At 52.0% G+C, this 114,453-nt stretch overlaps 3 protein-coding genes and 1 non-coding gene across 14 annotated transcripts; 3 read left to right on the forward strand and 1 right to left on the reverse strand.

Annotated features, from left to right (window-relative positions):
* The first annotated feature begins 18,243 nt into the window (after positions 1-18,243).
* On the forward strand, positions 18,244-18,410 carry LOC123602825. The gene has a single exon (XR_006714593.1). It is a non-coding gene; the product is annotated as a U1 spliceosomal RNA (small nuclear RNA).
* Positions 18,411-43,096: 24,686 nt separating this feature from the next.
* On the forward strand, positions 43,097-55,050 carry CXCR5 (C-X-C motif chemokine receptor 5). The gene is made up of 2 exons (XM_045483065.1): positions 43,097-43,297; positions 52,285-55,050. Exons 1-2 carry the CDS (start codon positions 43,241-43,243, stop codon positions 53,350-53,352), a joined length of 1,125 nt encoding a protein of 374 aa, XP_045339021.1. The 5' UTR covers positions 43,097-43,240; the 3' UTR covers positions 53,353-55,050.
* On the reverse strand, positions 54,923-83,413 carry BCL9L (BCL9 like). Of its 6 annotated transcripts, XM_045483059.1 has the most exons (10): positions 82,725-83,408; positions 76,228-76,285; positions 67,588-67,689; positions 65,939-66,324; positions 65,123-65,242; positions 62,086-62,296; positions 61,838-61,922; positions 59,468-61,754; positions 58,729-59,010; positions 54,923-58,292 (listed from the first exon to the last, which is right to left on the reverse strand). In XM_045483059.1, exons 3-10 carry the CDS (start codon positions 67,611-67,613, stop codon positions 57,199-57,201), a joined length of 4,491 nt encoding a protein of 1,496 aa, XP_045339015.1. In that variant the 5' UTR covers positions 67,614-67,689; positions 76,228-76,285; positions 82,725-83,408; the 3' UTR covers positions 54,923-57,198. The 6 variants fall into 6 exon arrangements, with proteins under 6 accessions (XP_045339015.1, XP_045339020.1, XP_045339016.1 ...); XM_045483064.1 differs by lacking the exon at positions 58,729-59,010 and having other exon boundaries at positions 82,725-83,413; XM_045483060.1 differs by lacking the exon at positions 76,228-76,285.
* Positions 83,414-83,447: 34 nt separating this feature from the next.
* On the forward strand, positions 83,448-108,600 carry UPK2 (uroplakin 2). 6 transcript variants are annotated; one of them, XM_045483067.1, is made up of 12 exons: positions 83,448-83,556; positions 84,808-84,908; positions 85,018-86,498; positions 91,072-91,318; positions 91,771-91,892; positions 102,928-102,985; positions 105,373-105,489; positions 105,755-106,516; positions 106,964-107,095; positions 107,284-107,422; positions 107,685-107,755; positions 108,109-108,600. In XM_045483067.1, exons 8-12 carry the CDS (start codon positions 106,441-106,443, stop codon positions 108,243-108,245), a joined length of 555 nt encoding a protein of 184 aa, XP_045339023.1. In that variant the 5' UTR covers positions 83,448-83,556; positions 84,808-84,908; positions 85,018-86,498; positions 91,072-91,318; positions 91,771-91,892; positions 102,928-102,985; positions 105,373-105,489; positions 105,755-106,440; the 3' UTR covers positions 108,246-108,600. The 6 variants fall into 6 exon arrangements, with proteins under 6 accessions (XP_045339023.1, XP_045339024.1, XP_045339027.1 ...); XM_045483068.1 differs by lacking the exons at positions 83,448-83,556; positions 84,808-84,908; positions 85,018-86,498; positions 91,072-91,318; positions 91,771-91,892 and adding an exon at positions 96,316-96,427; XM_045483071.1 differs by lacking the exons at positions 83,448-83,556; positions 84,808-84,908; positions 85,018-86,498; ... (1 more) ...; positions 91,771-91,892; positions 105,373-105,489 and adding an exon at positions 96,316-96,427.
* Positions 108,601-114,453: the final 5,853 nt, after the last annotated feature.

A 114,453-nucleotide genomic window follows, 5' to 3' on the forward strand; every position in this document is an offset into this window, starting at 1 on the left:
GACAACCTTTGTCCGGAGATGCAGAGAAGGGAGGGGGGGGGGTGCTGCTAATTTGGATTGTTCCAGACATCCCCAGTTAAGAGCCTGCAGGAGGCCACGTGGTGGGGCGCTGGGGGCTGAGCCTCGAGTGGGAATTTAGAGGGATCTGGGAGATCTTCGTGAAGAAAGGCCCCAGCGGGGGAGATCTTGAAAAAAAAATACTCAAGAGAAAAGTTTGCAGGATAAAGTTGAGGAAATCTTACAGTGAGAAAAGGCAAAGATAGAAAATAGAGGGGGGAAACAAAACAAACTAAGTCCTAAGATAATTAGATTGGACCAGGAGATCCAGCATTGTAAATAAAAGGTACTCAAGGAAAAAAAGGAACAGAAAAATCAGAGGGGAGGAAATCACCAAATGAATAATTAAAGAGCATTCCCTACAATTAAAGGATGTGAGTTTTCAGACTGAAACGTCCCATCTAGTATGCCAACAACAGTGAATGAAAACAGACTCACAAGAAGGCACATCATCAAGGAAGGAAACCGGCAGAAAGAAGAGGTCCTGGAAAGGGAAAAACAAAACTAATCTAAAGTAGGCCACAAAGAGAGGCTTAAGAATCAAAATAACTTTTTAAAAAAATTTTTTTTAAAGTTTATTTTTGAGAGAGAGAGAGAGAGAGAGTGTGTGTGAGCAGGGGAGGGACAGAGAGAGGGAGACACAGAATCCGAATCAGGCTCCAGGCCCTGAGATGTCAGCACAGAGCCCAATGAGGGGCTTGAACTCACGAGCCATGAGATCATGACCTGAGCTGAAGTCTGATGCCCAATCGACTGAGCCACTCAGGCACCCTGAATCAAAATGACTTTAGATCAGTTAGCAGCCACACTGGAAGCTATAAAAACAATGAAGGGACACCTTTAACCTTTGAGATTCTGATCCTGGGTGGCTCAGTGGGTTAGATGTCTTGACTCTTGATCTCGGACTCAGGTCATGATCTCATGGTTTGTGGGTTTGAGCCTCATGTCCGGCTCTGCATTAGCAGTTGGCAGCACAGAGCCTGCTTGGGATTCTCTCTCTCTCTCTCTCTCTCTCTCTGCCCCTCCCCCACTTGTGCATGAGCACTCTCTCTCAAAATAAATAAACGAAAAAAAAAAAGATTCTGATGGAAAAGTATTTACAACCTCGAAACCCCAATATAACCAAACTGTCAATGAGGTATGAAAGAAAAAACATTTTGGGAGCACCGGGCTGGCTTCAGTTGGTGGAACATATGACTGTTGATCTTGGGGTCCTAAGTTCGAGCCCCATGTTGGATGTAGAGATTACTTAAAAATAAAGTCTTAAAAAAAAAAAAAAAAAAGCAAAGACATTTCCAAGCATGCAAGTTCTGTAAAAATTTATTTCCCAACTATGTTTTATTCAGGAAGCTGCTGAGGGCCATCTTTCACTAGATAGGAAGTAGACCAAGGAGAACAACATGGGATGAGACTATGCAACACAGGGAGAGGTGGAGGGAGGGAATCTCCGCATGACAGTGGATGGAGGTCCCAGGAAGACAGCTGTGCATCGGGGCCAGAGCAGCCAGTCCAGACCAGAGTGGGTCAGATGGCTCCTGGAGAGATGTCTCCAGAATGAAAGCAAGAGGACACCCGAAGTACCTAGTGTTTTGAGTCAGGATTTCATAGTTGGAGGAGAGTTTGGGGCTGAATTAATGAGTACATAAACAACTAAGCATTCAAACAAACTGAGTGTAAACTTTGGGGAAGCTATCAGTTCTCCAAGAAAGGAAAAGCAATCACAGGGCATTCTAGTTCACCATGACTCAGTTGTGAATAGCGTTTACATGGTCTTAATGACGTAATGACCTTCCTAAGACTAAATAACCAAAATTAGGATATGATTATATTGGGGAATAGGAGATGAGACATACAAATGGGTGGTGGTGATGTGTATGAAAGAGAGATACGTTTTCATCTTCCGTAATGGGGAAGCCAATAGATAATATCCAAAACAGAAAAGTTAGTAAGTAACAGAAGTGTGTTTTCAAGGTCTGCTGGAAAACATAAAGGAATCAATTAAAAGAGTAGAAAATGTGGCAGTAAAATGCAGAGGAAGCAAGAGACTACTATTTTTGTTTTTTTGTAAGGTCTTGTAGACTTTTTAAACATAGAAAAAAGGGAAGAAAGAATTGAAGGAAGGAAGGAAGGAAGGAAGGAAAGAAGAAAAGACAAACTTTTACCCGTTGGGGCAAAGATGTTCAAATTGAAACTGTTGAAACTTGTTTTGAAGGTCTTTGTTTTAGAAAATCTGTCCCCCAGTGCACTCTTGGGGCCCCTGCTGGCTGGAATCTTTCACTGAATGTTGAAACTTTCTGGCATGCTGTGGGGTGAAGAGGGCGGAGTCTGACCTCAGCCAATCTGTTCCCCAAATGCTCATGAAGCATTGAATATTTATTTAGACACGATGTCTTACCTGTGGGCCCTTTCTCAGAGCCCTTGCTTTATATGCCATTTTAATACATTTGGTTATTTGAAAAGCAATGAATTATAGACAGGTACCTGGGTGGCTCAGTCGGTTGGGTGTCCAACTTTGGCTCAGGTCATGGTCTCACAGTTCGTGGGGCTGAGCTCTGTGCTGACACCTCAGAGCCTGGAGCCTGCTTCGGATTCTGTGTCTCCCTCTATCTCTCTCTGCCCCTCCCCTGCTCATGCTCCGTCTCCCTGTTTCTAAAAAAAAAAAAAAAAAAAAAAAGAAAGAAAGAAAGAAAGAAAAGAAAAAAGAAAGGAAGAAAAGAAAAGAACAAAAAAGAAAAAAGAAAGAAAAACAATGAATTGCAGCCAAAAAAGCTCTAGATTAAGAAATGTGAGGCCTGAGTTGAAGTTTTTTCTGTATATAATGAAGTATATTCATTTATGGAGTCAGTCATTAGTTTTTCAACCTGTAAAGCCAGTGATAATATTCCTATTACCTCAAAGTGTTGATGTGAAGTTTATATTTGGCAGAGCTCTTTCGGTTACAAATGACAGACATTCAACTGAAACTATTTTAAGATTTTATTTTGTGTGTGTGTTTATTTTGAGAGAAAGACAGAGAGCATGTGTGCATGTGCACGTGAGTGGGGGAGGGGCAGAGAGAGAGCGGGCTGAGAGAGAGAATCCCAAGCAGGCTCCTCGATGTCAGTGCAGAGCTCAACAAGGGGCTCAAAGCCATGAACAGTGAGATCATGACCTGAGCCAAAACCAAGAGTCAGTGCTCAACTGACTGAGCCACCCAGGTGCCCCTGGATGAGCACTTTATAATTGGTGAAATGTGTGTGGTGCACAGGTAAGTAACACTTATCATCTGCCCAAAGCCAATTAAAAACTGTTGGGGTGGGGGGGGGGCATCTGGGAGGCTCGGTTGGTTAAGCATTTGACTTTGGCTCAGGACATGATCTCGAGGTTCGTGAGTTCAAGCCTGGAGTCAGGCTCTGAGCTGACAGCTGGGAGCCTGGAGCCTGCTTTAGATTCTGCGTCTCCCTCTCTCTCTGCCCCTCTCCAGATGGTGCTCCATCTCTCTCTCTCTCTCTCTCTCTCTCTTTTCCTCTCAAAAACAAAATGAACATTAAAAAAAAAAGAAGAAAGAAACTGTTAGAAGAGAAGAGGGTCTGTGCTAAGTAAGCTCTATCCTAAGAGCAAAGAGAGTGGGAGCCGGTAACAGGGAAACTAACAGGAAAAACTGGAAAAATCCTACATAAAAAACTTTAGAGGGGCGCCTGGGTGGCGCAGTCGGTTGAGCGTCCGACTTCAGCCAGGTCACGATCTCGCGGTCCGTGAGTTCGAGCCCCGCGTCGGGCTCTGGGCTGATGGCTCAGAGCCTGGAGCCTGTTTCCGATTCTGTGTCTCCCTCTCTCTCTGCCCCTCCCCCGTTCGTGCTCTGTCTCTCTCTGTCCCATAAATAAATAAACGTTGAAAAAAAAAATTAAAAAAAAAAAAACTTTAGAAGTGCAGCATTCTGAGACATTTCGTGTACAAATAGTTTGACACATTTTATTATATTTTTGGCCATTTAGAAAAATTTTACATACTTACAAAAGTTAGCGCTTGCCTCCGTGTTTAGCTTGTCTCTCCACTGTGACTTTTCCCAAAGTTCCCAGATAGCTGGTGATTTAACAGGGACTCTGTCCTAGTGGAAAGTCAATCCAGTAGGGAAGATGGTGTAGATTTATTACAAGACAGCATACAACGAAAACTAAATTAGTCATACATTAGAGCTTTATGTAGAAAGCTCTACATAATAATTAAGTTTTCAGTTCCACTCTCAGAGATGAAATATTACATTGGGTGGGTCTGCTGAAGTAGAGCAATACTCATGTTTTCATGTTCAGCTCATTTGGCCAGAACTTGCTACCCTAAAAATATACTCGCTCTACCTATATATAGGATGTAAACACATCTCACTGCAGATCTGTGCTTAATCTTTTGAGTTCTCGTCTGCCATTTCATCATTCGTAGGGCACCTGTTGGTGGAATTTGCTCCTGGCAGCACAAGGCAGAAGCAGGTGCTCCACACAGGGATTTTCATGCTGATAGTGCTTATCACGGTCGATGAAACGTTTTACCCCTTTTCCCACTTCACAAATGGCTCTGACATTAGATCCACCTGCTGCTTCAGGACATTCCAGGAGCTTCTGCACAGAGAATGAAATCTCTTCCCCAGTTGATCTGTACTGCTACTGAATACTATTAGGAATGCCGCACTTCATGCAGTGTGTGTGATCACCTATTGTCCCCAAGTTATGACCAGCTGAAGAAGAAGAGAGAGAAGGAGAAAGAAAGAAAAGGAATGGTTAATACATAGCTCATTTCTGAGTTTTCCAGACTATGTATGTTCCCCTCAATCTATTTCCTTTGTATTTGGGCTACAGAGTAACCTAATTCTTTTTTTTTTTTTTAAGTTTTTAAAATTTATTTATTTTAAGAGGGAGAGGAGAGTGGGAGCAGCAGAGGGCAGAGAGAGAAGGAGAGAGAGAGAATCCCAAGCAGGCTCCTTGCTGTCAGCACAGAGCATGATGCGGGGCTCGAAACCATGAACTGCGAGATGGTGACCTGAGCCAGAACCAAGAGCTGGACGCTTAACCTACAGAGCCACCCAGGTACCCCAAGAGTAGCTCAATTCTTAATTTTACCTAAGTCACTCATTGTTTTGGATCATTATTTTGTCCCAACTTGTAAACATCTTACCACTTCCTTGATGCTCTGTGTTATTTATATTCCTACTCATAAAAATTTATTACTATTTCCTTATGCAGCTATTTAATAGGAAACAAAATGTCAACATCCGAGGTGTTCCTAATTCCAGTCAATATACACTGGGCCAATTTAGATCAATATCTATTATGTCTATCATTTATCAATATACTTCAGTAAAAACAGTCTTTGCAGGAGTCAATCCCGGTGGCGAGAAGTGAGTTTGCACCCAGAATTTATAAATTGGGAGGGCAAATACCCATAGCTATACACACACTAAAGTGTGCGACTCACCAGGATGGGGAGATTGGGAGAGAAAGTTGGGAGTGGAGGAAGCGGGCAGGTTAGTGGCAAAAGGCAACTGGCTAACCGTGATGTAGGGGGGAATGGTCATGAGGGAAACCAGAGGTGTAGAGCCCAGGGCGGGATTCAGCAGTCCATCTAGAGGAAACTAGCTGTGTTTATGTCTTCATGGCAACCAAAGTACCTTAGAAACAGGAAATAGGCCAGGTGGAGAAATAAAGAGAAGTGCAAATCTCTGAATTATAACATCCTTTACTGGACTTTAGGGGGGCTGGTTACAGAGTTTCTTTGAACTAGCTTTATAGAAATCACTTGGTTTTTTTGTGATTTTCTTTCTTTCTTTCTTTCTTTCTTTCTTTCTTTCTTTCTTTTTTTTTCTTTTTCTTTTTTTTTTTTTTTTGAGAAAGAAGGGGGAGGGGCAGAGAGAGAATCTTAAGCAGGCTCCATGCCCAGCACAGAGCCGACACCGGGCTCCAACTCACAACCATGAGATCGTGACCTTAGCTGAAATCAACAGTCAACTGAGCCACCCAGGCGCCCCAGGCATCACTTGTAGATTTAATGTTTCAGGGGCACCTGGGTGGCTCAGTCGGTTAAGCGTCCAACTTCAGCTCAGGTCATGATCTCCCGGTTTGTGGGTTCGAGCCCCGCATCGGGCTCTGTGCTGACAGCTCAGAGCCTGGAGCCTGCTTCAGATTCTGTGTCTCGCTCTCTCTGCCCCTCCCCTGCTCACGCTCTGTCTCTCTCTGTCTCAAAAATAAATAAAACATTAAAAAAAAAAAAAAAGAAAAAGAATAATGGTTAATGTTTACTGAGCACTTACTATGTATCAAGTGCTATGAGAAATGTTCTACATTTTAAAAAACTTTTTATTTTGAAATAGTTACAGACTCACAGAAAGCTGAAACAACAGTTCACAGAGTTCTGTTTGCCCTTCACCCAACCTCCCCTAATAGTAACATCTTATCTAATTGTAGTGCAATACAGTGGCCAAGAAATTGACATTGGAACAATACTTTTTAAAAACTTTTTTAATGTTTATTTTTGAGAGGGAGAGAGACAGAGTGCCAGCAGGAGAGGGGCAGAGAGAGGGGAGAGACAGAATCTGAAGCAGGCTCCAGGCTCTCAGCTGTCAGCACAGAGCCCGACATGGGGCTGGAACTCCTGAGTTGCGAGATCCTGACCTGAGCCGAAGTCAGACGCTCAACTGACTGAGCTACCCAGGTCTGGAACAATATTTTTAACTAGACTACAGACCTTATTCATTTTTTTGCCATTTTTTGCATGCATTCACTTGTGTGTGTGAGGTCCCATGTAATTTTAAATCGTGTACAGATTCGTGGAACCACTACCACAATCAGGACCAAGCACTATTCTATCATAACAGAATTCCCTTGTGCTATCCCTTACATTTGTGAGCAACACATGCACGCGTGCACACACACACACACACACACACACACACACAGAGTCTCTGTCCTCTAACGCCACTTCTCCATCTCTATAGTTTCGTCATTTTGAGAATGTCATGCAAATGGCATCATTCAGTGGTTGACTTTTCTCACGTATTACTTATAAATTCACGATCCATTTTGAATTACCTTTTTTGCACACGATGTGAGGTTTAGGTCAAGTTTTTTTTTCTTCTGGTGCTTATGGATGTCTAATTTCTCCAGTGCCGTTTGTTAAAAAAAAAAAAAAAATCATTCTTCTTTTTCTTTTAAGTTTCTTTATATTTATTTTGAGAGAGAGTGAGAGCAGGTAAGGGGCAAAGAGAGAGGAAGAGAGATAGAACCCCCGAAGCAGGCTCTGCACTGTCAGCTCAGAGCCTGGCAGGGGGCTCAAACTCATGAACCATGAGATCATGACGTGAGCCAAAATCAAGAGTCAGATGCTTAACTGACTGAGCTGCCCAGGTGCCCCATCCGTCATTCCTCTTTTGAATTGCTGTTGTCTCTTTGTGAAAACTTGTATGGCCATATTTGTAGGAGTCTCTTCCCGGGTTCTCTCATCTGTTCCATTGATCTATGTGTCTATCAGTCCACGCTGTGTTGATTACTGTAGCTTTGCAGTGAATCTGTAGCTATACTATAAGCTTTAACATGAGATAGAATGATTCCTCCCACTTTCTTCTTTTTTCAAAATGTTTTAGCGATTCTAACTCCTTTGCCTTTTCATACCATTTTAGAATCAGCCTGTCTATACCTACAAAACATCTTTCTGGGATCTCAAATTTTAATAATTTTATAAGTCTTCTTCATTTAGGGGCACCTGGGTGGCTCAGTCAGTTAAGCAATCTTGATTTCGGCTCAGGTCATGAGTTCATGAGTTCAAGCCCCGTGTCAGGCTCTGTGCTGACATTGCAGAGCCTGCTTGGGATTCTCTCTCTCCCTCTCTCTCTGCCCCTACCCCACTAACACTCTGTTTCTCTCTCTCTCTCTCTCTCTCTCTAAGAATAAGTTAACATTTAAAAAATGTCTTCTTCATTTAATGTATTTTGTTTTTCTTAACATCTCTTCTTGTTACTTAATCTATTGTATGTCACAGAAGACTTCAATTTTCCTGCGTAGATAAGACAAGCCCACTGTCAACATACTGTTCACCAAACTGTTTCATATTTATCTTTACATGTGTTCTTTGGACTTCACAGTAACCCTGAGAGGAAGACACTAGCATTATTTCCATTTTACAGGTGAGGAAACTGAGGCATGGCTAGATTAAATCGTTTGTCCAACACCTCACAGCTAGCAAGTGGCAGAGCTGGAATTTGGACCTAAGCAATCTAATTCTAGAATACACGCTTTTATCCTCTGTGCTATGCTGCTTTTCTTTGAAAATAGTTATTTCATTCAAGAAATATTTATTGAGTGCCTGTTATGTGCCAGGGACTGTTCTGGGTGCTGGGACTACAGCAGCCATGAGTCAAACACAAACTATGGATAAAACCAAATCCCTGTTCTAGTGAAGCTTATTTTCTCAGGGGCGGGTGGGGGTGGGGTGGGGAGGGGAAGAGAACTTATGGAATGAACGCAATCACTATTGTTTTACTAACGTATTATTTCATGATTGGGTTTATGCTGGGGGCAGTGCCTCTCTTAGTTACAGAGGCTGGGGTGTCACCCAAAAGATACGCCTATTCACCAGTCTTACCAATCTTCTGGGCTCTGGAATATCTCTCGGTTGGGACACAGGAACTGGTTGGAAGACCCAGGGAGACAGTAAGCTTAGCCACCAAGAGGAGAAAGCTGTCTAGACATTAGCTCTTGGGTGGTGGAAGATAAGACCACACCTGCTCCCAATATGTGTTCAAAGGCTTGAGAAAACAGGACATATATACGCAAAGTGCTTGGGCACTTGTCCAGTCCAAGAGTGGGCTATAGAGCATTCAAACCAAGCTTGTGAGTAAGTCAGCTATAGGACAATCAGGAGATCAGACCTTTCTATACTATTTTCTAAAAAACATTTTGTTGAAGCATAGTATACGTATAGGAGAGTGCACAAATCCTAAGTGTATACCTTGATGAATTTCCATCCACGCAACCAGCATCCAAATCAAAGAAATAGAATACCACTAGTACCCCAGGAGCCCCTGCACCCCTTCTAGTCGCTAGCCTCAAAGACAGTTATTATCTTGATTTCAAACACCACTGATTAGTGTCGCCTAATTTGGAACTTTCGATGAGTAGAACCATACAGTATATCCCCTACTGTGTCTGGTTTTCCCTCGCTGAACATTGTGTTGCTGAGATGCACCCATTTGCTGCATGTACGACCCATCTTTGTGCTGTATACTAAGTGTTCCCTCACGTGAAGATACCCTAATTTGTCTATTCTATTGCAAATGGACGTTTAGGTTGTTTCTAATATTTGGCTGTTACAGATACCTCTGCTATTAACACCCTAGCATATGGTTTTAGTGAACAGATGTATACAAAAAAATGCACATGGGGTGTGTTCCTGGGAACAGCGTTGCTGGGTCATCCCATATATATGTGATTATGATGAGCTTTAGTAGGTACTATCAATTTCCCAAGCCACAGCATTGCTTCATACTGCTTTCAACGATGTCTCCCTTATTTTTAGTCAAATCTTTTGTTGAGGACTCCATCCCATTTCATCTACAAACAAACGTTTTAAAATCTATGTTTAGGCTAGAGGATTGGCGAGGGGACAGCAAAGACAGGAAACCTGAAGACAGGGGAACCTAGGACAGGTGCAGGTGTGTGTGGTCAGCCAGTTCTTCCTCTCTAGATATTCTCCTCCAAGAGCTAAGCTTTAGGGGTCGTGGTTTTGCTTCATAAAATACAATGTTCTTCGCACAGTTGAATTGAATGGTTTTTCAATGAATGCTAATTAATTGCCTCATTATTGATCGCCCATTAGTGATTAGGTTAAATCATTAAACCGTAAGCTTAGGTGGAAAGAGACCATGCATGTGTTTCAACACTGTAGCCTCAGACACAATAGAGGTGCCGTAAATGTTAGGGTGAATAAACAAATAAATAAATGAACGAGTTTCCTAAAGCTTCACAACTACGCATCATGGCCTGATGTATCATGCTTGGTTCATTCCGCAGATATTAATCCTCTGACTCAGAATTAAGGATCCAGGCCCTTCTCGCAAGTCTGTCCTAAACACCATGAGACGGTATCTGAGCTCTCTTGGGATTATGCACATAGGATCAGTCAGCTGGCCAACCACACTCCTTCAGGGGGTGCATCCTGGCCCCACCCTCACGGAGATCATGGTCAAAAAGCAGAGGCTCAGAGAGAGAGCCTAGGAAAGAACATGCACACGCAGAATGCTGCCCTCTCTTCACTGTTCATGAGCACGAACAAAGGGCTCATTTACACAGAGTGTCACATTTAATCCGCTCAAAAGCCCTGTGGGACATGTTGTTATTGTTGTCTTCATTTTAGAAAATAAGGCAACTCACAGAAGCGCGGTGACTTGTCCATGGTCACAACTAGTAAGTGGTAAAAGGCCGCCTTCCGCTTAGATCTGTCTAAGCCAAGTTCCTGAGATGTTGTCAGTTATGTGTGCATACATCATTTAAAAATTAGGGGCGCCTGGGTGGCTCAGTCGGTTAAGTGTCCAACTCTTGATTTGGGCTCAGATCACGATCTCACGTTTTGTGAGACTGAGCCCCAAGCCGGGCTCTGCACCCACAGCGTGGAGCCTGGAGCCTGCTTGGGATTCTCTCTCTCTCTCTCTCTCTCTCTCTCAGTTCTCTGCCGTTCCACTGCTCATGCTCTCTCTCTCTCAAAATAAATAAATAAATCTTAGAAAAAAATTAAAGTTGCTTTGGCTCTCAAGTGTGGTGGCGTTTTATATTTGATTTCAATTAAGTTAAATACATTCTGTACAGAGCATCTACCATGTACGGAAGACCTATGTGTGACTTAAGCTAATATTAAATGCTATTTACTTTCTCTAAACACTCCTTCGGCTTCCCTGGTTAGGAGAAAGCTGAGCCCTGAGTGAGAATTATTTGGCGATCATAGCAGAGATGACCTGAAGCCTGAAGAAGTGGGTCTTAAGGGTTCAGAAAGGCCTTTCCAGAAGCAGAGACACACAGGAGTTATGAGGGACGGAAGGAAGATGACCAGGTAGAAACAAGGCAGGAGAGAAGGAAGCCGGAAATGATTTCCCATCAGAAATTGCTTTGCTTTGTTTTCACGACAGCCGTTGACTTCCCAAAGGCCAAAGAACGCAGGACATACTTGAGGGTCACTGGCAGGTCCTTGCATCGCCGGACTGCAGAGAACATAAACCCTCCGGTCACAGATAACGTGGCCGGCCACCTCACCCACACCTCTGCCGTCTGGGTCCCAGTGATGCTGGCTCCTTGTCAGTGCTGCAGGCTGCTGTGACCCTGGGCTGCGGGGGAGGGGCAGAGCAGCAGGTGACGGGAGGACACTGCAGTACAAGGCAAAGCCGTGGGAAGAGCCGCGTTGTCCTGTAGTCCTTTGACAGGCCAGGGGACTGCAGGAATCCAAGGGTGGGGGTGGGGTGAGGAGGTAGAATATCACTGTTGCAGGGCCCTAGCCAGGAAGAAAATGCTTTAAAATTCAGCTTCCTGGCCTGGTTCCCAGCACAGCTAATGCCTGGAACTGACCAGTTGCCTGGAGAGTTTCAATTCTTTATTATATGCAGCTTAGGCCTTAGCGTTCAGTTTTCTTTTGCCACTCAGTTTCAGATGGCCCACTGTGGCCTCTGCTCATGATTCAGACTGAAATAGCGGCCTGCTTTGCATGCTCGTTCAAGATACATTTCAGTTCTTGTTTCTTTGAAAAGGTCCTGCCTGGGATGCTGTATGAAATGTCAAGTTCCGGTCTGGTATTCCCCCACGTACCTTCAGGCCTGTAGTGTGACTTTTATGGGATTCCCACTCATACCCAGAATCCCTGCATGTTAATGGGCTTGTCTGATTCAGAAATGGCTGGATGATGTCATGGCCCCATGAGATCATACATTTTCACCTTACATCACCTTCCATGGACTAGCTGGAATCCAAATTACTTAGCCCATCCCATTCTCTATTAGGACATATCTATTACAGACAAAGAGTTATCAAGGCATTATAATCTTCCTACAAAGTAACCAAATGGACTTGTACAGATTTTTACAATGATCTGTTCCCCAGACCCACACCTCTGACAGTTAGCTAGTCCTTACTGGTACGAACCCACAGCTGTCCTGAGGCAGCTTAAGGTGAGACTGTGTTTTCCTGTGTTGGACATGGATAGATAATGGCTTCCCATAACTTCTGCAATGTCCCCAACATACCCCCTGGAAGTTTTTCCCACATATAAGACCACTTAGATCTTATGACAGCCCTGAGAAGCTTAAGTTCAAGGTTATATGTAAGACATTGGGAACTTAAACTTGGAAATTTTTTTTTTAAGTTTATTTAAGCAATCACTACACCCAAATATGGGGCTTGAACTCACAACCCAAGATTAAGAGCCACATGTTCCACCTACTGTGCTAGCCAAGTGCCCGTATGGAAATTCTCAAGACCTTAGTGCTTTGCTCAGGGCTACCTTTGTTGACTTTTCTGGCCATTGGAGCTGGTCATCCCTTTCAGAAATGGATGTTTCTTCTCTGACCCCATTTTTTCATCCTGCCACATTCTAAAGAAGAGTCCCTTTCCAGACATCTATATATTCTTTAATATCCCCTTTATTCAGAAAGCCCCTTTCTGGATGTTCTGAACAAACGACCCAGGCGTGGTAAGAACCGGTTACTGCTAGGAAAGTCAGGATCCAGAGCGATCAGTCAGAATTAGACAAGGACCCCAATGAAAAATAAACGAACTTGAACAGTTCACAAAAGAGGAAATATACAGGGCTAAAAGACACGTGGGAAAATGTTCAAGTTCACTAATAACAAAAGAAATGCAAATTTTAAAAACCAGGTACCATTTTTTATCTATCGAACTTGCAAAGTTAAAAAAAGAAAAGAAAAAGAAGAATATCCAGAGCCGACAAGTATGCAGTGGAGGGGCCACCGCTATGCTCTGCTAGGGATTGTATACATTGATACTACTTTTAGAGGGACAATCTAGTGATGCGTATCATTCCGTTCCTTTCCAATTATCCCAAGAAAATGATCCAAAATAGATTAAAAACTTTATTCACAAAGATCCAGTGTTGTTCATAAGACTGAAAAAGAAGCTGGAAACAACTTAGATGTCAAAAAAGAAGAGATTGGTTGAATACATTTCAGTATCCTCCCACAATAGAACATTAATGCAGCCATCAGATAAGACCTTTAGTCAAGTTTCTAGTAACATGGGGAAATGCTCTTATTGCGGTGTTAAGTAAAAAGAGAAAAATACCAAATCATATATATGTTGTAATCTCAAATACGTTAAAAAAGAAAATCCCAAAACGCAGAAGCAAGGAAGGGGATAAAATATACTGACTTATTAACAGTGGTTGTCTTGGGGTATTGGAATCACTGGCAATTTTTCCTTTTCCTTCTTCTTCCCTTTTCCCTCTAATGTTCTATACTGATAATATATTGTCTTTATAATAAAATTTTCATTTGAAAATAATTGGCTACAGAAATCAAGACGTGCAGTCTTGGCATGAGAATACACCTATTGGTAGAAGAGATTAGAAAGGCCAGAAATAAATTGTTCCATTTATGGTCAATTGATTTTCAATAGGGCATTAAGAAAATTCAAGGGGGAATAATGGTCTATTCAATAAATGGTACTGGGACAATTGGATGTCCACATGCAAAAGAGTGAAGCTGGACCCCTTCCTCACATCATGCATAAAAATTAACTAAACTCGATCATGGACCTAATTGTAAAAGCTAAAACTATAAAATTCTTGCAAGAAAACACAGAAGTAAATCTTCATGACCTTACGTTAGGCGAAACCTTCTTAAATAAGACACCAAAAGCACAGACAACAAAAGAAAACTGGACAAATTAGACTTCATCAAAATTAAATATTTTTTGTACTTCAAAGAACATGACCTAGAAAGTGAAAAGACAACCCACATAATGTGGGGAAATATTTGCAAATCATATATCTGATAAGGGAATTGTACCCAAAATATACAAAGAACTCTTACAACTCAACAAAAAGATCAATAATTCAGATGAAAAATGGACAAAGATTCGTGTAAACATTTCTCCAAAGAAGATATACAGATGTCTAATAAGAACTTCTTTATTCATTCTTTATTGCTGCCATAATTAAAATACCACAAACTTAGTGGGTTAAAACAATACCAATTTATCAGAGCACCTGGCTGACTCAGTCAGTGGAGCGTGTGACTGTTGATCATGAAGTTGTGAGTTCAAGCCCCATGTTGGGTACAGAGATTACTTAAAAATAAAATCTTTAAAAAACAAAACAATGTATTGTCTTACAGTTCTGGAGCTCAGAAGTCTAATATGGGGAGAAATAGAGACTAACTGTTCCTGGGTACAGGATATCTTTTGGGGATGATGAAAATATTTTAAAATTGATTTTGGTGATGGTTGCACAACTCTGAATATACTAAAAAACATTGCTTTGTGCATATACTTTAAATATATGGGTTGTATATACGTAAATTATATCTCAATAAGCTGTGAAAAAATAATAAATGAATCCTAGTAGGATCCCAAATCAGTTTAACAATAAATCCAATGCAAACTGGCTTAAAGAATTAAGGAAATTTATTGGCTCATTTACCTGAAAAGTACAAAGGAAGTAAGGACTTCAAGTGCAGTGTAGTCTGGAGCACCCCTCCCCAGGAGCTAGAGCCCCAAATGTGCATGCTGGTATCCAAGGTGGGGAAGGTGGGATGGATGTTGTAGAAATATCACCCACTAAGGGCAGAGAGAAGAAAACAGAAGAAGGTCAAGTTCAAAGATACATCTTAGTGGGGTGCCTGGGTGACTCAGTCGGTTAGGAATCATGATCTCACAGTTCATGAGTTCAAGTCCAGCTTCTGTGCTGACAATCTTGGAGCCTGAAGTTTGCTTCTGATTCTGTGTCTCCCTCTCTCTCTCTCTCTCTCTCTCTCTCTCTCTCTCTGCCCCTCCCGCATTCATGCTTTCTCTCTCTCTCTCTCTCTCTCTCTCAAAAACAAACAAAAAAAATTTTTTAAAGTTACATCTTAGAGACTGTGCGCATCAGGCTGAAGCTAGTGAGGGAGTTGTGTGCTAGACTGAGGCTTGAGAAAAACAGCTAAGGACAGTGATAAATGTTCCAAAATAAGATTGTTGTGATGGCTTCACAGCCCTGTAAATATAATTTAAAAACACTAAATTATATACCTTAAATGGTAGTGAATCATATTTCAATAAAGTTGGTTTTTTTTTTTTAATGTTTAGAGCAAGAAGATAATTATTAATTTAGCACTTGGGCATAGGATGCCAGATTTACAAGTGACCGAGAGAAAAGGGTGCCTCTCCTATTTAGGGTTCCCTCAAGGAGAATGGAGTTCAGTGTGAAGTCCAAGATGTGGAAAAGATCATAAGCGAGCCTCTGTGTATTTTAAAGGAGTCCAAGACTCCAGAGCCCAGATAAGTTACGTCTTAGGGCCCTGAAAGAACTTGTAGGTGTAGTCATTATTTATCCTATAATCTGTGAGAATTATGGAGAATTGGGGAAGAGGAGGTTTTTTTAATTTTTTTAACGTGTATTCATTTTTTGATAGAGAGAGACAGAGCATGAGTGGGGGAGGGGCAGAGAGAGAGGGAGACACAGAATCCGAAGCAGGCTCCAGGCTCTGAGCTGTCAGCACAGAGCCCGACATGGGGCTTGAACTCACAGACCGTGAGATCATGACCTGAGCCCAAGTCGGACACCCAACCAACTGAGCCACCCAGGTGCCCCGAAGAGCAGTTTTGAAGATAGGTACACATATAGATTTATCGTAAGTGACATGGGGAGGGTGAGAATGGAAGTTCTCCCAGAACCTTTAATAAAATGAAACCTGTTTCAAAGAACGCAAGCTCTGTATGGCAGGGACTTCATCTGCTTGTGCATAACTGTATCTTTAGCTCCTAGAACATTGCCTAACCCATTATAGGCACCCAAATATTTGCTTAAGGTTGAGTGTTGACTTCTTCAGGATAGGCAGTGGGGGAGAACCTGGGTACACAGTGAAAAGCATGGAAGCTAGGCTATACACAAAATGAATCTTGGACAAAAGAAACCTTAGTGAGAGTTTTGTTGTTGTTGTTATAAAATGGTTTTGGATTTGGCCAAATGCTTTTTCTGTATCTATCGAAATAATCATATGGCTGTTCTTCTTTATTCTGTTAATATGATAAATTACATTAATTGATTTTCCAATGTTAAACCATCTTGCATTCCTAGGATAAACCCACTTGGGAAGGCCATGTTATCCTTTTTATGTACTGCTGAATTCAGTTTGCTAGTATTTTGTTAACAACGAAGCCATCTGGGCCTAAGGGAAGATTTTTCATTACCAATCCAATTTATTTAATTGATATAGGACTCTTTAGGTATTTCATTTCTTCTTGAGTCAGTTGTGATCATTAGTGTCTTTCAAGGAATGTATCCATTTCATCAAGTTTTTAAATTTTTATTGGTGTAAAATTTTTCATAATGTTCCATTGTTGTCTTTTTTTTTTAATTTTTTTTTTCAACGTTTATTTATTTTTGGGACAGAGAGAGACAGAGCATGAACGGGGGAGGGGCAGAGAGAGGGGGAGACACAGAATCGGAAACAGGCTCCAGGCTCTGAGCCATCAGCCCAGAGCCCGACGCAGGGCTCGAACTCACGGACCGCGAGATCGTGACCTGGCTGAAGTCGGACGCTTAACCGACTGCGCCACCCAGGCGCCCCTGTTGTCTTTTTAATATCTGTAGGGTCTGTAGTGAAATCCTCCCTTGTATTTGCACCAAAAACTAAATCTTGACCCAAGGTAAACAATAAACTATAGTAATATGGAAAAAACAAACAGACAAACCCTAAATCTTGGGGCCAGAGTCAGATGTGAAAGTCTAGGCAAATTGCAGTTGGTTACTATGTCTCTTACATCTCCTATGCTTATTTTCCTTCCATTGCCAACCTTGGAGGCTCCACTTTAGATTTAATGAAAGCTGCTAGGAAGAAAGGTAGCCTCCAGAAACAGCAAGTAGCAAGCTCATTGTTGATCTTGGGTGAGATTCTTAGGTAGGTTTGTGAGTGATACAAAAAAAAAAAAAAAAAAAAAAAAAAAAATTGGTGATCACTGAGAGTCATATATTCACTAAGAAGAATTTTGCTGTAATTCCTAATGGCTATCTATCTACCTCCCTTGACAGCTGGGATTGTTTAAACTAGTATTTTCTGTGGCCCTATTTTGTACCATGTGTACTAGGTGCAGGAAAAAACAGAGGGTGAGAAAAACTCCCTGCCTTTACCATATAGTGAGGGTGATAGTCACTAAACCAGTAAGTGCATGAATATAACTATAAACTGTGGGAAGCGCTATGAAGGCATTGTGCCAGATTTTTAATTTAGATTGGGTGGTGGAAGGGGGGAGGAAGCCGTCCAAGGAGGCCTCCAAGAGGAACTCCCATTGAAAGATGAGTAAGAGTTAGCCTAGGAAATAATGACAGGAAGAGTATTCAAGGTGAGCAGCATGGGCTTGAGTTAGGAAAGTGTTTGCTGGGTTTGAGGAACTGAGAGCAGGCAAGTGTTGCTGGAAAGTAGTGGGAAAGTGAGACGCACTGGAGCCAGGGAGGTGGGAGGGTCAAAAACTATGAAAGCTTTAAAGGGCGATTACATGGTTGCCTTTTATCCTTTTTTTTTTCTTTTTTTTAAAGTGAAGACAGAGCTGGCTGAGAGAGGTCGGGAGGAGGAGTATTTCTTTTTTTTTTTTTTTTTCCAACGTTTATTTATTTTTGGGACAGAGAGAGACAGAGCATGAACGGGGGAGGGGCAGAGAGAGGGGGAGACACAGAATCGGAAACAGGCTCCAGGCTCTGAGCCATCAGCCCAGAGCCTGACGCGGGGCTCGAACTCACGGACCGCGAGATCGTGACCTGGCTGAAGTCGGACGCTCAACCGACTGCGCCACCCAGGCGCCCCGGTTGCCTTTTATCCTAAGGGCACTAGAAAGCCATTGGTAGAGTTTGGGCAGGAATGTAGCATGATCCAGTTTTGTTTTACTTATTACAGAAAAACGTAAACACATATGACAACAGATACAATAGTATTAGGACCTACGACGTGCCCATGACCAGCTTCAAAAATTATCTTAGATACTTACCTGGCAGGGGAGATACCATGATCATCACGAAGGTGGTTTTCCCAGGGCAAGGCTTATCCATTGCACTCCGGGTGTGCTGACCTCTGCGATTTCCCCAAATGTGGGAAACTCTACTGCATAATTTGTGGTAGTGGGGGACTGCGTTCGCACTTTCCCCTAGGGGGAAAAAAAAATTACCTTAGAGCCGATCCTCAGGATTCCGGAATAAGAAATAGAAATTCCTGGGGTGCCTGGATGTCTCAGTCAGTTAAGCATCCAACTCTTGGTTTTGGGTTAGGTCATGATCTCGTGATTTCCAGTGTTCGAGCCCTGTATTGGGCTCTGCGCTGACAGTGCCGCGTAGCCTGCTTGGGATTCTCTCTCTCCCTCTCTCTCTGCCCCTCCCCCACTCGTGCTGTCTCTGTGTCTCTCAAATTAAATAAGTAAACATTAAAAAATAAGAAAAAAATGTATAGAAATTCCTAGAAATTCTTGATATTATAAGCAATTCTGTGTTTTGTTTTAACGTTTATTCATTTTTGAGAGACAGAGCGTGAGTGGGGGAGGGGCAGAGAGAGAGGGAGACACAGAATCCAAAGCAGGTTTCAGGCTTTGAGCTGACAGCACAGAGCCCGGCACAGGGCTCGAACCCACAAACCGTGAGATCATGACCTGAGCCAAAGTTGGGCGCTTAACCAACAGAGCCACCCAGCACCCCAGAAATTCTGTATTTTTTATAACACTTTATTTACATGGTTTATATTCTTTAAAATTTTTTAAAAAATTTTATTCATTTGAGAGAGAGAGACAGACAGAGCTCAAGTGGCGGAGGGGCAGAGAGAGAGGGAGACGGAGAATCTGAAGCAGGCTCCAGGCTCTGAGCTGTCAGAACAGAGCCCAACGTGGGGTTTGACCAATGAACCACAAGGTCATGACCTGAGCGGAAATTGGACACTCAAGTGACTGAGCCACGCAGGAGCCCTTTGCATGTTTTAAGTAATAGTGAATGATTGGGGCGCCTGGCTGACTCAGTCAGTAGAGCATGTGATTCTTGATCTCAGGGTTGTGAGTTTGAGCTCCATGTTGGGTGTAGACATTACTTAGAAAAACAAAAAAATCTTAAGTAACAATAATAATAAGTGATCATGATAATAAACAGTGCACCAGTTTTCTGTGATAGGTGTCTACTAAAAGTTTCAGAGGCTTGCTATAAAAAAAACAATGTACCGGGCACCTGGGTGGCTCAGTCGGTTAAGCGTCCGACTTCGGCTCAGGTAATGATCTCAGGATTCATGAGTTCAAGCCCCACATCAGCCTCTCTGCTGTCAGCACAGAGCCCACTTTGGATCCTCCCTCCCCCTCTCTCTCTGCCCCTCCCCTGCTTGCACTCACTCAAAAATAAATATTTAAAAAATAAATTAATTAAAATAAATTAAAACTTAAAAAAGCAATGTAGGGGTACGTGGATATCTCAGTCAGCTGAGCGTTCCATGCTTGATTTCCATTCAGATCATGATCCCAGGCTTAGGACCCCAGGATTGGGCCACATGGAGCTCCGAGCAGAGCCTGGAGCCTGCTTAGGATTCTCTCTCTCCCCCACTTGAGTGCTGTCTTTCTCTCTCTCTCTCTCAAATAAACTTAAAAAAAAAAAAAAAGCAATGTAATAAATGCACATTTATAATTATTGTAAACCAACAAATTGTGACAAGATTATATATTTCGGGGCGCCTGGCTGGCTCAGTCAGTACAGCATGTGCTTCTTGATCTTAGAGTTGTGAGTTCAAGCCCCACATTGGTCGTGGAGCCTTAAATAAGTAAGTAAATAAATAAATAAAAAGAATTTAAAAGTCTTTTTAAAAAATATTATATATTTCTTTTTTTTTTAATTTTTTTTAACGTTTATTTATTTTTGGGACAGAGAGAGACAGAGCATGAACGGGGGAGGGGCAGAGAGAGAGGGAGACACAGAATCGGAAACAGGCTCCAGGCTCCAAGCCATCAGCCCAGAGCCTGATGTGGGGCTCGAACTCACGGACCGCGAGATCGTGACCTGGCTGAAGTCGGACGCTTAACCGACTGAGCCACCCAGGCACCCCAAAAATATTATATATTTCACTAACATGGAAACATGATCTGTACTTGATAGAGTCATTTGTTGATAGAAAGTCCTAAGAGACAATCTAAAAAGTTAACACAAAAGAAATGCCAAATAAAAACTATGTAAAAAATTGAAGGAGGATGCTACAAATATTTAGTATTTAAAAGGTAGCATTCTTGGGGCACGTGGGTGGCTCAGTCAGTTAAGTGTCTGAACTTCGGTTCAGGTCATGATTTCACATCTGTGGGTTTGAGCCCATGTGCAGCTCTGTGCTGACAGCTTAGAGCCTGGAGCCTGCTTTGGATTCTGTGTCTCCCTCTCTCTGCTTCTCCCCAGCTTGTGCTCTCTCTCTCTCAATAAGAAATAAATAAAAACTTTTTAAAATTTATTAAAAAATAAATAAGATAGCATTCTTAAAACGAAAATTTTAAACACACAAAGCATTAATTGCCCTAATAGTCGCAATTTTTGTTTAATGACAGATATTCCAGGTAGAAAAGAAATTGCTTGTGTTTGCATTGATATCAGTTGAATTGCTAAAAACGCACCCAAAAGCATTTGTAAGTTAGACATTAGGATTCATGTTGCTTCGTACAAGCTCATTTCCATTTATAACAATTTGGTTTTAGTGTTGAAATTGGTATTACTTTTGCAAATTCTGGTTTTAGATCAGTTTCTGATTTCGTGTCAGTGTATTTATTCTGCAACATTCACATCTCCTCTCTTTGCATTTCTTCTGTGCAAGTATTTACAAATGACCATAACCCACAGCGAATATTCAAACGTTTTAAAAAGCACCAATGAGCCAAAAAAAAAAAAGCACCAATGAACGTTGTTGAGTAGTATTCAAATAACGCAACGTTCAGATTTCCTGGCACCACACAGAATCCCAGATTGAAGTTGCCAGTTGAAGGACTTAACTTTGACTACACACCTTGTTACTTCTTGAATCACCACTCACTGGATTTCTGCCAAGCAAGTTGTGCCTCTAAGCTAATTTATATTTATTTTATTTATAAGAATACTTGGCCCGAGCAGCAGACAGAGCCACGAACACTCACTTCTCACATGGCAGTGAAGATAAATGGGCATGGACAGGTTCTTGCTGTGTTTTGGAATCGGTAGAGGCCATCAAGACAGTACAGCCCATGTTAACAGTTTCTATGCAGAACATCATCTTTGTGTTGACACTGGCGGTCTGAGTGGAACACATGGGGGTTATGAGAAATTAAGAAGGAAATAAGATGGAATTGTTAGGCTGGGTGAGGACTCTCAGAAAGGAGATAGGGCGACAGGGCAAAACAGTCTTGTCTCTGCATAGGAGAAGCGGATAGGGAAAGCGAAAGCGTCTGGGGTGCTGAGGATGAGCCGTGATGGACCTCGAAACATCTTCTGGTAGGATTTCATCAGCACTTGGTTGGGTAACTTTCTCTCGTCACTGGGAAACCTGTGGGACTTTCTCCTCCAAGATCAATGTGGCCCATGCACTTGCTGCTTTCACTTGTTCCTGGTGGTTGTGGCCATGTGCAAATCTGCATTGGCTGCTTCAGGGCTAAGTTAATCTAGTGGGAAGGTCTCACATTTATCAGTTGGCTCAATTCGATTTCACTCTTGGGTCACTGTTTTCTATGCTATAAATAGGCCAGAAGTAAAGTCCCTTCTTTGGTAGAGTCCCTTACTTGCCACCGTACCCTGACTTTTCCCATAGTTCAAGGCTGAGCTCTTTTTTTTTTTTTAATGTTTATTTATTTATTTTTGACAGAAAAAGAGAGAACAAGTTGGGGAGGGGCAAGGGCAGAGAGAGAGGGAGACACAATCCCAAGCAGGCTCCAGGCACTGAGCTGTCATCACAGATCCCGACGCCGGGCTCGAACCTACGAACTGTGAGATCAATGACCTGAGCTGAAGTTGGACGCTTAACCTACTGAGCCACCCAGGTGTCCTAAGGCTGAGTTCTTCTTACTCCCTTGATCACTGGATGTGTCAAATCTCTTTTTTGTTCAAGCTACTGGTTTTATGTATCCATGCAATGAATTACTATGTAGCCTGTATAAAAATGATGCATTAAGAAAAGGGTGGGGGGGGGTGGTGCCTGGGTGGCTCAGTCGGTTAAACACCTGATTTCCGCTCAGGCCATGATCTCGCAGTTCATGAGTTCGAGCCCCGCGTCGGGCTCTGTGCTGACAGCTCAGAGCCTGGAGCCTGCTTCGGACTCTATGTCTCCCTCTCTCTCTGCCCCTCCCCCACTTGTGCTCTGTCTCTCAAAAATAAATAAATGTAAAAGTGAAAATAAAAAATCAAAGACTTTAGGGGCGCCTGGGTGGCGCAGTCGGTTGAGCGTCCGACTTCAGCCAGGTCACGATCTCGCGGTCCGTGAGTTCGAGCCCCGCGTCAGGCTCTGGGCTGATGGCTCAGAGCCTGGAGCCTGTTTCCGATTCTGTGTCTCCCTCTCTCTCTGCCCCTCCCCCGTTCATGCTGTGTCTCTCTCTGTCCCAAAAATAAATAAACGTTGAAAAAAAAAAAAAATCAAAGACTTTGAAGTTTAGAGGGGGAGAGAGACCAGAACACAAAGCAATTAAAGTGCAGTATGATAAATGCCTCAGAGGTATACCTGGGGATGCGTGGAGAGCAACAGGTTAAATATAAGTGGTAGGAGGAGAGAAGAGGCAGGCAGGAAAAGCCTCTAGAGGTCAGATTCAACAGCAGTCTTTCATTTTCCCTATTTTCCCTAGGTTGAAATGATCTACCACCTAGATTCAACAGCTGTTAACATTTTGCCATATTCACTTAGCAAGCAAAAACAACCAGATACGCAAATGCTAAACCCTCTGAAACTTCACCCCTAAATGTTTAAGTACCCAACTCCTAAACATGACATTTTGCATAACCGTAATGCCATTTTCAAGCATAAAAATTAACATTCACTCCTTTTGATTACCTAACAGCTAATCCATATAAAAAAAATCATCCTAGGCGTGCCTGGATGGCTCAGTCGGTTGAGCGTCTGACTCCTGATTTCGGCTCAGGTTGTGATCTCACGGTTCGTGAGATCGGGCCCCATGTCGGGCTGTGTGCTGACAGCGTGGAGCCTGCTCGCGATTCTCTCTCTCCCCCTGTCTGCCCCTTCCCCGCGCGCGTGCACACGCTTTCCCTCTCTCTCAAAATAAATAAATAAACTTTAAAAAAAAAAAAAAAAAAGACGAAAGTGAAAAAATCATCCCGATTTCGCCGAGACATCTTTTGAGGGTTGTTTTCTCTTCCAACCCAGGGTCCAGGCCAGACTCACACACTGCACATGGCAGCAGCAGTTTGTGCTAGGAGAACTTGGTGAAGCTGGAATTCTGTTTGCCAGAAGCTCCTCCCCTGGACGGTTTCAGGTCAGAGTAGGTCAAAAGAGGAATGTGCATGAGATTTGCAAGGCAGAAATGAAGCAGTAAGTATTATTTCTGAAGGTCATTGTGGTTAGCTGTGGTGACAGTTGCAAACACAAGTGTTAGTGAGCTCAAGTTTGTCCTGTTTTGCTCTGATTAGTGTGCAGAAAGTCTTCCCAGCCGCTGACCCCGTTAGCCAACAGTGGCCCAGGCCCACCTCCACGTATTTGCTGGTGGGTCTGCAAAGGTGGTGGCTGCATGAGCTTTCTCATCACGGTCCCATGTCAGGGAGATGTGCCTGACGTCCCATATGGGTGACTCCTGATTCTCTGACTTCTCTGCTTGTCCTTCACTTCCCCTGCTCCTTCCGCAATGGTGTTTCTGATAGAAACTCCTCCTCTCACAATTCATAGTGTCTCTGCCTCCCTGACTGCTATGCTTATTGGTACGGGCTGTGGTCTCAGGGAAACAGAATCTTCAGGATGGGAGTCTGGAATTGGTTCTCTGATCTGATTATTTTTTTTTTTAATTTTAAGTTTATTTATTTTGAGAGAGACAGTGCAAGCAGGGGAGGGGCAGAGGGAGAGAGAGGGAGAGGGAGAGAGAGAATCCCAAGCAGGCTCCGAATTGCCAGCACAGAGTCAGACACAGGGCTCGAGCCCACGAAACTGTGAGATCATGGCCTGAGTCAGACGCTCGACCAACTGACCCACCCAGACACCCTGATCTGATTAAATTTAAATGTATTAATGACGATCGCCAGTGGTAAAGGGGACATGGGTATTCCATGGCATTTGGTGGCAAAACAGTCACTTAAATTCTTATCTGTAGTCATCTATGATACTTACAGAAGCCAAGCCTTTGTGTAACCAAATATTTGCTGCCATAGAACATTTCAGTTGAAATAGTAGCATAACGAGCCTTGTTGGTTGCTTCTAAGTATGCTGGAGAGTTTGGAGAAAGAAAATGATGAGCTTAGGGCTTTAAATTCCCAGCTTAAGATCTGGGAAAAGGACCAAAAAAAAAAAAAAAAAATTCTTTGACTACCCTAAAAGAAACTCTTATCTCTTGTAGCCTTAGGGTAAAGATTTCTCGTAACCAAAACTCTAAATTTCTACTTTCAGAGAACTGACCTCCAATAAATATTGAATAACCTAGTAGGGTCTCATGTTAAAAATAAGACATTTACTTGGAAGGAATAAGAGCCTGAATCTTAGGGGACATATGGACAGATTCTGATGAAGCTGGAGACCTTAAACTCCACACTCTGCTCACCTTCCTTCAGCAACGAAAGTATAGTTAATCCTCCCTTATCTGAAAAAGCTGTAATGGCTTCCCCAAGGTAGTTGCCTTCCAGGGGACTGCTGATCCTCCTGGAACGTAACCCTACCACCTCTTTTAGATATGTAACCAGATTCAAGTGACAGCAGGCCGCAGTGTGGCCCAGGAGAAAACACCACACACATCACAAGAATATTGAGAGCTTGTCAGTTTCTTTGGTGTTTCACTTTTTGTTTTGACCTAACTTCAGCCTTACTGAAAAGTTACACAAGTAGTACAACAATTCTCTTTACCTTAAAAAAGAAACCTTTTAGGGCGCCTGGGTGGCTCAGTCCATTAAGCATCCGACTTCGGCTCAGGTCACGATCCCACGGTTCGTAGGTTTAAGTCCCGCGTTGGGCTCTGTGCCGACAGCTCAGAGCTCGGACCCTGCTTCGGATTCTGTGTCTCCCTCTCTCTCTCTGCCCTTCCCCTGCTCGCGCGCTCTCTCTCTCTCAAAAATAAATAAACGTTTAAAATCTTAAAATTAAAAATAAGATTTTTAAAAATGTTTATTTGCTTATTTTGAGGGGGGATGGGGCAGAGGGAGAGAGAGAGAGGGAGAGAGAGAGAATACTAAGCAGGCTCCCAGCACGGAGCCCAACTAGGGCCTTGATCTCACAACTGTGAGATCACAGCTTGAGCCAAAATCAAGAGTCGGGTGCTTAACTGACTGAGCCAACCAGGCACTGCCCCACCTTTTTTTTAAAGTAGGCTTCACGCCCAGTGCAAAGCCCACCCTGGGGCTTAAACTCACAACCCTGAGATCAAGACCTGAGCTGAGGTCAGGTGAGATCAATACCTGAGTTGAGATCAAGAGGCAGATGCTAAACTGACTGGAGCCACCCAGGCACCACATATGATTCTCTTTACCTTGAATCAAGACCCCTCAAATGCCAATTTATATTGACAGAAACCTAGGGAATATGTATGAGAATAGATCCTAAAGGTGTTGGATCAGGATGAAAGGAATATAGTTTTGGATTGGGCTGAACGTATTAATATGGGTGCACTAAGCAGAGATTCTAAATTTAATGTATATGTTCAGGTTGGCTGGGAATGACTCTAATCATTTGCTTTTTTAAAATTTTAATATTTATTTATTTTCGAGAGAGAGAGAGAGAGACAGAGCATGAGCAGGGGAGGGGCAGGCAGAGAGAGAGGACACAGAATCGGAAGCACAGAATCAGAACATCCAATATGGAAGAGAAAGGCATCCAGAATGTGAGAATGGATTTATGTGAAGCCAGCTTCACGTACTCCTCGGTAAGATCCCGAGGACACTCCCTTCAGCAGAGAAATTGCATTAGTGAGAAGAACACCAGCGTCACTGAAGGGCTGTGGTGGCTCTTCTCTAAAAGCAAAGCATAATCGTGGGAAATGCAGTCATCAAAATGGGCTCTCTGAATTGATCCAACAGGGACGATGGGATACCAGGGTGTTGGGAGTCAAGTGCAGGCATTTAGTAACTAAGACAAAGTCAGCGTGGCGGCTGTAAAGGACAACAGGGTCAAAGCAGGCATCGGAGTGATTTGGCCTGCAGAGCGTCCGCACTGGCTGGGGGCTCCCAGCGTCCCTCGGGCAGAAATGCCTGGGCAGCCTACTGAAAGTCTTTCCTTGGTTTGAATAAGCGGAGAACCTGTACTCGCGGTGAACAGAAGTCTGACTTCTGACAATAGAGTGAGAGTCCTTCCACAATTCTTAGATTCGGCCCAGTTCATAAACCCCAACCCCTGCCCACAATTCTTAGATTCGGCCCAGTTCATAAACCCCAACCCCCTGCTCTACTGCCGAAAAGTCACTGTTAATGTTCCTCCTGCCCCTTCCCGTACTGCCATTTACCAGGTGACGTTAGGAAGGGAAAACCACCAGATGTGGGGGAGATTACTGAACCGTGGCTCTGAACTGATGCTAATCCCTGGAGACTCAAAATGCCACTGTGATCTGTCAGAGTATCGGCTTATGGAAGTTAAATGATCTTCGAAAGTTACGGCTTGGCTCCCTCTCTCAGCAAGCCCAGTGGTTCCCAGAATCATCCGATTGTTATTTCCTCAGCTCCAGAATGTATAGGTGGGTATGAATTGCAGCTCAGATATACTCAGGAGGTATCTGACTGTATACCCTCAACAACTGGTAGACTCCCCACATTGGTCCTCTGACCAAGGCAATAAAGACGATGATGATAGAAAAGGCCAAGTACAAGTCACTAGAACCGTGTCCACATACTAAAATAGTAAACTAAAACCAGTATCACATTTCTGGAAGGATTGAGAAGCTTAGTGGCACCAATGAGTTCTTGAAAGATTCAAGGGTGGGGCGCCTGGGTGGCTCAGTTGGTTAAGCGTCCGACTTGGGCTCAGGTCATGACCTCGCAGTTGGTGGGTTCGAGCCCCATGTCGGGCTCTGTGCCGACAGCTCAGAGCCGGGAGCCTGCTTCGGATTCTGTGTCGCCCCTCTTTCTCTGTCCCACCCCCACTCATTCTCTCTCTGCCCCTCTCCTGCTTGTGCTCTGTCTCTCTCTCTCTCTCAAAATAAATAAACAGCTTTTTAAAATTTTTTTAAAAGAAATTAAAATTAATAAAAAATGTTCAATGCTTTAGTTACTAATTGCTTTTAAGATACCAGTAATAAACTTTTGCATGTGAACATAACCTTTTTATGAAGAGTAACTATTTTCCAAAAGGATAAGATGAGTGGGGGAAAGCATGGCTCTGTTTTCTATTTTCGTAAATCCCTTTAACGTCTGGCTCATAGAAGACAGCTAGATTCTCATAACTGATTCGGCATAGTCTATTGCAATATCCCGTATCACGGAGCCTCTGGATGACTCCATAGTTCATTCTTGATGAAACAAGAGTGAAAGAGATAGTTTGGCATTATTTCGAAAATAGTTTTCATCTCACAGACCCTCTGAAAGGGTCTGAGGGGACTCTACGATTCCCAGACCACACCCTGAGAACCCCTGTTATATATAGCATTGTGCCACAAGGTTTTTGCTCTATTTTGCGTTTTCTTTCACCACTAATGAATTTTTGTAGCTATTTTTCATTAACTACAAAGTGATTAATGCTCATCAGCTTTGCAGATGTTATAAGGATGGAAGGGGAGGGGATTATTGTAAAAGGTGACAAGAATACAAGCTGACATGATTTCAGCAGACCAGGATCAAACAAAATTAAAGGTAGAATGACCTGTCTTAACATTTTGCTTTGTTTTTAATTGGTTGCACGAGTACTGGTAGCATAGGCTGGGAAGAACCGGCCTGACAGCAGCTCGTATGAAAAAGATCTGGCAGCTTGTGTCAACCACAAGCTAAATATGAACCAACAGTTTAAACATAACGTTAAGAAGCATCAGTAGGAGCACCTGGCTGGCTTCGTCGGTGGAGCATGCGACTCTTGACTTCAGGGTCATGAGTTCGAGCCCCTCGTTGCGTGGAGCAATTACTTAAAATAAATTAATTAATTAAAAAAAAAAAGAAGCATCAATAGAAGTGTAACCACTGAGCTGGGGCAGACAGGTAGTGTTATTGACTTGGAGGAGAGGTGGGGGAGTCCCCACCTGGATTCTCAGAAAGCACAAGGGGAGGGGATAGGACGCGTGCAGCATTTGTGCTCTGCTAACAATGTGGGGTTTTTTTCTTAACGTTTACTTATTTTGAGGGAACGAGAGCACACGTGAGTGGGGGAGGGGCAGAGAGAGAGGGAGAGAGAGAGAATCCCAAGCAGGCTCTGCACAGTCTGGAGTCTGTGGGAGGTTCAAATCCCAGCTCTGCCACTTGCTAAATGCGCTGCCTCTGTTAAACTCTCTGAACCTCGGTTTCCCCATTTATAGAATCAAAATGATAATATCGTGTATATTAGGAAGATCGAATGAGAAAATCCGTGTAAAGTGCTTATCTTAGTATCTGGCACATGGTAATTGTTCATTAAACATTATTGCATAAAGTATATTTTATATCGGATATTTTTAAAGGGAAACAGAATCTGGAGACATGCCTTTCTGCCTACACACAGGCTGCTGACTTGCTTTGACCAGAGGAGTGGTGTTCGTGCCCACGGGCCACAGGCGGCCCCGTTTCAGAAGAGGAGCTCTGTTCTACATTTGCAGCACCAGAAGTCCCCTCCAGCGGCTTTCCTAGAAGGAAGATGGATTAACGTTTGCTTTGGAATGACAGTTGTTTCACAAACTTTTGCTTTAATTATGAATTTATATTTCTGAGCACATTTACTGAGCTAAGACAACTCACGTAATTCTTTTTTCCTTAATTTTTTTAATGTTTATTTTTGAAGGAGAGAGACAGACAGACACAGAGCGCGAGCAGGGGAGAGGCAGAGAGAGGGGGAGACACAGAATCCGAAGCAGGCTCCAGGCTCCGAGCTGTCAGCACAGAGCCCGACGCGGGGCTCGAACTCACAAACCGTGAGATCGTGACCTGAGCCGAAGTCGGACGCTTAACCGACTGAGCCACCCAGATGCCCCAACAACTCACGTAATTCTTACTGAATTATGCTTGAAAGCCCCTTTATAGGATGAAATGATAAAATCTAATTGTTTTATTCCAAGACTATCCTTCAAATAGTCTTTTCTTTCACCACTGACTTATGAGTCCTTCTTTAGCACGTATTAAATTCTAGTCCGGGCAGCCAACAAGTACTTGTAAGCCTTGACTATGGGCCATACTATGGTAGGCATGGGGAAAAATGACACACGGTGAGTGAAAACATAGTCCCTCTCCTGACGCCTGGAGCTTTATACAAACGCTGACGTACATTTCCAGGTTATCTATTTGGTTCCACTGGTATCTCTATGACTTTTCGTCCCAGGGCCACGGTCGTTATCATCGTACTTGCCATTTATTGAACAGCTCGTAAGGGCCAGGCACTGTGCTGGGCGCTTTACACACAATATTTCATCGAACATTCATAACAGTTCTATAAATGGTATTCTTTCCCCCACTCTACTGAACTCAGAAACTGAGGATCTTTCCCAAGGCGACTATACTAGTCCACTCCAGCCGCCCTAAATAACCAAATACCACAGACAGTGTGGTGTAAACAATCAAAATTCTTTTCTCACAGTTCTGGAGCCTGGAAAATCCAAGATCAGGGTTCTGAGGTCCCAGAAGGGTTTGGTTTCTGGTGAGAGGTCTATCCTCGGCTTGCAGATGACTGATCGCTCTCCCTGACTGTGTTCTCACATGGCCTTTCCTCTGCGGTCTTGTGGCAAGTGGGGAGAACCCATCTCCAAATACAGTCGCACCGAAGGTGAAGGCTTCAGCGTGTAAATTTGGGGGGGGGGGACCCAATTCAGTCTGTAAGAGCGACATGTCCAGGAAGTAGTGGCCCCACATTCAAACTTCCTCCAGGCCTGAATTCTTATTCAACGCCGTTTCTGTCTAATAGGGGGAAATCCCATCTAATTACACTTACTTTCTTGAAAACCAGAGAAAACCCAAAACAAAACGAAACAAATCAAAGCATCCTTATCCATGAATTCTTTCAGATGAATTTCACAAATCACCTCGACACGTTCCGCGTTGGAAAGAACCGATGTCTATATACCAACACATCGCTGCATCCGGGAACAGACTGAGTGCTGTCTCAGCAACAGGTGAGGGGAGTCACCTGCTTCTCCTCATCCGCGTCTCACGTACGTTTCTTCTTATTAAGGGTTTTCTGAGACGATTTCTTTGAGCTTAGGGCTTCTCAGGTTTTAATGTACATGCGGTCCCCTGGGGATCTTCTTAAACAGCAGACGCAGCAGCCTGGGGTGAGCCTGGGTTCCTGCATTTCCAACAAGCTCCCAGACGCGGCTGCGGGCGTGCTAGGGACCGTACTTGGAAAAGTAAGGTTGTGTTCGGGCTGTTCTGAACGAGACGGTTGAGTCTAATATTTCAGAACTGGCTACTGTGATTATCCAGAAAAGCTACTGATTTTTATTTGACCAGTTTTGCATACCGTTTCCTTCCCGAACCCAGCAGGTTTCCTTGTGACTGTGGAGGCCAGCTGGAGCAGCCAGGGTCAGGGCCAGGGTCTGGGGAGAGGGGACCGCATGCAGGTGCTAAAACAGTCCTCTGGCATCCCCTGCCTGGAAGTCTGGGCAACCAGGCAGTAACGCCCTTCCCACCCTCACCCTTGCGATGTCACCTTTCTTTTTTGTTTTTAAGTTTACTTATTTATTTTGAGAGAAAGGGAGAGAGCATGAGCACGAGCAGCACAGAGAGAGAGAGAGAGAGAGAGAGAGAGAGAATCCCAAGCAGGCTCCGTCTCACAAACGGTGAGATCATGACCTGAGCTGAGATCGAAAGTCAGATGCTTAACCAACTGAGCCACCCAGGCGCCCCGTGATGGTACCTTTCCGCATGACTTAGACTCAGACCCAGTGTATTGTGCATCTTAGCCTGGAGTATCTGTTCAATGAACACTTGCTGGATAAATTAATCTAGAGCAAACTCCCCCCGACAAATCGTTCTGGCAGATAGGGAAACTGAGGCCCAGAGAGAGGAAGCAAATTTTTTGAGCTGAGTTATGGGCCTGGCTGGAAAGAGAACTCAGGTTTCCTGCCTTTTATGCAGTGGTGCTCCTCGCGCTATGCCTTGAGAGAGTCATCAAAGGGGTGTGGTCTCACTTGAAGAAGGCTCCAGAACCTCACAGCATTAGACCCAGGAGGAGACCTTAAGATCACATTATCCAGGGTTTCTTAACCAAGGTGTGTGTCAGAACCACTGTTTACACGCCTGGGCCTCACCCCAGAAGAGTCTGATTCAATAGGTCTGCTGTGGGCACGACAGGATCCAAACAATCCCCAGGTGGGTGAATCAGATATACAGCCAGCTTCGAGAACCGCCGTCTGGACCCGATCTCCTTGTTTTACTGAACCGCAGCAGCTGGCTGATGGCCACGCAGCACCATTCCATAGGACTTCCTTGAGACCTGAGCTTCCAGAAGTTAGGAACCATGTCTAATCATGGGCTTCCTGACCAGGAGAGGGGAGGGGGAAGGGTGACAGAGGGTGAGGGTGACTTGGCAGCCAGACCTGGCATCCCATTTCTCCAAGCATAGCGCCGGGCCAGGAAAGTCTTGTGTGCAAGCAGGAAAGGCAGTTGTTTAAAATTTTTTTTTTTTTTCGACTTTTATTTATTTTTTTGGGGACAGAGAGAGACAGAGCATGAACGGGGGGAGGGGCAGAGAGAGAGGGAGACACAGAATCGGAAACAGGCTCCAGGCTCTGAGCCATCAGCCCAGAGCCCGACGCGGGGCTCGAACTCACGGACCGCGAGATCGTGACCTGGCTGAAGTCGGACGCTTAACCGACTGCGCCACCCAGGCGCCCCAGGAAAGGCAGTTGTTTAAAGGCTGTAATCTGAGAGATGTGGAAGGCTTTCTCCCCAGCTTTAAAAAAAATCACACGGCAGAGTGATTTAAAAAGCAGAGATCTCTCAAAGAGCCCGCGAGAGAATTCATCTCCCCGCTCCGCCACCAGTGTTAGCAAACTACTTCGCCTCAACCTCAGTTTCCCCACCTGTAAAACGTGGGCCTCAACAGGACCCACCCGTAGAACCCAGAGGCGAAGCTTGTGACACTTGGAGCCAGACTGGCTGGTTCAAATCCCAGTTCTGCCGCTTGTCGGCTGTGTGGCTTTTGGCGAGTTATTTAAACTTCTTTGTGCCTCAACTTCATCACTTGTAAGATGACGATGATAAAAGTAATTTCCTCAGAAGGTTGTTGGGAGGGTTGCATGGGTGAGTACCTTTCCCTAACCTCTGAGCCCCGGTGCGTCTTGGGCCACACGGTCCGTCTCGTCTCTGTCTGCGCTCTTCCCGGGCTGTAAATGTCACCTGACTGGTTCCAAATTTATGTCTCAAGCTCCTTCCTTTCCTCTGAACTCTACGTCTGAATATCCGACCGCCTGATAGCCAACTCCCCACTCTGCTCACCTCAGGGGCAAAACTGGGTGCGTGGAAATTGGTGTAGGCTAGTTTGGGGCTCCTTCTTCCCTCCCCGCTGGCACCTCCCCAGCCACTCTCTCTCCCCACCGCCCGGCCCTAAGAGTCCTCTCTTTGCGGGCCGACCGGGGCTCAGCCCCCCAGACCGATCTCCAGGACAGTGAGTTCCACGGCCATAAGGCCTGGGCCAGTGTCCAATTTCTACACACTGGGCTGGTTTGTCAGGCTCAGAGTATTGTGGCTTTCTCCACCCTACCCCAGGCCTGCAAGGGCAAAGGGCCCCACTTTGTTTCTGGGTCAGCCAGCAAGTAAACGGTGATGGCCTCTCTCTGAACTCTTGCTCAGTGGCATGCCTTCAGCACCCAGCTGGGGGCCCTGGAGCATCATGGGACTGGATCACCTGTCCAGAGGACTAGAATTTCCTCTGCCAGAGGTAGAGCATTAGTAACGGTGACAGCTGATGCTCATTTCGTTTCCAGAACACCTTGCTTACTTGGAAGTAGGATTCTAAACTCCGGAGACTATTGACTCTCCTGTCATTCACGTGTTCACCCACCCAGTCACCAAACCTCTGTGGACTGCTGTCCCTGCCCCCTGTGCCTGACACTGTGCGAGGTCATAATCTAGTAGAAAGGCATCTACACGTACACAGTTGTCTCTACTACAAAGGGTAAGGCGAATGCCCACCCGATCCCACCCCCACCTAAGAAAACAAAAAAAGGCGAAACAATTACTCTTACTTGAATAGCTAGCAAACAAACGGTCGAGCACTCGCTAGGCATTGGGTGTTTTCATGTACTGATCGCATATCGATGCGCGCAATGTTCTGAGGTAGGTGTTTCCTAATGCGTACATGAGGAAGAGGACAGACTTGCCCACCAAGGTCACGCAGCTACTGAGAGCCAAAGCTGAGATTCAAAGCCTGTGTTCTTTCTCCTGACCTTGCGGGCAGTCCCAGGGTAAGTACAGCATACCCAAGCCCCAGCAAGCCACCAGGGGAGAGTCAGACTCCCCTGGGCCCTACCCAGACTTCCCACCACTTCTCCTCTGACCCATACCTTCATTCCCTCGTCAGTCAGTCAAAGACAATTACTGAGCCCCTCCTAGCTGCAAAGCTCTTGGGGAAGGAATGAATGATAAATGACTGTCTCAGGAAGCTCTCCGCCCAATAGAGCATAGTACATAAAGAACTACAATGCAAGGTAAAAGTAAGAAACACAGGTGAAGTGTTAGGTTCGGTTCAAGGGAGGAAATGATTGTTTGGAGTCAGGGGAATCTTGAGGAGGAAGGGACACCGAGGCGGCCTTGGGCCTCGAGGATGTTTAGGTTTGGGTCTGTGTGATTTGGCGGGGAGGGGGGGGGGGCTGGGAAACGCCTAAGGAAAGGTGTGGGGGGAGTGGGGCACTCCAGAGGAATTAATTCTCAAGGTTGGAGGAAAGCTCACCTGAAAAGGAACCAGCAGGAAGTTAACTTTGGAAACTCACGGTGAACATTCTATAAATATTTATTGCCTGAAAAACAAACAACAGCACATCTGGGCCGTGTTACAGGGGCCTGAAATGCCAAGCTACAGCACCTGGCCCTTGTTTCCTCACTAACAGGGAGACGCCCACGTGATTTTCCAATGTCCCCCCCCCCCCCTCTGGCAGGCGCTCCATCCCTGCCTCTCCAGAGCCGGCCCCACACTGTCAGCAGCCCTGTCTCCCACTGCTGTGTCATCATTTACTCTCTTTCAAGTGCCTGGCCCACGCCCAGCAGCCCCCACACTGCAGCCCAGAAAGCTTCCTTCCTGGGGCAGCGGGGCCCAGCGAGTCATTTGGAAACCTCTCTCAGATGAGCTCCGTGATCAAGGTGCTGATACGGCAGGTGGGCCGGCCTCACCGTGTCCCCAATCGCAGAGGTGAATGCGGTGGCGAGTTTCGTTGGCCCATCACCTCCGCCTTGGGCCTGGTACACTTTCACTGCCGCAGATGGGTGTGGATGCCTTTGACAAATGCCATTTCACGATCCTGCTTCAGCCGTTTCCTGCCTTTGCCTGTCAAGGCTGCTCCGTCCTGTGGACCCCACCCTGGGCCATCCGATACCAGGCGTCCGACCTACCCCCTCCTCCCTCCCTCTTCCCTCTATGGGGCTGTGAGGATGTGGACTTGGGCAAGATGAACTTTTTGCCATTTTGTCTGACATCTCGTCTACGACACGCAGGCTAAGCGGCCCACTGGGGGCCTGTTCATCTCATGTCCTCGGAGGACAGAGCACAGGGTCTGGAGTCAGAAGAACTGGCTCAACTTCCTTTCTAAGTGGATATACTTAAGCAGCTCATGACATGGGCCGAGGCCTGGTTTCCTTATAAATAAAAGAACTGAGAAATCCTGGTTGCTTTTCTCCACGGGCTTGAGATGAGGTTCTCCTGACACAAAGAAGGAGAAAGGACTTCATAAACTGTAAATGAATCCGGGAGTGTGACGATGCTGGTTATTAGGTTGTGAAGACTGAGTTCACATTCTTTTAAAAAAATGTTTAATGTTTATTTATTTTTGAGAGAGAGAGACAGAGCATGAGCCTGGGAGGGGCAGAGAGAGAGAGGGAGACACAGAATCTGAAGCAGGCTCCAGGCTCTGAGCTGTCAGCACAGAGCCTGACGTGGGGCTCGAACTCATGAACTGCGAGATCATGGCCCGAGCCAGAGTTGGAGGCTCAACCGACTGAGCCACCCAGGTGCCCTTATATTTTAATTGTTTTAAGTGTTTATTTTTGAGAGAGAGAGACAGAGTGCAAGTGGGGAAGGGGCAGAGAGAGGGAGACACAGAATCCGAAGCAGGCTCCAGGCTCCGAGCTGTCAGCACAGAGCCCGACGTGGGGCTCGAACTCACAAACCGTGAGATCGTGACCTGAGCTGAAGTCAGAGGCTTAGCCGACTGAGCCACCCAAGTGCCCGTCCCCGTTCTTTCTCTAAATGGCACTTTCAGATTTTTATAATTGTGAGTTATTATTATTAAACACATAAGCTTGTTTAATGCCTGCCTCCCCTCCAGGGTGCAAACTACAATAGGGCACGAGTCACGTTTGGTTTTGTTTCTTGTTGCTTTCCCAGCATCCAGTTAAGTGCTTGGAATGCAATGGAGGCTGAAGGAATGATTTGCGGATAAGTTTCGTGAGGACCTCTCCACCCACCCATCCTCACTAGAAACATCTACTAGGCTAGACTATCTTGTTTGCTGCTAAACCTGGGCACACAGTAAGTAGTAAATAGGTGTTTTTTTTGGAAGTTCGAAATGAACAAATAAATTCCCGCTTCGTTGTGAAGTTCTGTTGCTAAAGACTCTGCTCTGTTTCCCAGATGCTCTGCTACAATCCAAATGCCCAGACAGGCTCTCTGTGCCTCTCAGCACCCGCTGTCCTTGCCTCTTGTCCTTTTCCCATGTCCTCCTCTGCTCCAGTCCAGACAAAGTGCCCACCGTCCTCTCCCCAGCACATGCTCAGACCTCCTGCAGGCCTCTGCTGGGCCCGAGGCCTTCCCTTATCACTTCCGTCAGAGTTCTGCCTAAAGGTCCTTCCTTTCCAAGCCCCTTTAAAAAAGTGGTGTGTGTGCATATGTGGAATTTGAGAAACTTAACAGAAGACCGTGGGGGAGGGGGAGGGGGAAAAAGTTACAGAGAGGGAGTGAGGCAAACCATAAGAGACTCTTCAATACAGAGAACAAACTGAGGGTTGATGGGGGGGTGGGGGAGAGGGGAAAATGGGTGATGGTTGTTGAGGAGGGCACCTGTTGGGACGAGCACTAGGTGTTGTATGGAAGTGAGGGGAATCTACTTCTGAAGCCAAGAGAACACCGTATGTTAGCTAACTTGACAATAAATTCTATTTAAAAAATTTTTTTTAATGTTTGTTTTTGAGAGAGAGAGAGAGAAAGAGAGAGAGAGAGCATGAGCAGGGGAGGGGCAGAGAGAGAGGGAGAGACACAGAATCCGAAGCAGGCTCCAGGCTCCGAGCTGTCAGTACAGAGCCCGACGCGGGGCTCGAACCCACGGACCGTGAGATCGTGACCCGAGCCGAAGTCGGACGCTCAACCGACTGAGCCACCCAGGCGCCCCTCCAATAAATCATATTTTTAAAAAGATAATAAAAATAATCATAATTACAAAATAAAATAAAAAGTGTGTGTGTGTGTGATAGCACTTTGTACCTATGGAGGATTTCTATTCGGAAAAAACTTTTGCATCCATGATATTACTTTTGCATCCAGTAGCAAGATAAGCAGTGCAGGCATGTCACGAGGGTAGAGATTAGGAAACTAAGGCTCAGGGAAGTTTTATCGGTAATTTGTATACCTAGGATTGTGACTGATTTGTGCATCCGGCCAGGTTGTGAGGTAAACGTATTTCTTACCGGGGGCCATGGTCAAAGTGACTGGGTCACACGGCACGCTGCAGGTTACCTAGCGGAGCGTAAGCACCACCAGTTGGAGCAGAGGCTGAGACCAAGCAGAGAGGCGCCAGAGGTGGGGGCCAGGCGGGCAGCATGATCTAAATCTCAGTAGTGCCATTTGGGGCCCCGGGGAGGTCGGGTCCTCCAGGGAAAGCCAGCTGTGGGTTGTGGTACCAGCTTTGTGAGGGCGTGAGGTGTTAGCCGTTGTTCTAGAGAGGCCTCAGCTGTGGCAGCATCTGTGTGAAGAGGCTGAGAGCGGTGGAGGGATGGGTTGGGAGCCCCAGGCTGGGACACCGGCTGTGTCGGGGCAAGCCATCCCGTGTGCCAATCCTGTGTAGACTAGGAAGCGGTTCTCAAAGCGTGTTCCCGGGTTGGTGACCCAGCCTCACCCGGACACTTGTTAGAACTGAGACTTCTCAGGACCCACCCCTGACCTCTAGAAGTAGAACTCTGGAGTGGGGGGTGGGGGGCGGGCAGCAATCTGTGTTTAACAAACCCTCCGGGTGATTCTGAGGCAGAACATTCGAGAACTCTTTGCCCGGGGGTGCCGTTTGGCATTCTCTGCTGCGTCTGAGAACAGCGATGCAGGGTCTGGTCCAAAAGCAGCCTTGTCGGAAACCAGAAGTGCTGGGCCTCCAATTTGGGTCTTGTGATATAAAACCCAGTGTTGTTTCCACAGTTTCTGTGGCACATTCCCGTGCTGCACTTAGGTGGGTGGGAACAGTGGGTTTACCCTTCTTACTCGGTCACCTTCCGCACTGCTAGCCTCGGCCCGCACCGGGTTCGTGGATACGGTACATTCATATTTACGGCTCTGCAAGTGTTCTCAAGTTGCACGTGTATGTGAGAGTGCAGACCTGCATAGGTGTATCTGTTCTGCCTTCTCCGTCCGACAAAGGCCTCCCAGGGCAGAGGCTGAATCCCGCCACCCTTGATCTTCACATTTCCCCTCTGGTAGGGGTTCAGCTCATGGTACACAAACACCTGACCAAGCACCTGACTCACTCTCTGACGCTGGCCACACAGCCCACCCGTAGGCCGAGGTTCCCAAGCACACTCATGGCCCCTGTAACCTTGAGATAACCTTGATGTGCCTACCAGCACCTGCAACCCATTTCCTCCCCGCAGGACACCTACCTGTTACCTAATGAGAGAGGAGCTATGCGTGGGTGCCGCCACTGAGAATCTTTACCACCCCACTTCCTGTGTTGATTTGTATTGTGCTTTTGGGTCCCTGGTGACTGAGTGAGCTGTTAACACTCACAACTACTTCCTACTAGTGCCTGAAGTTCAATTTCCACGTGTGTGATAATGTGACAAAAATAACTTAACACCTTATGAGTCTTCAGAGGATGGAAGGAAACAATGTGTGTGAATTTAGCACAGCTCGTGGCACATAGAAAGTACCCGACGAACAGCCCATAAAGGGTGTAGGCAGAGTTTTCTCCTCGGAGAGCCAGATGAGTGCCTACCTATCCTTTGCAAAACAATCTCTGAGAGAAGGTGGTGTGGCCTGGGGAGAGATCCTCAGGTCTGGGGTCCGCAGGGTTGCTTCCGACCCTCACTCCGCCAATTACTCTCCCTGTAATCATTCATGAGCAAGGACCTGAGCCTCTGTTTCTTCGCCCCCCACCCCTGTCCCGGAATATGGTCAGGGATGATGCCAATACCTCCCACACAAGGTGTTTTGAGGATTAAATAGGATTAAATGCGAAATGAAGTTAAATACGAAGCGAAATGAAATGTCAAAATTGCAGAGCTTTGTACAACGGTAAATGCTAGGCAAATGTCATTGTTGTTCTCTTTTGGTGCCTAGAGAGATGCCCAGTGCTCCCCCAAGGTCCACTCACTGGTCGGGGGCGGGGGATGAGAGGGGGGTACCTGGGGAGCTCTGTTCTGAACAGCTGGGAAAAACTCGTAGAAAGAAGACAACAAGACCTCTGTCCAGATCAGAGAAGACAGCGTCTCAGGAAAAAACCCCAACCCATTCCCTGCACCCCACCCTCTGCAGAACAGCTTAATTTTTCTGTGGAATGTGGGAAATGAACTCTAAGACAAGTGATTGCATCTGGTGTCTGAAATAAACAGAAATGTAACCTAATCCACGAACGGTGAAGTCAAATAGCAGAGAAAGACTCACCTGAGCTAACCACAGCGGTCATTTTGATGAGAAGCCTGGAAAATAATTCAGCCTTGGGTAGGCTGCCCAGGGCGTGGGGCTTGGGAGACCACATGATAGAAATACAAGCACGTTGCACGTTGAAATAAAATTCGGGCTGCATGATCTGGAAGCTTTCCCTCCTACCCCCACCCAGCCATCTGATTATTACACACTGGTGGAAACCGTGCTGTCTCATCTTTAAAGTCAAGGGATCACTGGGGCGCCCGGGGTGGCTCAGTCGGTTGAGCGTCCGACTTCGGCTCAGGTCACGATCTCGCGGTCCGTGAGTTCGAGCCCCGCATCAGGCTCTGGGCTGATGGCTCGGAGCCTGGAGCCTGCTTCCGATTCTGTGTCTCCCTCTCTCTCTGCCCCTCCCCCATTCATGCTCTGTCTCTCTCTGTCTCAAAAATAAATAAATGTTAAAAAAAAAATTAAAAAAAATAAATAAAGTCAAGGGATCACAGCCTAGGCATTGCCTTCTCTATTTTGGGGGGTGGGGGGGTGGGGTGCTAGTCTGACTTGATGGGTTGGAAGGTCATAAGACCATCTTTTCGACCAGAGGCAGTTACTCTCTGAACCTTCTAAGGCAATGTTAGAATTCATGGTCGAGAGGTATGTATCCATTTAGGGCAAACTGAGTTGGCCATCAAAGGCCAATGGCCGGGACAAGTGGGCTCTGGGGACCTACAGTATGTCCCAGGATCTGGAGAGACAGGAAGGAACATCTGAATGGGTCCATGGTGCAAGAAACATCAGGAAGTCAAAGGACTAGAAGGGAGTTTGGGGGACAGTCACGGTTCCCTCTGTCCATGAAACCCAGGTCAGCCATTGAGATGCTAGTAGATACCTCTATGGCCCACACCATCATGGCTGGAAGCACTACCATAGCTTGCTGCTGCCCTTAAGAAGTAGTCCTGAGCCCCCTCACAAACTCCTCTTCTGGGCCTGCAGTGCATCATGGGAAATGGGCAACCATAAGAAGAATAGGAGAGCAGAAGGCCCCGAGAGCAATTCCTATCTTTCCCCAGGCACACTCTGACCTCGTGCCTCCTCCGGCTGCCCTTCATCATCATCATCGCTACCATGACCACACCCCCACGTATTTTTTCATGCAGTCCTCATTATCTCCCATGCCCCCTAGCCGTGCACCCTCCCCTCTAGTCACATCAGGTCTTTAGTCTATCCAAACCTTCGATGTCCGGCTCATGTCCCGCTTCTTCCACGAAGCCTTCCCTGGCCTTAGAGAACAACGGGCCTCTAACGCGGGAAGCAGAGCTCCGTGTTTGACGTTGTCCTGCCCATATTTTCCATCGGGACTCGGAGAGACCGAAGAATGGCATGCTTGGCTATGTTGTTAACACGTCATCAGATGACCGAATCGGGATTTGCAAAGTTGCCCTTCACAGGCTGAGATGATGCAGGAGAACCACCAAAATGAAGTTTGTTAGGCACGTTGTCAAGGGGAGCGGGAGCCTACAGGAAAGCCCATTTTAATCATGGTTAGATACGCACAGAGTCTCGAACAAAGAAACTCTTATCTTTGTATATTTTGTCCTAGACAGATAATATGTGGGCCGATAACCAGAAATCACCCAGAGGCTGATGAGGGACTCAGAAATCACGTCCTCTGAAGAATGACTGGAGACATGCAGAATGTGTGTTTTGAAGAGGAGAAGACTAATGCGGATGTGGGATCCGTCTTCAGAAGGTGCTTATTAGACAATCAGGACGAAGGCAGTGCCAGGACCTCTGGGATGAGTTACAGGGAGATACACTTTGACTCAGCATGAGGAACATGCTTGCGAGGATTAAATCATCCTGCCTTAAAACACCAACCTCTCGAGAGGAACGAGTTTCTCACCCTTAGTGATGTTTGTCCAGTACCGGGTGACCGTGTGATAAAGATGTAGTGACAAGAATCTTGCATTTGCAGGGGGCAGGGGAGGGGGAATGAGAAGGGACTGGCTTATCTTCCAAATTTCCTTCTGGTTCCCGTATGATTCTGTATGCTGTATTCCCTCCTGATCAATGTCCTTAGAAGTAGCAAAAACTAAGTTAAATGTTATCAATGGTTTGGAGGGGCAGAGATGTTGGGGCGTGGGGCTGGAAGAACGGGGAGCGCTTAGCAAGCATGGGACACAGGAAACACTGGGGCAGCTTCCTTCTGAGCATTTCAGGACTGGAAATACAGAAGAGGAAATCCCACCCCTCGTCCTCGGGTTCTTCCTCCTTGAAAGCAGTTGCCGAAGGCGGTGAGCAAATGAGGAGGGAAAGACAGGCCCCAACAGCGCAAACAGAAGCCTGGGTTCCTCAAGTTGTCGAAATCCAAGAAAGCTGTGTCTGTTGGGGGTGCAGCGGGGGTTATAAACGAGGCGAATAGGAGAGAAAGAGGGGGGATGAATATGGAGGAAAAGGTGAAGGGAGGCACTAGAAAGGGTGGAGTCCCAGCAAATGGTAATCTGGCTGGAAAGGAAGCTGATGACAAGAGCAAAGAAGCGGCCTGTCATGTGTGGGTACCCCTGTGTGCACAGTCACTGTTTTCACGACATTGTGGCCCAAGAGAGGAAATGCCCCGCTCCTGGAAGAAAGGGCCCAGAGATGAGGTGTGGAGAGGAAATTGATCTGTGCCTACAAAGGGGCTTCTTGAAGGAAGGGGTCCTCAGACAGGACAGAGTTGAAGGAAACGAGAGGGTCACATGAGCCTGTGAGAGTGGCAGCCTGGTGTATACAGAAAACTCTGAATGTGCCGTGAGGACACCTGGGTTCGGGTCCCCGCTCTGCCACTGGTTAGTTGTGGGTCCTGGGGATGTCCCTCTCCCATTCTGAGCCTCAGGATCCTCCTGTGTAAAAGTCTGCTCCAGCTGGGTAGTGGCTGCTGTTAATAATTAGGTGCCAACCAAGTTAACGTGTAGCCGGAACATCATTCTTTTGAGTCAGAAGACGACTCGGTGCCTGTCTATGTTTTTGTGCTGGTAATTCGGGTGACTTTACTTTTGTCTTCCAGTAATGTTTTAATGGTGTTCTCTTTGAAAGTTTCTAACGTTTCTCTCCAGGACTTGAGCTGGAAAGGGAAGAGGTTTTGCCCTTGACCAGGCAAAAGGATAGCAGCACGTCGGATGACCAAGCGTCCCCATTGGCCTGGGAGTGAGGGGTTTCCCAGGACAAGGGACTTTCGGTTGGTGGCAAATCGGATGACTGGTCACCCTAGTGGCGAGAGAGATGAAGGCTTGGAGCTGACTTGGAGAGGAGGTCCTGGAAGGGCTCTCCTCCTGTTCCCTTTCTATGTGGAGTTTCCCTCATTGCCCCACTGACTGGTGTGGTGGTTTTCATTATAAGGTACAACTCCCTTATTGGGAGGTACAGGGAGGAGAGGCGAGGGGCAGCCTTCGTATCTGTCACAAGCCCCATTGAGACAACTATTGCCAGGAAAGAAGCCGAAATGCTTGACTAGCACTGATGATATGGGGATTTTCCCTTTTTCTTCAAAAAAAAAAAAAGACCCAGTGGAAAAAAAAAAAAAAAGCGATGAGTTGTGAGGCAGACAGCGGGTCCTACGCGGCCCCAGGAGACAGTGCGCAACTCATTTGCTTAAATTTGCAGCTGACGGCTGCCACCTCTCTATAGGCACCAGGCAGAGAGCCTCTCAACATCAGACAGTGACCAGTCTGGTGACATACGGCTACAAGCATGAACTACCCCTTAACCCTGGACATGGACCTTATCAACTACAACCTGGAGGACATGGTGAGTAGAGACAGATGGTCACCCAGACCCCACTTGGAATTCTCAATTTCCTGTGCCCAGGGCTCAGGGAAGAGGGGACAGCTGTGGAGTCCCCTCCCGCTGTGGATCAGCAGAATCTAGACAGGCCCAATGGCACCTGCCTTTTAAGACTGCATTTCCCCATTCCAAGGAGGAAGCAGATAAGTAGAGTTGTTGCTTTAAATAGACATCCTTTAGAGGGGATCAGAATTTTGGGTTCCAGTCCTGCATCCTCCCGGGCTTGCTTTGTGACCTGGAACAAGTCACTTTGCCTCTCCATTCTTCCGAAGAAGGTCCTCCTCTTATCTTTTAGGGCTGGAATCAGGGTCTAGATGGGAAATTACTTTGGAAGTGTTCTTACTGTCAGGAATCTGGTGCTGTTCCGGGATATTTATTCATCACTTGCTATATGATTGTATCATCAGGGCACTACATTCTGTGTTGAATGGAGAAGCCGAGGATTTGGTCCTGGCCCTCAGATAGCTCACGGTCTACCCATGAAGACAAAACCCCCACTCACTGGAAACTCTTAGACAGTAATTGGGTGCTAAACCAAGGAACTGTGAGACCAGGTGGCCAGCAAGGGAGGGGACCACATGGGGTCAGAGTCGGGGGGAGGGGGGGCACAGGGATGCCAGATTGGTGGGAGAAACTGTGTTAATCCTAGAAATGTTTTAAAGCATGTTGTGGTCCCCGTCAGAACACTGGAATCTCTAGAGTTGAGGTGTTCTCGGATGGGCTAAGAAAATGATTCCCAGAATCACACTCGGCTTCGCACCCAAGTCCCTCCTGTGAAGCAGAGGTTCAGCTGGCTTGGCTGTCACTGGGCTCGCAAAGGAGGTATGTAGGGAAGAGCTAAAGCAGAGACTCTGGAGCTCCTGTGTGTCGGCAGGAGAGGGCTCTTTATGAGGATCTTTGGGGAACTTCTTTCCTCCTTTCCTCCCGTGGCCAATGGCACTTCTAGGGAAAGGACTTCTCTTTGAGCTACACTCTGGGCTGGATCAGAAAAGATCCAAATCCTTTCTCCCAACGCCCACTTGCTTTCCTGACCCTAAACTCACCCTGAAATGTTCTCCAACACCCTTCAGTTCCACCGGCTAGAATCCATGCTGGAACTCTACCAGCCGGGTTCCCAGACGTGCTTGGAAAAGCCCGCCCACTTGCCCAGATCCCAGAGCTAGGAAGCCGCCGAGAATGTGAGGGGAAGAGCTAATTACCCCAAGTCTGGTCCCTCAGACCCAATCAGATAAAAGCAGAGCCAGAACCATCAGTCTAATCCGACCTGCCGCCTAGCCTGTGGGACCCAATACAAAATGAAAACGCAGGGCCCCTTGTTCAAAAATTATTAAGAATTTCAAGATAGCAATCGCAGAGCGCTAAACCGAGCGTGGAGCTCTTCTAAGTACAGGGCCCGGCGTGACTGCACAGGCCACATGTCCATAAAGTTGGCCCCGAGAGAAATGACAGACTCTGGGCAGTACCCTCAACCAGGCTAAAACCCCACCGCCCTGACAAGGTGCCAGCCTCCCACCCTGGCCCCCCATCTTGGCCCCTGGCCTCACCAGAGTAGGTTAGTGGATGTTTTCCTCTGCCTACAGCTTTGAGCTGACCACGAACCCTGACCCAGTTGGACGCATAGTAACCAACCCAAGATCTGGCCACTCCTGGCTTCTGAGAAACCGCAAAAGTTTCCCCTAACTGCATGCGCCACTCCACTGCGTGACCTACTAGAGACAGGTGGTGGCAGAGGGCAGGGGACAACAGGGTGTGTCCCACATATTAAAGACCACCAGCAGCCCAGGGAGAGAGACCCGACTACTTGTTACAAACTGAGGGCCCTTGGCCACAGCTAGGTGTTGGTCATCCTGTCTTCCCTTCTGCCCCTTGAATTCTGAGATCGACTCCAGCCACTTGAAATGTCCATTTTTAAAAGATGAGCAGCCAATCCCCATGAGTGGCGGACCTACACAAAAACTCTAGATGGCTGACTAAGCACAAGGAGCCAGGTCCCTGGGGTGGGTGTACCAGGGACTGATCCTGCTAGGAAGGCAGACCTAGGCAGACCTAGAAAAGTCTCTGTCCACAGGAACCTTGATCTGAGAGTGCAGAGCCTCCTCTTGACAGCCCCGGGGCCTGGGCTGGGGGACCTACAGGGGCTGGGGGTAAACCTCACCTCCAGCCCCACCACACCAGCCAGGAGGGGAAGCTGCTAAAAAGCAGGACGAATCTGGTCCAACCCCAGGACCTGGACTCCCCTATCCTCTCCTCAGTGATGGTCCCCCCCCAAAACATTTCACTGTGGGCAGAGCATCACAGGCTACAAAGCCTGTCCACGTGTATCACCTCATTTCATCAAGGTGTAAGGAAGAGGAACCAAAACCAGCCCAGGCTGTCTCGGGCCATGCGTTGGGAGAGGGGAGGATCCCCCACCTCAAATAGGTCAAAAGTCCCAGAAGAATCCCAGTGGAGAGGGCCCCAACTGGAGGTGATTTGAGGAATCAGAGATGAGGGAGGTCCAGCCTGGGGAGGGTTCAGTGTTGGGGCGAATCTGGGCTCAGACATACAGACCGCAGTCTCCACCGGGAACTCTTGCCTTCCTTAAGGCCACAGATCCCACCCCTCTGGCCGAACGGCATAAAAAGTCGCCACGGATTAGGCCCTGAGAATCAGGAGACAAGAACGAATAGTCTTTCAGGAATGACCGGACAAAATGTTTCAAGTGGGTGCTGACCCACGAGATGGTTGCTGTACAAAACCTAGGGTACACATCTACCTGTCCCTCAGACTGGGTGACTGTCCCCAAAGTGTAAATTGACTTTGGGGTGCCACATGGGGACCCTCCCCCCAAACCTAAAGATTCGGCGCAAAGATAGAAGTAGCTTTGGAGCACCTGCATGGTTCAGTTGCTTAAGCGTCTGACTCTTGGTTTCAGCTTAGGCCATGATCTCGTGGTTCGTGGGTTCGAGCCCCGTGTCGGGCTCTGCACTGACAGCTGGGAGCCTGCTTGGTACTCTCTCCCTCTTTCTCTCTCTCTCTCCCTGCCCCTCTCCCTCTCTGCCCCCACTCGTGCTCTCTCTCTCTCTCTCTCTCTCAATCAATAAACATTAAAAAAAAACAGAAACGTAGAAGTAGCTTAAAGTCTCCCCCCAGAACCACATCCGGGGCAGTACGATGTTCCTAATGGCCAAAACCCTGCGTACAGAGGAAAGAGGAGCCTGGTGGCTTCACTTCTGAAGGGGGGGAGGGGGGAGGGGGAGGGGGGAGGGGGGCAAGCCAGGCCCCACATCTCTTCTTCCTTCAGGTGGCAAGCCAGAGTCTCAGATGGTCTTTTGGGAGTGTGGACCCTCAAAAGGAAGAATGGGATCAGGGACACAGACCCCCATTCGCACCCTTAGCCCGATCTCAATCCTCAAGCCACTGAAGGCTGGAAGGACAGATGCCCGGCTGACCCCATTCACAGCTCTTGCCTCTTGGTTGGGAATATCCAGACAAGGACACAAAAGGCGACGGAACCTGGGGGTGCTCCCTAGGGCCAGAGCAATGACCTGTGTCTGTGTGCAGACGCGTCCTGCGGCCAGTATGACTCAGGCCCCTGGGCTCCTGGGGTTCTGCCCGGATGAGCCACAGCACCCAGCAGGCCGGCGCTCTCTGGGGGGCTGAACGCCAAGGTCAGTCTGGCCACAGGACAGACAGCTAGAGAAGCGAAGCTCCCCCACAGGTGCTGAGCTACCTGAAGATCGTGCCCATCCTTGGGCAGAGCATGACAGCCCGAGAATCCGAGCATCTGGGAGCTGTGAGTGAGGGGCACTCGAGGGCAGAGCCCAGTCTCCCATCCAGGGCTGGAATCCCTTCCCGAATACTTGAGCTCATTCTTCCTCCTCCCAGGGGACCCCAACCCACCGTAGGAGAGTTCTGCCTGTGAAAAGCTCCTTTCTCCTTTGACTGAAACACCCAGCCCCCAGCCTCTGCCCATCCCTCCCCATCTGCCCTCGAGAGCCTCAAACAGTGAGCCTGTCCTGCCTTTTTGCCTATGGTGGTTCTTCCAGTCCTTGAAGAAGGCATCTGTCCTGGGCTCGGGTCTTCTTGTCCCAAGACTCTGCAACCCCGGTACCAGAAAACTTCCTCCCAGGGTGGGGATTTCCAGACCCCTCAGCAAACCGGTCACCCTTGTCCAGACCAAACAAACTGCGATGGTGTCAGCTGCCCACCTACAGGTTTCTGTTCACCTAAGTAAGGTGACAGGAGCCTTTCTGGCAGCCGCGTCACCCTGTTGACTCATCTTAAGCTAGCAACCAGCAGACTCTCGGGCCTTTTTCTTCATCAACTGTCGGTAAGCCAGGTCTTCCCTAACTTGTCCCCCGACAGTTGAAATCTTAAACCCGAGTCTAGGTCTCTATATTTTCCCCTGTCAATTCCATCTGGTCAGCTTGGGCCTCTAGTTCCAGGCTGTGGAGGACGCTGCATTTCCTGGAAGGGTCCCCCAGCCGTGTCAGCTGAGACAGGGTGGAGAGTGTCAAAGGGGTGAGGGTCCGGGACAGACTCCGGAGGAATGCCGCGGTTAGCCCCTGCCCCACCAGCTCACACAGTCTAATCAGCAAATGTTTGCTAATCCTCACGCTGGCCAGTGCAGCGCCCCGATGTACCTGCTCCCCTCCTCCCCCCCTGCCCGTCCTCTCTTCTCCTCAACACCAGAACACAGAATGTTCTAACTCCTCTCGCCCTGTCCCCGGTGCTCAGAGCAATTTCTACCTGGATTCCTGGCTCACTGCTCAGCTTTATCCTGCTCATCAGGTCTCCTTGCCTTCTCTGGGGCACGAACCCCCAGCCTCTGTGCGGGCTCTCTGCTGGGTACCTGCCTAGGCCACATGCCCTCGTGGCCTGGCCTGGGCACGTGGCTGTGTCTCTACACGGTGCGTGCTGCTGTCAGAGTATGTGTGTGCCTGAGGGCCCCGGGTTCCTGCAGCTTTTTTTTTTTTTTTTTTTTTTTAACGTTTATTTATTTTTGAGACAGAGAGAGACAGAGCATGAACAGGGGAGGGTCAGAGAGAGAGGGAGACGCAGATCTGAAACAGGCTCCAGGCTCTGAGCTGTCAGCCCAGAGCCCGACGCGGGGCTCGAACTCACGGACCGTGAGCTCATGACCTGAGCCGAAGTCGGACGCTTAACTGACTGAGCCACCCAGGTGCCCCTCCTGCAGCTTTTGATGTCAAAAAATGAGTAAGCACTTGGCCAGATTGCCTGCACTGAGCTCCCTCAGGGTGTGAGCCTTGGAGGGTTCCCTTCTGCACCCCACTCCCCAACGTATTCAGGATTAGACGTATTTAGGATTAGGTTCCTCATCTTCCCACCGGGCCAGAGTCAACCTTGCCTCACTGCCCCTCTCCATGGTTCGGGGAGGGGTGGGGTGACCGATCCCCTAGGTATGGGAAGTGGCTTTCACATGTGCCACTTCTGAGCCCCCAAAATGTCTGTTTGACACCTCCTACTGAGATGTACTAACAACTCCCAGCACCCCTCAAACCGGCTTCCTCCCATGTTGTTGCCCTCCCTGCCCGAGCACTTTTCCAAACAAATACCTCTTGGCAAGAAGGAAAAGATAGCTCCCCTCAACCCTCTTTGAAACCCAGCTTCTCAGGAGATGGGAGTTCTAGGGTCCTGGGGGCACCTCCCGCCGCGCGGATGTTAAGTGGGCAATAAACCAATCAGCCTGGATGCTTTAGAGGGTAAGGATTTGAGTGGTTCTCATAAAGGGCCTCCCGGGTCAGGTAAGCGGGCTGTACCTACACCGGCCAGGCGTCGTCCAAGGGGCAGTGGGCGGCCAGGCTCCCCCCCAAAGGTAGGCGGAGTCCAGCCCCACTGACTGCCCCAGGCCCCGTATCTCTTCGCCCCTGGTCTGAATTGCTTTGCTCACCACTCATCTCACTGTTTCCCCCGTGTACCTCCTGGTCAATTCCAATAGGAGTCAACGAGCATACTGGAAATAGCTCCCGGTATGGGGACAGAACCCAAGGTGGGCTCTAGGCTCTCAAGGGTATTAGGAGGAGGCAGGAACCGAGGAAGGGTGAAAAGAAGTGTTTGAGTCTCCGCAGAGGCACAGAGAGGGACTTGCCTCAAACTTTGAAATACAAGAAACTGCTGAGAAACTCTGAGAAACTGCTCTCAGCGGTAGTAACGACATAGAGAGGGGCGCCTGGGTGGCTCAGTCAGCTAAGCGTCCGACTCTTGATTCGGCTCAGGTCACGATCTCACAGTTAGCGGGGTCGTGGGATCGTGGCATGGAGCCCTAGGTCAGGCTCTGTGCTGACAGTGCAGAGCCTGCTTGGGATTCTCTCTCTCTCTCTCTCTCTCTCTCTCTCTCTCAAAGTAAATAAAGATGAAAAGACTTGGTTAAACAGAAGCAGAGAATGTAAGAAGAGAATCTAGTTCCAAGCTAGGAAGGAGGGAGGTAGGAAGGTGGGGCCGAGTGGGCCCTTGGAGGAAACGTAGGCATTAATGAGACAGGCAGTCGTGGGGAGAAAGAATTGTTCTGCAAAAGGTAGAGTTGGAGCAAAGTCTTGGAGACGGGAATGATGAACCCGGAGGACAGGGCGCCTAAGGCGATAGAGTAGAAGGCGAGGCTTGAGAAGTTGGAGGAACATACATTTTGTAGACACGTCAAGCCCCCGTAGGGGAGTTCAGACGTCACCCTGCAAGCCCATGGTTTTCAAATGAAAGTAGAGCTGGTTTTTTGTTTTTGTTTTTGTTTTTTTAATTAAACGAGAGCTTCTGTGTGAAACACCACACGAGACAAGAGTGGAGAAGTCTGGTTTGAAGGCAAGGAGAGGAGCTGAGCCTCCCCACCAACCCACCCCCCCCCCCCCCCCCGAGCCCCAGGAAGCCCTGCAAGGACAGTCCCTGGATGGGATCACACTGTGTGGAGTGCCCTGCAATCGGATCTGAAATGTGGCCGTGTGTGGCAAACCTCTTTCCCTCAGAGAACATGCAGTTAATCTCATTTCTTTTTGAGAACTACATCGTATTCTGTTGTGTGAATGCACGGAGACTGGCTTACGCCAATCTCCTGTTGAGTAATTGCATCACAAACATGACTTCTTATAATTGGCTTTGCTATTAAATGTGAACTGGGCGAGGGGGGTAAAGGTGAAAAGCAAACCACTGCTTACAGGTAACCGGGGACCAATGAAGGGCTTTAAGCAGGACACTGACAGGATCTGCGGGTTGGAACATTCCTCCTGTGTTTGGCGGATGGACAAGGGTGGAGAAGTTGCTGGCATGGGGCCATGGAGGCGGTAGGGTGAAGAAGGGCTGGACTGAGGCTGTGGCAGAGGGATGCTGGGGCGGGGGGAGGCAGAGGGCTCTGCCATCGCACCCGATGTATCCCCCGCCCCCTTCCCCCAGACCCACTTGCCCCGGGGACCAGAAGGAAAGACACAGGTTGGGGACCTGGGTCTGCCCACTGAGGGCGAATGTGTGACCCACAACTGGGGCCCCTGGGTGGCAGCGTAACCATCTCCTGCTTTGTGCAAGACCCTCACTCTCCTGGAAGAGGGGCAGTGTGAGACCATCTAGAGCTTCTGTGCAGAGTGTCCTGTCCCATCCTCTGCCTCCCCGGGGCTCATCATTTATAGAAGTGTCTTTTTCAACCCACATAAGTTGGTTATAATTGGTTTGAAACCATGGGGAGGGGGCCGGTGGGAGGGGTGGAGAACAGGGCTGGGAAGCGAGGAGGAGCAGGTGCAGGGGGACAGCTGCGAGTGAAAGGTATGAAAACAGACACCGTGTCTTCCTTTGCGGTTAGCTGGGTAAACAACCTGAGCGCTGGTGGGGTGGGGTAAGGGGGGAGGAGGAGGGGGGGGGAGGAGAAGGAGGAGGAGGGGAGGGGAGGAGACAGGGGAGGAGCTTCCAGAGACAAAGTGGGCGCATCACCCTCTCTTGGAACAGCAACAGCCCTTCCTCTCTTCTGAAGCCGTGAAGGAAGCAGAGGAGGGAGCTCCCGAGTGATGGGCAGGAGCAGGGAGGGAAGCCCAGGCAGGGCTGCGTAGTGGTGGAAAAATCGGCTCTGGAGGGAGATCAAGGTGGGTTCAAACACACCTGACCTTTGTAAGATAGGAAAATCACAGGGGCGCCTGGGTGGCTCAGTCGGTTAGGCGTCTGACTTCGGCGCAGGTCATGATCTCACAGCGAGTTCGAGCCCCGTGTCAGGCTCTGTGCTGACAGCTCAGGAGCCTGGAGCCTGCTTCCGATTCTGTCTCCCTCTCTCTCTGCCCCTCCCCTGCTCGCTCTCCGTCTGTCTGTCTCTCTCTCTCTCTCTCAAAAATAAACAAACAGTAAAAAAAAAAAAAAAAAAAGACAGGAATAGCACATACCTGAGCTTGTTATGCGGAGTGAACAAAGCAGGAGGCTAGCGCTACAATTTCAGCTACAGTGAAGACATTCAGGAACAGGGAGACGCATCAAGAGGAAGCCCGTAGGCCACACCAGCAGCTGCCCCCTCAGCAGGATCTTAGGTTTTAGCACCCCCTGCTCTGTTGGGAATTGGAGCAGACGGCCCCTTGCCCCAGCCAGACCCATTTCCAAAACTGAAGTTCCAATTCCATGCCGTGAGCCGGCGGCCTTCCCTACCCGAGGACATGTAAGCTCAAAGCACCTAACAGGTGCACAGCCCTTCAGAGTCCGTGAAGCCTCTCCCTCCCGTACGCACCACGCATCTCCTTCCATCTTTATCACCACCCCGCGAGGAATCAGTCCCATTCACAGTCGAAACCTGCAGCTGGAAAGGGCAAAGCGATTCGTTCGTGGACACACAAGGGGAGGTCGGGATTTGGTCGGTGGGATGTATCGGGAGCCCAGGGACAAAGGCAGCGTGGGGGTGGGGAGGACAGGAGAAATCTACAGGGGACTCGGGGTCCCCCTGTGAGGGGGAAGATGGGTCCTCAGTTCCCCGCCCTGCTGTCTCCTTGCCCTTGCAGTACAAGGAACTAGGCAACTACAGCGACAGCACGGAGAGCCCCACGGTGGAAAATCACCTCTGCTCCACGGCGGAGGGGCCCCTCCTGTCCTCCTTCAAGGCCGTGTTCATGCCCATGGCCTACGGCCTCATCTTCCTCCTGGGGATGATGGGCAACATCCTGGTGCTGGTGATCCTGGAACGCCACCGGCAAACCCGCAGCTCCACCGAGACCTTCCTGTTCCACCTGGCCGTGGCCGACCTCCTCCTGGTCTTCATCCTGCCTTTTGCCGTGATCGAGGGCTCCGTGGGCTGGCTCCTGGGCACTTTCCTCTGCAAAACTGTGATCGCCCTGCACAAGATCAACTTCTACTGCAGCAGCCTGCTCCTGGCCTGCATCGCCGTGGACCGCTACCTGGCCATCGTCCACGCCGTCCACGCCTACCGCCACCGCCGCCTCCTCTCCATCCACATCACCTGTGCCACCATCTGGCTGGCGGGCATCTTCTTCGCCTTGCCGGAAATCCTCTTTGCCAAAGTGAGCCGCCTCCATCGCAACGACTCTCTGCCGCGCTGTACCTTCTCTCAGGAGAACCGAGCTGAAACCAACGCCTGGTTCACCTCCCGCTTCCTCTACCACCTCGGGGGCTTCCTACTGCCCATGCTGGTGATGGCCTGGTGCTACGTAGGAGTGGTGAACCGGCTGTGCCAGGCCCAGCGGCGCCCGCAGAGGCAGAAGGCGGTCAGGGTGGCCATCCTGGTGACGAGTGTCTTCTTTCTCTGTTGGTCACCCTACCACGTCGTCATCTTCCTGGACACCCTGGCGAGGCTGAAGACCGTGAGCAACAGCTGTGAGCTGAACGGCTACCTCTCCGTGGCCATCACCATGAGCGAGTTCCTGGGCGTGGCCCACTGCTGTCTCAATCCCATGCTCTACACGTTCGCGGGCGTCAAGTTCCGTAGTGACCTGTCGCGCCTCCTGACCAAGCTGGGCTGTGCCGGCCCCGCCTCCCTCTGCCAGTTCTTCCCTACCTGGCGCAAGAGCAGTCTCTCTGAGTCAGAGAATGCTACCTCCCTCACCACCTTCTAGGTCCCGGCCCCCTTCGTTTCTGCTTTCCTTGGGGGATGCGGTGTTCCTGGAGCCCCTTCCACGGGACCTGGGATCCTAAGAGCTCGCCGTGGCCTAGCTGTGTCCTCACATGGGGCAGCTGGATGAGCCAACCCCTCTCTCCAGGACATCCCTGCCATCGCTTCTTCCAGCCCCAGGGCTGGGCTGCAGGCCGGGGAGGGGAGGCAGCCCAGAGGCAAAAGCAGAGGATACCTGTGCCCGGCTGTATCCCCTGGGGCTGAGATGACCCCCCCCACACACACACACACCTTGTTTCATCTTAACCATTGGAAGCTCAAGAAACAACTTCTACTTCTGCCCTTGCCCGTTGCGGAAGTCAGTCCCCTCCCAGAATGCACTCCGTCAGCTCAGGGACCACCGACCTGCACCACTACCCACCTCTCCTCTCGCCCCGCCTGCCGAAAGAAGCTAGAGGCTGAGCACCAGGGGATGGATGGAGGTCAAGGCTGAGGAAAGGCCAGCTGGCAAAAGAACGCGGCCTTAATGTCTCAGCCACTAACAAACACAGACGTTCTGCCGGGCCACCAGCCCTGCAGCATCTCGACCAGGCAGGAAACTCAGACTGACCCAATCCCGGAAGCTGCTCCTGGCCCTGACCAAAATGGCCCTGGGCCAGCCCCGCGTCACTGGGCCCTGGGAGGTCTGCAGACTGAGGGCAGACTCCAGGCGCCCTCAGAGACCAGCCAGCCAGTGTCCTACAGAAGAAAGAAGGCCCAGCCAGCAGAGAGAAGCCACTGACAGGAAAGATTCTCCTTCCTTAGCCCCAAGGAGGCACAGGTAAAAACCAAAGCCTGCTGTCTTCTCTGCCCAGTGTAAAGAGGGCCAGGGGCAGTAGGGTCCGGGGTCCCGGCGGGCCTGGGCACTGATAAGGAAGGAGGCAGTCCGTTCCTTCCCGCCCCCCTCTCTGCAAGCTACACAGCAAAGGGGTCGCAATCGCACGGAGGGAGCACTTCGCCGAGAGTCAGAACGGAGATGGAGACCTGCCCCCAGAGAAGGACGACAGACTGAAAGGGGCTTCCGGGGGTCATCACATCCAGCGCCCTGCCTGCAGGCCAAACCCAGAGCTTGCCTGTCTCTCTGGGCCTCGGCAAGAGCCATGAGGCATCCCCTTCGTCTAGGCAGGGTGAAAAGCAGGCCTGGGCAGGGAAGTCCCCGAGCCTCAGGAAGCCAAGCCCTGCCCCTGAGAGGATACTACTCAGATGGAACCAGAGGATGCTGCTCCGTGCCTGCCTGCCCAGAGAGGGCTCTCCCTCCCTCCTCCTCCGCCTCTGGGCTCGCCAGGGCGGGATGACCGGGACCCCAGCACTCGCTGAGGGCACCTCTGGGTTGCCCAGTCCCGCTCAAGGCAGCTGGCCAAGCTCCCTGGGAGGCCCCCATGGTGGAAGTCAGAGCTTGTGACCCCAGGAGGGAGGGCTGTATCTTCACCGTAGGACCCTGGGAAAGCCCCCGGAGCCCCGCTTTTTCTCTCCCAGCATCCAACAGTAAGCTGGGCAGTCGAGTAGCCAGACACAGAAGCAAAAAGGCAAGAGGATGGATTTTAATTTTCTCTTTTTAATAAAAAGGCACCTATAAAACAGGTCAATACAGTACAGGCAGCACAGAGACCCCCGGAACAAGCCTAAAAATTGTTTCAAAATAAAAACCGAGAAGATGTCTTCACATATTGTATTTATATATTTATATTTATATATATATATTTATATAATGGTACAAAATGGCTGGGGGTATGGCCATGGATGGAGGGAAGTAGGCTGGCCTGTGGAGTTCACCTTGGAAAGCTAGTCTGGTGGCGGAGATGGGAGAAGAGAATGGGGACGGCATTAGGCCCTTTGCGGTCTGACCCCTCTCTCCTCTGGGCAGGAAACACTTAGAGTCAGTTTGGGGAGTCTTGGGTCAGGGTGGGGGGGGGCGGGGGTTCATGGGTACAAGGCCCAGGTTGAGGCAGGGTGGGCAAAGCGCCTGGCAGGATGGAAGCTAGGTGGCCCCCAAACACAGATGTCGGGGCCCTGGCCCTGGGCCCCTGGGAAGGTGCTGGGGGAGGCAGGGGCCTGCAGCCAGCCGGCCCCAGAGGAAGCGCTTGACCTGGCTGACGGTGGACTGAGGACAGCACCAGACTGGGAAAAGTGGGGCGAATTCCCTTTGTATCACAGCTGCCAATGCTAGACCAGACCCTGCAGATCAGGAAGGCTGGGGATGGGGCCACAGCAGAAGACCCCTTGTCTAGAAATGGCCCTCGGCCCCGGAGGCGGGGCACAGAAGGCCAGGGAACTGCCCTGCCACCTCACAAGGCAGGAAAGGAAGTGAGAAAAGGAGAAGTGTTTTACTCCTGGGGCCAAGGGGGCAAAACACTGAGTCTGTATGGCTTCAGCTCTGACCAGAGGCAGGTGGGGAGTTTTGGGAAAGAGCAGGGGACTGAGGGGGAGGCAGTGGCTGCGCCTGGGCGGGCACAGAGCCCTGAGCCCGGGGCAGGGGGACCTTGCCGGTGAGAAGGCAGGCAGAGAGGAGGCGACAGGAGGCCCCCTGCTTTTCCAACACTTTCTCTAATCCATGCTCAAAGGATGGAGGCTGGAGAGAGACAGATCTACTCAGCCAAGCCCTTTTCCTTCCGCCTTTGGTGATAAGAAGTAGGTGGCAGTTCCTGGAAGAGACGGGGCCCGGGGGTCACCTGGCCCAGGGCTACCGCAGCAGGCACAGGACCACGTGGACCACCGTGCCACCACCCCATGGCTCCACTCAAGGGGGCCACACAGCCTCCACCTCTCCCTCCTTTCCTGCATCCCACACTGGGGAGGGAGGACTTCAAGTTCTGGCCAAGGTGTAGCAGCGGGGGACACCAGCCATCCACAGCTGGGAAGCCAGGGCCCCGTGTCGCCTGTGCGGGGCGAACACACACGCCCGTGCACACATTCTCCTGAATCATTCAGCAACAGACAGACTGCCGCTCTGGGAGGCCTCAGCCCGGACGGGGCTCTCCAGGAGGAAGCCTCGGTGGTCTGACCTCAGTTTAGGTGCGGGCTATCTTTCATTTCACCGTTCGGGGAAGGGACCGGAATGGTATCCTTACAGACCCAGAGACAATGCAAACACTGGGTACCTGTGTCAGACTGCATGGTCCTGAGTCCAGGAGAATGGAAGGGGCAAGAATTTGAAGAGGGAGGGAAGGGTTTTCTTTTATCCTTTTTTCTTTTTTGTGACTTCTATCAAAACACAGAAATACAGCACACACACAAACCGGCACAAAAGCGCAGCGCTCTATTTACAGCTGCGGCTGGCACCTGCCCACCTGGCCAGCCGCCTGCAGGGAGGGGTGGGAGAGGGGGTGAGCCACATCAGCAGGGAGAGGAAATGAGGCAGGAAGAGACAGAAGGAAAAACAGGTGGGAGCAAAGAAACCAAGAGGAGAGAGAAGCTCGCGGCAGAAAGGAAAGGGACAGAGTGGGGAGACCTCCTCCTTCCCCTCTCCCCCCACGGACTCGACACAGGACTCCGAAAGCACAGCTGCAGAGGGTGGGGGCAGAGAAAGAGGGAAGGGAGAGGCTCCATAGGACTGGGGAGGAACGGGCGAGGGGCAGTCCCGGTGGTGGCCGAAATGGAACCCCAATCCAAAACCCCCCACCCCGCTCTTGTCACTTCCCCTTAAGCTGCCAGCACATCTGGTTTCCACAAAATGCCACGCCCCACACAAGCCCCTCCCACCCCCTCCACCCCACCCCTTGACCCAGGCCATCCCAACACTGGAGGGGAAGGAACTTTCTTAAGGTTATCATATTTGCAGTATCGCCCCAGCTCCGGCCCCGCACGGGGACTGCTAGAAGGGCAGGTTGGCCATGCTGCCCGGCGCCGGGAGGTAGCCCATCTGGCTGTCCAGAGACACGCTGCGCTGCCGCAGGGGATGGGACACCATGAGGTTCTGCTGGGGCGGGGGGCCCATGAGGGAGCCCTGTGGGGACAGCATGTGGGGGGGCTGGCTGTAGACCTCACCCCCCACGCCCCGTTGCTTCATCAGCATGAAATTCTGCTGGGTCATGAGGCCTTGTGGAGGCGACATGACCCCCTGGTGCAGGCCGTGGGGCACCATGCCCTGCTGTGGGGGCACACCTGTCCTGCCCAGCAAGGACATCTGTCCGGGGTGGCACATGGACATGTTGAGCCCCCGCTGGACGCCCTGCTGGCCCGGGAGGTTGGGGGGCCGTGAGGGGGTCTGCTCCGCCATCATGTTCTGCAGGTTCATGAGATGCAGATTGGGGGGCTGGGCCTTGGGGGGCTGGTTCTCGCTCTTGGGGAAGTACTGGAGGGTGCTGCTTGGCTTCTCAGAGGGGATGATCCTCGACAAGTCGAACTCAGGGATCCCCGTCGGGGTGGGCCGGATCACCTCGCTCAGCTCGGGGTCGTTCAGCACTGATGCCACCCCGGGGAGCACGCCCGGCGGGTAGGCGTCGCCCATGCGCCCAGCCATGCCTTTGCCCATCAGGTGCTGCTGAGGGGGCATGGGGCCGGGCGGCTGGCTAGGCAGGTCCTCTGGGGGCAGGGGCATGCCTGAAGGGTAATGCTGCTGCAGGCCAGGCCCCCCACCCCCACCCCCACTGGGGGCCATGGCACCGTGGGGCTGCTGCAGCCGAGGAGGGAAGGGCATCATCTGGGAGGAGCTGGGCACAGGGCCGCAGGGGGCATTCAGGGAGTCTGGGCCCCCTGGAGGCAGCATCATCGAGTTTTGAGGGGGCCCTCCTGTCCCCTGCGCATTGGGGTGCAATGGAATGTTGGACCCCAGAGGGGTAGGGGAGGGCAACATGGTAGGTGGGGGTTCGTGGGACAGGGGCTGCTGGCCTGGCAGGTTCATGCCCATGGGGCTCTGGGCAGCAGCCGAGTTCAGGTGCATCTGGTTGGGCTGGTTATTGCTGATCCCTGTGGGGAGAGAGCAAAGAGGGTCAGAAGCTGTGTGCACCCAGCTGTGAGAGGGTACAGAACTCAGTCCTTCCCCACTCCCCAGCCAGGCTCATGCCAGGAGGGGTAAGGGGCCTCCACCGTGGGCCTGTCCTGGCTGCAAGGGCATGGACTTGAGGCATTCAAGTCAGAAGCCAAGAGACCCAAGTTCTGGCCCAGTCTGCCATGGGGTCATCACTGGATGTTGGAAAGACCACTGGAGTACTCTGGGCTTCCTTTCGCTAAATTGACGACAAGCGGGAACTTGACCCTGGACGTTACACCCCCATTCCCAGGGCCCACTGGAAGCACATGAAAGCCAGCATAGCCACAGGGGTGACTGCTGGCCATGGCATCTCTTCCCATGCCCGGTGCCCACACCAGCTCTTCTCCTTGCGGCCCCCTTCCTGCCTCGCACCTGGCCCAGAGCCCTGCGGCGGTGGCGGAGGGGGGAGCAGGGGCCGGTCGGGCAGCAGCTCGTCGTCAGAGGTGGCGATAGTCTTGATGGCATTGTGGTAGAGCGGGGTAGAGCTGGGCATGGCGTACTTGGACATCTGGGACATCATCAGTGACAGGGGGTTCTGGGAAGGCGTGGGGTCTGGGGAGGAAGTGAATGGCAGGCTGGGGTTCATGAGGCCGCTGGGAGGGTTGGCGGGAGGCGCTGAGGAGCTGCTCCGGGGGCCGCTAGGCGGGAGGGCACCTACAGAAGCGGGGAGACAGAAAGAGCGGGAGTGACTGGGGAGGGGAAGACGAATTTGGCTGCTCACGTTGTGGGTGAGGGAAAGGCCAGCTCCCGAATCTCCCGACTCCTCCAAGCACACCTCCGTTCCGGTGTTCTGCTCAGCACCCTCAACGTGGACCCCCGCTATCACTAGAGCCCACCCGTCTTCAAGCAACTCCTGCAGCCTCAGGGGCCCAGACAGTGGGGAGACCCCAAGTATGAACCCCTCACAATGCCTGGGAGATCACCACGGCGCTCCCTGCGGAAGCTCACGCCCAGCTGGTGACATGTGCCCCTTAAGCAGAGCCATCCACCTCTGCGCCCGGATACAGACGCCTTCACTCACTTGCCTGCCCCAGCCTGAACACGCCCCCCGACCCCGGGAGGTTCCCAGTGCCAGAGTCCAGTGGCCCCCTGCCTGGCCTGGCGGACTTACCCTGTTCCATGTTGCCCAGGGTGGTGGAAGAGTTCATGTTGAGAGGCGGCTGCTTGTTCTGGGGGACCCCAGGGCTGGGCATGGCTGTCTTGGGTGAGGCGACCCAGCCCGGAGAAGGCACCGCCATGGAAGGAGACTTGAGCCTGCTGGGCGAGCCAGTGGGCGAACGGACACTGAGAGAGGAGCTGAGGACCTGGGGTGACTTGAGAGGTCCCGGTGGGTTGGCCGAAGGCAAGGGCACCATCTGTGAGGGAGTCTGGGGTGATTTGAGGTTGGCAGAGGGCGATGTGACCAGGGGTGAGTGCACCTGGCTAAGGGTGGGCGACTTCAGGTGCCCCATGCCTGGTGAGCCCATCTGATTAATACTGATGGTGAGGTCTGAAGGCCGTCTGCCCAGCCCCCGACTGGGGGCCGAATGCACGGACCCGGGAGGATTGGACGCGGGGGGCAGAGGCATGTGGCTGAGCCGGGTGGTGCCCACATTGCCCATGGGCATCGAGCTCTGGTCAGGACTGAACATGTCTTGAGTATTGCCCATGTCCTGGGGCATGGCTTGGTAGGGTCCCTGGCCCCCAGAGAATCCCTGCTGGCCCTGGTTGGGAAACTGTGAGGGCATAAGCATCTTCTGCGGGCCACCCATCATGCCACTGCTGTTCTGGGCCCGCACCCGGGCCATCTCCTCAGGGCTGAGGCCCTGCGGCCCCATCATGTCCCCCGGGCCCCGCATCTTCTGCGACATCAGCATCTGCTGCTGTGGGGTCATCTGGACGTTCAGGTTCATGTTCATGTTCATGTTCACATTCATGTTCATGTTGAGGTTGCCTGGCCCCATGGGAGGGTCCACCTCTCTCAGCCCAGACTGCCCCATGGGGGGACTCAGGAGGCCCCGGCCTCCACCAAACTCCATGCCCATGGGGGTGCCCGCCAGGCCCTCGCCACCAGCCATCTGCCCGGGGAATATGGCCGGATCCATCTGCCGATGTGCCTGCATCATCCGCTCCATCTCCATGCCCTGCCCCATGGCGCTGCCTGCCATGCCCAGGGGGCGTTGCATGCCCATCGACCGCTTCTCCAGCAGCTGGTGCCGCAGTAGCTCCTCCCGGACCCGAGGGGTCATGAATCGCTCTGCTTCGCCCTGCCCCCCTGGGTAGGGCACAGCATTCTGGGCAAAATTGCCGGGGCCCCCCATGGGGGGCAAGTCTTCGGTCCAGCCCATACCCGGCCTCACAGGCCTCTGCATGGCGTTCATGGGCACCTCCATGGGCATACCCTGCATGCCCCCAAACCCAGGCACCCGTTGCATCTGGTTGCCGGGGAAACGGGGGCCGGGAAAGGGAGGTCCGCCCCGGAGCTGCATGGGATCTTGGACGTCCATGGGTCCCCGCAGCTGGGCACCCATCCCTGGTGGCCACTGATCCCCAGGCTTGCTGTGGTAGGGAGGCGGCGGCCCCCTCACCATCATGCCCCCCATGCCCATCATGTCCTGCAACGGGCGGCCCCCGTGCAGCCCAATCTGCTCCTCCTTCCGCCGCTTCTCCTCGTAGTATTCCTCCTGCAGCTTGCGCCAGGCCACCTGCTCCGGCGTCAGGCTGTCCTGACCCAGCCTCTGCATCATCATGTTCATCTGTTGCCCCATGTCGCCGCCCGGGGGGTGCCCAGGCACTTCATGCTCCAGCGGGGGGCCCCCTAGGCTCTGCGTCTGTGAAATCATGGACTGCAAGGGCTCCTCGTACTTCTTCAGCCCGCTGGGAGGGGCCGCAGGGGGCTGCTGGGGGGCGGGAGGGGCTTGTGCTGGTGGGCCCCCCTCCACGGCTCCTCCTGGGGGCCCCTTGAGGAAGGGCTCGGTCTCCCCGCTGCGGAGCAACAGCCGCTCAATGTCTCGAAGCGTCTGGAGGGAGCGCTCCCGATGCTCCAGCTGCTCCTTGGACAGGCCTTCCGAGCCCACCAGGCTCCGCTGCCCGTTCCCGGTGGGGGCGGCCTCCCCCAGCAGGGCAGGGCCCGGGGCGCTGCCGGGGTCTCCTCCAGGAGGCAGCGGGTTATTGGCGGTGGCGGCTGTAGGGGTGTTGGGGTGGGTGCCCCCGGCGCCACCGCCCGTGCTGGCGGCTCCCACGGAGTTGGGTGTCAGGTCCTGACCGGTGTCCTCGGGAGGACCCTCTGAAGGCAGGGCGGGCGGTGCGCTGCCAGGGGCGGGGGGCGGCGGGGGCGGCGGCAGTGGCTGGGGCTGCGGCGTGCCTGCTGACGGCGTGCTTAGGGGTAGCGGTTCTGGGGTAGGTGGCACTTTCGGGGCCTGCAGGATGACAGAGGCAGAGTGTGAGACAGCTAAGGGGATGCGCCGGCCAATCCTCCTGTTCACAGAGGCGCCGCACCCACCTGGTCCAGCTTGGCCCGGGGCACGTTCTGCTGGTGGTAGGTCAGGATGGAGTCGGCCCGGCCCTGAAGCACCGCCTCAGCAGCCCTGCACGGGAGGGAGGGTCGGGCACAGAGAGCTCAGAGAGGGGGGCGGGAGGGAGCCCCTGCCCTCACCCAGCCCAACCTAAGCCTGGCTCCCTGCAGCCACACACTCAGGCTGAGGGGCACTGGGGAAAGGGAGCCGGCTTGGCCTGCCCCGAGGCACTTACGTGTTGGCCAGGTGGGTGGTGAAGACATACACGTACTGCGAGGGAGGCTTTCCGGGGACGCCCCCGCCCCCGCCCCCAGGGGCATCAGGCCGGAGGCCTGGCGGAGGCCCGTGGGGGGCGCCTGGGGCGCTGCTCTCGCTGAGGGGCAGTTGGGCGGCTTGGCCGGTACCCAGCTGTGGGGCCGCCATGGCTGGGTCTGCTACATTACAGTCTGCGTGAGAGAGGAGAGAAACAGGGTAAGCAGCCCAGATTTAGAAAGGAGAGCCAGCTGGCACTCCCCACCGCCCCATCCCAGAGATGCCCAGGGACAGACGGGCTCACTGTTCTGCAGCTCGTGCCGGCAGAGGCCGTTTGTTGTCACACTCTGGCGGTGTGTGTCTGGCTTCTACGCTTACTTGCCTGATACCAGTCCTTGACCACGACGGATAAATTGTGGGGAGCATACAGAGCCGAGGGGGAGGGAAAGTGTGACCCCCGCAAACAGGCTCCTGTGTGCCTGGCATTCTGCAGGATACTTACAGATGTGATTCCATCTAACCACAACGTCCCTGGGAGGGAGGTGTCACACACCCTACTTTACGGAGGAGGAAACGACTTTGGAAGGATGACATTACTCACCCAAGGTGACACAGCCCATCAGTACAGAGCTAAAGTTTGAACCCAGGCAGGGATTGCAAAGCCCTTCTCTGAGCCACGCACTATAGCGTGTGTGTGTGTGTGTGTGTGTGTGTGTGTGTGCGCGCGTGCGCGCACCCCTGCGAATGCTCCAACGGTGGGGGTGACAGTAGGAGGAGGCCAAGAGGCTGCACAGATCGATGATTCAAACGATGAATGGTTTTGCAAGCGAATCCACCATTAACGGATGTTATGACCTTATGAACATGATAGTCCGTCCCCTTAAGCCTCAGTTGTTTCGTCTACACAATGGAAATACTAACTCCCACTCTGCACAGGAGGCAGGCCAAAGAAATCTGTTTTTACGGTAACTTCAGAACTGTGTCACAAACTAAAAAAAAATCACTCCAAAAACAGAGTTATGAAAGGCTGGCATAGTGGATGCACTCCCAGGGTAGACGGACCGCCCTGAGTATGGACTGAAGTTTGTTCCACGGTCACAAAGTTGATTCTGAGTCCTAGCCTAAAAAAAAAGATCTACACATGGTCATTAATGGGACTAGGTAAGTCAGCAGACCCATTCCCACGCCAGGAAAAACAAAAGTTAGGGGCGCCCGGGTGGCTCAGTCAGTTAAGCGTCCGACTCTTGATTTCAGCTCAGGTCATGATCTCATGGTTCGAGGGATCAAGCCCTGCGTCAGGCTCCGTGCTGACAGTGGAGCCTGCTTGGGATTTTCTCTCTCCCTCTCTCTCTCTCTCTCTCTCTCTCTGCTCCTACCCCGCTCCTTCATGCTCTCTCTCAAAATAAATAAACAGACATGAAAAAAGGAAAGAAAGAAAAACAAATTTTACATAGAATGACAGAGCCAAAAGCTTGGGGGCCCAGGGGGGGCTTGAGAGCTGACCTCAATGTGCAGGGTTGCCCTGGGGAAGAGGAAAGTGCATATTTGGTATACAGAATTAGGACTCCCAGGTACAAGTTAGGGGAGGGAGGCAGGCTTTATTCCAATGAGGAATTTTCTAGTACAATAAGAACAATAGCAAAAGCTAACTGTTGTAAGTGTTACACATAACTATTCATTTTCTCTTCATACCAACCCTATGAGGTAAATACGTTTACAGATGGGACAACCGAGGCTCTTTCCCAAATGTACACAAATAATAAATGGGAGACCCGGAGTATGAACCAAAGCGGTCTGACTGCACTCTGTGCTACTCACCTCTACATTAGACTGCCCCCAACCTAAGAATTTGGGAATCTAATGACAGAACTGAAACAGCAACAGTGGTTGCCTTAGTTTGGGGTATTGGAAGCTATCAATTTCTCCTTTGTATTTCCCTGTTTCTTTCAATGTTTCTACATCCTGGCAGTCTAATGTTATAAAAGTGAACGAGGGTGGTGGGGGGGCTGAGGGTCCTGGGAGGCAGTGACCAGCCCCATCTATCCCTGATGGGTTCAGTGGGGCTCATGGACCACCTGGGCGGGGGTGGGGGGGGGAGACTTGGGACCAGATGACCTTTAAACTCCCAGACAGCTGCAGAGCCTTCCGTATTTAATCCCATCCACCGACAGGGTCCACTCATTCCACAAACATCTGCTGAGTCTGTTTCCTCCTCTGCAATAGGCATCCTAAGAACACCTACTTCATAGGGCTCTTGTAGGGATTAACTAAGACAAAGCAGCAAAGTAGCCAGCACATTCTTTTTCTTCCTTCTTTGTAGGGTCCCAGCCCTTGAGAAGTTCACAGTTTAACATTTCTCTGGCTGGCTTCTTCTGCATTAAGTTGTTTCACCCCTCAAACAGGTGTAATCTTTGAGGGAGCCGACCAAATAAACGCATATGGACTGGTTCTCCCCATTACGTGAGCAAAGGCCCAAATACACACTGATCAATACAATAATGAGAGGAAGGGGCATCCACCCACACCCACTCCTCGTCCTGGTGACACACTCTAGGCATTTGCCAGGAGTCAATTAGAGGTTGGGGAAGGGTGCCAGAGACACAGCCACTGTCAGCTCACACCCAGGCTTAGCGAGACTTCGTGAGCAGAGCCAATGTCTGGCTCCCAGGGATGCAGGACCCTCGCCACCCTCCCTCCACTGACCAGTAGGTGGCAGCAGAGGCCAGGAATTCACGGGAGGAGGTCTAGGTGGTGTGGCCAAGAGGGGCCACCCCACCCTACCTCTGTCCCAAGGAAGAGGGGGCCACTGAGCACCTGGAAGGCAGGGGCTAAGCTGTCACATCGAGGGAGGGACAGAGTGACAGGTAGGATGGGAAACAAATAGCCTGGGCTCCTGACCCCTGCTCCTTGCCCAGACTCAGCCGTCTAAAGCCCTAGGTGAGGAGAGGGAGGCTCCCTCAGGGCAGCCATCCCCCAGGGGCACAATGGGCCACAGCATCCTGGGATCAATGGGCACTCACTGTGGGTGGCCCCAATGGGCTTGTCGTCCTCCTCGCTGTCGGGTCCTGAACACCATTCGTCCCCACTGTACGGCTGCTTCCGCTCCAGCACACAACGCCGCTTACTCCGGGGTGCCACCTCTGCCCGGGCAGGACAGAGCAGGCAGGGGTCAGAAGGAATGCCCAGAGGCCCTGTCCTCCTACACCCAGGGTCTCCACAGGCCCATTCTCCCAGATGCCCCACCCCAAGAGGGCAATGCCCAGGACATGGTGGGCACTTTGCCAGCCCTTGGCCCCCACCACACCGCCATTTGTTTCTGATTTCTCTCTCCAGCCCCGCTGCCTGTCTCCCTTCCCCCACCCAGCACCAAGCACAGCATAATCCCCAACCACAACTGGTTCTAATTAGGGCTGGGGGGGGGGGGATGGTGAGGGAGGGGGAAGGCGCTGCTACTCTTCCAGGCCCCAGAGCCTGCTCAAGAGCTCCCACCAGCTGGGATACTAGGAGGTTCCTAGGAGGTGTATTGGTCTGCTCCTCACCCCAGAGCACCTCCCTCTCCCCCTCTGGAGGCTCTGGTGGGAAAGCAGAAAAGCAATGAGGCTGACCGGAAGCCCCATCACGCTGGGTGGCCCCTCCATGGGTGGCACCTAAGGATGAGAAATCTCCACCCTGGCCAACCCCACTCCTGAGAGAATGACCAAGTTGGTGGGTATAATGGGGGTAAGAGAAAGGCGACCCTGCATAAATGCTGGATAGGAATCAGGCAAAGAGGGCAGGAAGCTTGGGCCTTGGATTATGGAACATGCTGGGGTCTTGGGGACCAGGAAAAGGGATACCTTTGGCCTCTGAATCCAGGGATGGGGTCCCAGCCTCTCGCTGCTCTCCAGAGTCCACAGACACGCTCCTCTCCCTCTTCACCTTGCCCTTGAGCGAGCTGAAAGGGGGCACCCCTGCCTGGGGGTTCTTCAGACTTGAGTTGCTAGGTGAGATCTGGTTGGCCTTGGCCCCATGGTTCCCCGCCCCCACGCCCTTCGAGCCCAGGTTGCAGGTGGGTCCTTGGTTCACATTCTGGTGCTGGGATTGGGCCCCGCCATTCCCTGTCTTGCCATGATTGGTCAACTTATTTTCTGGGTGCATTGGCTTGGCTGGGGCTGGGGGGCAGTGGCCGCGTGGGGAGAGCGGCGGGCTCCCTGGAGCTTCTCTCCTCCTGGGGTGGGGTAACCTGGGAGAAGGTGGGAGAGACATGAAAAGTTAATCTTGCTAGGGGCCTAGCGCACCTGATTTTAATGCCCCATCCTGCCTCACCTGGTGGTAGTGGAGGTGGGGGCTGAGTAGCATCTTAAGACCACCAGCTATTCCCTATCTCCCTCCATGGTTTCTCAGACAAGGGCTGAGGTCTTTCTCCACCCTGGAGAGTGAAGATAGGGCAACCCCCTCCACATCTCAGACCCCACGATTCAAGTGGACACCAGGGCCTTGGTTGGCAGAATCCGCCCCCACCCCCAACATCCATCACACTGCAAGCCTCCATGGCAACTCCCCTCCTCTAGCACCTGACCAACACTTAAACAACCTCTTCTAGGGTTTGCTGTCTTCAGACTCCTTCCAAGTTCCTACACCTCAACTTTCATGTGCCCCTACACCAGCAGGTAAGGGAAATGGGACCTAAGGGTCATTGTTCACGCCCCAGCCCCCTTCCTCAGGGGAAGTGGGGAAAAGCACACTAGAGAGTAGTGCCCACCGATCCAGACAGCTCCCCAGAGCAGGGAGGGGGGGAGCCTGAAGGGGGTCCACCGGCAGGCCTGGCAGGCAGGCAGGCAGGAGCAGGAGGAAAGGGGGAGGGGAGTGGCGTGTTAAGCAGAATGGAGTGAAGCTGGAAGCCAAGGATTCCTGCAGCCTAGGCTGCGGGCCCTTTAAGCTCCAGCCCGCTCCCCCCACCGCCTCCCCCTCCCCGGAGACCTATTAATAGCCGCTGGAAAGATCACATCACGGGAGAGGATATTTATCCCCCCTCATTCCACACCAGCTCAGATTTATTTCAGCTCTGCTGTCCTGCTGCTGCCGCCTGGCCCTGTCTGCCGGCTTCTCCTGGGGAAGGGGAGGGAGGCAGGCACCGCCCCTCCCTCCAGCTCCCACCCCCGGCTAGACTGAGGCCAGAGGGCGCCATTGGACCCGACAGTGAGGTGGGCGGGGGTCTGCTCAAACCGTTTTTTTTTAGGAGGCAAGGGCTGGAAGGGACTGGAGCAGCAGTCATAGCTGATTGCCATTCCCCTCTGTCCCCTGGGCCCAGGCACTAAGGCCGTGGGCTCCTGCCTCAGGGCAGGCCTTCCCATTCTGACCCCCCTTTAGCCCACCGGTGGCCTGGAAGCCAAGTGCCCACAGGGCTCACTTTCCAAGCCAGCACCACTCAGCCCCGTGACCACTGGGCCCTTCCCTTCCCCGCACTCCACACACACACTTCCCGCCCTCCACGACACCCACACACCTTGTCTTGTTAGCCAGGATCCTCATGGCTCCCACACACAGTGGGGCTACGGCCCCTGTGCGTGCCCAGGGCCCAGCCAGGTACTCGGTACTGGAGCACGGACTGCAGCAACAAGCCCCAAAGAGAAAACTTGTGACTTGGGGAGGGGGTGTGAGAAGGGGAGGGGTGACGGGAGGACCCAACAGCCCTGGGACTAGGGAACTAGAGAGGGTAAGGTGGGAATGGAAAGGGAGGACTACTAGGTGGGGTCTCTATCCTGGAGGCCGGTCCTATCCCCATCCCTCCCGCACCTTACCCTCAGGGAGCTTGCAGTCTCTAGCAAGCACACACCCCACACCCCCCGCCCCACCCCGGGCCGCTGAGGCAGAAATCACTAAAAGGATAGGTTGCAAAGGTGCCCGCGTGGGGCTGCCAGGAGGTCTGCTCTAGCCCCCTGGGGTACTCCCGCTCCCAGGCACGCCCCTCACCCGGGGTGGGGACCTCCTCACGCCCCGCCCCCAGGGCGCCCGGGGCGTGGAGGGGGCCGGGGTGGGGGCAATGCCCCGCCCCGCCCCCAGCTCGAGGCCTAGCCCGTGCCCATTCCAGCAGGCCCGGGCGGGCAGCTAGAGGCCTGGCGGGGCCCCGGGGCTGCAGCTGGGCTCTTCTGGAGACCAGTAACGCTGGCTCAGATTCCTCCCCGACCGCAAGAATGCAGGAGCCTCCCCTCCCCCCCCCCCGCCCCTGCACCCCACCCCGCCCCCTTCGGCAGAGCCCGAGCGGAGAGGCAGAGCGAGCGAGGGAGCCAGCGAGCGAGCGAGGGAGCGGGAGACGGACAGGACTGCAGCGTGCCTCGCCAGGCCCCGCACGCGCCGCACGGACAGACACACGGCCAAGTGCGGCGATGGGCGGGGCGCGTGCGGCGGCGGGCCGAGGTTCAACCTAGCGCTGGGCGCCGCCTGGCAGGGGCTCAGAGACTCACAAGCACCCCAACTGACTCACACACACTCACAGCACACACGTGGACGGGAAGACAAAGACACGCACGGAGCCCAGGAAACTAAAGGCGCGCCCACGCCGACCCCGAGGAGGTGTGCTGGAGGGCGAGGGAGGCGCTGGCCCAAGCAAGAGCACGGAATCTGCCTGGGGCACCCGCGGACGCTCAGGCTGCCCGACAGCAGAGAGGGAGCGTGCCGACTCATTGAACAGATGAAAAGACTGAGGCCCGGCCACAAGGGAACCATGGAAAGTTGAGCCTGATAATGACAAAGAACCACGCGCGTGCGCGCACGCACACACACAGACACACACACACGCACACGGGGCCACAGATACACCAACAAACAGACTTACACAAGCACCGACGCCCCACCCAACCGCCCCCTACCCTGCCCTCCCCCGCCCCACCGACCGAGTGGGGGAGGGGAGGAGTCTTGGGCCTAGCTTTGCCCTCGTGATAGGCCCAGCCAGACACCGGTACACATTCTCGCTGCTCCCTGGAAGGCTGCTGGAGGCTGGGCTGGAGCTGGAGGCGAGGCGAGGCTCCCTCCCACCCCCCCCCCACCCCCCGCCCCCGTGATCCTGTGGAAGTCTAACCCTAATTTAACCCCAGGCATATTGGCCTTCCCTGCTCTAGCTCTGTGTCCGGGAAGAGAGGCTGCTCAGGGGAAGGTTCCAAAGTCCAGGGCCTGGCTGAGAAGCCGCCCGCTGCCAGCCCGCATCTCCTGCAACAGGTCAGAGCAGGAACAGTTAAAGAGTGGGGCTGGAGAAGGCACCTGGGCTTAGGGACAGGCCCGTGGCTGACAAGCCTCGAGCGCTCCCTTTCACCACCGCGCTGATCCTCAAAACTACCTACCACCCAATGGGGACAGTATCCCCATTTCACACCGTAGAAACGGAGATTCGGGAAAAGGGTCTGGGTCATGTGACCAGTATGTGGGAGCGCCGAGACCCCATTCCTGGGGTGTTTCTCCGCACTGCAGTGTCTCGCCCCCCCCCCCTTGGTGTCATGACGACGCATCAGAGCCTGCACCATATCGGTGGGCTTCTCACAGGCCACCTACTGGGCCCGCCCCCTGTGGGGCAGAGGGGCAGGGCGAGGGCCACCCACTACCTCCTGTGTTTACTTCAAATGTTGGGACCTGTAATAATTTGGGAAGGTGCTGTTAGAAAACTAGTCCTCTCCTGTGTCCCCAGTCAGGCCGGGGCCCCTCCTCAGAAGAATCTCCGAGTGACCCTCCCGACTCCCTCTCGGACTCCACCCCCTCGCTCCCACCCCGCCGCAGGGCGAGCTGAGTCAAGCACAGATGAGTCAGGACTTTCCCATCTCTCACACCTCCCCCCGTCTACCCCTCAGGAGTCTGCCCCAGCTCCCAACGACCCCTCATCCTCACACACTCACAGGCCCAGAAGAGACCTGGAAAGGCCTGGGGATGGGGGTAGAAGGGCTAATTCCTGGAGGGTGCAGTTTTTCACCACGGAGTAAAGGGGACTTCCCAGCACTAGGGCAGAAGCCCCTGGGATGAGTGAAAGGAAAGGCACCACCGGGCTCTGGGAACAGCGCTGTGGCTCCCTCTTAGAGGGTAGGGAGGGGAGTGGTGACCTGTGCTCACAAACAGGCTTCAGTCACCCGAGTGAATGGCCAGGAGCACACCCTGAGAACAGAGCCCAGGAGGCAGTTGAGACAAAGAACCTCAGATCAGCTGCTTTGCTGGGTGTCTTCCTTGGGGGAGGTGGGGGCTGGGGGGGGGGTAGCCAGCGGACCTGACCCCAGCTGGGGGAGAAGACCAGGAGGCTTCCACGGATGCTCAACACAGAACCGCCACAGGTAACAACAGGCATTCACACGCCGGTTGGCAACCTGCTTATTTCCAGCTGCCCCCACACTGGAAGCCCCTGCTTGGTTCACCAGCCAGCCCACCGGTCTCATTGCCTAACTCAAAACCATCCAAGAGACGCAGTGAGAAAATGGCTTGGAGGCTCCATGCTCCCCCCGTACAGTGGGCAGACACCTCTAGAGAGGAAATGGGCTGCCTGGGCCCTCTGTGATGGCCGAAAGGTCAGGGCCCTGCTAGAGCAATAGGGGTAGGATAATTGTCCCCTGGCTCAGGGAGATGCAGCTCCCAAGACAACAAGGTCCGGGTGCCCCTTCCTCCTGGGTGTCAGGATACCTTGGTCCCTAGAAGCTCTCCCCTACCACCCAGGTCACTTCCTCTTCCTGAGGTGGTGACTCAGCCAAGAGGGGAGGTCAAGGATTCACACCCCAGCAGGAAATCTGCTCAAGGACCAAGGTATTGCTCTGGGACCCTCTATGGGGACTCGTAGACTCAGAGGCCTTCCCCTTGCCCTAGTTCCTAGCAGCTCTCCACCTTTCCCCCCACCTCCTGCCAAAGGAGACCATGCAAATCAACAATTTTTGTCTGGTTGACAAACCACCTCACCCCACCTGCAGCCCCAGAGTGACGCCAGGCAACCTCAATTCTCCAGGGACATGGCAACTTCTGGCCCCAGACTACTGTAGTCTGGGGGCTCTGAACAGGGTGCTTCTGGGGGGGGGGGATGTTGCCCATTCTGGTGCCCACTGTCCCTTCTGGAGGCCGCAGAACAAGTGGCATTGCCTAGACAAGCTTGAAGTCACCTCACTTGGCTCCTTCAGCCAGTGCCAATGTGGCCAGGCCTTGGGACACAGTCATGCCCTGGCAGTGGGGTGCCCCCAAAGGCTGCTGCCCAATCCCTGGCTGCTCCCTCCCTCGGGGGGGAGGGGGAAGGGAGGGTGGGGGGCACAAGGAAACAAGACAGGGCAGGAAGCCCAGGCAGGCGGCGGGCACTCTGGGCCAGGCACAAACAGCCAACACAGGAAACCACAGCCCACCCCCGCCCACCCCACCCGCCCAAAGCTCTGGGAGAGAGGAGTTGCCAAGAGGCTGGTACCCCGACTGGGGCAAAGGCCTGGGGTTAGCCGGGGGCAAGGCGGGAGCATGCAGTTCTTCAGCCTTCTCTCTGCCCCAGACCCTACCTGGGGAGGGGGAGAGGAAGCCAGGCTGGCAAGGGATGGTGCTGCCTCTTTAAATCCACCGAAATCCTGAGCTAGGCCCAACCCAGCTCTGGTTTCACAGGAAGGAAAGGAGCTCAGGAGCCAGTAGGGCAGGCGGTGGTGTCTGGAATTAGCCCCACCGGCCCAAATATATCTGGTCTCCGCCTGCCACCCCACTGGCACTTCCTGCCCCCTGGCACCTGCACCACGGTGGGGGTGGGAGAGGGTCTAGGTGCTACTCCCTACCCAGTGGGAGACCCTGGTCTCTGGAGTTGTCCTGTTGCTGGGTACACGTGGGTGCGAGGTGACCTCCCAAAGCCTTCCCAGAAGGGAGGAGTGGGCAGGGTAGCTCCCTGAGGGCCCTCACCTGGCCTGTCCTCCAAGGGGTTAATCTGGCCCCTGTTGGGGGGGGGGGGGAGGTAGGGGTGGCCTAGGAACCTCCTCCAAACTGCCTGGCGGCTGGGAACAATGGGGCCATTGTGGGAGGACCGGAGTGCGGGCAGACTTGCTGGCACAGCCAGCCAGGCGGGACCTCACCCAAAGCCGGCCTGCCTGCCGCACTGCTCTCTCCCCCAGGTACTGCCAGCGGCCCAGACGTCCTCCCAACCCCCTCCCCTCGCCCGCCTGGCCCAGACCCCTGGCACCAGCAGCACCTGGAGGGCCCTCAAGCTCTGCCCACGTTGACATCCAGACTGCTCTGACCCTACAGGAAGCAGGGGCATGTGGGCCAGGGCCGGGTGGGGGTGGGGACTGACGAGACAGGATGTGTGCCTGTGATCCTCCTGCAGGGAAGACAGGAAGGCCAAACGGGGTTTCTGGTGTCAGTCCTGGCACCCTCAGGCCAGAAGGGCTTAGGGGATTGTGAGACCAGTGACCGGCAGGGTCCCCGGCCCCCAGGCCTCCTTTCCCACACTCATTCCATAAACCTGCTCCCTGAGGAGATCCTGCCCCAGCAGCCTCACCTTCTGGGGTCGGGACACTGGCAGGCAGTGCGAGTGATGCAGGGCAGTGAGAACTGGGTTTGCAGTCAGACAGACAAGGTGCCAGTGACATCCCGCCCTTTCTGAGCTACGGGACTTGTCCCTCTGAGCCCGTTTCCTCATCTGCAAAATGAGGATACATTTACAGGGTGAGATACTAGTAGTGAAACAGCTAACAGAACACGTATGACATACTCAAGCCCTCAGGAAACCACCTTTGGCCCTGATATCCCCTTCTTTGCCCCCTGCATAGCACCCAGATATGTGGGCATTTGGTAAAGGTGGGCACTTGCCCTTGGAGTATCCAAGGGAATGGGGCCTGTGGACATCATATCAATGGTACCAAGTACAAACGCTTGGCTCTTCCTCTGCCCTTCTGGAAGGGGCCAGCTCCCTCAGCTAGCACTCCCCTGGGCATCAGTAGATGTACTGACATACACTTGAACCCAGAGTGTGAACCCCCAAAGTGATAACGTTCTCCGCTCTCTTAGCTTCAGGTGTGTGTCTCAAAGCCTCAGGAGGCAAGTGGGAGGGGTTTTCCTTCAGTAGTGGCCTGTATCCTCCAGCCAGGCATCCCTCTCCCCGTCTGACCCCTTGGTAGTATCCTGTAGGGTTTGGGCTGGAGGAAGCTGGGGCCTCCTTTCTTGCCATGCGCATCTTTAAAGGGTCCAAGAGAGCAAGAAAAGCAACTGGCACAGGCAGTTCTGGAAAGCATGGGTCCAGGGAGAAGACCTGTCCTCTTCTCAACTAGAGAGGGCTGTCCCTCTCAGGGTGGCTCCCCGAGCCCCCAAAGGGTTAACAAGGCCCTAAAAATAACCTGCTCCCAGCAGGACCCGCTGATTGGAACCCTCCAGCCATCTGTTCCCATTTTCTCCTGTTCACATTGGAACATCTGAAACCAGCCCCAGAGCCCCAGCCCGATCCCAAAAATAGCCCCAGCCTGCCCAAGGAACAGGCCCCAGGGGCTGGGCATAGGCAGCATGGCCAGCCCGGCAGTGAGGCATGGCCCAGGCCAACTCTGAGCCCTCACTTTCAGGCCCATAGAAGGGAGGTGTCCTCTCTGGTCCCAGAAGGAGCAGAGCCAGGGTCTCCAGCCCACTCATCTTGGTACCAGGCCAGAGTACCAGGTCCTCATCTTGGTACCGACCAGCCAAGCCCAGGTCTCAGACCCAGGAGCCCTGGGATCCTAGCTCTGCCACATCTTAATCCTCTTTGTCCTGAGATTTGAATACTCGCTCCCCAGAAGATCCAAACCACCCGTCTGCAGAGCTCCCCTTGTTGTGGGTACCCCATGCCTGCTGCCTACTCCTGGGCTCCTCATCCAGAAGTTCCCAAGCCTCAGCCCCTCCACTATCTCACTCCTACCCCAGGGCCTACCGGGCCCTGCTCACCCAGGGTCACTCAGCATCCTCCCTGCCCCACGGCACACAGGGCTGAAGCAGAACTCTTTCCAGCACTGCCCACACTCAAGCAGCCCAGGGAAAGAGTCCTCTGGCCACGATGGATGCCAATATGACCCCACCCCACCCCCGGGGGTTCAGGATGCCTCCTCCCTGCAGGCTTGTGTACAGCAGGTGCCAGGCAGGCCCATCTGGGCTTCTATACATATCCCGGGCCTGGGCACTGCTCTGCCACACTTGGGGAAAATGTCCAGGCAGGGTACAGGGAATCTAGGGGACCCTGGACCCTGGGGCAGGCCTAACAGCTGCCATCCAAGTCACAGCTCCACACTGCCATGGCTCTCCCCAAGGAAGGTCCCTGACCTCTTAGGCCAGGAAGGAGAGGAGGCAACCAGTTAAGCCATTTAAGGACAGAATGTAGCGTTTCAGCCTGGTGAAGAACAGAGCAGCAGGGATGGGATGGTGGGAGGGGTGCTAAAGTTGATCTGAGCCAAGCAGCCCGGGGGAGGGAAAGCTCAGCCTGAGAAGTGCTGGCAGACCGGGAGGGACATGTCCTAAGTCCCCCAGGCTCCTCTCTGGGCCTCTGGCTATTTGGCAAACTTGCAACCCAGATGTCGGTGGGCTCCAACAGTGGGGAAACTGAGGCAGCAAGAAAGTGAGACTGGAAGGGTATTAGAATCCAGGAATCTGAAGTGCTGGAAAGGTTGCCCCCCTCCCCCCCCCCACTCCTCCCACCGGCCATCAGTTCTTCGCTGCTAGAGCACCACTGGGAGGGTCGGGAGGGGAAGGGTCGGGGGTTCCTGCAGAAAGCCGTGACTAATAATGAAGAGAAGCAACTCTAGCGTTTATTGAGCACTTGCTCTGTAACATCAGACTGCCCCTAATGCTTCACATGCATGATCTGATTTAATCCTCCCCATAACGCCACAAAAAAGTACTTTCCTGATCCCCACCTTTAAGGCACAGGGAAGCTAAGTAACTTGCCGAAGGTACACAGTCCAGAAGTGGAAGAATCAGGATTTGAACCCAGACCCGCCAGCAGTTGGGTTCGTAACCATTTTGCAATACAGATTCACCCTGGATCGGCTTTGACGAGAGAACGGGTGCCCCTCACTCATTCCGCACACACTCCCTCCACGCCTGATGTGTACCAGGTCCTGGCTAGAGGCCCCCAGTTCCTGCCCAGGGAAGAGATCAAAGAGAGGGCACCAGTCCCCACCCCCTCAGCACAGGTGCCCTGAGAGCAAAGTTCTCTAGGGCCCCCAGTCCTACCCACCCCCAATCTGCTAAGTCCTCACCCATCCTGGTCCCTAATAGTGGGAAGGGAGCCAAGCAAGTTACCATGACAACAGCACAGGGCCCCAGCTGAGAGAGGCCCCTAGGCTGGCGGTGAGTCTGCCGCCCCTCTCACTCACCAGGTGGGGGTCAAAGGTCAAGTGGGACTCACTAGTGAGGGTGGAGTCTAAACCCTGCCCCCACACCTGCTCAGCCACACCTGTCACTGCTCCCCTCTTTTTTCAGGGCTCCAGTTGGAAACAGGACCACTTCCTGCCAGTCCCTGAGGGGTAGTGGCCTCCAGCAGGGAAGGAGGGTGGGGGGATTAGAAGCCCCTCCCTCCTGAGGACAGTCTGAGAGAAGGGCCTCCTCCTGGTCCTCAGCCTTCTCCAGCTTTCCCTAGTCAGTCCAGGAGCCTACAGGCGTGTTTGTTGTGAATTCAGAGAGTTGTTGCTAAGTAAGGAAGGAGGGGAGGGAGGGGAGGGAGGGAAGGAGGGGGGTGGTAGTAGGGAGAGAGCCTCTGTGTGTGTGTGTGTGTGTGTGTGTGTGTGTGTGTGTGTGTGTCTAGAGGCCAGGGCAGAAACCACATTACGGTGGCTGGTGGCCACCCTGGCTTTGACTCAGCCAGCTGAGGCCAAAGCCGGGACAGAGCGGGGCAAGTACTTGGGATGACCAGGAAACTGTACCTTGCCCTCCAGGGGTGATTGGCCAGGAGCTCCCCACCTCCCACCGGGATGGGATCCAGCTAAGAAAAGGATTGGGACTTTCACTGGAGTGGCGCTTTAACCCTTCCTGCCCCGCCCCGCCCCAAGGCTCCGCAGCTCCCCTCCAATGGGTGTAAGAGAGCGAAAGGAGAAGTGGGGGCAGAAAGCCAGGAGGAGGGCGCCCAAGACAAAAAGCCAAGCGGGAGACTCTGGCAGACAAGAGAGCAGCGAGGAGGCTGCGGAGGGCACACACAAGCACACGGAGCTCTCACCTCAGGAGCAAAGTGTGACGGGCTCAGGCTCAAGGGTGTGGTCTGGGAAGGGGGCTCCCTGTGGAGAGACGGTCAGAGCTAGAAGCCCAAGCCAGCAATCTCTGCCCCTGCTCCTCCCATAACCCCAGCCCTTCCCCCAACATGCACACCACATAAACGTGTACACACAGACACACAGCCTGCAGCTCCAGGAAGTCTCTGAGCAACTCGGACACCCCCACCCCACCCCCAACTCCAGAACTTCTGTGGATTGGCTGGGAGCCAGGCCTGACCCAGCTGCTGCACCACACCGCTCCCCCTCCCTATCCTGGAAGCAGGAAAGGAGAAGGCACTGGAAGATGCCTTTGAGAGAGAGAGAGAGAGAGAGAGGAGGGGCCGATGACTCCCATGACCTGGCCTGAGGTTCTGGGGAAAGGATGGATGGGGAGACCTGAGGACCCTGGCTTTCAGTGCCCGCCACCCCCAGGGCTATCCTATGTCAGAGAAAAGAAGGGTGCCTCTCCTGAGCCCCTGTGTGGTCTCTTTGGCTACACCCCTTATCCCCTGAAGACGCAAAATCCCCACCGGCCTCGGTGGGAGGACCTGGGGTGAGAGAATCAGGCTTAGCCGTTCAGTAGGAGGGGGGCTGGGTGAAGCTCCCACAGGCAGGCGGGAGGGAGGCTGGTGGCTGGGCTCAGTTTGTACTGGGGGTCAAAGGGGAGTTCTTTTCCGAAGAATTCTGGGAGAGACGCCAACTAGAGCAAGCTGCTAACCACCCCTCCCTCTCTCTCTCTGCACTGGGGGCAGGGGGGTGTCCCTGCCAACCAGACTTAACCCTGTCCGGACTGTGCTGTTCCCAGGCCCGGGATGGGGGAGTTGGGTAGGAGACTTCCAGTTGAGCTCAACTTCCAGTTCAAGGGGGGCAAGTGCAGAGTTTCTGCCAGAATGAAGCTGGTTCCACATAGCCCCATCTGGTAGCACCCTGCCCTACCGCCACCTGGGTGACTTTTCTAGGCTCATCTCCTGAAGGTGTCTGCGGTGACGTGTGTGTGCGTGTCTCAGAGACAGAGATTGAGAAACAAACTGAAAATTCCTTGCCAAAGCCCTCCCCTTGCTGGGTCACTGAGCACTGTACCAACCTGTGCCTCTACCCCTCCCTTCCTCCCACTGTGTCCTGGGACCAGAGGCCATGGGGGTGGGGGAAAGGACAGCTTATCCTTCTGCCTACCTCCTGCTGCTGTCTCCACAGGCCCTTGACTCCTACAAACAGCCCCTGCCGTGGCCCTCTTCTTCCTCACTGATTTGACCCAAGTGCCACTGGAGGGAAGCATCCAACTATAGCCAGAGATCCCAGGATGGGAAACTGAGTCATAGCGAGACATCAGGGTTTCCAGTGCCTGGATCCCAGGCTGACATAACAACATAACTCTGCTATCACCACCCTTGCTTTAGCCAAAAAAAAAAAAAACCCCAAAACCAAGAAACAGCCCCTCTGGCACCACCACCCCCTCCCCGCCCCACTGCAGAGCACAGTCTAACTGCAGAAGGGACGGATAAGATTCAACATCAGGAAGGACTTCCCAGGATCCAAGCTACAATGGCAGCTGGCCCCACCCCAAATGCCTCATATTTCTGGGGTGAAACATCACACCCCTAGGATTCCAGCCCCTTCTGTCTTCTGTGAAGGTGGGAAACACAAACGTCTTGTGTCGTTTTACTGTCTGCCCCTAGCCAGAGAAGTCAACTTTCCTGAATCTTAAATTAGCCACCACCAAGCTCCCAAGTCTGATATGGCTGGATGTTCCTCATCCCTGCGGGAAGGAAGTGACTGGGGTAGAGGGGTAATCCCCTTTCCTAGTCCTTTCGGGCACCAGGCCTCCCTGTGACAGCCGCCACTGTATCATCAGGTCAAGGAGACGGTGCACTGATAGTTTGGGGATCGCTCAAGATGCTGGGCATCTGCGAGGGGCAGAGGAAGAGAGGCCAGCCCTGGGGATAGTTTACCCCAAAGTCTCCCCACTCCACCACTTTCTCTCCAAGGACCACGGAACTGCCAGAAGCCTTGGCCCCACTCCAGGAAACCTCCCTATCAAGGGACAGAGGACTCCATGTCCCAGGTCGCTGCAGGGAGACCTGTGACGACACACCCCAGACATGTTCAAAGGGAGGAGGAGAGAAGTGAGAACAGAAGCAGAGCACACACGTGCACAAACGCACACACATCCACACACGTACACTCATCAAAGAGACACAACCCCAGGCATACCCACTCCTTACAGATACTCCCCGTAGGTGCAGCTGAGACACGGACACAATTCCCAAAGACACACATCCGAGATACCTCCTAAAAAGTAACCCCAAACTCCCTAAGCACGGCTCAAAACCCACAGAGGCTGCCATCCTCGTAAAGAATGAGGAGATCTCAAGAATCACAAAACACATGGGCCAGTCACACAGAACTGCTGACAGAAGATACACCCACAGTGGGATACACACATACACTGGCGTGCACGCGCACGCACACACACACAGAGTAGTATGCACGTGGCTGAGTGTTAGCACTCAAACTCACACACACATACCCTGGCAATGCACAGCGTGAGGTCAGATTAGAGGACTAAGTTCTGGGCTAGTGGGGAGGAGGGGAGGCAGAGGGGGGTGGAGAAGTACTCAGGGATTTCAAAACAATCTTGGTTTCGAAATGCTGGAAATGCTGGATTCAGGGCCATTCCCAGTTGAGGCTGGGGGGGGTGGGGGGGGTGGGGAGTAAGGGGGAGGGGAAGACAGGCCGGTGCAGGGCCACCAGCCCTTTGGAGGAGGGGGTTGGACAGAGGGAATCCCAGCCTCCTCTGGGAGAAGGGGGCCTAGAAGAGACACCAAGGTTAGGAGGGGCAGGTGGCCCAGGACCAAGCAGGAAGGGCCTGGGGTGGAAAGGAGGCAAAAAAGGAGAGGGCTCCCCTTTGGCCACTGACTGAAAAAGTAAGAAGACAGGGAGGCCACCCCTCCCCTGAGGAGTGAGAGGAAGAGGGAAGCTGCCTGTGCCCACTTCCCCCAATTATGGGCAGTGGTAAACACCTTCTCCCCTACAGAGTAGCCCCCTGGCTGCCCTTCTCCACCAGCCAGCAGAGCCCCAAGGTGGGCCCAAAGCTAAGGGGTTCGAGAAGGTGGGGGGATAGCTAGGCCCTGCAAGGCTCAGAGATCTTTCCTGGGACCCGAGCCTCCCCATACTCAGAGCAGGGTGGGAGACAGCTGCCTGGGAACCAGGAGCTTCCCTCTTCTTCATTGGGGGGGGGGGGGGGGGGGAGGAGGCTTTGGGGAGACTGAGGGAGTACAACACACCCCCGCACCCAGGAAGTCACCCCTTTCCTCCTAGGGCAGCAGAATGCCCTCCATGCCCCTCCCCCAACCTCTGGGGAAAGTCGGCAGTTCTCTCCCAGGGAGAGGGGAGGTCAGGCCAGGCTGGGGGTGGGGCTCTGGAGGCCTGGCCCTGGCACCCGGCAGAGGAAATTCCAGGCTGTAACTCCAGGCTGCCTTTAGGGCCGCCCATCCAAGTGACATGCAGCACCTCAAGAGTGCTAGTATGGGGGCGTCCTCCACTGAGACCCTCAGCTCCCAGCCTCTGGCTACCTAGCCCTCCAATGGGCTCTAGCCCCAGCTCTAGTAGATAAAGGACAGGACCTGGGGAAACTTAGGACTCTCTGGGTGAGCCTCCACCAGCCCCATCCTGGCCCCTTGGCCACTCAGAGCCTCCTTTTCCCAGATCCCCGGGGGGCAGCCCCTACAGTGTGGCTAAGGGTGGGCAGCTGCCAGGGCTGGCAGGCAGGGGCACAGATGCCAAACTACAGCAGCCGGGCGCTCAACAGGTCGAGCCAGTCCCTGGAACAGCCAGCCCCACCCCAGGGAGAGCGGGCCTGGCAGAGGCTCCCTGCCCGCGGCACCCAGCCTGTACCCGCTTGGCTCCCACGGCTGCCCACTTTCCCACGGTGCCATCCCCCTCTGCCCCCTCCCCCCGGGTCAGCACCCGGGCAGCGCCCAGGGCTCCTGGCGCAAGGAAGGGATGCCATTTCCCCGTCACCCCTGGATGCCAGGCTCTTGGGGTGCCTCACTACCAGCAACCAAGGAGCCCCAGAAGAGCAAGCATGGCATCAGGACAACAAGAACTCCAAAGTGCCCCCCACCTCCTTGCAGGCTTTTCCCGGTCCTGGGGAGACAGGACACTCAGACACCCTGGCTCCCTGCAGCTGCCCTGTCCCCTGGGCGCTGGGGCAGAAGTTCAGCCTGTGGCGCCAAAGGCAGTGTGGGGGTGCCCCCAGCTCCTGTCTCAGACTCCCTGGAGGAGGGGCTGCAGAGCCGGGTGACCGCTGGCCCCTTCCGCTCCTGCCAGAGCTTCTGCTACCTGCAGCGCTGGTCCCTTCCTTCCACCCCACTCCTGGGCTCCACGGAGCTCCGTCCCAGCCACTCCCCCACAGGCAGGCATCCCCCCTTTGCAGGCATCTCCTTTAATCTAAAGCAGGTGCCAGGCATTCCAGCCCTGGCTGAGTCGACATTGCCACCCACTAGGCCTCTGCCCAGAAGGCTACTGCCCTGCTCATTCATGGAAGTCGAGTCCCCAGCCCAGGGCTCCCGCTTAACCCAGGTACCCAGACACTGGGATGGGGGCGGGGGGCGGGAACTCCCCAGACAGGCACGGGCGCCCAGCACAGGTTCAATAAGCAAGTTCACTGGACCCCACGTTACCACTGCTGTGCTAGCCCCAGATTTCTGTGGACCACCAATCCCTCTCCAGGACTCTGTAATCTCTTCCCGCCTTGACCCTCAACCCCAGTAGTTAAAGACTCCTTTTGAACCTCCACATGGACCTCCACAACCCATCTCCAGCCATAGGGCCCCTGCTATCCCAAGCATAAGAGTTACTCTCTGGATCTAAGATTATGCCATTCTATCCCTGACCAGCACCTTCGGAAACATTAAGCTCCCCTTCCCCTAATCAAGAACAACACAGGTAAGCAGAGAACCTCTGGAGGGAGGCGGCGAGAACCAGACCAGGTTCTCCAAGGCCAAGGAGCCTGATCCCTTAGGGGAGTGAGCACCTTCCTCCCTTACCAGACTTCCTCGGCCCCTCACCTTCCTTGCCCATTCTCACTGCCCATTCTCACTGGGTCCTGAGGCTTCTATCAGCAGACGATTCACAGATGACACCAGAAAGACAGGGCCTAATCACGCTCTTCCCCTGGGGCCACGAAAGCATGGTCTTGACCCAGAGAAGGCGAGATGGTGCTGGGGGTTGTGGGGGGCAGCAGAAAAGCCAGGCCCAACAGAAGTGGCTGCTTGCTGGAGAGGCTGAGGAGCAGGGAGAACCGGGGCAGTGGAAGCCCACCCACCCTGGAGGTCTCACTCAGAGAGCTGCCCAGAGGCATCAGTAGGATTCCAGCTGATACAGTGTGCAGACAGCTTTCCTAGGTAAAACAGGAAACCAAGGCCAAAGATCAAGTGGGCCTCAAGCCCCCTATCCCATGGCTCAGTCACATGCCCAGCTCACCTTTCCCAAGCAACACTTTTTCTCTCTGCAGCAGAGCACCCCCCCCCCCACACACACACACCCAGACACAGACACACACCCCAAGCAGCAGACAGACTGAAGGAGGAGGGAGGAGGGGTGTCAGAAAAACCCGGAAGGAAGGAGGCTGGACAGACAGACAGAAGCAGATCCTGGCTTCACTGCTCCAGAGAGACACCCTCCAGACTCCCAGACTGTGAGGGACACTCTCTTTCTCTGCTCCCAAGAGGGAGAAGGGGAGAGTAGACTTAGTGTCTCCTGAAACCAAATTCCAGTAGCTCTGGGATAGTACATACCCCCAGACAAGTGAGAAGCCCTAAGCCTCACTTCTCTTCCCCATATTCCTCCCCCACGGTCTCCGGGGGGACCAAGGCAGAGGGAGCCTCCCCTTAGCAGAGCAGGGACACCTCCAAGGAACTGTGCGACTGCCCCACCCCCCAGCCAAGCCCACACCACTGAGAATCCTTGGCCGGGAGACTCCAGTCACAGCCCCTGCTGCACCTAGGCACTGCTTGGGGGCAGAGGGTAACCCCAGCAATCCCCAATCCCAATGTACCTCTTTCTGGAGGCTCCCATTAGCCAGGGGAGGAATGCTGGGGTGCTGAGACCCAAGGGGTTGGTGAGCCTGGGAGGGGGACTACATCTCCCAGAAGCCCCCAGGGCAGGGTTGCTGCTCCAGCTGGCCCAAGGCCGGCCTTGTTCTCTGCGCTAGGGTGGCAGGGTCCCCTGATTGCCCCTAAGCCCTCCCCCCTGAGCTCTGGGGCTGCCAACCTGATTGGGGGCCCAAGAGTAGCCACCACAAACCCTGAGGGCGTCCCCCACCCCTTAAACAGCCTAGGGGTGCGTGCCAGAGGGCAACAATCAGACTGTGTTCCCCCTTCCCAGTTCGAACTGGATCTCCCTCCTCGCGCCTCTGCCTGCCTGGCATGACTTTCGCCCTCGGCCCCAGCCCACCCCTCACCTCGCGCCGGTCGGGGGTCCTCACGCCAGGCCGGAGCTGGACACCATGACCAGGTCAGGGTCGGTGACTGGATTGGGGTCCTCCGGGTTGCCAGTTGGAGGTGCGGAGGGGGGCGGGCAGGCGGTGATCTTTTGATGCTGGATGCCTTGATCTCAATACCAGCCCGGGCCGGGAGAGGGTATCCGAGGGTCTCTGGGCGCCTGGGTTCCTGCCTCCCAACCGCCGAGCATGGTCTTGGGCGCCGGACACCGGCGGGAGAGCGTGCACACCCGCCCGGCCCGGGGCTCGGGGCTGGGGTCTCGGCCCCGAACCTCAGGGCTCCGGCTCCTGCTCCTCCTCCCTTCCTTCCTTCCTTCCTTCCTTGCTTCCTTCCTCCCTTCCTTCGCCTCCTCCTTTCACTTTCCCCGAGGCCCGCGGGGACGGCGGGCGCGGGGCGGGGAGGGGGCTGTCTGGGCGCTTATTGTTGGTCGGACGCCGAGGGTCCGGGTCGCAGCCCCCGGGCGGCGCGGCGCCGGGGGACCCAGGCGTGCGGGCGTCCGTCCGGCTGGCTCCGGGCGGCGGCGGTGGTGCAGCGGCCCCGGGTCCGGGGCATGTCCGGCCACTGGCTCCGCCGCGCGCCGCCGCCTCCCCGGGCTCCCCTGCGCTGCCGGAGCCTCGCTCGCCCCTCCACTCGGCTCCTCTCCCCAGCCTGAATAAGCATCGGGGCTCTCTGGCTGCCTCCTTCTGCCTTCATACCAGAGCCCGGAGAGGCCCCTGTCAAAATAAGAGCTCCCCCATCTCGCTCGCCTCCTCGCCCAACCCGGCTCCCCCAGCCTCCCAGTGGTCTGACTCGGTAAGGCGCCCGGCCGGCTGGCTAGCGGGAGGCAGGTTGGCCCGGGGGCGGGGAGGGGGCTTCTACCCTTCTCTCCTCCCCATTCCTGAGGACTGGGCACGAGACGCCCCAACAACATCCCAGGCAACAGAGAGATTTGACAAACCTACCCTCCAATCTACACTGATTGGAAGGAGTGGGAGTTGCCTGGACTTCCCGCACCCCCAACACACACACACACACACACACACACACAAATACTGGGTCCCCTTTTCACTGTACCCACCCACATTCATTATGCACTGAGCATCTCTTTATTCATCTTTCTTTCCTAGTAGATCATGAGGTCCTTGAGGACATAGACTGAGTTTTTTCATCTCAGTCCTCAGCCCAAAGTGAATGCTAAGAAAATGTTTGTGGAAGCAAAATCTTTGTCTTCGCAAAAGAACTCTCTCCTAATCTCAAAGTGCTCCACGCGTGGGCGCGCGTGCGCGCGTGCACACACACACACACACACACACACACACACACACAAGACCCTATAGGAGGATAGATGCAATGAAAAAGAAATTGGAAAGCCCTTTTAAAAAGCATTTCACCAACGTGATTTCGGTGTTTACCACAAGCCCGTGAGAAAGATGTTATGGTCCCATTAAATGGGTGAGGAAACTGAGACTTGCATTTGTTAAGGACCTCCTCAGGTATACGGCTAGAACGTGGGAAGCCCAGAAGTGGAATTCAGGTCTCCTTATCCCAGGACACTTTCCCTGTATCCCACTGCTCCCACCTAAAATTGATACCAACAAGTAACAAGCATGGGCTGCTTCCGAAAGAAGACCAGCAAACCTGTTTGCTCCTGATACTCAGTTCCACTGCCCTCTCTCCTCCCCTTCGAATAGATGGTCTCCAGATAGCTCTAGTCCTTACAGACCTCCCTCTCTCCTGACTACCTCTCCTTACATCTATGCCACTCAACTGAGTGCTTACTTAACGTCGTTTTGTTTCTCCTGTATATATGTTTGGTTGCCCCAAAAGATTGAGGGCCCAGACCATGCTTTCTATGCCTCTACATTCCCCACAGCACTCAAATGCTGGGCTCATAGTAGGGCTTTCGTAAACACTTATTTGGTGGGTTGATAGTGCCAGCAGCCGGGGCCTGGGCAAGGTCTGAGGAGGCACAGGTGGAGATGAGGGACAAACCCTCAAAAACAGATAACCCCTGTGTGAGCCTCACATCGGTTTACAAATCATTTTCATGCACATTATCTCTAGATCATGTTTTGATCCAATCAACAAAACTTCCCCAAGTGCCTACTAACTGCTGTGCCAAACACCAAGCTGGGTCAGGAGTTGAATCATCACCACCTCATGAAGTAGGTATTCCCACTTAAAGGAAAAGAAGACTGAAGCCCGGAGAAAGTGGGCTCAGGTTTGAAAGATCCTAGAGCCTAGGCAGTAGGCTATTTCCTCTCCTCTCTCCAGGGTCCTGTGGATATGTGTGAGCCACCAAGGCAAAAGGGCCATTTCTCAAACAGCGTGCTGGTGAGAAGGAAGGGCCCACCCCATTTGTGTGGGTCAGTCTCCCCTTACATACATGACAAACCACATGGGCTTGTTATGATCCGTTTGGCACAATGCCCGGTTCACAGGAGGTCCAGAAAACTGTTCGCAGGAGTGAGAACTGTGTTGTAAGAGGTCTGTTGAATGTGGTACACAGTAAGTTCAAGCGTATTCGGCATGTCCTGTGGAGCAGCCATGTAGAGCGCTCCCCTGGGTGGGGCTGTGACTCATTGCCCCAGCGTAGGTTCCAGGTCGGGATGCGGAGCTGAGCTCCGAGCAGCCACGAGTTCTGGGTGGAACCCTGGTGCGAGCGAGGAGAGGAGAGGGGCCGGCGGCCCACTGCCGGAATCGAGCGGCTCCCTCTACTGGCGAACTCGGGGAATCACCAGGTGTTTCCGTGTATCTGTGTGTCACCGTGTCACGAGGAGTGTCACAGGTGTGTCAGCGAGTGTCGGTGGAAGTGCCAGCACGGGTAGAGGTGAGTGAAGGCGCCTGCTCATGGAGCAGTGTGGGTGCGACAGTGCCATGCGGGCCTGTCTCTGCAACCACAGAATGTACACACACAACCGTATCATGGAATACAATTTACTTTGGGGCTGGAGGCGGAGGGGGAGTGAGGAGGGCGGCTCTAGGGCTGCATATTATCTGAGATTACCTCGTGAAGTGATTAGGACGAAAGTCGGTTCCAGCTGAGACTCCTCACCAACCCCATACCGATGGGAGGAATTGAGGACTGAAGAACAGTTCTTGGGAAGGCACTCTATCCCCTAAAGGAACTGACGACCCAAGAAAGGGTTAACTTTGAGCCCTACAGTGGCTTCAGTCATTGGCTCAGAGCACTGTCAATCAGAGTTCTGGGGCGGGGTTCTCGGGCCGCCTGCGGACTGCCCAGGGCCCCTCGCCTGCCCCTAGACCCCCACATCATTTTACTTCTGGGCTGCGCCCACACCCCTATCTTGGTGGAGACACCTTCCTGGGCCTGGAGGAAGAGCAGATCCGGGCATCCTGGCTTCCCCACTCACTCCAGCTGCCTGGCTTCCTGATAGATGGTGATTATTATATAATAGACCTGCTGGACAGAACCGTGCCAGCGCTCGGAACACTTTGCCCCCTCCTCGAAGCGTGCCCCAAGGTCTGGCACCAGCCGCACCAGAGCCCGCTGCCCAGCTCTGCCGGCTCCCCCAGCACCACCTCCACCCCCGGGAGGGAGACCCCTGGGCCACCTTCCCCGGTGGACCTGGGGCCACGTCTTGGGATGGGGCGGGCGCCAGGCTGGGAGTCGGGCGGGCGCCCAGCAGGTCTCAGTGTCGGCCTGCAGAGTTTGGCTTTACCAGCGTGTCGCCGGGATTGTGGGACCCACCTGGCCCCTCGAACCTGAACTTGGAACTTGGGAGCCAAAAGAGGTGGGGATAGGGGGCGCAGGGGCCAGGGTGGAAAGGGAAAGAAGTTTGGGAAAGGTGCGGGGGCAGGAAAAAGGAGCCTGGGCGAGGGGGCCGGCAGGGGCAGTGGGGGAGGGACTCTTATCCTGACAGGGCTCCCGCCTTCCCCGACTGGAGGGTTTGGAAAAACTGAGCAGGCAGCCAAGGCTTGGCTGGAAATCCTGCAGCCCACCCTCCTGGGGACACAAAGCTGGAGGGCGGAGGCAGGGCGGGGGAAGAGAGCACGACCCCGGGGAGGGCAGGGCCTCTTTTGGGGCTGGGGGCCCAGGGGCCAGGTCCCTGGGGAGGGGGTTCCTGGCGCTGTCTCCCTGCAGTCTGTTTCCCCCTTCTCCTCCACTCCCCCTCTCCTCGCCCCCCCTCCTCCCCCTCCCCGGCTCCAGTCTTGCAGATTGCGGGCAGACTTAACTCCTTGAGTGCCAGCCTGGTGGACTCCGAGGTGGTGACGCTGGGAGGGGAGGGAGGGAGGGAGGGAGGAGACTCCGGACCCCACTCCCACCACTGTTTAACACCTTGTGGCCCGGAACGCAGTCTCGGGATCTGGGCTGGTCAGAGCCCTGGAAGGTTGCCTGGTACTCGAGGAGAGATACACAAAACCCGGCACCCGAGAGCTGCGTAATCTGGCCCATTCTGCTGCCAAATCTTAACCGTCTACACTCCCGCCACCCCAGTCCTCTGTGTCTCTCCCTCCACTCTTCGGCTACCCTCCCCCCATTACCCGACCCACCAGTCGTTACAAAGGTCCCCGACCGACAGAAGGCTCGTGAGAACCCGGAAGTCTGGGTTCTGTGGCTGCCCCAGCATTCTCTGTATCCTCTGTGAGGCCCAGCGCGGGTGACCACAACCCGTGCCTCTTTTGCCTCCAGGGGGCTCCTTCACCTTTCTGCGGAGGTAGCTGCCCAACTGAGGCAGGGAATGGTAGCCTCCGCCAGCCTCGGCTGGAACAAGGGCCTGAGTAACTGGAAACCCTGACTTCACCTCCACCCTAGCCCCTTTCTCGGGCAACACCCCCTGCGCCATCAGATTTGCCTTCCAGTTCGGCTCTGGATGACTCTGCCCGAGCAAAGTAAACCAGGCCAGGCAGGAAGGGGTTAACGGAGCTAGCCGACTCCGTGTGAGAGCCAGGTGAGGCACCGCCCATCTTGGCCCTCAGGTGTGTGTGGGTGGGGACGTGGAGGGACACCGACCTAGGGGCCGCTTTTTTTGCCCCCTGGTGGCTAGATCTGGCCTAGCAGTTGCAGGCGGAAGCTGCGCGCCGCGCCGGTGGGGATGGGTGGAAAGACTTTGCAGACAGTTAGAGGACTCCTCCTGCGCGAAGAACACTTCCGGAGGGAAAGAGAATCCTCTGGGAGAGCTCGTGGGAGCAGGGAACTCCCACAGGCCCTGCCATGTCCCCCTCACTCAGCGGGCTGCCTCAGCCACTTCCAGATCTTTGCCCTGGGGGACTCCACTCGCGGGTCTCAGGTGCCCAGGGACCTGGAAGAGAGAGGGGGGAGTGAAGACATAGGCTCCGTCTCAACCTAATAGAGGAGGCCAATCGTGGGGCGCTGCTCCTCACCTTCTTTTTCTTCTTGTGCCCCCAGCCTTCCCAGAACTCCCATTCCCTCTGGACCCCAGCATCATATTGAAACCTGTAGTCAGGCTTCAGAGCTCCTACCAGCTACCCTGGCACACCTCAGCTTCCCTCCCCTGCAGCCAGGTGGCCCTCTGGGTTTCTCCTCATAAAAGAATCCCTCTTGAGGGATTCTAGATGCTCACAACCGCTTCCCCTTATCCCCCTCGGGGCTTGAGACCCTTCCTCCCCTCCACCCCAAGCCCTTCCAGGTTATTGAAGGCCTTGTTCTTGCGGGCTTCCTTCCTTCCTTCTTTTTTGCTGTTCCTTTCAGTTGGCTCACTTCCCTCCCTCTCCCCATTTCCCATTATCCTCTAAGACTGACTTTCTTTCTTTCTTTCTTTCTTTTTCTTTCTTTCTCTTTCTTTTTCATGTTTATTTATTTGTTTTGGAGACAGAGAGACAGAAAGTGCATGCATGGAAGGGGCAGGAGGGGCAGAGAGAGAAAGAGAGAATCCCAAGCAGGCTCCGAGCTCACTGCCAGAGCCCAACTCGTGACCTAAGCCGAAATGAAGAGTCAGGCCGACTGAGCCACCTGGGCGCCCCAAGAATTCCTTTTTATATAGGCACTTCATGCACACAGGGACCCTGACTGACTCAACATTTCCCTTTTCCTCCTGGAATCCTTCTCTGACCAACCCATGGACTTATTCATTCAAAAACCATTTTTGAGGACCTACTATGCACTGGGCACTGGATGAGACGATGAGTATATGTTGGGGAACAAGACAGATGTGTCACCCTCAGAGCCTGCAGTCTAGGTGGGGATGGATAAGTGAACAAGTGATCTCAGTTCATTGTCATGAAGCCTTGGGGAGCATCTCGGAGAGACACCTATCCTGGACTTGGGAGTCTGGAAAGTTTCCGGCTTGGGAGCAACATCTGAGCTGAGACTTACTCTAGCCTAAGGTGTGGTTCCACCCAGGTGAACAGTACATCTCACTGGAGGCCTAAAGATAGAACAGGAGGGGCGCCTGGGTGGCGCAGTCGGTTAAGCGTCCGACTTCAGCCAGGTCACGATCTCACGGTCCGTGAGTTCGAGCCCCGAGTCAGGCTCTGGGCTGATGGCTCAGAGCCTGGAGCCTGTTTCCGATTCTGTGTCTCCCTCTCTCTCTGCCCCTCCCCCGTTCATGCTCTGTCTCTCTCTGTCCCAAAAATAAACAAACGTTAAAAAAAAAAAAAAGAACAGGATTCCAACAAGGGACCTCACCAGATGTTATGGGGGGGAGGGGGGGATCTCTAAGGCTGCACTCCCAAACAACCCATTTCTTTTTTAAGATTTTATTTTTTTGGGCGCCTGGGTGGCTCAGTCAGTCGAGCTTCCGACTTCGGCTCAGGTCACGATCTCACCGTCTGTGAGTTCGAGCCCCGCGTCGGGCTCTGTGCTGATAGAGATAGACAGCTCAGAGCCTGGAGTCTGCTTCGGATTCTGTGTCTCCCTCTCTCTCTAACCCTCCCCCACTCATGCTCTGTCTCTCTCTGTCTCAAAAATAAAATAAAACATTAAAAAAAAATTTTTTTTTAAGATTTTATTTTTTATTTTTCTGACTTTTTTTGAGATTTTATCTTTTAAGAGCCCACAACCCCAAGATCAAGAGTCGCACGCTCTACGGACCGAGCCAGCCAGCTCTCCCCCAAACAACCTATTTCTAATAAATTTTCCAAGTCCCAAAAGAAAGAGGACTAACCTGAGAATCTAGAGTATGTGACCTTGGCCTAGTCACACCCAGTCTCTGGGCCTTAGTTTTTTCAAATGGAAATCAAGAGGGTTGGAGTTTATCTTCAGGCTCTTTATCAGGAAGATAGCAATTAAATAGAAGGCTTGGTTAGTTAAGAGAGAAATACTCTCTTAGCTCTGGTGGGCTTGGGGAGGGATAGCAGCATTCAGAAGCCCTGGAGAGGCTGCCACAAGCAGGGGCCCAGAGAAAGCCACCTCCTACCCCTCACCGTACACGTTGACTGGCAGGTTTTTTTTTTTTCCTTCAATGTTTATTTTAATTTTTTTTATAACAACGTTCATTCATTTTTGAGAGACAGACCGTGACGGGGGAGGGGCAGAGAGAGAGGGAGACACAGAATCCCTAGCAGGCTCCAGGCTCTGAGCTGTCAGCACAGAGCCTGACGTGGGGCTCGAACTCACAAACTGTGAGATTGTGACCTGAGCTGAAATCGGACATTTAATCGACTGAGCCACCCAGACACACCCTATTTATTTTATTTTTGAGAGAGAGAGAGGAGAGAGAATCCCAAGCACACTCCACGCTATCAGCACAGAGTCCGACACGGGGCTTGAACTCACAAACCTGTGAGATCATGACCTGAGCCGAAAACATGAGCTGGCCACTTAAACGACTGAGTCACCCAGGAGCCCCATCGCCTGGCAGTTCTCAGTGCTGGGAACATTTAATTTCTGCCATCAACTGAAGGCAAGAGCCTTTCTAAGACGGTGCTGGGAGGAGCGAGCATGGGGGCAGGGAGCACAGATAGGAGCATGGGGGCAGGGAGCACAGATAGGATACGTTCAGTTGCCGCATTAATTTGCTCTCAAGTGTAGCACTACAGAGCTTTTGTTTTTAAGAGATAGAATGTTCGCAAGTAAGGAAACTGAGGCCCAGAGTGGTGAAAGGACTTGCCCCACACCACGTGGCTGGTGAGCAACGGCTAGAAGCGATGCCCAGGCCTCCTGATTCCCAGTCCAGACCCTTTCCACCACACCACTGTAGCATTTGCTTCCAACTTTCCATTGGACTTCTTCCTGTGTCTGGCTCATTTCCCTGGGAGGCCACGAGATCTGGGAAGGCAGGCTTGGCCTTCTTATCTGGACATCCCCCAGAGCCTGGTGCAGAGCTCTGAACACAGGGAGGGGTGCCCAGATGCCCCAGGCACCCCCATCCCCCCTTTTCTGTCTCACCATGAGTCTCTTTACAGGCACGGAACTCTCTGGCCCAAGGGAAAAATGGCACCCCTGGATTATGGACAACCCCCTGAACGAGGCATATCCTCAGTCCCAGCAGGGCCTAAAGCCTGCTCTGTGACTTCCAGAAACCGCTCTGTGATGGACTTCCGGGGGCCTTATTTTCTCCATCTGTCAAGACCCATAACCCCTTCTAATTGCTAGGGTACTTGGAACTTAAAGTCCCAGATGAGGAAATGTTTTTACAAGAGTAACTCTGAGGTAAGGGAAGAAGCTTCACGATCCAGTCTGCTTCGCAGACTCCTGCAGCCTCGGGACCCCATCTGCTGGGACTAGGGTACCGCCTCACGGGGTGCCCACACCCTCGCACTGTGCTGGACCCCGAGGAAGTTGCAGGATACGAAACCTGAATCTATTCTGCGATCCCGCCAACTAGTTTCCCACAACCAAAAATAATTTCAACAAGGAATCCCAATTTTCACTTGTATCTCTTCGGGCTGCTCCAGTTCATAACCTACAACGCGGCTTGTTAAAATTCCCTTCCCCCTTTTCTGCTGCACCTTGCAGCAACTACCTGTCTCTCTGCCTCTCTCTGTCCTCTGGAGTCAACACAGCTTTTCTGCCTCTCTTTGCCCACTCTCTTCTCCTTAGCGTATGGACTGGCTTAGCCTGTCAGGCTTCATTATTTTCCGTTTCTTTCACCCGTTACCCAGATTCTAACACACAAGGAAGCTGCTTGGTTCCTGCCTCCTGTTTCTCCTCGGCTATTCCTCCAGTTCTCTGTATCACAAAAGCCCTGGAACTGAGTGGGCCTAGACAAGATTTCCAACAACAGGTGAGGGATAAAATTATCTTGGGGTGGGGGCAGGGAGAGGGGAGGCAGAGGGAGGCTGAGAACAGTCAATGATGGATAAGTTTTGATCCTCTAACAGGCACCTGCCCTCAAGGAGCTTATGAGGTGGAGACAGTCAAAACACAATAAACGTTGCTAAATAATTAAAAGATGTGGACCTGATGTGATCAGCGCGGCATCCTCGGGGAGACCTGTGGAGAAAGAGGAGACTGACCTCAGGTCCAGGGGAGGGCAAGGGCTTAGTAAGGGGCACAGAAAGAAGAAAAGCAATGGAATCACAGATCTTGGTGGGAAGGGGCCTCAACAAAGAACAACTACCTAGTTCAGGTTCTTTCTGATGCTCAGCTAACAGCCCTGGCAAACAATGGATCAGTCACCGTCTTCTTGAACACCTCCAGCTGTGGGAAACTTACTGTCTCCCAAGGAAGCCAGTTCCATTTATGAACATTTGTGGGGTTTTTTTTTTAAGTTTATTTCTTTATTTTGAGAGAGAGAGAGAGAGAGAGCTTGTGCACCAATGGGGGAGGGGCAGGGAGAAAGAGAGAATCCCAAGCAGCCTTCATGCTGTCAGCACAGAGCCCCATGTGGGGCTTGATCTCATGAACCATGAGATCATGACCTGAGCCGAAATGATGAGTCAGACATTCACTTAACCGACTGAGCCACCGAGGTGACCCTGGCTTTTGGTTTTAATTAAAGTTATTTCGTGTATTTAAAGTAAGTCTAGGCCCAATATGGGGCTTGAACTTACAATCCTGAGATCAAGAGTCATATGCTCTACTGACTGAGCCAGCCAGGCAGCCCTATGAATGAGCATTTGTTTTTCCTTCCTTTGAGCTGAACTCTCTCCCAGTGGTCTTATTAGTCCCACGCACTACCTCCTGGGGTCACAAAATGTAAGACTAGTTCTTTCTCCTCATGATAACCCTTCACTTATTTGAGCTTCAATGACTCCTGACTCTTCTCCTGCTACCCAACCTAAATATTCCCAGTTCCATAAACCCTCACTCCCATGATAACACCTGGCCAATTTAGAGTCAAGCAAGGCTGTCAATCCTCTCCTTTATTCCAAATACCGTATCTCTATTAATACGACCTAAAATTGAATTTACTTTGGCAACCATATCATGCTGATGACTCAGACTGAACTTACTAAACCCCTCATTTCTGTGATTCTGTTTCACCCGAACTGCTTTTTCTTTTTTCTTTTCTTTTTCTTTTTCCTTTTTTTTTTTTTCACGTGAACTGCTTCTAAGCCTCACCATTGTACAATGCTGAGGTCTTACACGGACCTTTGATCATTTCATCTTGTTCAGTTGGCCTGACATTCTACGCATGGAGACGATTGGGGGATCCTTATCTTGTCCTTCAAAGTGTTTACTATCCTTCCAGGGCTATATGTGTGAAATGTGCTACTACCTTTTCATATCAGATAATGATAAAAATATTTCACGGGACAGAGATGAAGACAAAACTCTAAATGACACAGTTGTCCTCCTGGTTGATACCAGTCTGTGTCACACTGAGACGATGATACATGGTTTTGTAGGTGGGATGGGGTCAGATGGTAATGAGCCTCCAACATGTAAAGAAAGAATAAGAAAATAGATTCAGAAGGTTTTTGAGCACAAGAGTCTTATGGAAACAGGTTGATGTAGCAAAAAATAAAACAAAACAACAACTTTGGAACTCTGCACATCTGAAGCTGAATCTCAGCTCGGTCGCTTTCTCGCTGTAGAACTTTGAGCAAATTACTTTAACCACTCAGAACATCAATTTCTTCTCTTGTAGTATGGGGTAACGCCTCCTCGACTGTGGAGATTAAGTGAGATGATATATATGAAAAGCCTCATACATAAAAGGCTCTCAATAAAATAAGAAGAAAAAGGAGAAGGAAGGAGGAGAGAAGAAAGTCGTGTTTAGAACAGGCTTAGTTTCGGTGGCGGGGGGGGGGGGGGGGGGGGCGGGTAGGGGTGGCAAATTTATGATAGGCCCAAGTAAAAAATCCAAGTGTAAAATGAGCCTCTGGTGAGGCCCAGATTGACTGGATGCTTGGTCTAGGGCAATATATAGGAAATGGCGGAGCGCCGGAAGTGGATGTGGGTGACATTTCAAAAGGAGAAGTGATTCGCCTTGGATTCTGGCTACGTGTGTGGAGAATGACAGAGAGGAGACACGGGAACACAAAGAGAGGAAATGGATTAGGGAAGAAGGGTTCAGGGGCGTCTGGGTGGCTCCAAGTGTCCGACTTTGGCTCAGGTCATGATCTCACGGCTCGTGAGTTCGAGCCCCGCATCCGGCTCTGTGCTGACAGCTGGGAGCCTGGAGCCTGCTTGGGATTCTGCGTCTCCCTCTGTCTCTGCCCCTCCCCCGCTCATGCTCCGTCTGTCTCTCAAAAATAAACATTAGGGGGGCGCCTGGGTGGCGCAGTCGGTTAAGCGTCCGACTTCAGCCAGGTCACGATCTCGCGGTCCGTGAGTTCGAGCCCCGCGTCAGGCTCTGGGCTGATGGCTCAGAGCCTGGAGCCTGTTTCCGATTCTGTGTCTCCCTCTCTCTCTGCCCCTCCCCCGTTCATGCTCTGTCTCTCTCTGTCCCAAAAATAAATAAACGTTGAAAAAAAAAAATTAAAAAAAAAAAATAAATAAAAAAAAATAAACATTAGGGGCGCCTGGGTGGCGCAGTCGGTTAAGCGTCCGACTTCAGCCAGGTCACGATCTCGCGGTCCGTGAGTTCGAGCCCCGCGTCGGGCTCTGGGCTGATGGCTCAGAGCCTGGAGCCTGTTTCCGATTCTGTGTCTCCCTCTCTCTCTGCCCCTCCACCGTTCATGCTCTGTCTCTCTCTGTCCCAAAAATAAATAAACGTTGAAAAAAAAAATTATTTCTAAAAAAAATAAATAAATAAATAAACATTAAAAAAAAAAAAAATAGAAGGGTTCGTGTTTAGAGTGGTGGAAGTTGGCAGGATAGTAGGACATCCCAGGGGGTATGACCAACGAGCGGGTGGAGAGATTTAAGGGGAACTGTGTGCAGAAGAAGTCAGAGGGAAGGTTAGGTGTTTCGGTAGCACTCTGGTAGCTATAGCCATTGGGTCAGGTCTCTGAGGGTGAGGTGGGAAGGTGGGAATCGAACCGACAACACTAGCCTACAGGACACCCCAGAGCCACGCTGATTTCCCTCCCCCCTCCCCCCCCACCTGTCAGAGCTGAACCGGAAAAACTCGACCTTACATTCACCTTTGCATCATGGGCCTCAGTCCAGGGCCCCCTGGGACCCGAACCCTGTCCCTCCAGGCCTCTCTGCTTCTCGGCCCTGATATCAGAAGGACAGGAGTTCGTATCTGGTCAACGGACTCTAGCTTGTTGCTACAATCCAATCATGGGCTGGAAAAGGGAGAGACGGGAGGGGACCTGTAGAGAGAGATTTGGACGGAAGCGGGTGGGGACAAATGGAGAGCGAGTGAGAAACACAGAAGCTGGGACAGGCAGGGCAAGGTGGGCACCATGAGTAGGTAGAAATGCGGGCTGATGGAGGAGAAAAAGAGAGACCGAAGGAGGGGGCAGAAAAAAAGATTTGCCGAGAAACTGATGAAGTGCAACTGAGAAAACTGTTGCCATGGTGACGGGTCCAGAGGAGGGAGTAGGAATATCAATCGGATTATGAGTTGGGGGAACGGGGAGGGGGTCGCTCAAGACCCAGAGGCAGTGCCCCCCACCCCCGCTGGCCGGCTCCAGCAGCCCTCCCGCAGAGTGAGGACCGCCTTGCTGAGAGGCCTCCCAGAGGCCAGCCCAGGGAGGACCGTGGGGACAGAAGCATGGGAGGGGCCCAGGGCTCTGGCACTTTCTCCCCTCCTCTCCAGCCTGGGCTGGCACAGATCTGTACGGCCCCCCCCACCTCAGCGTGCCTCACTGGCTCTGGGACAGCCTGCTCCACCCACCCTACTTTCTGTCCTCCCCACGTCTTCCTCCTCGGAGCCCCCAAGTGAAGCTGGGGGAGGGGACTTGTGTTAAGAACCTACTGTGTGCCCTGCACGGTGTTGGGCACCTCGCGCCTTGTTTCATCCGGGGCCTCGGGCTAGGTGTGCCACCCCCACTGGCAGACAGGAAACCCAGACCAAGGCCCCAAGCTGGAAAGTGGCCGCCGCCTAGCTGGCCCATCTGCTCCAAAGCCATTTTCTGCCCTCCGAGCCCCCTGCCTACCCTTCCAGGCCTGCTTTCCGCCCCCTCAGGCCAGGATGGGAGGTGCTGGGGGGAGGACCCGTTCAAGGCTCGAGCTCCATTCCTAGAGACAGAGAATTGGGGACACTTGAGGCAAATGTGCCACAGCCAGCACGGCCTCCAGGCTAAGTGGGAGGCGCAGGGGAGCTCAGAGCTCAGGGCTAGGGGACTGGGGAGGAAGGGCTGAGGGGGAGAGGACTGTGGGGCTGAGGGGAAGCTCTGAGGCAGGCGTTTCCGGCAGAGCTGAGGAGAAACTTCCAGCAAGGCCCAGTGGGGAGCACTCAGGCTTGCAGCGTCTGAGCTGGTGAGTGAGTGTGACTGGGGGCTGGTGTTTGATTGCAGGTCCCTGCAAGTGGAAGTGGCTATGTGGTGGCGGTGGGGGGTGGGGGGGGTGGGGGGGTGGGGAGCGGTCTCCCTCCCCCTCCCTCAGGCGGCTGTACAAATAACAGTTTTGTAAAGGGCACCGGATCTGATGTGCATATCAAACAGGGCCTGAGGAGATGGGAGAAGGCAGAGTTCAGGGCTGTGACCTTGGGTAGCCGTGCCAAGACCACCCCTCCCTGCCAGAGGGTGGAGTGGGGTTCCAGAGGATTCTGACCCCTTCCCACACGCCTTGCTTTTCCTTCTAGTGGCCACCTTGAAACACCTCCCTGTTCTCTCTGGGGATTGGCTGGAGCCACAGCCTAACCCGGAAGTTGCTGGGGGCAGGGGGCAGAAATTGGCTGGACCCCAAGAGGGGCTAAAGGTCACAATTCTGTTGGCCCCCCCCCACCGGTTCGCTGGGTTTGAGTTCCCAGGTCTCTGCCCCTCACCCCTGTAGAGGGGGATGAGGGGATAGAACCCCTTCCTCTGCAGACGTGACCCAGGGAAGACTGACCCAGACTGGCTCACCCCTTCACACTCCACCAATATCCCGGGAAGCCCTCCTGACCTCCTTCCCCTGCCCATGTTAGGTTTCTACAGACAACTAGAAGGGGACCCGGCCTGAGGTAAAAGAACGGGGGAGGGGGTGGAAGGGAGTCCCCCCCCCCACTCCTACCCTCCTCTTTCACACCTGCCCTCCCGAGGCCGTCTGGTGTCTTGGCCCTTCCCTGAACCCCAGACCCAGCTCCACCCAGACAGCCAGTCCTTCAACACCCTCTTGTCCAGCCCCGTTGTCCTCATCCACACACCCTCACTCCCAGACTGAAGCAATCTCCATGACTTCTACTTGCCAAAGCCAAGGAGCACGCTTCGAATCTCTCTGGTGCCCTATGAACCAGTTTGCTGTGGGCCACGGGTCCTGGAAGCATTCTTCTTTGGGGACCTGGGACACCACTCCCTCCTGGCTCTTTTCTTTTTTCTTCTAGGGAAGCTTCTCAGTCTCTTTGGCAGGCTCCTCTTTGCCTTTGACCCTAGCGGTGTTCCCCAGGCTCTGTCCTTGCTCCTGTCCTCTCACTGGGCCGCGCTCCTCCCCCAGGCTGCAGCTGTCACACCAGGGCCCACAGCCCTCCTGAGCTCCAGACCGGGAATCGCAGATCTCCAGCCCCTCCCAGAAAAACCTCCTCCCACCACCACCTGCACCCCAGCTGGTGAGGGTGCCGCCATCCACCCAGCTGCCCAAGCCACAGCCTGGGAGGCATCCTTCACCCTGCTCCCCACCCCGCCCCATAGCCCTCCCAGCCAAACCATCACCTTAGAATTTTCTCTTCGGTCATTTCTTGCCCAGAATTGTATCTCAACAGTGTGTCAAGAGACGTCTAAAATATCTCCCAACCACTCATCCAACACAATCTCTACAGTACAACGAAAATCATCTTTATAAGATACAAATTTGATCATGACACTCTCCAGTTTTAATCCTTCAAGGGCTTCTTTGTATCCTTAGGATAAAAATTAAAATTCTTTAAACGGGCTTACAAAGCTCTTCATCTGGTCCTGGCTGCTTCTCCAGTGACTTCCCCAAATTCCACTTTTTTTTCTTTTTTAATTTTTTTTTTAATGTTTATTTTTATTTTTGAGACAGAGAAAGAGCACGAGCGGGGGAGGGTCAGAGAGAGGGAGACACAGAATCTGAAGCAGGCTCCAGGCTCTGAGCTGTCAGCACAGAGCCCGACGCAGGGCTCGAACTCATGGAGAACTCACAGACTGTGAGATTGTGACCTGAGCCGAAGTCGGACCCTTAACTGACTGAGTCACCCAGGCGCCCCTCTTTTTTTTTTTTTTTTTTTTTTTTTAAGTAGGCTTCATGCTCAGCGTGGTGCTCAGCGTGGGGTTTGAACTCACAACCCTGAGATCAAGACCTGAGCTGAGATCAAAAGTCAGACACTTAACTGAGTGCCCTCCATCAAATTCCACTTTAAACCTCCAGTCGCTTAATGAGCATTTGCAGCTCTTTCAGCCTAGAACAATCTCCCCTCTCACTCCTTCCTCCCTCCACCTTCGCCCTGCTAATGCCTACTCAACTTTCAGATCTTCTCTTATTTATTACTTCCTCCAGGAAGCCCTCCAGGACTGCCCAAGCCCATGTAAGTTACCCTTTCAGTGAGGAGCCTCTCTGGCAAGTCATTTAGTGTCTCTGACCTTAGTTTCCTCATTAATACAATGAGGAGAATAACAGTAGCCACCCACAGAGCTTGCTCGGAGGATTAAGCAAGAAAATATAGGAAGGACTTAGTCAGTGCAGTGCCTGACATGTGGTAAACACTCGATAAATAATAGCTGTTAGCGTTACTTTTTCTACTGAAATCCTGCTGCAGTGAAATAGTGGACTCTTCAGTATCTCCCATTATTCCATAATTTTCCGGGAGAGCAATCGTACTCACCTCTGAATGCCCGGTACTTAGCACAGTGACTGGTACAAAGGCATGTAAGAAACATTTATTGAATAAATTAATTCATATTCATTCGGGCCACTATTATTTCTTGGGTCGATTCGCTCTCCTTCAGGCCTAAGGAGAGGCTGAATTACCCCGCAGTCAAGCCTCCACCTTTCCTACAATACTGAATTTTGCCACTTCCCTGCTTAAACCCTGTCAGGGGCTCCTGACAGTCTGAAAAACATGGTGGGCCAGGCCTTTGCAGGGCGGTTGCCCAGAAGATCTGCTTCTTTAGATCTGCTCCTCCCCTCCCTCCCCTTCCACTGCCATCCCTCCTTGCCAGGCTCTGCCCCACTGGCTACAGGGAACCCCTCTGCTTTGACAACCCTGCAGCCTCTATCCCTTCAGCCTCAAATATGCTTCCTCCTTGCTCACTAGCAAAACACCACTCCCCTTCTGACACCCTGTCCCAGATGACACCATCTGGGGCACCCAGTGGCAAAGGTGGCCTCAAAGATGTATGTTGTTCAGTTTCACTCACCTTGTTTTACTGATTTGGTTACCTGCCTGGCCCCAGGGGTCCACAGCCCCTGTCCGACCTCACAATGTTGTGATCCATCCAGCTGCAGTGAGGGCCTCGACTTTCTCTCCCCAGCAGCCACCTGGATGGCCGCCACTCTCCCTCCTGTCCCCGTCCACACGCCCATGCTTCATTCGACCTTGACCTCACTCTTCAGTGCCCCACTTCCTGGCACATCCAGTCGCTCCTTTCCATAACTAGCCCCATCTTGTTCTCCAACCCTTCAGGCTCGCCAATACCCTCAACTTTCCGTGCCTTGAGTCTGGACAACTTGACAGTTGTATCATTTCTGCACTCAAGCTGTTGTGTAATTTGAAAAACTCCCAAAATGTCAAAGTTAGTGTGATGGTTAGTTTTATGTGTCAACTTGACGGGGCCACGGTGCTCAGATATTTTGTGAAACGTTATTCTGGATGGCTCTGTGAAGATGTTTTTTGGGGCAAGATTAACATTCAAATCAGTGAATTTTGAGGGAAGGCAGATGATCCCATGGTGTGGTGGGCCTCATCCAATCAGTTGAAGGCCCTGAACAAACAAAGACTGACTTCCCCTCTCGCCTGCCCCACAAAGAAGGATTTCTGTTGGTAGATCACCTTTGGACTCCAACTGCAACTCTTTCCTGGGTCTCCAGCCTGCCTGCCTCCCCCTTTAGACTGTGGATTTGCCAAGCCTCCACGATCACATGAGCCAATTCCTTAAAATAAACCTCTCGCTATATATACACATCCTGTCGGCTCTGTTTCTCCAGAGAACCCTGACTAATGCAGCCAGTGCCCCTGAAGACCAGTGGTCCCCAAGCTCAGCTGGGCCACAGCCACCAAACAGCCTTCCTCAAGGCCCCTGGTAGCTGTGTCCTCTTCCCACAAATAGCTACTCAAACTCTCACCCCTCTTCAGGCCCCAAGCCCTTCTCCCCACTGAGTTTCCTACTTCCCAGAGAAAGTGGAGCCATCAGGACAAGCTCCCTTAATTTGCTTCTGGACTCCTCCTGTGGTTCTCCCCCCACCCTCTCTCCACAAAAGTATCACATTTCTCTCCCTTGTTGCCCCATTAGTTTCTCTCTGCTTTGAGAGTGTCACTCCTATGGCCAAAGGCTAATGACTCCACCTCTGATCTGAACCCCATTTTCTCCCTCCTGCAGTCACACCCCTCTCTCTCCTACGTCTTTACCTTTTTTTTTCTTCTTGATGCTTATTTATTTTTGAGAGAGACAAAGAGAGAGAACGAGCAGGGGAGGGGCAGAGAGAAAGGGAGACAGAGGATCCCCAGCAGGCTCTGCACTGTCAGGACGGTGCCCCGTGTGGGGCTTGACCCCACAAACCGCAAGATCATGACCTGAATCGAAGTTGGAGGCTTACCCACTGAGCCACCCAGGTGCCCCTTTACCTTTAAAAACACAGCAGGTGAGCTTTTTCTGAATCCCAAACTCCCCTCTCCTTCCTTGTCTCCTTGCCTTCCCAGCCAAGCTCCTTTGTTTTACCTCTGCTTCTCCCCTCCCGGTCATCTCTAGACTCTTGCAGTCTGGCTTCTGTCTTCCTCACCTACAGGAAGCTGCTCCGAAGGATGTGTGTCCTTCAAGATGCCAAGCCCAGTGGACATTTCTCAGTCCTCCCCTTTGTATTAGTTGTCTATTACTACATAACAACGTACCCCTGAACTTAGCAGCCTGTGAGAACAAATATTATTCTGAGAGTCAGGAATCAGGAAAGACTTAGCTGGGCAGTTCTGGCTGAGTATCTTATGAAGGTGCAGTGAAGATGTTGACCCGGACCACAGTCATCTGAAGGCTTGACTGGGACTAGAGGATCTGTTTCCAAGCTGGCTTATTCTCATGGCTCTTGTCTAGAGGCTTCGGTTCCAGGCTGGATGTTGGCAGGAGGCCTCAATCCTTTGCCATAGGGACCTCCCCATAGGGGTGCTCCTATGCCTTCCAGAGTGAACAGTCCAAGAGAGAGCAAGAGGAAGGTGCAAGTCCTTTCGTGATCTAGCCTCAGAAGTGACCATTGCCCCTGCTGAATTCTATTGGTCACACAGACTAACCCTGCTACAATATGCCAATCCATTACCTCCTGCCAATCCCTTCCCACACTGTTTCCAAAATGCTCTTTCCACAATTAGAACTCCTCAGAGGCTCTCTGTTTCCTTTAGGGTAAAAACCAAGCTCCTTAGTATAGGATCCAATGCCACCGGTGACCCAGCTGCTGGCGAGAGGTATTGTCCCACTCATCTTTGAAGACCTTTTTCTAGCCAAGGTGTATTTGTTCACGGTTCCCAGAAAGTGTCAGGATAATTCACTTCTCTGAGCCTTTTCATATGCTGTTCCCTTTTTGGAATATCCTCTTCCACTGATTTCTCTTTTTTGTATTAAAAGTGTTTTTTTTTTTAAGTTTATTATTTATTTTTGACGTAGACAGCTCAAGTGGGGAGAGGCAGAGAGAGAGAGAGAGAGAGAGAGAGAGAGAGAGAGAGAGAATCCCAAGCAGGCTCCATGCTATCAGCACGGAGCCTGATGTGGGGCTCAAACCCATGAACTGTGAGATTAGGACCTGAGCCAAAACCAAGAGTTGGATGCTTCACCGACTGAGCCACCCAGGCGCCCCATCTTCTTCCACTTATTTTAGCCAGGCTACCTCCAGTTCATTCTCCAAAACTCAGCAACTTGAGAGCAGGAATGGCTTCTTGTCCTCTCTGTATCTCCCCTATCATGGCAACTACCACTGAGCAGTTGTTTGACAGATGTTTACTGAATGAATACACGAGCGAGCAGGCAGTTCCTGTGTGCCTGGGACCCCGGTGGCATGCTTAGCATACAAGGAACAGCTGGCTCACGTCTCCGTCACTTTCCTGTTCACACTACCTTTCCTGCCCAACCATTTCCCCCTGCATCGATGCCAGAATTGGGAAGACAAATTCCTATTTCTTCCTTTTAATTAATTAATTTTAAGTACGTTCCATACCCAATGTGGGGCTTGAACTCATGACTCTGAGATCAAGAGTCGCATGCTCTACTGATCAAATTCTGAGCAGCTCTACTGATCAAATTCTATCCCACTTCATTCCCTACTAGCTCTGTGACCTCAGGAAACTCATTTATTGCCTCTGAGCCTCTAGACTTCATCTGCAGTAAGGGTTAAAGGAGAAGATAAGATGAATTACTTAAATTAATATTTATTGAACCAGATATCATGCTAGGCACTCTTAAATAAATTAGCTTGAGTGATGGTCATATTAGTTCAGTGAGACAGATTTTAGGCCCTTTCTGCAGAGGAGGAAACTGCAACAGAGTACTCAGGTAGGTAACATGGTCACAAAGCTGGAAGAAGATTTGGGGTAAGTGGTTGTATCATAGGGAGCATTACAAAAAAATAAAGGAGCATCCAGGTCTCTTTCAACCCTGAATGACACACAGATTTTCCTTTCCTTCCAGCCTTCTCCTCAGATCTCAAGGATTGAGGCCCTGCCGTTTCCCATCAGACCAACATTTGGTAAGCCCTGCATATTACTTCTCGATCCAAGTCCCCAGGACTCCCCCAGGCTGCTCCCACCGACTATGACAGTGATGGCCAATATTCCTTCTGCACCTTTATTTTAAAGCATTTTTACACCTGTCATATCTTGCTAGATGATTGAGAAGGAATGAGTCTTCCCATTTTATAGGTGAGAAAACTGAGGTTCAAAACGGTATCACCTATCATCAGAAGGACAATAGTCCCCATCAGAGGCTCACATGCCCATGGAGTCAAGTGGACATGGGTTTTTTTTTTAATTTTTATTTTTTAATGTTTATTTATTTTTGAGACAGAGACGGAGCGTGAGCAGGGGAGGGGCAGAGACAGAGGGAGACACAGAATCCAAAGCAGGCTCCAGACTCCGAGCTGTCAGCACAGAGCCCGATGCGGGGCTCAAACCCAAGAACCGTGAGATCCTGACCTGAGCTGAAGTCGGACGCTTAACTGATTGAGCCACCCAGGCGCCCCAAGTGGACGTGTTTTTAACTGACTGGCAAGCAGAAGGGTGGCATTCGGAGCAAGAACCATCGGTATACCAGACAGAGCTGGGTTCCCATCTGAGATCCCGTGGCTGCAAAACTACTACATTCAAGAAAAGATAAAAAGTACCATAATTCAGGGGCGCCTGGGTGGCGCAGTCGGTTAAGCGTCCGACTTCAGCCAGGTCACGATCTCACGGTCCGTGAGTTCGAGCCCCGCGTCAGGCTCTGGGCTGATGGCTCAGAGCCTGGAGCCTGTTTCCGATTCTGTGTCTCCCTCTCTCTCTGCCCCTTCCCCGTTCATGCTCTGTCTCTCTCTGTCCCCAAAATAAATAAACGTTGAAAAAAAAAAAAAATTAAAAAAAAAAAAAAAAAAAGTACCATAATTCAGAAAGAGTAGGTCTGCTTTAAGAGCTAACCTTTTAGTCCAGGCAGAAGAGAGAGGTTAAGAACTCCCTGAAGGCAGAAACTTCTTTTGCCTTTGCGTACCTGGTGCCTAGCACAGTTCTGGTACTTAATAAAATGTTTGTTGACTTGAGTATGGAGCTTGGCAGGAAGGAGGCAGAAGACAAAACTTGCGTGAGTTTAGAATCAAGAATCTGAGGGGGAGACAGCCTAGGAGGTGTGGGTCCAAGAGAGAAACTCCAGACATTTGTGGCCCTGGTTCCTTTACTCCAAATCGTGAGGACATCCTCCAGAGGCACAGGGTGCTGTGGCTTTAAATGACTTCCGTGTGTCAATGAATCTGCTCTGCTAAAAGAGTTATCCTCTTGCTCCTGCGCTTGGCCTCCCCCTCCTCGCAGCTCCCCAAACCCTTCTCGGCCGCTGTGATGGGATAATTAGATGCGAGAGCTCAGCACAGATGATGCTCCAGTTGCTTAGCAACTAATGGTTTCCATGGAGACCGCAAAGCACAGCCTCCAGAGCAGCCAGTGAGCAGCTCGGCAGGGCAGGGAGAAGACGCAACTCTCAGTTCCTCCAGAAACCTGGGGAGGGCCGGGTGGGGAAGGGGGGCTGGAGGGAGAAGGGAGGGCTTAAAGGCACAGGGCCCTCTTATCCCTTTAAAATCTGGCCAGGGCTCTGCCCTGCCCTACCCCACTCTGCCCCACTCATAATTTCAGATGGGATGGGGGCTTAGATGTGGACCCAACACAACGCACCCTGCAAGAAACCCGACCTCTTCTTTCTGCTTCTTGGTTTATGAGTGAAATGGGAAGACATACCTCCCAAGCCTGAGCATAAACATCCGTCCGGGTTAGTGATGGGATCTGAAGAGCGAGCATCAGGAAGATCCCCTCGCTCCTAGAATGCCACCACCTACTTCTTCCCTCTCTCCGAAGTTCTCCTCAACGTGCAAACAGTCCTCTTTCAGTTTGTAGAATGATGGTAGGATCTGATGGAAAAGGGAACAAAAGCCAAGGTGCCGGAAAAACAGAATTCAGTTCTTCACCCCAAGGCAGCCTGTTCTGGGAGACTGGGGAAACACACCTGCCCCTGATCCCCACCAGTGTGTGTGTGTGTGTGTGTGTGTGTGTGTGTGTGTACGGGGTGCAATATGGAACATCTGGCAATTCAAAGTGTGGGCCTCTCAGACTAGCATCAATCGATGTTACCTGGAAACTTGTTAGAAATGTGGACTTTCAGGCTTCACCTCAGACCCACTGAATCAGAAACTGCATCTCATCCCTGGTGATTCATAGGCACATTCAATGTGAAGAAGCGCTGGTCTGAGACCCTCTGACCCTCTGCTTGGGTCTGTGAGTTCCATCTTCACCCTCACCCCCACTCCCCACCCCCCGGGCTCACACTCCAGACTTTGAACCTACCCTTCCTTCCACCATCGGAGTAAGGACACGGCCCCACCAACCCTTTGCTTCCTTACAGGACCCTGGCCCTTCTCTGGGTCTGGGCAAGACAGAATAGTTCATGGCGCAGAGACCTACATCAGCGCTCTCTGTACAGCTCTTGGCCTCTCCCTGGGGAGCATCCCGCTTCCCACAGGTGACTTCCTCTCTGAGTCTGTTTCCACATCTGCAAAAAGGAGCCTATGACATCTGCAGCCCCTTGGCTGTAGGGATAAGTATGTTGGCTCATGTCCACAGTGGGCACTTTCTCCTAGTCTCTCCTGGCTTTCTGCTTATAACTCCCCTTTCACTTCGGTCTAATCCAGCACAGGGCTGGGGGATGCGGTCAGAGGAGTTGTGTCTCTTTTTCATTTTCTCTTACCGGGTCTGTTTCTCCTCTTTATTCTCAATCGTTTCACCAGTGGTTGCTGAGCCAGGCTGACTGTGCCCATCGCTGCTGGATGGGGTTGGTGGCCACCCCTCCGGTCTCTCTGGAAGTCTTCCCTAGCGTCCCTCGGCCCAGCTCCTCCCAGAGCAGCAGTACCTGGGCCTCGTTGGACACCATGAAGAGGAGCCCTTGGGTCTGCTGCCCCCGTCCCCTCCTACCAGCCTCAGTTTCCCTCCCATCCCCGCCCGGCCAAGGCCCTGGCAGGAGCCCCTCAGCGTTGCTTTCCTTTTCTTGCATGCCGCGGCAATCTCATAACTCGCTGCACTCCCAGAAAGACTCCCATACCTGAGGGGGCCAGTCCCCCACAGGCCATGCCCCAGATGCACGCACAGGCAAGAATACTCAGGCCCTAACACGCGGGAGTCCCAGAAGAAGGGGTGATTTCTGCCTCCCACTTTAGTTACTCTGCTCCTCTGCAGTTGACTAAGCCAGCAAGATCCAGCCAGGGCATCCCCACTTCTGACCTGAGAGCCAGCTCCCCATCCTGAAAAACCTGTCTGGGGGCCTGCCCTGAGGCTGTAGGACCCAAAGGGCAGGTTGGACAGGATTCCCCTCCAGCCACTCCCACCCCAAGACAAAATCAGCCACCCCAGGGGCCAGGCCTCACTTGCCTCAGGAAGCCTCAGCCTGCCAGCACCTGTCCCAGCTCCCAGCCCAGCTATGGCATCCCCGCTGCCCTTCCGGACCTTGCCCTTGAACCTGATTCTGCTGACTGTCCTGGTCCTGGGGGCTGCAGGTCTCTGCCTTCCCTGGCGGGGGTGTGGGGAGGGGGAGGCACTGGGCCTTCCAGGGCTCCCAAAGCAGAGCTGGCCTGGCTGGTTGGGGGTGGGGAGCTGATGATGGCAGTGACCAGGCATCAGTCACTGAGCCCAGGGGACACTCCTGGTCCTCTTCCAAACCCAGGAGGCAGAGAGATGTGCCGAAGGGCCCAGGGCTAAGGATTGGGGTAAGGTTGACCTCTGCCCCCTGCTGACACCCAGGATCTGGCCACTTGGCGGAGGACCCGGCTTTTGTGTCCCAAGCCTGCCACCTGGTGGTCACACAAGCAAAGGCCTGTGTTCTGCCGGCCGACTGCAGCACAGCAGGGGAGGACTCTGCATCCTTAGAAATGGCCCCCAGGGGTCAGGGCCAGGAAAGGGGATTGCGTGCCCCCGCCCCGAACTCCCTCTTGGCTCCCCAGCAGACTTCAACATCTCAAGCGTTTCTGGTCTGCTGTCCCCGGCGCTGACGGAGAGCCTGCTAGTTGCTTTGCCCCCCTGTCACCTCACAGGGGGCAATGCCACGCTGATGGTCCGGAGAGCCAATGACAGCAAAGGTTTGCTACCCCCCTCCCAAAGTGGCCCCCTAATCCCCAGAGACCCCTACCCAGGCCGCCACCAGCACCCTTTCTCCCACTCCTGCCTTCCTGTAGACCTTTCTCCTGAGCCATCCATACTCTGCTGCCCCTTCTCTTTGGGGCCTCCAGAAACATGACCCCGACTTCACCCCCGATTTCCTGTCCAGTGGTGAAATCCAGCTTCATGGTGCCTCCGTGCCGTGGGCGCCGGGAGCTGGTGAGCGTGGTGGACAGTGGGGCTGGCTTCACCGTCACCCGGCTCAGTGCATACCAGGTGACAAACCTCGCGCCAGGAACCAAATACTAGTAGGTGCCAGATCCAGGCCTAGGGCACCTGTTGGCGGAGGCGGGGGGGTTGATAGGAAGAGAAGCTGAGTGCTAACATTTGGTGGGAGGTGATATGGTCAGCCTGGGGGAGAAAGTGAGGGTGCAGCTGACGGCGTCTAGAAGGGGCCTCTCTTGGAGGAGGGCACGGCTACGAAGCAGGGTGCCTGGGCTCCGTCTTCTTCCCAGTCCCAGATAATCACTGAGGAGTCTCCACTCTCTCTCTCAAACCCCACGACAAAAGCGTTTCCTACCTAGTGACGAAGGGGGCATCCACTGAGTCCAGTAGAGAGATCCCGATGTCCACGCTTCCTCGTAAGTAACATCAGGGTCCCCCAAACCTCCCCTGGCCCGGCTGCCCCTCCCTGTGCCCCCTTAGCTTCTTTGTACCTGTGTCCTCGTACTAAGCCCTTGGCATTTTAAGTGCCTGTTGGCTCGTCTCATAAACTAAAGGTTCTATGCGTGTAGGGATGGCGCCCGGTTAATTTCTGTACCCTCAGTGACCAACATAGGAGCTGCTTCATAAATGTTTGCGTGATGGATGTGTGGATCAGTTAGCTGGTTGGATGAATAAATGGATGAAGGATGGCTGGATGAGACGGAGAGCGTGGGGTCAGGATAGGGGCTCTTCCTGCCCACGAAGGCCTCCCCGCTCTGTCTTCTGACAGGGAGGAAGATGGAATCCATTGGGCTGGGGATGGCCCGGACGGGGGGCATGGTAGTCATCACGGTGCTGCTCTCTGTCGCCATGTTCCTTCTGGTCGTGGGCTTCGTTATCGCCCTGGCACTGGGCGCCCGAAAGTGAGGAGGCCCTCACCAGGCAGCAGGCCTCCAGAGGGTCCGCGACGCTATCCATGTCCCCAGCCCCCGGCTTTGCCCTCTGTGCCTGCCTCCTTTCCTGCCTGCTCCCAGACCTCAGCCTGGAGGCTTTGGCGCCTTCACCTCCCCTCCCTGCCCCCTCTCACTGGAGCCCTTTCCTCCCTCTGCCCCTCCCCTTGTCCCCAGTGCCTCACCTTCTCCCCACACTTCCTGTCATCCCCTCACCCCCACTCTTGTCAGAATTGGCGCTCCTTCCACTTCACCTCTTTAATCTCCCCCTCCCTCAACAATTCACCCCTCCCGCAGTGATGGAAGTCTCCAGAATAAAGTCTGATGCCGCCTCTGCTGTGTGTTTCCCTTTCATGTGCTCCACCTGTGTGGAACCGAATCCCCGAATCCCCATTAGGCTCCCAGTCCGCCCTCCCTGCCCCCCTAGAGCAGCCTAGTTGCTCCTCTCAGGAGGCAGGAAGGGGGAGGGGCGGGATTAGATGCCAGGAGTCAAGAGTCCTCAGAGCCCACGTGGGCTGTGGGTTTTGCCCCCTCCACAGCAGGCCACCCAACCAGGGCGGGGTGCACAGTGTGGGTGAGTCTAGAGGCTGAGGGTGTGCGGTGTTGTGGAGCAAAGGGAAGTGTTGGGGAAAGGAGTGCAGGCTCTGACTGGGGAGAGCCAGAGAGGGCTACCAGGTTGAGACCCCAGACAGGGTGCTGGGCAGTGGGAGAAATGGAGAATTTTCTAGAGGGGACCTAGGAGGAGGGCAGAGAAATGGAAGAAGCCTGGGTAGAGGAGGACAACAGTGGTACAGTCTGGTAACCTGAGGGAAAAGTAACTGGTAACTGAGGGAAAAGAGTAGGAGTGTTCTCCTTTCTAATACACAACTCTTATAAGGATCAGTGATCTTTGCATTGATCTTAGGGGAAATACCAGAACCTTTAAGGCGACCTTCAAGACCAGCCCTGGTCTCTCCCCTAACTGCACCTCAGTTCTCACCGTGTTCCCTCCAATATCTTGTGTTTCCTCTTGCCTCAGGGCCTTTGCACAGACTATTCCACATGCCTGACTTGCCTTTATGACTCTCCCCATCCCCACTCCATTCTTATTTGCACAGGTAACCCACCTTCTCCCGGGGAGCCCCTGACTTCTACCCCCCCCCCACATTGGGTTGGGTTCCCCTTTCCCATCTTTCATAGCAATACCGTGGTTTATAATTATATGTGTATGTGATTATTCAGTTGTCTCCCCAACCAGACTGTGTGTTCCATGAGAGCAGTCATTTTGTTCCCAAAGTACCTTTCCTCCACAATGCCTGGGGCATAGTAGGTACTCAGTAAATACCTGTTGAATCAGTGAACAGATGAAGGAATGAATAAGCCCCTGAAGAGAAGGCGGGGACTGGGCAAGTGCCAAAAATTCTGTGAAAACAATAAAAAACACAGAGCTAGAAGATGCTGGAACAATGGTGTTAATGACCCCTTTATAGAGTAACATGAGAGCTTCGGAGAGGGAGGCAATGGAAGAGAAGAGCAACAATGTTTATTCATCCCACAAACATTAATTGAGCATTTATTATGTGCCAGGTGCTGCTAGAAGTGCTAAGAATAAAATGTGGAAGGGCATTGTTCCTCCCTCCTGGAGTTGATGGAACTTAATGCAAGAGACAGATTCTCAAAAATGTGAACAAGTAAATAAATTAAAAATGTGATACGTGCTGGGGCGCCTGGTTGGTTCAGTCAGTTGAGTGTCTGACTTGATTTTGGCTCAGGTCATGATCCCAGGGTCATGGGATCGAGCCCCGTGTTGGGCTCCACACTGACTGTGGAGCTTGCTTAAGATTCTCTCTCCCTCTCTCCAGCTCCTGCACAGGCCATGAGCTCTCTCTCTCTCTCTCCCTCTCTCTCTCTCAAAAACAAAACAAACAAACAAACAAACAAACAAAACCAACAACAATGTGGTAAGTGCTGTGAGAAATGAGAGAGGAAACAAACACTGGAACTTTGGGTGGGCCTAACAGAGCTGAGGCTTAAAGTCAGGAGACACAGGCAGAGAGGACGTGCCCAGCAGAGAGAATGGTTTGGGCTGTTTCCCTAACTTCACTGCACCAGCCAAGGGGGGTTTGGGAGCCCAACCTTCCCATGTTGGGGGAAGACCATCAGACTGGGAGTCAAACTGCCCACTGGAATCATCTAGGGGGTTTTAAAAACCTCAATGCCTAGGCCATACCCCATACCAGAATCAGAATGACTGGGGTAGGAGCCAGGCATCAGTATTTTTTCAAGATCCTCAGGAGATCTTGAAAGTTTGGAATATGCAGTAAAGGTTGAAACGTACAGATATAAACATTTTTGAAATTGTGATGAAATATACATAACATGAAATTAACTATTTTAACCATTTTTTTTAAATGTTTATTTTGAGGGAAAGAGAGTGCAAGTCAGAGAGGGGCAGAGAGGGAGAGAATCTTAAGCAGGCTCCGAGCTGTCAGTGCAGAGTCCAATATAGGGCTCTATCCCATTAACTGTGAGATCATGACCTAAGCCAAAGGCAAGATTCAGATGTTCAACCAACTGAACCACCCAGGCACCCCTATTTTAACCATTTCTAAGTGTTCAGTTTGGCAGCATTAAATACATTCACAATGTTGTGCAACTACCAACACTATGGGCTCCGGAACTTTTTCCTTACCCCAAAGAGAAATTCTGTATCCACTGAACAATATCCCCATTGCCTCCTCCCTCACCCTTATCAACCACCATTCTACCTTCTGTCTGTGAAATTGGCTGTTGTAGGTATCTCATAAAAGTGGAACCACGCATGATTTGTCCTTTTGTGTCTGGTTTATTTCACTTCGCATCATGTTTTCAAGGTTCACGCATGTTGCAGCCTGTGTCAGAGTTTTATTCATTTTTAAGGCTAAATAATATTCCATTGTATGTATAGACCACATTTTGTTTATCCATTCACCTGCTGATGGACATTTGGGTTGTTTCCACCTTTTCGTTCTTTTGAACAATGCTGGTACATAGGTGCACAAATATCTGTTCAAGTCTTTGCTTTCAATTCTTTTGGAGAGATACCCAGAAGTGGGATGGCTGGATCGTATGGTGATTCTTTGTTTAATTTTTTGGGGAACGGCTATACTCTATTTCCCTGGGGACTGTACCATTGTACCTTCTCACCAGCAATGCACAGGTGTTCTAATTTCTCCACATCCTCATCCACACTTATTTTCTCGTTGTATTTGTTTTTAAAAAAGCCTTCCCAATGGATGTGAAGTAGTATTTCATTCTGTTTTTAATGTGCATTTCCGTAACGATTAGTGATGTCGAGAATCTTCTCACGTGGCTATTGGAAATTTGTCTATCTTCTTTAGAGAAATGTCTATGCAACTTCTTTGACCATTTTTAAATTGTGTGTGTGTGTGTGTGTGTGTGTGTGTGTGTGAGCTGTGGTTCTTTATATATTCTGGATATTAATTCCTTATCAGATATATGATTTGTATGATATAAACATTCTTAAATGGTAGAATAATTTGAAAAGGGCTATAAAAGTGTAGATGCATTACAGTAAGTTTTTTTTTTTTTTTTTCAACGTTTATTTAGTTTTGGGACAGAGAGAGACAGAGCATGAACAGGGGAGGGGCAGAGAGAGAGGGAGACACAGAATCGGAAACAGGCTCCAGGCTCTGAGCCATCAGCCCAGAGCCCGACGCGGGGCTCGAACTCACAGACCACGAGATCGTGACCTGGCTGAAGTCGGACGCTTAACCGACTGCGCCACCCAGGCGCCCCAGTAAGTTTTTTTTTTTAACAACACAAAAATGAAATACCCATATGGAAAATTTTTGGAAGTATATACATCAAAATGTGATCTATTATCTGATTGATACAAAGAATGATTTTTGCTCTATTGTTTTCCCCTTTGTGTTTTCTATACTTCTGAGTTTTCTGCATCGAATGTGTATTATTTATTTTTATTATTTTAAAAATTATTTATTTATTTTTAATGTTTATTTTATTTGAGAGAGAGAGAGCAGGGGAGGGGCAAAGACAGGGAGACAGAGGATCTGAAGCGGGCTCTGTACTGACAGCAGAGAGCCCAGTGTGAGGCTTGAACTCACAAACTCCAAGATCGTGACCTGACCTTTGTTTTTATTTTATTTATTTTTTTTTTAATTTTTTTTTTCAACGTTTATTTTATTTTTGGGACAGAGAGAGACAGAGCATGAACAGGGGAGGGTCAGAGAGAGAGGGAGACACAGAATCAGAAACAGGCTCCAGGCTCTGAGCCATCAGCCCAGAGCCTGACGCGGGGCTCGAACTCACGGACCGCGAGATCGTGACCTGGCTGAAGTCGGATGCTTAACCAACTGCGCCACCCAGGCGCCCCTGTTTTTATTTTTTTAAGTAATCTCCAGGGGCACCTGGGTGGCTCAGTCAGTTAAGTGTCCAACTCTTGATTTCAGCTCAGTTCATGATCTCAGAGTTCATGAGATCAAGCCCTGAATCAGGCTCCATGCTGACAGCTCAGAGCCTGGAGCCTGCTTCTGATTCTATGTCTCCCTCTCTCTCTGCCCCTCCCCTGCTCACACTCTCTCTCTCTCTTTCTCAAAATAAAATGAACATTTAAAAATTTAAAATAAATAAATAAAATAAACTTTAAAAATACATAAACAAAAAATAAAAAGTAATTTCCACATCCAACGTGGGGCTTGAACTCACGACCCCAAGATCAACAGTCAATGCTCTACTGACTGAGCCAGCCGGGCACCCAGAACAGGTATTATTTTTATAATTGGGGAAATTATCATTAAAATTACTATTATTGGTATTAAAGGTAGAGTCCTAGCAAATTTTTAAAAAGGGAGCTGTTGTTTTCAGTGTAGTTAAAACAACATTTATTGAGGGTCTCCTACATGCCAGGTGCTCTCAAAGTTTCTGGTCTATTAGACAAGCCACAGGCAGCACAGTAGGGGAAAGGAGGAACCCAGGGAGGCTCCCACTGGCAAAATCTGGCACAATTTGAGGATTAAAATACATACTATTAATGAGTTATACTTCACTATGTAGAATTACAGAATTTTATAACTATAATAAATTGCTATAATCAATAATTACAAATAATCCACTCTAAGAATCCTTTGGGTCCATACTGACAATAAACAAACAAATATGAGATAAGGGGGCACCTGGCTGGCTCAGCTGGTAGGGGATGTGACTCTTGATCTCAGGGTTGTAAGTTCCAGCCCCATGTTGGGTGTAGAGATTACTTAAAAAATAAAATCTTTAGGGGCACCTGGGTGGCTCAGTCGGTTGAGTATCTGACTCTTGATTTCAGCCCAGGTCATGACCCCAGGGGTTGTGGGATCACACCCCTCGTTTGGCTTGTTGATGAGCATGGAAGTCCTGCTTAATAGTCTCTCTCTCTCCCCGCCTCTGTTTCTCTCCCCGCTCATGCTCTCTCTCTCTTTAAAAAAAAATTAATTGGGGCGCCTGGGTGGCGCAGTCGGTTAAGCGTCCGACTTCAGCCAGGTCACCATCTCGCGGTCCGTGAGTTCGAGCCCCGCATCAGGCTCTGGGCTGATGGCTCAGAGCCTGGAGCCTGTTTCCGATTCTGTGTCTCCCTCTCTCTCTGCCCCTCCCCCGTTCATGCTCTGTCTCTCTCTGTCCCAAAAATAAATAAACGTTGAAAAAAAAAATTAAAAAAAAAATTAATTAAAAAAAATAAAATCTTTACCTCTTAGAGTTAAAAAAAATCAATAAAAATAAAATAAAATATTTTAAAAAATATATGAGATATGGAAAAGCTCTTCCTTACAATAGAATGTCAACTAAATAAATGGGAAAGGAGTGATAGATTTAGAAAAATCATTTTATTTTATTTATTTATTTATTTTAAACTAAATCTTTTTTTTAAATTTTTTTTAATGTTTATTTATTTTTGAGAGAGACAGAGACAGAATGCGAGTGGGTTAGGGGCAGAGAGAGAGGGGGGAGACACAGAATCTGAAGCAGGCTCCAGGCTCCGAGCAGTCAGCACAGAGCCCAATGCGGGGCTCGAACTCACAGAGCTGTGAGATCACGACCTGAGCTGAAGTTGGGCACTCAACCGACTGAGCCACCCAGGCGCCCCTAGAAAAATCATTTTAGAGGCACCTGAGTGGCTCAGTCAGTTAAGTGTCGGACTCTTGATTTAGGCT

The sequence above is a fragment of the Leopardus geoffroyi genome, chromosome D1, assembly GCF_018350155.1.
Source record: "Leopardus geoffroyi isolate Oge1 chromosome D1, O.geoffroyi_Oge1_pat1.0, whole genome shotgun sequence".
Lineage (NCBI taxonomy): Eukaryota > Metazoa > Chordata > Mammalia > Carnivora > Felidae > Leopardus > Leopardus geoffroyi.

Bases quoted from the DNA above. Each gene is read 5' to 3' on its own strand.
- UPK2 (XM_045483067.1), top strand. From the start codon at position 106,441: ATGGCATCCCCGCTGCCCTTCCGGACCTTGCCCTTGAACCTGATTCTG. The intron at 106,517-106,963 runs GTCTCTGCCTTC...GCTCCCCAGCAG, and splicing joins CCTGGTCCTGGGGGCTGCAG to ACTTCAACATCTCAAGCGTT. The intron at 107,423-107,684 runs GTAGGTGCCAGA...CCACGACAAAAG, and splicing joins GCGCCAGGAACCAAATACTA to CGTTTCCTACCTAGTGACGA.
- BCL9L (XM_045483060.1), bottom strand. From the start codon at position 67,613: ATGAGGATCCTGGCTAACAAGACAAG. The intron at 65,243-65,938 runs GTATCCCTTTTC...CTGCCCGGGCAG, and splicing joins CCTGGATTCAGAGGCCAAAG to AGGTGGCACCCCGGAGTAAG. The intron at 58,293-58,728 runs GTGCGAGGCAGG...CTCTCCCCACAG, and splicing joins GCCGCAGGGCTCTGGGCCAG to GGATCAGCAATAACCAGCCC.
- CXCR5 (XM_045483065.1), top strand. From the start codon at position 43,241: ATGAACTACCCCTTAACCCTGGACATGGACCTTATCAACTACAACCTG. The intron at 43,298-52,284 runs GTGAGTAGAGAC...TTGCCCTTGCAG, and splicing joins ACTACAACCTGGAGGACATG to TACAAGGAACTAGGCAACTA.